A 122,549-nucleotide genomic window follows, 5' to 3' on the forward strand; every position below is an offset into this window, starting at 1 on the left:
CGGAACTAGCGTTGCCAAAAAAAAAAAAAAAATGTGTTGTTTTCTTTATTTACAGTTTTTCTTAGTTAGAGGAGGAAGGGGGAATGTTTTCAAAATGTTAATAAATATGATTTCTCATTCGTTGTCTTATAAACTTTTCACCATTAATTCTAATCTTCCAAAGGAATAATTTTGTTCATTATTTATTTTGGATGTACATCAATCTATCTTTGATTGTACGATTGTCTTATCCCTTAAAACCCCTTCTTAGTAAATTAAATTGACGGTTTGTCCGAAAAATTGTAAAAATCAACTTGAAGGTTGTAATATTGTGAACCCTGATTGGCCAACCACACAACCAAAACTCGGACTAGGTATCTATCAGTGGTCATACAAAACAACATTATTATGTTATACAGTAAATTTCATATAGATTTTTCAGTTATAAACCGAAATTATCACATAATTTAGGTAATTAGAAAAACAGATTACGAATAGATGTACGAATTTTGAATGACAAAAGAGCTAGATCTTTATATTTTGTCAATGGACAAATTAGCTATGTACAATAATTGATTAAAATGTAAGAACACTTTATCAGATAATGTAAACACAAAACATTGCTTACTTGGCTTGTGTGCATTATAAGAAAAGGACAGAGATATGGCAACTAAAAAGAAATATGTTCAAAGATTGAATATTACAGGAAAAATGTGTTTTCTTAAAATGCCAAATACTGTAAATAATGAAAAAGTATTAGGATGATTTTTGTCAAATTTTATTGTATGTGATTGCTTGCATAAGAAATTTTATTTTCTTATTTTTAACAATTTTTTAACAATTTTTTAAAGAAGTCTTTTCCCTCGCTGATAAATGTAGGTATGTATGTACATATTGTAATCAATAAATATGCCTCTTTTATTATCAGGGATTTGATAAAAGTTCGGGAAAAAGAAAAACTTAATAAATGTCCTGCAATCAAAGGGTCGTTTTTTTTAACTGCTACACTTTACTTAAGACAATAAATGGCTCAAAAAATTCCCTGAGAAACTGTGGAACGAATGATGTAGCCGTTTGCAAGATCTTAATGGAATCTTACATACAAATAGACATTATATTACTTTATTATAATTCATGTCACATAATTCTGTTATACCACCTGGGACCATTAAAGAAATTATATCCAATAACAGTGGGATATGGTTATCTGTTATAGTTATATGCATTCAGTTAATACTTATAATAAAGTAACAGGATGTCTGACAATCATTTCTAAAGGTAGCGCAGCAATAATGAAATAATAAAATTTGGACCAATCAAAAAATTAACCATTTACAGAGAGAAATGTTTTGATTATACATTATAGTTGTATGCATATAATATAGTTAATATTCTGAATGTTGTTATCATAACAAGGACAATTACGTCCATAAGAAGAGCAGATAAAGTAACTGTATTACTTGTAAACAATAAACAAAATTACCCTATAACAGATTGATATTGGTATCTGTTATAGTTTTATACATTCAGTTAATACTTTATAAAAAACTAGCGGCTACGCCCCTAGAGGCCTCTAGTGGCATTTAAATGTTTTTTTTTTTATTTTAAATATCTAATTTGAGAAATATTTGTCTATGGTCAATCAGCCGTTAAATTCATGTTTCTACGCAGTTCCACTACGCTATGTAGAGACATTCATACGCTAGCGACACTATGCGGCAGGAATATTTAAATTTTTTTCGATTTTATTGTGATTTCTCTTGGGAGAATGGTGGTACCCTCCCCCAAAATAGTTGTAAACCTTCCCAGGACCTATGAAAATCTACCCTGTTAAGGAGAACCCAATCAGTTCAGCGGTTAGCGAGATCCTTCGGTACAGACACACAGATACACAGACACACAAACAAACATCATGTTACTTTAGTATAAGGATATAAATATTTCCATTGGTAGTGTAGCCATAACAGTAGTGCCTTGAAACAATACATCCTAGCAGCTGTATCCCTAGAATTCTAAGGGATATGTGTAAAAAGGCAGGAAAATAATCTAAATTCACTCTGAGACCTTTCTTAAGAATTACTATAGAGGAGAACCTATTCATTTACTTAAATCTATTTTTTATTTTTACTCTTAAAAATAACAAAGAATATCAAAACTCCTTTATGCAGTTTACTCTTAGTCTAAGTGAACTGCATCTTTATCCAAAGAGAGAGGGGACATGCACTTGAAATTACACTGGTACCCAAAGTTTTATAACCTCGTTACCTTTTATGTTGGCTTGAAAACCTTGGGAACGTTTATTGAATTTTGAATTTTGAACTAATGATTTACAAAAGGTGTAATTTTATCAAAATCATTGTGGATAAGCATCAAGTTTTTTATTTCTTTATCATTATCTTATCCTATCTCTGCACTTTCCCTGTTTATGAGGAAAAATAAAAATCCCAATTAAATTTGAATACAAATGTGAAACGGTATCAAATGCTATATTGAAGTCAAGGTAACATAAATTAACATTTAAATCAAGCACATACTCACATATGCAACTAACAGGCATATTATTGAAAAGAAAGGAAAATTTTTTTTATCTCATTAACTTGAATTGCTATACTATGCCGAAAATTCTATAAATTAGAGTTATATACTAACAATTTAGGTTAGATATAGGGAGAAATGTTTGCCCTATACCCCCTTATTTTTAAAAGCGAAGCTTTTCTATAATTAGGGTCGGTCCGTCCGTCTGTCACGGATAGCTTTTTTCGCTAATTTAGGCATGTTAGAATTGTCCTATTGATTTCAAACTTTGCATGGTGATTCCTGTAGTAGTTAGGTACAAGTTAGAAAGCGTAGCAACTCTATAATCATTACCAGAATGTCCGGACGTCCATTTTAAACATGTTGATATTTTACTTTTTTAACAACAAATTTTATGTGATGTAATAATCCGATTGATCTGATTTTTGGTATACTGTTTCCTGTGACAGCAAAGTACAATATTATAAGCGAAGCAACTCTATAATCAAGTCCTAAAAATTTAAGTATGTCCATAAACATTATTCTGTATCAAGCAGTTTTTCAACAATTTTACTTACAATTTTGCTTCGACATTTATACATTTATATTCTGATTATTCACTTCTGACACTATACAAGTGTTAATGTCCGTTTGTCCTACCGTTTCAGTGCTCCGCTTTTATGGATGTTGTCATCCTTGTTAATTTATGATCACAATATGGAATAATTTTATTCAGAATTTTTGTTCAGACTTTCATTTAGTATTGAATATTAAATGCATTGATACTTTATATTTGTTAATCTGGCGGTTTCATCTATTAATCTTTACGTTTATGGATGTTGTCATTCTTGTTTAAGTAAGCGCTAGACAAATTGATGTGTACATTGTAGATGTTAGAAAGTAAACACAAGCTTACTTGGTTTCAAAACTTTAATCTTAAAGTAAATTTGTTATTCAAAAGAGCTCAAGTATACCATACTAAAAGGCCAACGACAAATGAAACATTTTTTGATAAATCAAATGCTATCATATAAAGTAGTAAGGTCTTTTGTCGGAAGCTTAAGATTTCAATATCTTCTGAACCGATTGAATTTCCTCATGCCCTCTTATTAATTATATATCAGTGTAAACATTTATTTTTAGCTTCTATGATCAATACAGGGAATAAAATTAATTTCAATGTCTGTTTGTTAAAAAATTCTATGTAATGTTGTTTTTATTTATACTATGTTTATATTTTGGTGTTTTGAGTTTACTTGAATATTTACTTTTATAATAAATGTTTGCAAAGGCTGAGGTGAAATATCCTCAATTTATTATATTTTCTTCACATAGGCTTGTTTAGAGTTTGTTTTTCCAGTATGGCTTAGAAACCAATTAATATCCGCTGGATAAGAACCGGTTCTCAGCCAAACTGAAAATAATCATATATTTCAGCGTAGTTCAGAAAATTTTCTGCGGTTACAAAATTAAAAATCATAAAATTAATATGATAGGTTTGTTAGCTCGGACCCTATGATTTTCAATACTCGCGGAAAGATGTCTATAATACGATGTGATACATAACTAATCTATACTAATCATGGTCAACTATATCAATAAAAAAAGCAGCAATAACAATCTAACTTGATCTAATGTGAAAACAAAATACTATATTATTTAACTAGCGGCTTCGCCCCTAGCCTCTAGGGGCTTTGCCCCAAGAGGTTTGATCAACCTAATTTTTTGTATTTTAGATTTAAAAAGAAAAAGTAAAAAAAAATTTTTTTTTTTTGGGGGGGGAAGGGTATTTTTCATTTTTGGGGGGGGTTGGGGGTGTCCCACCCCCCAAGAAAATAGCTTAAAACCATCACAGGACCAGTAGGTATATTCCCTGAAGAGTAGAGCCCAATCGGTTCAGTGGTTACTGAGATCTTAAGCTTCAGACGGACAGACAGACGGACAGACGGACAGACAGACGGACAGACATCGTTCTACTTTGTATTATAGATTGAGAAATTTTTTGTTCGTACTTTCTTTCGTTTATTTTTAGATTTGTTTGACAACATTTTCTTTTTTTTATAAAGAAGGCATTATTTGGCACCATGTTTATTATCAAAATTTGGGCGGATTGTTGTTTATGTAAATAACAAATTTAAGAAATCATTTTTTAATGTAAAATCTGTGTATTTTTCAGGTATGTCAAGAATACAAAGTTCTACGAATCTATCCATGATTTTAATCTATGGCAATCATTTTTTCATTTTACTTTTTCCCCAGATTAAAAAAATATAATCCTAGCAGAAATGAGACAAAAAAATTAGTTTCCAAATAGAAATAACAGTTTAATTCTGCTAAAAATGTTGTTTTAAAACTACGTAGGACCCATCCAATTTCTAACGGTAGTCAGAGAAAGGAAGATACATTGCTATATTTAAGAACCAAGGATATACTTCTTAAAGTCGTCAAATTAGAAATTACTATTGCTTACCAGCTCTATCATTTTATGTTCTTAGGTGAGCATTTTTACCACAATCAACTTTTTTTAAATTGTGTTAGAAGCCCTGTAGCGAAAGAACACCCGAGGGAGTCCGGAGTCGGTATGGTTGTTGTATCAAATATAAATTGTCAAGTTAGAATTAAGGGGGGGTGGGGATTTCGGTTGTAAAGAAATAAGTTTTAGTGTGATTACCAAATATTAAAGATTTATAGATATCTGAAAAAAATATTAAATAGTTTCTATAATAAGTAATACAGATTCAAATTTCTTTGTCAATAAGATTATAATGTAAAGTTTTAAATCAATCAGACAATTCCTCCATTTTGCCGGAATGAGCTAAATTCCTTTTAATAAATCATGGATACAGAAATAGAACAATGAAAGATAAATGAATATTTAACCCAACTCCTATAGTGTGAAATCTTTCAGAAGACTAAATGACAATGAGTAGAAGTACAACAGAAGAAGAATTGCTTTAGTACACAAATAGATTAACACAGTTATACTTTACTAAAATGTTCATTTATTACGGGGCTTTCTCTAAAACTGTACAACGTGCAAAGAAATCGAACCCCTTCCCTCATCACTAAAAAAATGGGGGGATCCTAAACACCAGAGAAACACAACATAAACCTTTACCCTTAGTTTCAATTAGTTGAAAATAGGAGCCTTATTAGGCCTCGCGGGGCATAGATTCAAGTTACATAACAAGTATAATGTGGTAAAGTGCAGATGATGTTGATCTAAGTGTAGCAAAGCAGTAAGAACTATAATCAATTTCCATACACACACGTAGTTTCTGTACAGAATTGCTTAAAAAAGACATTAAAAAAATAGCAGAACTGCAACTTCTCACAAGAAGTCTATTTCATCTTTATTCTATCATATAAAGAAATAAGGTTTTTTTGTCTGAAGCCAAAGATCGCATATACTGCTGGTCCAAAACTTTTTACTTTTCAGGTAATTTTTATAAATACCATCTGGTGTTTTTAAGCTATTTTCCTGACCCCCTTCCCCCACCCCTCTAGAGGCTAGGGCAAAGCAACTATCAATATTACAATATTAAAAGTGATCATCTCTATATTTGTTACTGTATCTTTTTGTTTTAGCATTCTTGTTTGAAACATATTTTTTAAAAAAATTGCAGAAAAATATACATTTGTGTCTGTACATGAATTACAGCATTATCTGAACACCATTTCTCTTTCTTTTACTTCTTTCTCACCTCCCATTTTCTTGCTTGAGCCTTTCCTCCCCCCCCCCCCCCTTTAGTTTGACTATTATAGGACTTTATATTACACGTAAGATTACTAGATATCTTAAAAAACATATTTTATCCGTTAAGTGGATCTAAAATCTCAAAATTATTTTTTTTCTGAAAAGGCAGTAACATCCAATAATTTGCAGACAACCAGCCATGTTATTACAAAAACTTTTTCTAGAAGTCATGTTGTCCTGTTTAGGGCTTAGACTTGAACAGATAACCTTCCTGAAACATGCTTTGAGCAACTGTTGTGGAACACATTATCAACTAAAACACTCAACTGCATTAAAACTTCTTTAGTGATAGATTTGTATGAAAATGGCTATTCTATTAGTACTCGGTTGTGCCAATATTGATGTTTTCATGGTAATGGATGCTAAGAGTAAACGTTTATTGGATATGCAGCTACTCTAGACAGAGCTTTGTGTCTTTTTCATCATAGTGTTCATTTAACATTATGCGTTGTGCAACCAAAGATGCTTTTCCATAGTAAATGATATCCACAGATCAAAAATTTATTTAGTTATGTTCAGATGTAGAAAAAATTAATGCTTATAGCTTACAACATCATTTAAATGATACTTAGACAAAACTTTATACAGATGATTTTTTTGTCTATCTGTTGGTTATTAAAATCTTTGAAACATAATTTTTTTGTAATACCAATTAACACCTTGTTTTCAATATGTCAACCTATACAATATATATAGATAGAATAATTAAACTGTTTTTCTGTAAATCTGTGTAAATTTATTTTTTATATTATTAATGAGGCGATCAATTAATTCCTTACAGTGTTACTAATGAGACTTTATATGTCAAAAGTTATTATGTTTCTGTATAAATCTTAAAAATACAAACATTAGGTAACATTTAATATATTCTAAAGAATTAATAATTAATCTAAAAGCTAGGTTTATCTCTTAATGACTTATTTTTAACTTTAACACCAAAAATAAAATTTTTTCTCTAAAATAGATTATTAAAGAACTTTTTCTTCATCTTAAGTAGTCTGTATGGTTTCATAGATAAAAAAAAATACTGTGGGGCTTTCCTTAATCTTACCAAACTAAGATACTGTTGCCAAGAAAAAAAGACATAAGATAATTTAGTGTAATTTAAGATCTCACTTTATAATTATGTTCTAAAGGTTCCTGAAAAGCAAATAATAACTGTTTTATTTTATGTAAATAAATACATAATTGTTGTTGCTAACTAAGTAAGTTTATGTTTAAACTTTGTTTGTGTTTCAAGTGGGTTTTCTTAACAAACAATAGAATTAGTTAGAGAGATAATATTTTAAGATAATATTGTTATATACCTAGTTGAGTGTATCCTCATTAATTTGTAACTGTAGCCCAATATGTAGCACATCAAATGGTCATTGTGGAGCTGATGGATTTGAATCTTGGCCCAAACAGCATCATAACTCAAAAGAAAAAAGTTATACTTGCTGCTTTTATATCGTATTAGCGACTATGTCTCTAGGGGCACTCAAGGTGGGATTGGAAAAATTCGACATCTCCCATTTTCAATTTGAGTTTTAAAAGAATAGTTTTAAAATATTTGTTACGGCAGAGGGGGGAGGTCATTTTTTATTGTGAGGGTGGAGATACCCTCCATAAAACTTTCCCTGTACATACAAGAAGTTTCACTATAAAGTAGTACCATTTCGATTCAATGGTTTATGAGTTCCTTCATTACTAACAAATAAAAGCTTACTACTTTATATAATAGGATGTTTGTCATGAATAGTGTAAGCGAAGGAATGTCTTGGCCTCTAACAGGTCTAACTCATTTGTGTGCAGTGTGCACAGTTAGGACTTCCATACAAAAGTAATGCAATCAAAATGTTTGTTGTCTTTCATTGATGAGATAGGATGTTAGTGCCTTAGGACCCACTATAAGTGTTCAAAGATTGTTTCAGATTTGATGATCAATCACTACAGAAGCCATATTCATGAAGCTACCTTTATTTAATTTAACCTATCCTGGCCATTTCTGCAATTTCCAAAATAAGTTGGGTAGGTGGGAATGTCATACTTATACTTATGTTAGACTATTTATAAGGATAATATCAATATTTAACTGATTGAATTAAAATCAATCTTATTTTTCTTATTCCTTATTTTCAAAAAACATATTTTAAATATAGCCTGTCTTGGGTAAAAATAAAATACCGTTCAAAATTTAATTGTTGGTTGTTCTATTCTAGCTCTAATGTAATTGTGGTTATGCGAAGGTGGTAAACTTACGCGGATTTTTACAAACAAACTTTGGAAAACAAAATTTGTTTTCAAAACACATTTTCTCTTCCGCCTAATCCAAAACTTTGATTTGTGTGTGTGTGTGTGTGTGTATATGTATGTTTGAACTAGTATGTAAAAAATGCAAAAACAATATCAAAATAAACTTTTTAGATTTCTTAGTTATGAAAGAACTTTTATGATTATGGGATTAATATGGATAGATATGTTGATAAATAGACAAGCATACCTCTTAATAAATTTAACAACCAAAGTAATGAACAATTTAGAGACAATTTAATAAGTAAAAGATTCAAAATATTTAAATAGATTTACAAATTTTGGTAATAATTTGTAAAAACCTATACATTCTAAAGATGTTAGCTAAAAACAGAAATAATACAAAAATACATTCATGGTTCCAAAGCAATTTGGAATTAAGATTCGTTGTTTTGGAATATTGATTTTATAAAATTATATTCATAAAATTGAATTAGATTTTTGTTATATTTATAACTAGCGGCTTCGCCCCTAGCCTTTAGGGGCTTTGCCCCAAGAAGTTTGATCAACCTAATTTTTCGTATTTTAGATTTAAAAAGAAAAAGTTAAAAAAAATTTTTGGGGGGGTATTTTTTATTTTTTTTTTGGGGGGGGGGGGGGGGTGGGGGTGTCCCACCCCCCAAGAAAACAGCTTAAAACCATCACAGGACCAGTAGGTATATTCCCTGAAGAGTAGAGCCCAATCGGTTCAGTGGTTACTGAGATCTTAAGCTTCAGACGGACAGACAGACGGACAGACGGACAGACAGACGGACAGACATCGTTCTACTTTGTATTATAGATAATGAATCTTTGTTTTTTCAATCTCATTTTTTTGTAGGTAAGGTGGAGAGCTGTGACTTCATGACTCTTTAAGTTTAGTAATTATACGTCGGCAAGAGTTGATTTTATTAGGATATCTGGTCTGTGTCGGTCGTGGTGTCCGGTCAAAGTCGGTTGGGTAGTACCAAAATTAGAAAAAATTCTAAATAAATCTTAATTTCTACATTATGACTTTGTGTATAAGGTAGAAACCTAAAATTTTTTGGTGAATACTTAGATATCAATGACCTTCTGAAAAAAGTGGTGTTATGACCGTTTGACCGCTCCCTGACCTACTTTATGACCGATTTTTGTCCGGCCTTTATTACAGACATATACTTTGAATATCGTGGCTTCTATTACAGCTAGAGACCTATAATTTTTTTTGGTAAATCCTTGAGCAATAATGAACAGATAAAAAAATTAATTTGCGCAGCCAACCGCCGTTTTACCGCAGTAACCGCCGAAAATGACGGTTTCCGTTATTTGCCGTTTTTCGGCGATGATCAGAAAAAGTATTTTTTTTGTTATAAAAAATAAAAGTTCGTCCTAAATTTTGGTCATCTTAGCTGCAAAATTGGCCGCTCTACAGCTGTTTTAAAATTTAGCGGCTGGCCGCTAATAAGCGGCTAAGGAGCAGTCTGGCTGCTATGACTAGAAAAAGTAATTTTCTCTAAAAATACAAATGAACTACCAGAAAAAAATTTTACGTCTTTATCTGTAACAGGAGCCGAGATAGAGGGGGGGGCTCTTGGAGCCCCCCCCCCCCCCCCGATCTATTAAGGTGGGAATTAGGGCCCGATCTGTAAGGGTTAAATACCAGATTGTTAGCAAATAAAAATATTAAAACCGATAGTTTTTAGAAGGTCTGCTGTGTATTTAAACTTTGTAAGATCATGCAAAAATTTGAAATACTTTGCTGTTTAAGAAGAATTAAAGCCGCTAATCTTTGTTAAAGTAAATAAACTAGAACTAACAAATTAAACTCTCATTTCATAACAAGAACAAGAATTAAAGAATTATTTTTGAAGATAATTGTTTATGTAAATAAAATTGAAATTTTATTTGGACTTTACTACCAAATGCCCAATAATCTAATTAATAACAAGAATATTTTGGGCCAAGGCCTGCAAAATAGAAAAAAATAGCTAATAATCTTACTACTGTTTATTTAAGGAAAGATAATTTTATACATCTTGACTTTAGCAAAGTGTTTGTCATGTCAAATTAAGTATGCGAGAGAGGATCACAAACTTGTAGACTAAAATATGGAGTTAGCAAAGATATCAAAGATGTACTGTTGGTTTCAAAGTTCGCATGATGATTCCGGTAACAGTGTACGATCTAGGAAGCGTAGCAACTTTATAATCAATTAGCATGCTGCTTTTTAGCTTTTTGGCCATTTGTTTTGTTTGAAATAATTATTGTATTTATCAAATTTTTGGTGTGAAGATTCCTTGGATAACAACGTGCAATATTATAAGTAAAGCACATTTATATCAAGCAGTGTTTTTAGTTGTGGTTTTTTTTCTTTTCTGGGGGGGGAGTGGTTATTTAGCTTATACTAAACTCCGTTTTCTCTACGTTTTTGCTGTGTTTAACCCTTACAGCTCGGGCCCCAATTCCCACCTTTTTTCTGGTGGTTCATGTGTATTTATGGAGAAAATTACTTTTTCTAGTCATAGCAGCCAGGCCGCTCCTTAGCCGCTTTTTAGCGGCCAGCCGCTAAATTTTAAAACAGCTGTAGAGCGGCCAATTTTGCAGCTAGGATGACCAAATTTTAGGACGAACTTTTATTTTTCATAACAAAGAAATTACTTTTTCTGATCATCGCCAAAAAAACGGCAAATAACGGAAACCGTCATTTTCGGCGGTTACGGCGGAAAAACGGCGGTTGGCGGCGCCGATTAATATTTTTATCTGTTTGATGTTGCTCAAGGATTTACCAAAAAAAAATTTAGGACTCTAGCTGTAATAGAAGCCACGATATTCATGATATATGTCTGTAGTAAAAGCCGGACAAAAATCGGTCATAAAGTCGGTCAGGGAGCGGTCAAACGGTCATAACACTTTTTTTTTCAGAAGGTCATTGATATCTAAGTATTCACCAAAAAAATTTTAGGTTTCTCCTTATAGACAAAAGTCATAATGTAGAAATTAAGATTTTTTTAGAATTTTTTCTAATTTTGGTGCTACCCAACCGACTTTGACCGGACACCACGACCGACACAGACCAGATATCCTAATAAAATCAACTCTTGCCGACGTATAATTACTAAACTTAAAAAGTCATGAAGTCACAGCACTCCATCTTACCTACAAAAAAAATGAGATTGAAAAAACTAGAGGGGGGGCTCTTGGAGCCCCCCCCCCCCCCGATCTGTAAGGGTTAACAAATGGCTATTCTAATATTATTAAACACAGCAAAAAAAAAAAGATATTATTATCAAATGGGATGGGATTAAATGAGTTAAACTTTTTATTTTATCCCCTCAACAAAAGCTTGGACATCATTGAATCTGATACTGTCTGTCCTTATATATTTTATGCTGATAATATAAAGTCTTTATTGTGAAGGATTGTGGAAACACTAGTAAGTATGTGAGGGGTGAAATAAAGTTTGATTAAACAATGCACGCTCTACACTGGGTGTTTACACATTGTGCATAATGGAGCTAAAATAGAGATAATTAAGGAAATCTACCAAAAATAGTTTAGATGGCTATCATTAATAGAAGCTAGAAATAGTAAAAGAAAAGAAAATATGAAAAACATTAGATTATCTATCAAAATAATTAAACCCCCATTTTACAAACACCCCATACAAATTAGGAAGAAAAAATAAAATAAAAACTATCATAATTTTTTTGTCTTTAGCTTAAGATTTGGATAACTACTGAACAGATGGAGTTCTTCTATCTAGGGGAGCTTGACATAGGTCCTGGGATGGTTCTAGGCCATTACTTTTGGATAGTTCCACCCTGTTATTGAAATTTTATATCTCTTTGAATTCAGAGAACACTCTTCCTAACATAATTTCAGAAACTCTCTCTACAACAACTTTCAATCACTTGAAAACTTCTTAACTAAATATTTCCTACACATTATTCTAAAAAAATACAAAGAAAAAACAAGGATTATTATCCATATGTAGCGAAGTCATAAAAAGAAATTTCGGAATATGATTTTTAAAGAAGTTGCGGAAATTACTTTTCCTCGCAAAAGTGAAATAGGTTATAGGAATCTTCGCCAAAAAAATCAGCTTTATATCTTTAACAGAGACCAACAAAATAACCTGTTGAATAATATTACTCTCTTATCTTTATTGCCAGACAGACGGACAAAAAAATGTATGTCATGTATATAAATAAAAGCCCAGCAAATCATATTTACTATTAGTCGTACAGACAGTCGGATGGACATACAAACTAACAGCGTATAAAGTGGTTAAAGATTAGCCTATTAACAAGGACAACTATATCTAAAGATCTTAAATTTTTATTCAAAATCTTTAAAAGAAGAAAAATACATGAAGAATGGGTTAAAAAGGACATACGGACAAACCTTTCTTTTACAGTATCTTCGCTGTTTCTAAAATGATCTGGTATAATATTACATCAGTTATTACCATGGCTTTAATTTATGTGGCTTCCATACAATTTACAGGGTTGACAAATTGTAAAATTAATGTCTAAAAAATCTTTGAAATAATTGGAAAAAAATCTTCCAAATATTCTTTGATCGAGGCTACTTTACAGGTTACTTTTGCCTAACTCTTAGATTGATGTACATTCTCAATGATGATCAATAAAATTACCACTACGGTGTATTAAATTATCGGTTGAAAGGTTTGCACACTCTTAGTTTGCAACAAACCAAAAGTACCAAATTTTTTAAGTCAACAAAAAAGATAACACGGTCATACAATTTTAGGTACCAGTGTAATTTACAGTCAAATGTACTCCCCCCCTACCTTCCTAAGAATAAATTTAAAATTATTACAAAAGAAATCTTTATTATTTCAAAGTTGGCTACCCTGTGAAAATTATGTCAAAAATGCATAAAAATAATCTGCGTATTAATATCATTTGCATTAGCTAATAATCATAATTCTACAAATTATACAAATTCTAAAGGATTAGTTTTTAAATTTTTAATTCTATTTAGTTATTAACCTAGTATTTTAAATTCTTTAAAAAAGAAAAAAGGTTAAGAGTTAAAAAGTATACTGTATTATAATAAGTGCTTGTATGTCTATAATTCATAGAATTAATAGACAAAAATACACAAACTTTTCCCTTTTCTCTCTCACTTTCCCTTTTTCTATTTCTCTCTTTCTATTTCTCTCTTTTCTTTTCTATCTTTCATTCTCTTCTTTCTCTCTTTTATTCTCTCCTCTCATCTTTTTCTGACGAAGCCCAATCTGTCCTACTTTTCATTTCTGTGACGTCATAAAAATGAAGGATTATCCATGTCTTTTATATGTTTTTTTTCCCACATCTCATTTCATCTCCCTCAATTTTATGACGTCACAGGAATCAAAAGTAGGACAGATTGGGCTTCGTCCTTTTTCTTTTCATTTTTAAATACTTTATTTTTCTCAGCTAGCTACTATTACGATACCCCCATCCCCAAAATGACTTTACCCCATCCTCTCCCCTGACCATGGAGGAACGTATTTACCATTATCTGAGGACTATATTAGCAACCACAATATCCAAAAGTTACCCTGCCACAATATCCACGTATGGAAGCTGAGTTAAGTGCCCTAGGAAAATGGGGATAGATGTTACCGCTTTTAGCCTATTCTGACGTCATAGTAGAGGGAAAAAGAAAGGGAAAAGGGAAAAGAAACCTCCTAGAAAAGATATGGGGTATTGGGTATTTCCTGACGTTAATAGAATAGGTAAGCCAAAAGCAGTGACATCTATCCCCATTTTACTAGTGCACTATAGACAGTCACAGCTACCATGCACTTATGTATTGTATTCTGTATTCTATTATTGGACGCCATCTTCTTTATTCTATAACTCGCTCTATCCTTCTAAAATGTATGTATGTAGAACTGCCTTGTTAAAAGCAGAGATAGAAAGACATCAAATTTAAATTTAAGTTAAAGAGTTGTACATTTCTATGTGTACGTACATATTTCAGGGATCTTAAGGGATAAGGCAATGGGCGAGTTAATTTATGTACATAACCTAAGATGATACACTAAACTAAACTATAAAAGAAAAAGTGGTTATTAAACTTTGGGTACCAGTGTAATTAACAGTTCTAATCATCCCCCCCTCCATGACATATTTGAATTTTCTATTTCAAATAATTTAGAAAATTATCCTGCAATGGACGAAAATGGGATAATTGTTCAAAAAATTATTTAAACTAAGTTTGGAAAAAATATTGACCCTAAAATATCTAAGTATTGAAAAGGAGGTCTCCCCTCAAGTGCATAGTCAAGCATAGAAACCTTTTTTTAAAAGTATTTTTTAGGTCATAATATATATATGAGAAAGAGCGAGAGAAAGAGGAAGATAGAGAAATAGAGAGAGAGAGAGAGAGAGAGAGTGATAGGAATTAGTTAGGAGAGAGAGAATAAATAGTTGTAATACATGGATAAAAATAAAGACGAGAGGTATATAAAAATAGAGAGGAGAAAGAAAAGAGAAAGAAAAGAAAAGTTAGAGCAAAAGAGAGAGATAGAGAATAAAAGGATAGGAGGGTAAAGAAAGGAAGTAAAAGTAAGATAAATAGAGTATAGAGAAAGAGAGAGAGAGAGAGAGAGAGAGAGAGAGAGAGAGAGAGAGAGAGAGAGAGAGAGAGGGAGAGAGAGAGAGAGAGAGAGAGAGAGAGAGAGAGAGAGAGAGAGAGAGAGAGAGAGAGAGAGAGAGAGAGAGAGAGAGAGAGAGAGAGAGAGAGAGAGAGAGAGAGAGAGAGAGAGAGAGAGAGAGAGAGAGAGAGAGAGAGAGAGAGAGATGGAAAGAGGGAGAGAGAGAGAGAAAGGGAGAGAGAGAGAGATAAAAAGATAGATCAATAGAGAGAAAGACAGGCCTATTTTAGATAAGCTGCACATTTAAATTATATTTTAAATATTCTGGACTATAAAAGTTAACACAGACGGAAATAAACATTCTTAAAAATTATTATTTTACTTTTCAATTAATGGAGAAAAATATAACTTTTTTCTACTGAAGATGCTTCATCATTTCAAATATACGTTTTTTTGTTTGTCCGTCAGAAACGTTTCAAAGTAATAAACTGAGGTATAAATCAGTTATCAAAAGGGATAAAACAATGGACGATAAATTGATGTACATCTGCAATAATGTTAAATAAAATTTGAAATAGTTTAGAGTAGTTATTCAACTTTGGGTACTAGTTTACTTTTAGCAACTTTAGTTTGGGAACCGTATGTTTTAAAGAGTAGGACGAATGGTTAAGGAGGACCAAAAATATAAAAACCTCAGATCATAAAAAAAACTCAAGGCATTTGACATTTAAATAAATGAATTAATAATAAAAATTATTTTCTTTTTTCGTTATGACTAGCCTTTCTTTCATTTGTGAGAAAACTTTTTCCCTGCCTGGAAAATCTATTTGAACAATTTAGATAGGAGTTGTTGGAATTTAGTCAGAAACAGAGCGATAGGACAAATATTTTTTTTTTCCTAAAAATGCATAGTAGAGCATATAATCCCTCCTTACTTTCTTGAAATTTATTGAAGTTATAGAAGGGTTGGAATAGGGTTTAGTTTACATTAGTCAAGTTAGGTTAGGTTACATTGGTTAGGGACCCTGCAGTGGTATGGCATAGAAGAAAATAATCTGTTCCTTATTTTCAATATTATGGTTAAAGCACTGTATATATTTTGGACTATCGTTATCTCCTCACTCCCTGAATTTTAATACAATAATAAATAAAATTTAGATTTCTAAAAATCTACATGTAAGGAATTTGAATCATTTTGTAGGGTTAAAAAAAATAAACTACAAATCATACAATCAGTATTGTTGAAAGAGGTTCTTGTGGGGAGGGAGGGGATAATGGACTTTAGATTATATTGTTCAACTCCTCAAAGTTCTCTCATTGTATGCTTTAAAATGTTGGGAACTATTTTTTTATTTGGTTGTAGACACTAGCAGTGACTAAACTAACCACCCCTGTCTTGTGAAACATTCAGTATATGTAATATTGAAACGATAGTACATCAACTAATAACAAAGCTTTTTGAACGAGTAATAGTTCGTTACATTCGTATTTCTGCTGATATTTAGGTTTCTAAAGGTATAAGACAATTGCAAATAAATTGATGTATAGCCCCCATGATAATACAAAAGATTAGTAGATTAAAATTAGTGGTGAAACGTTTGAACACTCAAGTAAATGATCTGACCAATCAAAATTTTCTAAAGCCCCCAAAGTCAGCGAATAAGAAAACATTATTATAAAACTTTGGGGACTATTGTAATAAAAAGCTATTGTCCCATCTCACTCTGTATTTTTGTTAGCTTGTATTAGTGATGTATTGTTTTCTAAATTGTCGTAGGGGAGAATAAATTAGCCATAAATATTAAAGACAATACGGCATTATCTCTACTATGGGAGGGAGCAACGGTAAAGTAAATAAATTATTTTTTTGTAATTACAGGGTCTTAAGGAATATGGCAATGATAAATTAGATTACACCTTCTGTATGTAAATTATTGGTTGAAAAGGTTGGACGTTACTAGTTTTTAGACCCAAACAATTAATCTTTAATAAAAAGTAACCAATGGTTTTGAGCCAATCAATACCAACTTTAGGTTAAAAAACTTTGGGTACCAGTGATAAGTTTTATTAGTTAATACATTGGCAGTGGGTTGGGCCTGTTTAAAGAGGTATTCATGCTTAATTTAGTTCTAATTCTATTATTATTAACATCTAGATACTTTGAGAATTTAATACAGAAGGGACAAATTTTATTATGATTGGGGTATGGGATGAATATCAATTAAGCATCCATTGACGTATCCCTCACTTGTTATTTTGCCAAATCTTTAGAATATTTAACAATCTATTTATTTGTGTGGGAAAGGCAATACTAGGTACCACAGAGGAAAATTAATTAGAACCATTAAATGTCACCACAATACCCCGCATTATATCTCAGCAACGGGTGTCAGATACCTTAGTTTTCTACCCTCATATTACGGAAAACCTAAAGCTATTTGATGATATTCTAGTCCATTTAGTGTGTCCGTTTGTTAGATTTTTCCATACATATTACGCATTACCAAAATGATTGTATTGAAATACCACCTTAATAGCCTGCTCTTCAGTAAAGGGGGTCAGATTGATCAGTTTTCTACCTTATTTTACAGATCATCCAAATTAATAATTTCACAGAAAGGTGTCAGACAAATTAATTTTCATTATAATATTACAGTTTTTGTAAAGGTGTTCTTGGGCTGCTAAGATTGAGACTTTTTAATTGAAAACTGACACCCTTATTCAGCATCCCTCTTTAACTATAATCCAAGCAGCCCTATATAGATAAATAATGAATTGGTTTAACGTTATATTTAACTCTACTATAACATCACTTTTATAGCACTGTTGGGGCTGAAATATACTGTAATTAGATATTTTTGGACATTTTTAGAAATATTTTTTCTTGGTGTTATGTTGGTGCTAATATAGATTAACAGCCCTTCTGTTTCTTAGAGGACTCTTTCAGGAATTAGGGTATAAGACAACAACAGTATTTTACTTCTTACCCAGAACTATATTAAATATTAAATTTGTATATCCTTTTCCAGTTTGGCTTCAAATTCGATTGATTTCCACTGAACTAAAACCAGTTCTGAGTGATACTGGAAAAAAGTATGTATCATATCATATTATAGAAATTTTTCATATAAAAAAATCAAGCAGTAATCTCTTCTAGGCAGAAAATCTTGAATTAATTTTATTTATTTCATTTTTTTATCCGTGGCACTATCCCCATTATGACTTTAACTATATCTTTAGTATAAAAACTATTTAAAAACTAATTAATATTTTTTTCATAGGCCTTCCTTTAGGCCCCTGATATATTTATAGCTTTAGCTAATATCAATAAACAGATCTCTTAGCATGGGTAATTTGGCAAGTTAGGGTAAGGGTAATTATACCTATAAATAAATACAAGAATAGATAGATAATACAAGTTAGGGTAAGGATAATTATAATTATAAATAAATACAAGAATAGATAGATAATACAAGTTAGGGTAAGGGTAATTATACCTATAAATAAATACAAGAATAGATAGATAATACAAGTTAGGGTAAGGGTAATTATACCTATAAATAAATACAAGAATAGATAGATAATACAAGTTAGGGTAAGAGTAATTATACCTATAAATAAATACAAGAATAGATAGATAATACAAGTTAGGGTAAGGATAATTATACCTATAAATAAATACAAGAATAGATAGATAATACAAGTTAGGGTAAGGGTAATTATACCTATAAATAAATACAACAATAGATAGATAATACAAGTTAGGGTAAGGGTAATTATACCTATAAATAAATACAACAATAGATAGATAATACAAGTGGATAATTTCGCTAAAGAGGTATAGTTGTAAAAATATTTTGGTTAAAGTAAAATGAAATATTTTATCTATGATACAAAGTAGAATTATGCCTGTCCGTTATACCATTTAACCGATAGGATTCTACTCTTCAGGGAATATACCTACTAGTCCTGTGGTGGTTTTAGGCTATTTTCTTGGGGGGTGGGACACCCACAACCCCCCCAACATCTTTTTTAGGCAGTTATTTTAAAATAAATGGCAGCACCAGAAATACTATTTTTTTTAAATTACCTCCTGGGGCAAAGCCCCTAGAGGCTAGGGGCGAAGCCGCTAGTTTAATAAATAGTTTAATAATAGATAAATAAACCAATATTTCAAAATTGATTGATAGATAGACAAAAAGATAAATAAAAAGATAGATAAATACATATATAGATTAGTACTTAAATGGATAATTTGAGAGATAGATGTTTGGCATAAAAGAGAAATAATAATAATTGTAAAATTCTCCAGGGAAATCATAAGATAAGACAATGAACGATAAATACATGCACACCCCTAATTACGTTATGTAAACAGTTTATTCTTTTCAGATTTCTAAAAGATGTGAAAATGGAGATGGTTTATAAGTACTCGTCGAGCTTTCAAAATTAAGGTAAGGCCTTTTTTAAAAGAATCCTATAATACAAAGTAGAAAGTTAAAAGATAAAATTATGAAAATTGCTAGCACGGACGAATTGTACTTTTCTGTAAAGCTTTATAATATGCTGGAATAGTTTAAAGCTATTCCTGACTTCACCAACCCTTCTTTAGAATCTTGAACCGAAACAGATAGTCTATAAAAATGGATTACGGTTTTTTTTGTTTGAAATGAACGTCTTTACCTTTTTCGATTTACTCATATAACAACTTTACTACATGAAAAAAGTAAAATCTTTTTTAAAAAAATAACTAAACATTCCCTTTTTTTGACATTCTTACAACTATATGAGTCCTTTATGATCTAAATTGATAAGACAATGAAGTTGAACGAATAATTGATAGATACCCTCAAATTACGATGGATAAAATTACCCCTTCTGTTGATTAAGATTCTTGGTTGAAAGTTTGGTTAAAATTAAGTCAATACAAGTTAAGTCCCAAAAGTTTTTAAGCTAACGAATGTTTTTATAATTATTGAAATATCCCCTTACAGAAAAGCCTTGCTTTACAATAAATCAACAATATTTATTCAAATCTACATTATTTTATTTTTTATTGTTAGGAAATACAAAAGGAAACTAGCAATAAATCGCAGGGAGGGAGGAGGCATTGGATGGTAAAAACACTTTTATAACCACACATCTATTTATTTTTATTGGTTAAACTTGTGTGCAAACTTTTCAATCAATGAATTTAATTCTTAGATCTAATAATGTTGTTTATCATTATTGGGGATGTACATTAATTTATCTTCAATTGTCTAATCTCTTAAGATCCCTGAGTGAATCCTGTAGAACCTGGAAACAATTTGTTGACAAACAATTTCAATGTTTATTCCGAATTAATAACATTCAATGGAAATATTTATTAGTTGCTGGTTATTGACTAGCTTGTACATTGGCATTATAGGCATTGTAGCTGGAATACTATTCATACATAAAAGAAACAGGTCGGTTGTTTGTCTATAGCTCGAATGTCGACCATCCACTTCCAATTTAGTTTCCAGATGTAAAAAGATGAGTGATTTTTTTGAGGGGAAGATTTTTGAGGGCGAGGGTAAAGAAAACCTTCTCCAAAATAATTTTAAACCTACCTCGGGCAGTTAAGGAAAACTACATCGTTCTTGTCTCAGATATCTTATTTTACAGGCACAGAGACAGACAGACATCATTTTACGTTAATATAAAGTATAATAACAACAAAAGAGTAAAGAAGGAAAGTAATAAAATGTAAAGAATTATGAACTCAATGCGAACTATAATTTATAATATATATGTGGTATTCGGCAACCGTGAGCCATGCCTATGGTACCCCTGATCTAGGGTTCGGTGGAGGGTCAATGGCCCTCCCCCGAGTCCTGGGGAAGGGGTCTAGCGACCCCCTCCCTATGCTTAAAATTAATGATTGAATCTGTCATGTTTATTATGGTTAACTGTATTCTTAATTCTCCCCCACCCTTTTCAGGGATGGGGGATCATTATTGCCCAAACTGACCATTGTATATGTATTATGATGCTTTTATATTATGATTATTTATTCCTATCCATGTAATTATTGTTTGTTGTATATAGCTTTAGTATCCTTTAAACCTTCAATAAAGTGACAACTGAAATAGATGTTGATCATTATCTAGTGAATGCTAGAGAAGCGTAGCTTCTCTATAGTAAGGTGTCCACGTCTGTCACACTGCCGTAATCTAATTGAACTCCGGTGTCTGCCATTTATCCTCGGCGGATACCACAACTTTTGGTGTCAGCTGTGTGAGATTACGGCGAACCACAAGTGTAGAGCAGACGCGCATCTGAGGCTAAGGTACTCCCAGCAGTGAAACTGGCAAAACTGACGCAAGCAACCTGAATTACCCACCCTGGACAGCAAAGTTTAACTCTGCATCCGGCAGTTGTGGAAGCGAGACAGCGAAATTTGACGAATAACCGCGAGCAGCGCCGATATCTAACGGAGAATTGAGCGCTCAAAGGGCTGAAACAGGCCTGCGGACCGGCTGAAACAAGCCAAATAAGTGTAAACGGCTGAAAATAGGCCAACTTTACTGCAAGAAATAGCAGGATCCGAACCAGTGGCGCTAGCAGGACGGGACATTCCCTGCCGCCATCAGCCGGATTTGGATCAGCGGCGCTAGCAGGACGGGACATTCCCTGCCGCCGATAGGCTGAAACATGCCACATAGCTGCAAGCTGCGAGCCAACATACGAGTGTAGTGCACCAGAACAGAGAAAAACTACGTCAACTCCAAGTATCCTGAGAGGCTACAACGCAGCCACCCATCTAGAAAAACAGATATTATGTCACATTGCAGGGATTACCACCCTGGTGTGATGGCTAAACAATAGATTTATGAGCAAAGCTTGGCAAACAAATTGTTGTGTTGTGATAAATCTAAGAATAGAACAGGCTTGGATTTATTGTGTATTGTGATAACAGCTAAAAATAGAACAGGGTTGGTAAACAAATCTGTTATGCAATTGTGATAAGGACAAAAATAGAAGCTAGATGTAATATAATAAAGACCCTGATATACAATCAAATCACCTCAAGCCCACAGCACAACAACAATACACCCCTTATTCCAAGGGAAAGGGAGGAGCCCCTCTCCATTGAAGGCAAATACAATCAGGGTGATATAATAGATAAGCCTAGGATTAAGAAGAAAAGGCACTATTACACCAGCACACAGTTACCTCCCTCCCTCACAGGGGGAACGGACGGAGTTACCACCGTCCCCTCACGCGCTTCCCCCTTCCTACCCACACTAGACTAAGTCCGTCTGTAGTGTGGGGCTAGCGACCGGGCACACAGAGCGCCATTCACGGGTAGCGCAACAGAGTGCGGAAAATATCATAAATTCAACGGACGAAGCGGACCAATGAGAGAGCGAGTTGAGGGGTGAGAGCGCGTTTTCCCCGTGTGCGCGGATTTGACGGTGCGTACGCGCGTTGCAAGGACAGGAGATTTCACGCACACACACACACACACACACACACACCGGAGCGGAGCTACTCCATAGCATTTAACAGGGGTATTTTTAGCAAATAAAGAATTACAAGCTTCTCTCCTTCTAGCTCTAGTGTGATAAAGGAAAACCCAATCAGTTCCTGACAGCAGTTCAGACCCTCAACATCTATCTACCCCTACCAGCCTACCCTACAACCTAAGCACCTAACTAGTGATAAGTACAGCTAAGTTATATCTTTGCAACTAAACTACCAACCTAGTGATACAAACAGTGTTGGCTGTTAGGCTAGAAAGCCTCAAGTGACAAACCATTCATCTTAGTACTGTATAACTTTGTGCCCCGCCGTTGAACCGTTGACCCAATGGACCAGCCGCAAGCCCCAGGAGGTGACCAAGCCCCAGGATGGCTCCAGGATGACCCTCAGCCGGCCCCAGCCGAGTACCGCAAGCTGATGCTGAGCAATCTGCCGGAGTATAGAGGGCCGCCCAAGCAATCCTGGTCGTCACATATCCGCAGACTCGAGATGTCATGGGCGGCTTACCGCGTGCCACCTCATGATTCCCTCAACCGCCGCAACGCCCTCCTACTGTCACTGGTAGGGCAAGCGGCGGAAATGGCGTCCCATCTGTTTGGCGAGGCAGGCCAAGCCTTGACCTACGAGCAGGTCAAGGCCGAGTGTGAAATGTTATTTCGTCCTGCTTTTGAATCCCAAACGCTTAAACAAGCGTTTAGGGATTACAAGCAACACTCGACAGAACCGATACAGGCGTACATATCCACTAAATGTGCCCTGTATCGGGACGCCTATAGCCATGAGGATCTTGAGTTGTTGGTGGACGAATTAAATCGTGGAATTCGTAACGCCAATGTAAAACGCATCATGATGGGACATGAAATTACGAGTGTACCTGAGTACACTCGTAAGGCCATGTTTACCGTCACCATGATCACAAAGCAACTGAAGGAAGGTGTGTGCCTAGTGGACTCTACCGACGGGCTGACTGGATCCGCCAGCATCCAGTTGCCCCAGTATGATGATTCGGAGCCAATGGAGATTGGCGCCTTGGCTCCGGGTCTCCACCAGATGGGGAAGGTCGCTCCAGATGACAAGGTTCCAGGACGCTGCTTCCGCTGCCAGGGGAGAGGCCACCGAGCTCGAGACTGCCCAACGCCTGTGGAAGTTAGCCTAGAGGAAGCCCAGCAGAGTGGCCCACATGGAAGGGAGCGCGCCCCCAGCACCACCGCAGCAAGCAGCCGCTCCCAAAGCTGTGGACCGAGCCGATGGGATGCCGCAGTTTGGGACTGTCCCGGCTAGGATCAACGTACTGGGCGGCGCAGCTGAACCCAACCGGGTTGGCCTAGGCTTCAGCCTCAACCATCTGGGGCCAGAGCTGATACAACCCAACAACATCGCCGAGCCAGAGATTCTGAGGCCCCAGCCTTTTAGCCTCAACATGATGGAACCTGCCCGACTGAGCCTACCCAGCAAGAGTGGAGGGGCACTGCCCAGCGTCCCTGAGACGGTGTACGGGGAGGCCCTGGCAGCCGCCGAACGAGAGAGGCAGGAGGTGCTAGCCAGCGCCTCTGCATCGATGTATGGGACGCCACCCGGCGTCGCCACCTGGGATGATGGGGGGGTGCTATCCAGCGCCTCCCACCTGGTGCCTGGGGCGACAACCGTCGCCGCCACCAAGATACCTGGATCCTGGAACGAGCCAGCCCCCAACCTGATGCCTGGGGCGACACCCGTCGCCGCCACCGAGATACCTGGATCCTGGAACGAGCCAGCCTCCAACCTGATGTCTGGGGCGACAACCGTCGCCGCCACCGAGAGACCTGAGTCCTGGAACGAGCCAGCAGTCCCAGAGGAAGGGGTGACACCCGTCACCCCCAGCCAGCCAGCGCCACCAGCTTGCAGGGAGAGCCCAGCTACATGCCATCCAGAGCCCCCTGCCAGCCAAGGGAACCTAGCTGCTCAACATCAGGATAAGTTGAATTTGTTAAATGTGTTGTATCCAAGCTATTGTAAAACCCCAGCCTTGCCTGTGCCCCCTGCACCAGAGGCTGGGGAGATTGAAATTTGGGAAAATAAGGACTTGCCTGTGCCCCATGCACCTGAGTTCCTAGGGCAGGGGAGGGAAGTGAGTAAGGGCGAGCCTGTGCCACATGCACTCCAGCCCCATGCCACTGGGCATGCTTTGGACAAGGGAAGGGAGCACTTGGGGCTAGGGGAGCCGACACCCAGGCAAGTGCCAGTCGCTTGCCAGTCTGTCATTGGGGAGGGTATCGGGGTGCCCCGGCCGCATAAAGATAACGCTCAATGGAAACTTGTATCTAGCCAGGAGCAGCCCAGCCGTGTCCAGCCCCAAGAAGCAGCCGTGACCAGAGCTGAAGATCCCCAGCCGCGTGTATGAGGTAGATGGTTGCCTGGAAGCCTCTCCCATTGGTGGATGGTCCTGTGGGGCCTCCTGCTGGCAGCCGTGTGGCCTACAACCAGCTACGTCCTGGTGGGATGGGACTGTGCCAACCCCACCCATGTCACATCCTACAATAAAGAAAAGATGTGTAACACGGAGCCCCTACACCAGGAGGTGCCCCTGGGCCATGAAGTGCACGTCCTGCAGCAAGTCAAGGTGAGGGAAACCACCGGGTACAGTTGTCAGCTCACCGTGTCCCAGTGGACATTCAGGTGTGGGGTATGGGGTCACCTCAAGGTGACCTCGGTCCCCACCCTCATGAGGCCAACCAAGATAGACCCAGAAGCGTGCCGAGACCTGGCCAGGAACCGAGTCTACACGCTGCCAGGCAAGACCCAGCCACTGACATTCCAGCTGAACCATCCCCTGTTCTTCACCATCGACATGGTGGGCGCCCTCGTCAACAGCCCTGAGGGGGTGGGTTGTGAAGGGGAGGACGTCCACCTCGAGGGCCAGCTATACCGCAACGAATTAGTGCTCCAGGAACGACGGCTGCTGGTCAAGGAAGAGACCTATGTGGTGGAGGATGGACGGGTGGAGTCCCAGTCTGACCACCTGACCCTAGAGTGTCCCCATTCTGAGCTGTCCTGCATCACTGGGGAAGCAACCTACGTGTGGGACCACCTGGGGAGAGATTGCCCCTTGAGGCTGATCCGCAGCCTCCAGCCCAGCCTGGTGATGGATGCATATCTGGTTGACCATCAGGCCCAGTTTTTCATCAACATGACCAACCCCACCTCGATTGTGAACTGCGACTTCGAGGCCCATGCCACCAACCATCCAGCGTTGTTCGTGGCAGCTGACCCAGCCGCGGCTGCGCTGCCCAGAGTGTCGGCCAGGGATGTTGACGTTCCCCTTCAAGCCCAAATACATGCAGGTTATATTGGGTTTACCCTGGAAACGCGCATGAAAAGCACCACAGCAGAAGAAGTATCGGCCAACTGCTGGAAGCTCCAGCAACTAGACCCGGCCCACCCGGTGCGTGTCCAGGGGAGCACGTTCTCGGTACTGAGGGGAGACATCCTGCTGCAGCTGACCTGCCAACGCCATAAATACGTTGTCCGCGAACACAAGGAGTGTTGGGACAAAGTGCCAGTAGAGCCCACAGGTTTTGTAGATGCTGTGACACGGGTATATAGTGAACACGCCACCAAGATTCCCTGCTCCTCCACCTACCCCCTGACTGTGCACGCGGAGGAAGGCTGGATAGAGTTAACCCCCGCTCCTAAGAAAAGGCCACCCCCGCTGGATACGCCTAAGCAATTGTTGACAGAGCCCTTAGATGACTTCAGTTCAGGGGGCTTGTATTCGCAGGCTGAGTTGAACGACTGGCAACAACTGCTGGCGTTCCCAGCATACAAGAGTGCCATGCTGACCGGCCTATCCTATGGCTCCTGCGTTCAGCAAGGCAGCTGTTCGGCCACAGGAGACCATGGGATAGTGTCCTACAACATTGACCGACTGGCGGAGGAAGGAGAGGCAGCCCTGGATGTCTGGGCTGGATTTAGACAAGCCATCCACGAGTGGGGAGATGGCGCAGCCATACTGTGCTTGCTGTTGTTGATCCTCAAACTGCTGGGGGACCTAACCATCATTTCCCTGGCAGCAGCACAGGGAGGAGTCCGGGCAGCCCTGAATGCGATATCACAAGTGTTCCTGTACCATCCAGCTTTGTATAGGAAAGCGCTGGCTAGGGCCAGGCTCAACCATGCCAAGTCCCGGGACTTTTCAGTGGACTGGGATGCCATTCCCATCGGCAGGGAAGCAGCCGAGGAAATGGTGTCTATGAAATCAACTGACAGCGGGCATGACCGCCCAGGTAGGCCAGGACCGCCCTCTGGCAGACCCCGCGGCCCCTCAGGAGGACAGGCCGCTGCTCAGACGATCAACCTGGCAGCCAGCGCCCCAGCCGCTGCCAACAACAACCAGCAGGCCCCACTGCTGACCGTTCCAGCAACAACTGTGCCACCAGCAAACCTGATACCTGCCGGCGCTGACCAACGTGTCCAACCCAAGCCAGCCTCTGCCTTCTATCCCACATTGGGAGCCCATCAACCCTAAGAAGACACTCACCACTAGGATTCCATTGAATCATTATCGTTTGTATATATATCTTAGCCCTAAGGAGCGGACCGAAGGCCTCAACCACTGTCCGAAGTCTGGTAGGGAAATCATCTCCCAGCCTTCCGAGGGGAGAGTTGTGGTATTCGGCAACCGTGAGCCATGCCTATGGTACCCCTGATCTAGGGTTCGGTGGAGGGTCAATGGCCCTCCCCCGAGTCCTGGGGAAGGGGTCTAGCGACCCCCTCCCTATGCTTAAAATTAATGATTGAATCTGTCATGTTTATTATGGTTAACTGTATTCTTAATTCTCCCCCACCCTTTTCAGGGATGGGGGATCATTATTGCCCAAACTGACCATTGTATATGTATTATGATGCTTTTATATTATGATTATTTATTCCTATCCATGTAATTATTGTTTGTTGTATATAGCTTTAGTATCCTTTAAACCTTCAATAAAGTGACAACTGAAATAGATGTTGATCATTATCTAGTGAATGCTAGAGAAGCGTAGCTTCTCTATAGTAAGGTGTCCACGTCTGTCACACTGCCGTAATCTAATTGAACTCCGGTGTCTGCCATTTATCCTCGGCGGATACCACATATACAATAGTTAAAGGGATATAGGGATAGGTTTATGGTATATTTTATTTACAAGAAGCACAGGAATAACTAGCACTTAAACTTTACAAGATATATTTCAAAGAAATCTCAATTGCATTACACACCTACAGACCAACTTTGTACACCATGTACGCTACTAGTTAAGGCTCAAGATCCAGCTTACCTCCGAACCTACGTAGTTCTGCTTTTCAGGGAATATACCAAATGTCCATAACATGTTTAGCACTTAAAAATTGACCCTTTAAACAAATTGACCCCCCCTCCCCCCCCTTCAAAAGGAATGATTAGCCAACAAAAAACAAATAATAGGAATTCAAAAGTTACAAAATGTATTGTAAAATATAATGCCTATACATATATGTAGTTATACTTAGTAATGGAAACAATATTTCATGCCAAAGTGCTTATGAGGGAAAGAAAGAGAGAATGGACGGGGGTGATAGATTGAGAGGGAAAGAAAGAGGATGAGAGAGAAAAAGAGAAAGAAAATGTAAGAAAAGAGTTTTTATGAAACACCAAAGCAGAAAATTATAAAGATAGTAGGAGGGAAAGGGAGGTTATATAGTCTCCCCCCCCAAGCCCTAATAAAGTCTTTTAGGAGCCCCTCCAAAATATAATCTATTTAAGCTGTGTTTAATTTTTCGGATAATCCCACCTATTTTTCCAAATAAATTGAAAACAAACAAATAAAAAAAAAATTTTAAAATTGGAATGGATTAGACAATGGACGATTAATGGATGTACATTCCCAATGATAATAAACCAAATTACCACATATAGACACCACTAGTTTGAACCAATCAATCATGATCCAATAAAAGTGAAACAGCGTAAAGTGCCTCCAAAAACGACGACATACAATACGCAGTACTAATGATAGGCCAGTATATAGATTGTAATTAACCATTGGTAAAATTTTACTGGCCTCTCATTGGTCAATTGCATTGTATGACGTCATTTTTTGGCGGCACTTGACACTATTTCAATAAAAGTACCTAAATTTTTTTAGCTAACTAATAAAAAAAAATTAAGTATAATTATAATTTACAGTCCAACGTCCCCTCCATCCCCAGAAAATGATATTTAAATTGAAAGATAAAGTAAAAATTGTAAAAAAAACAACGAGAAAAGATACACAGATTTTTATTTTAAGCAAAATAACAAAAAATATTTTAGTTGTTTATCTGAAGAAATTATGACAAAAACTTTGGAAATTAATTATTTAAAATATATCAAATATCAAGTTTTTAGATGCGTGGCATCTCTATAAATATTCCCTAATTCTTCATTTCATGATCTATCTTTAACCCTTAACGGTCAGGGGGGGGGGGCGGTCAACGCCCCCCCCCCTCTCGATAATGGTGTGGCAAGGGGCCCGACTGTTTAGGGTTAAGATAAGATTTAGTAAATATTTTAAAGCTTCAAGACGTTGTGAATTATTGTCTGTAATACGATGCTATATATGATTTTTCACTAAGGCTGACAACCATTTCCAATCCGGCAGATATAAATCTGTTTTGAAGCCATGCTTGAAAATAATTGGTTTCTGGCCTACCTAGTAACATTTACATGCCTGTTTGCAAAATAACGATACAGAAGTTTTTCCCATTTATTTATCAGAAATCTATAATTGATAGCCTTCTCATAATTACCAAGTTTCATGGAAAAACAAGGATGACAACATCCATGAAAGCGAAGCTCTGAAATCGACCATTGAAACATTTGTAATATGTCAAAACTTAATAAACAGAATGTTAATGTAAAAGCATAATAAAATTCTATATTAAGTTGTTGTAAAATTACAGGATTCCGAACAAGGACTTACTTACATTTTAGAACTTGATTTTAGAGATGCCTCGCTCAATATATTGTATCTTGGTGCCGTAGGAATCATTTTTTACAAGAAACAGATTAATAGGATAATTATATCAAAAAATTGCATACAGGAATCAACATCCAAAGTTTAACATCTATACACAATTCTAACTTAATTAGATTAATGAAAGGAGCTAACTCACTGTGGGCTAGAATTGAATCAAGACAAAAGTAAGTGCCGAGCCCTGGGACCTATGTATGGTGAAAATTGACATAAAACCATGATGATTCCAGGTAAAACCAAAATATTTCAGCGGGGGCTTTTTGAGAAAATTAGATTTAAAAATTTCAAGTTCAATTTTTACCCCCTAGGAGTTGCCGCAAAATAATGACAAGAAAAGCAACTATTATCTATTTTAAATAATGAACAACAAAGTCCTTCTTAAAAGTTAAAACCTCTATATATATGATTTATTTTAGGCTGAATTTTCGTGACCTTTGCAAAGCAAGTGATAAAAATGGCCATTTATTAACTCCCTTCAGGAGTGGTTTTATGAAGAACTTTATAAAAGCAAAGTTGTTCAAAATTTAAAATAAATAATATTTGCTTTTCTTGTCATGATTATGCGGCAACTCCTAGGTGGTGAAAATTGAACTTGAAATTTTCAAATCTAATTTTCTCAAAAGGCCCCCGCTGAAATATTTTGGTTTTACCTGGAATCATCATGGTTTTATGTCTATTTTCACCATACATAGGTCCCAGGGCTCGGCACTTACTTTTGTCTTGATTCAATTCTAGCCCACAGTGAACTGTAACGGACGGACATAGAGACCTTAATTAAATACAAGCTTAGCTATAAAAAAAACTTTTTAAATTCAACAAGTACACAGCATCCAAAGTAAACAACGTTGTTAATGTACAAAAAAAGCGAAGAGAACAATACGACGTTGATGCAAAAAAAATTTTGGGCAGCATAATAAAAACATGGAAGTTACGCTTGATTGAGTTTATTTCATGCTGAAAATAACCTTAAATGTTAAATTCATATTTAATGTAGGTTTGACTTTTGTAAAGTATTTGATTGAACTAATTTATGATTTTTTTTACACAAACTAAAAAATTAAGTTTTATTTTTACCCGCGAATGCCTATTACCGTACACATTATATTGTAGACGGATATCCTCTTACTTAATGTAATACTATTGGCAAATGGGTATCTGTACTAAATATATGTTAAGCTAGCGAGAATACATTCGAGTATATACACTATAGAGGAAACATAGAGCATTCTTAATTTATTTCATTTTATCGCATCGTATTATAGACAGCTTTCTGCGGATAGTAAAATAAAATCATAATCATTGCCATGGCCTTATGTCCCTCGACGCCAACAAAACTTGGATTAGCTTTATGATTTTTCATTCTATTTTCCGCGGAAAGCTGTCTATAATACAATGAGATAAATAACTGTTATAACATAAATTGATTGAATTAAATATAAACAGATGAACATCATATACGAGCAAAGAACGTTTCATTGATTAGTTAAGACTTTACGAGGTCTAATTTCTCACTACTCTAATATGTATTGGAAACCATTTTAAACAGAATTGTTATACATAACAATAGCATACTGAACCAGCCTATATTCTATAGTTCTAATTTGCTACTTAAAATCTCTGGAACCGACACTAATGTGTATTGGAAAATAGCTTAGACACAAAATCCGCAATCCAATCCACTCCCCCTATAGTTTTATTTTCCATTGTGCAACCCCCTCCTGTCAACAAACTCCTTCCCCTGTTTCTTATATATTTCACTATTTAGAGGGTTTTTAAACCATAGTTTCTTGTGTTTTTTTTTATTAGCGAAGCTACTCTATTATTATTTGGTCTGTCCGTCTATTATGTAGGAAAAATGCATTTAACTCGGTGATTCAAAGTTTTATTTTGATAATATTCTAATGATAAATTCACATTTACTCTATAACTCACTTGGTCAGTCGGACTGTTTTTAATTTTTTCGGAGGACATTAATTTTCTGCAGAGAAAATGTGTTTTCCTAGCTCCTTACCTTTTATGCTCTACTACTTACAGATTGTATTATCCTTGTTTTTTAGTATAGTAGCTTGTCTATTAATAATCTTTTCTCTCATTTTATCTTTAGCGTATTTTGGATAAAAGAGAAAAAGAAGACATAAGTATTACTTTTATTTAAAAATTGTCCTAGAGCTAAGATAAAATTTTTAAAAGTAAACAATAGACAAGATTAAATATATATCATTATATAAAAGTAACAGGTTCTATGTCTGTCTGTCTGTCTATACCAAAGAATCTCGCTAACCACTGAACCGATATGGTTCTCAATTAAAGTGTACCATAAACCTCCCAAGAGAAATCGCCCCTTAAAAAATAATAACCCCTAAACATTTTTTATTTTACGTTTTCTTTTTGATACCGAATTATTTTGGGGTAATGGGGTGGGCGACTTCCTTCCTACCCCCAAATCCCTCAAGGGCCAATAGAAGCTATTATAAATCTATCAATCTATCCAAAATATAATCTGTAAAAGTAAACACTCTACAAGAAAAAAAGCTTATTTACTTTCCATTATCGAGACAAACCCTTCAACCAACTTTCTTAACATTAATGTTTTTTTTTAACAAAATAACTAAGTTCACAAGTAGCACCTTAAAACAAACATTTGATTTTTGTAATTTTTATCCAATTTGTAATAAGGTGCTTTCCCCAGAAGTGCCAAGCGTGCACAGTAATTCTACCACTCTTACTTTTTAAATTAAATTGAAAATAAGAGGGGGGGGGAGTAGTTTATACTCTTATGCCTAACTCCTGCGGGGTTTTTCTGTACCCTATGTAACCTAACCAAACTTAGCCTAAGCTCATTATTAAACTGTTAATCTATATATGTATATTAAACGAACAAAAATATGGATATTAACATAAAATATCTTCGCAGTTGTATAGTATATTACAAATTTGGCAAATCATTAACCCCTGTCTTTATATTGACTTTTATTTGATAGATTTTTGGCTTCTTATAAATATAAAAATTATAAATATTTTCGGTGAATCTATATATCTAGCTATCTATCCACATTTTTTTCTATTTATTTATTCACCTACTACTTTACACATCCATTGATTTTTTTCTAAAATAATTATCAATATATCCATCCGTAAATTTATTCAACTATCCATCTATCTGGTAAAGTATTACTCTCTCTATCTATCTATTATCTTGAATTAATCTATCCCTCTAATCCATACTTATATTCATGAATCCATCTATCTCTAAATCCACTTATCTATTTGTTTATATATTTAGGATGGATAGTCCAGAGCTCAGGTTCTCACCTGCCAGAGTGGTGCCTACAGACCTGGAGCCAGAGAGCCCCTCCAGGAATGAGGATCACCTGTCCAGAAATGGTAAGCTTTTGCCTGATATGGGTATATATTATTTTACCTCCAATCATTATTTTTTAATTGCATAAAATCTTTTATGTTGTACTTCAATCTTAAATTTTGAACCCGTTTTATCCAATTATGTAAAGGAATATGAAATGACCGATAAATGTATGAACATATCCAATGATGATAAACAAAATACACCTTCTGTAGATTATAATTATTGATTTGAAGGATAAGAAAACGATATTACAAACTTTGGGGACTAGTGTAATAAACAACTTAAGGTCCTCCTCTCTTCCTGGCAGGAAATATATTCCGAATTTTAGAGTTATCCCCCCGCACATCAGAGTTGGCCCCCCGCGCTCCCGAGCACTCTCCCGACTCTCCCACAAGTATTCTGGACGAGTCAGGGGGTGGTGATGGTTCACACCCAAGAAGATATCCAAATTTAGGTGAGAATATCATAAATTGACCAAAAACTATTTTTTACAGTAAAAAAAAGTACCTATTTTATGTTAAGAATATTTAAGATAACTTTAAATGTTAGGTTGATTTTGAATATCTATTACATTCTAATTGGCATTTCAGTAGAAGCAGCTTGAAGTGCCTAATAAAAAATGACATCTTACAATTTAAATGACCAATGATAGGCCAGTATATACTTTACCATTGGACAATGGAAATATATACTGGTCTATCATTGATCATTTGAATAGTATGACGTCATTTTTATAAGGCACTTCAAGTTGGTTCTTTTCAGTAAATTTTATGAATATTTGTCCAAATACATTCTTTTATCTTAATAGTTATGCATATATTCATATCATAAAGACATCTGGTGCTTTTGTATAAACGGATGTTAGAATATGTTTGATAAAAAATTTGAATTTTTTTTAGATGAGGCATGTCGGAGATATAGCCTTGTATCTGAGGACGAGGAGCACAGTGTGGTGGGCGGTCAAATTGGTGGGGGACAACTCCGCTATAGCCCACCCCCGCCTTATAATAATGAGTTCACAAATTATCCCAGGCACTTTTGTACATAAAATAAATATAGATAGATAGATGAGGGGGGAAAATCAAATTTACAGACTGATATAAAATAATGTTGGATCTGGAATAATACAGGCTATTAGACAGTGAAATAAGTTATGCTATTCATCTAGATTGTAAGCCAAGTCATCCCTACCTACTAGAAACTAGGTTTTAAAAAAATCAGCAAAATCAAATTAATTGCTTTTGAAATTGAAACATTTCTTTTATATGTATATTAAAAAGTATTTAAGCAGAATATTATAGATACTGCATTTTTATCTTTTTATATTAGCAAAGTATTTAATAAAATTGAGTTATTTCATACTTCCATAAGACTTACTTTCTAATTACATTATAAGTGTTGCTAATAGTCCCCAAAAGGGTGAGAGGTAAGTTGTGCTTAACCCTCCCCCCCTCCCCCCCCAAAAAAAAGAGAAAAAAAAATTGGGTGGTTCAATATAGAAATATGCAAATTACCCAAAGTAAGATATTCCCATTTGGCCAAATTAGGCATATTAAAATAATTGTTTCAATCTTCTCAGTAATTTATATTTTACTACAAAACCTGTGCATTCAAATAGTTTAGATAACAGATCTATAGTATAGATGTATATACAGACAACTACCTCCCTTTCTTTTCAAAGACCTCTTTCTTCTACTTCTAAATTATTTTCTGCTACTTGGCTGTGTAATATAAGCAACACATTGGTTAATATTCAATGAACCAATAGAAAGGTTGCACAAGGCAGTTGCGATGGGGAGATACAGTTATTTAACCCTTTCTCCCTATAGTTTTTTACTCTAATGTTTATATTATTTTCAAACAATGTGAAAATTTTATCTTTTATTTGATATCTTTGACAAAATGTCATAAATTTTCATACTTTTTGGGCAATTCTTATTGATTCTTATTTTCTGACATTCCTTTGTGATGTATTATTTACCACATTAGTCCAAAATAAAATTCATCTAAAGACCTAACAACTATCATTTTTACATAAAAAAATCAAAGACTATTATAACCATTTAAAACTATGCTGTTTGGCTTTAACTACTACATTCCCAAATTCTACAAAATCTTTACAACTATTTTTACTTCTTTTATATGCCATAAAACTGTCTGTAACATTACAAAATATGCACAGAATATTATCATGATAATTCTAAAAGATTATTACAACAATTTGTTTTATTAGTGGCAAAGCTACTCCATATTTACTAGAAGTCATGTCTATCAGTTTTCAACATAGTCCTTCACCTTTAAATATATATGTTGTTTATAGACACTGGGGCTTAATGTTGAAAGTCTTTAAATATAATTATCCTTTCTCCAGGAGAAATAGTAAAAATGTGTACTGGTTTAAGATTTTTTTTTCATTTATTTATTTTGCATTATTCCTAGCCCTCCTTTATCAATCATTTTCTCAGTTTTATTATTTATTTAATTTCCAAAACAAAAGTTTACCAAAATCTTTGTAAAAACTGTTTAATATTTTTTTATTTCTTTTACTTTGTAAGATTGTTACACTTCAGGTCAATAAAAAATGTAATTTCTACTTGGAAGTTGTATGAGAGCCTTCATATATTATTTCCAGTTGAGTATTTAAATGTACTTCTGTAAACTTGGTTTGAGTGTGAGCTTATGATTTTGTGCTCAAAGCTACAAGAATTGGCACTGACAGATACATGAGTTTGTGATCAGAGCTATGTGAGTGTGCTCAGAGGTATACAAGTGTGTGCTCAAAGGTAAATGAGTTTATGCTTTTGGCTCCTGTGAGTTTGTGATTAGAGCTTTGTGTGAGTTTGCTCAGAGGTATGTGAGTGTGTGCTTGGAGCTACGTGAGTGTGTGATCAGAGCTATGTGAGTGAGTGCTCAAAGCTACACAGGTGGGCGCTTGTAGCTACATGAGTAAGTTCTCAAAAGAATATTTGTGTGTGCTCAGATGTATATGTTTGAAAGATCAGAGTAACTTGAGTTATTTTCTCTAAACGTTTTTTATTTCAATTCCAATTGCCCATATTTAATGTATCATATTTAAAGATGTCTTCCTATTCTAGAGTATACATAACTTTAATTAGCTCTCTTATCTAATTGATTTAAAAAGGCTAAAAAGTCAATAATAGATATAAATATCAATATCAATATTATTATTTCATTTTTTTAATTGACTGCTTTTTGTTTATACAAGATTGCACAAGTTAACATTAGTACGTTTAAATTTCCCACTGATTTATGGAAAGATATTACAAGGTTGATTATGGAATATAAAGGAAATGAAAAAGTAGAAATGTGAACATTAATTTGACAAGGGTTTGGTAACCGTAATTATTTTAGTTGATTTTTTTTTTGAATTAGCTTTCAGGTGCAGAATTATTTGATAAAATAGATAATAACTTGTTTTGTGTCTCTGATGATGATAATATATATCCATATTTGATAAAAAAATACCCAAAGTTTTAAATCAAGTTAATGAGAGAGCCTGTTTACAAATCTTTGGACCACATCAATTTTATAGTCCAATGTCCTCTCTCTTAAAGAAGCCCAAAATTTAGTGCGGCTAGCCAGCCATTAACTCAACAATAAAGATAAGAGAAAGAAAATTAAAAGGTATGATAAGAGATTTTTCTTCAGGCTAAATTGCTTTTAGACTTTATTATTAACTGTACAAGTAGAAGTCTATTTAGATCAGTCAAACAAAATCTAATTTTCTTGGCTGCTATTGAAGAAAGCCAGCTAAATTTTCCCAAGAATCATATGACAAGTATATAATCTACACATAGTTTTTTTTAATGCAATTTTTCTGTTTGGTTGTCAGTCATGCTGAGGAGGCATAAACCTTATTTTCTTTAGTTTTTTGCATATTCTCTTTCATTTTTTGTATTGACAACTGAACATTTGCGTTGTCCGTTTGCAAATTTTCTTGATTTTTAATATTTGTTACTTATGGATGTTTTCATCCTTATGCATTTCCATTTCTAACAATAAAAAATCATATCTTACAAAAATATTCCACATAATTATTTTTATATTAAAATTAAACTCATGTTTCAATGAAATATCCTCGTGTATTGTATAATAAATATATAGATATTTGTGTATATTTGATACAATAATATATATCAAGCTTGCCTCACTGAGCAACCAATGGACTGGCATGAAATATCTGAGTAAATAAATTTAATTCAGTAAACACTGGGGCAATGTTGATAAAAAATGTAGTTTTCTAAATAACTGCCCTCTCTCTCTTTCCTTCAATCTTTATATTTCTCTTTCCATCATCCTCTCCTTTTATCTCTTTTTTCCTTTGCTTTATCACTCTCTCTATCTCTCTTTTCTTAATATTTAAATTATCTTTGCTGTTATTGGATGTAATCGTCTTTGTAAAATCAAAATTTTGTATACAACTCAACTAACTCAAGTATAAAATCCTACACAACTAAATCCAATAATTCTAAATATTTCATATACTTTTGCTCAAATAGGTACAAAATGTCAAATACTTTTTTTTATAAATTATATGATAGTTTTTAAAAGCGAAGCTTTTCTATAATTAGGGTCGGTCCGTACTTCCGTCCGCCACAGATGGACAGCTTTTTTCGTTTATTTAGTTAGAATTGTCCTATCGATTTCAAACTTTGCATGGTGATCCCTTTTGTAGTTAGGTACGATTTAGAAAGCGAAGCAACTCTATAATCATTACAAGAATGTCCGTACGTCAATTTTAAATATATTGATTTTTTTACTTTTTAACAACTAATTTTTATGTGATCTAATCATCCAAATAATCTGATTTTTGGTATGTTGATTTCTTAGACAACAAAGTATAATGTTATAAGCGAAGCAACTCTATAATCAAGTCCTAAAAATGTGAGTATGTCCATAAACATTATCCTGTATCAAGCAGTTTTTCAACAAGTCTACTTACAATTCTGCTCCGACTCTTATACATTTATATTCTGATTATTCAGTTCTGACACTATATAAGTGATAATGTCCGTTTGTCCTACCGTTTCAGTGCTTCGCTTTTATGGATGTTGTCATCCTTGCTTCTTTTTAATAACCATTTTCTCTTTTTCAACTTCTTAGGGATTGAAAAGATGAATGACAATTGATTTAGAATATATACTCAATGGGTTGGATAAATAGAAAAATCAACAACTTAAAATTGATTAAAAACAGTCACAATCCCCGATATTTGGTTATATCTAAGAAAAGGTAAAAGGGTGGAAGGAACTGATATTGTTAGCAAAATAAATTCAGTTCACTTGGAAGTCAGTTCATAAATTTAAAAAGGATACTTCAAATATTATAAGATTTAAAATCATATCATTTTATTTTATTTTGTTTAGAAAGAATTAGCAGTATTTAGAGCATTTAACTTACGAAAATAAAATGTTTTGTGAAAAAAAACGTTTTTTTTTATTTAAAAAAAAAAACCTATTTAACACTTTATGATAATTGAAATGTTTTTAGCAGAATTTCAGATTACATACCATTACCAATTTTGTTCTTCTATACAATGTAGACTCTCATAGGTCCTTTAAAGCTATATTTGGGGAAGGTACCAACACCCTCCAAAGAGAAATCGCCCCTAGAAAAACATGATTCATCCCCCAAAAGTTTTTTTTACCTTTTTTTGAAAACTAAAATTGAAAATTTTTCCCAACATAAAGTGCCCCTAGAGTCTGGTAGTAAGTAATAATATATCAAAACTAATAATGCTGGAAACAAAATGTACAAAATGTGCCTGACCCCCTCAGAAAGATGTACACAACCTCTGTAACGTCAGACAAGGATAGAATTGAGCTCAGGATCCGCTGCCCTAGTATCTCATCTTTAAGGTAAGCTAATTATATTTCATGGTGCCTAATCTTTTTAAGAATTATCATTTAAAAGATTTTTATATAATGAAAAAAGTTAGTTTTGAAATGGCTAAAACATCAAGAGTTTAACATGGACCAAAGAAGGATCTGCTGGTTATTACAAAATTGCATGGCTTTATAAAATATACCCTATTGTTACAAAAATCCCCATATTTGACGGAGAAAGCTGTTTATAGACAACATAATTACTCTCAGAAAAAGTTAATGCAATTAAAGTAATTGTTATTTATCTAATGAAAAAAGAAGAAAAAATATTTTAGATTGAACATTTAATGTTTGATTTTAGTAAAGCTTTTAACAATACACAAAAAAAAAGTATTACATTATCATAAACATAAACAGTTAGATTAGTTGTAATTAATTGGTCTAAAACAACTCACTACAATACACAATTAGGCAAAGGTAGCTCCATAGAGAAAAAAATAAAAGAGAGGAATCGAAGCAACTAGAAGACGAAAATAGGCAGTGGGCCTAGAGGCCCACTCAGCGCTGTTGCCGCGCTAAAATTTATTGCTATTCCACTACTTTTCAAATGGGAGGATTAAAAATTATAAAAAAAAATATTTTTTTACTTTTTACTATTTCCATATTTAGGGCAAGAATATTAGATTCGATATTTTTGTTTTAATGTTTTGATTAAAAATTACATAGAATTTTATTTTTATTTTAAAAAAAATGTTCATGAAAGATAAATCCTTCTATTTCTAAAAAGGGGGAAATTTTTTTCATAATGAACATTCAGCTGATTCTGACCGCCCACGGCTGTTTGCTAAATATCGCTTTTCTTTTTATTCACATTATTATTTATGATTGACTTACAAAAAGCCCTGGGCGGCTTTTGATTTTCGTCTGCTTCTAAATTTAGGGATGGGGAAGTAGTATTTTACCATGAAAAAGGGGTGAGTATTTATACTCTTATCCTTTTTCCTTATGGGTAGCTCAATCAAATGGTTGGTTGTCTGAAGGATAATAGACTATATAACCATTACCAAGATTCAGTTCAAAGATAACCCAAAATATGAAATGATATAATTAGCCCATTGATACTGCACGTATGTGCCATAAGGTTTTTTTGTATAAGGTAGGTGCTCTACATTTAAGGATGATTAAAATCACACCAATAACAGTAAAAAAGGTAGTGCAAATGATTTATTTCTCTTCAGAGGGCTTTAAAGAGTTGTGTTTATATAAAATTGCTAAAAATAATTATAGCAAAGTTACAGCTAATGTATTGAGGTATTGTTTAGTTTGGTGATCGGTTAGTTTTTCGTTCATTTTATGGTCATTAGAGGCCGGAAATAGCTGCAGTTACTATACGAATATAATTATCATCATTTCAGCAGTTAACCATAAAGTTATAATTTTTGCTAAGTCTACAGTAAATGGGAACACTTTAAAGATTTGCAATTGATTTATAGTTTGGCAACCTAAAGATCACACTTTACTTTAAATAAGGTTAAGACCAAAAGAATTTAAACAGTGCAAACAAATCTTTGAATAGTTATATATCGCATCGATCGTTTTATAGACAGCTTTCCCTGTGTAGTAAAATGAAAAACTGTAATATTAAAATCAGTTTTGTATGCCCCAAGGGGCCGAAGGCCCGGTATAACACAAATGGTATTGATTTTATGATTTTAATTTTATTATTTGTAAAAAATTTGTAATACGATGTATACATGATTTTTTAGCATTGATGAGAACCGGTTCTAATCCAGAATATTACTCGGTTTCAAAGCTTTACTGGAAATAATTTTAAAACTTATTAGGTCTTACATTTTTTGTGTGTGTTATAATCTTTTAGTAACGCAGCTACTCTATTCCAGGGGTATTTTCTTGAGTTTGTTTTTGCAATACGTCCTAATATTATTAAGAATACAATCCTAATTCAAAAGACCTCAATTCATTCACTCACAGTAAACTAAAATTGTATTTTATTAAACTTTTGTTCAAATCTAAGCCATTGTGAAATTTTAACGGGTTGCCAATTGGAAGGTGGATGCGATAATCTACTTGAGATTGCCACATAAATCTTTTTGAATATACCATAAATAAACATTTTAAGTTTTTAAGACAACCTATTTGTTTCGCCACTAGCCTCTTGGTAAGGTCGTATGAGGTCCGAATAAAAGTCTAAAACCACCTTGAGACATTTAAAAGGCAACCCTAAAAACTTAAACCAATTCTATCCAGCAATTTCTGAGATCTTTGATTTAGACAATTTAAACATGTCTAATTTATATTTTAGGACTTATTGCTTCGCCCATTGCCTTTATGGGAGGGTGGGTATACCCCCACTTCTCCCCTATTTTGAAAAAAAAAATAATGGGAGAGAAATGGTTGGTCAAACGTATTGTCTAAGTAGTAGAAATATTTAGAGAGAGAGAGGACAATGGGCTGTTTATTACACAAGTCTCTGAAGTGTTATAATAACATTTATTATTCGTTGGCTTAACAACTTTAGGGAATTTTGATTAGTTGGTTGATTAAAATGAGTTATCGAACGTTTCAACCACTAGTATTAATTTACAGAAGGAGCAATTTGTATATCATCATTGGGGCTGTACATCAATTTATCGGCCATTGTCTTATCCCTTAATATACATGAGTAATATTAGCAATTTATTGTCTGAATATATATATTATATGTATAGTACCCATTTATATATACATTGCCTTTATTTCAAGAATTACAAGGATAGTGCTATATTTTTTATTTTGCTTTTACATTAAATTCTTCAAAAAACTTAGTGAGGCAAAATTATCCCCTCTAAATTTTTAGCGAGCCACACTGATTTTAGTGGGGCAAACTGATTTTAGTGAGGCAAAAGTTTTTTAAGAATTCACCTCTGAATAATACTGAAAAAAATTGGTTCAGAATATAAATAAAGGTACTAAGAAAGAGAGGTAATCAGGCTCCACCAATAAAAATATCCTGGGAGAACTCGGCAGACCTGCTATTGGGTAAAAACTGTACACATTTTGCTATAAAAGGCCTTATTTTTTATTTCTTCCCAATAAAAAAGTCGGCTATAAACGGTCGAATTTTTTAATTAAAACCCATAGATTAATTAGTTTCCATAGCTTTCAAATTTCGTTCGGACGGGTGCTACTAACAATACTCCTTAACTTTGTATAGATTCATATACATTTAAAAAATTGAAAAAAAAGTAAAAATACTATTAAACTTAGATAATAAAATACGAGTATATTCCCTTTCCTTTTTTATAAGTGCAATTTTTATTTTGAAATTAATTGTCACGAATATGATGCATTTTTTTTTATTTCGTCGGTTCATATATTTTAAGGTGTTGAAGCAATAATACCCTCTAATAAAATCAAAACCCTGTATCCGAATATTAGGCATTAACTGTTCTTAATGTTGACGAGCTCTTAAAGTACATACCACGCACAATCTATTTAATTTTTTAGAAGTATCTTCTGTAAACTAAAGGAATACAGTTTATACTCAGGTAGTTAACATATGATATACCAGTTTTAAGAAACAATTATTTGGTATCTTTTTTGATAATATTGTAGTCTTAATTTTCTCATATAAAGTAAAAATAATAATAATAAAGTAACGTGCAATATTTTTTGTAATGTTTAAAAAATATTTAAATTACAAAAAAATCTCATAAAATAGTTTTAGTTAATACTGAATAAACGATGATAAATACTTTTTTAAAACTATCTAAAAGTTCTTTATTAATCTTGACAAATTGTTTTACTATACAATATTCTTCTTGTCTCATAATTCTATTAGAATATATATTATTTTAGTTGCGATGTTACGTTATAATTCCTTTTGTCTGTCAGTACGTCAGTCTATAACGCTATAGAAGATTCCATGCACCAATGAACATCCAGTCTATTATTTACTTGGTCTGTCCGTCTGTCATTCATGATACATAAATCCTTAAAATATATCATATTTAAAAAGTTTCGTAATTTCTACTTTTATATATTTTGTAACCATTAAAAATTTTGTATTAAGATTTTGGGTTATCATAGATAAGGCTTGTATGCTTTTCTCAAAGCGTTTTATTATTCTAAAGACTGCAAACATTTTTCATGAGTTAAAAAGAAGAATGACGTCTTACAATACAAAAGACCAATGAGAGGCCAGAATACAATTTTCTATTGGTCACTTACAATAAAGTGACCTATCAATGTTTATTTATATTATATGACGCCATTTGTTATTAAGCACTATCAACTGCTTCGTTATTAATCCTTTTTTCCCTGAATAAATATATTGAAAATATAAATAATATAATTTCCCTTTCTCATATTTTGTTACTTTAGTCAATTTATAATCCTACATAAAGTATTTTAGCTAGACTTTCCCAGTAAACTTAGGTCCAGTAATTATATCAACATAACATTGTAAATATTTCATGGGAACATATCCCAATAGAGAGCAATTGAAGTTTTTTTAGGGCGGGAGGAACATTCCCACCCAAAAAAATCCTGCGTAGGGGACCAATTGCCACCCTAAATATTATTAAAAATATAATTGGTAGTTTTTAAAAACATATTGTACACATGTGCAGTCAGAACTTCTTTAAAAAGGTTGTGCAATAAAAGAGTTAGTTGTATGTATAATATATATTAAAAATATGTTGCTACAATCGATTAAAATCGTAATGTATTCTTTAAAAAAATTAAAATCAATTAACAATATATGTATATGCGTGTGTGTGTGTGTGTGTGTGTGTGTGTGTAAGGGACATTGGACGGTAAGTTTGATTGGTACCCAAAGTTTTCAAACTATGTTCTCTATTTGTTACCTCAAAACCCTTGGCTGTTTTTATTGAATTGTAATTGGTTAGTTCAAAATTTTCAACCTATATATTATAATACATAGAATTGGTAATTTTGTTTCTCGTATTCATTCGAATCCGGTGGATAGGAACCGGTTCTCATCCATACGAAAAAACTATGTCTAGCTTCGTATAATATCCAGCTTTCTACGAATATAAAAATAAAAAAATAAGATTAAAGACAGTTTTTTTAGACCGTGCCTTCGGCGCCTCGGGGCTAAAAAACTGGTTTTAATCTTATAATTGTACATTCTATATCCGCGGAAAGCTGTTTATAATACGATGCGAGAAATAACTATTATCATCATTGGGGATGTATATCAATTTATCTACCATTGTCTTATCCCTTAATATCCCTGAAGATTTTATGTGTTAGTTGCAAGAATAAAGGTACTAAGAAAGAGAGGGAATGTCTGATTGAGCCAATAGGAGAATCGCATCGGAATTTACATTGGATCTCATTGGTTGAAATAATGTACACATTTTCCTACGAAGGCATGTTTTTTTTCATTTCATACATACATAAAAGTCAGCTGTTAACAGTATATTTTCTTAGTAGAAAGCTTTGCGGAATCAGAATTAATTGCCCAAAAATTTCGTTTACAATTTGAAAGCTTGAAACAAAGTTGGATTCTTAAAAAAAAAGTTAGGCTGGCAACTCGCTGGTGAGGCAAAATTATTTTTGTGAAAAATCCTCCAAAATCGAATAAAAAAATTTACAAAAATGAAATAAAATCTTAAGAGGGTTATTAACATATGATTTTGTTTAATTTTTGTAGATTTTTAATGTGCTTTTGGATGATTTTTCACAAAAATAATTTTGCCTCACTATCGAATAGCGAGTCTATCATTTTTTAAGAATCCACATCAGCTTGAGTCGAAAGTAAACAATACTTTTGTCTGCTAGGAATGTTCTCTATTAGATTTGACGAAAAAAGGGTTCAGAATATTCTTCTACTCTTCTATTTCTATTGTTGCAAGCGTCTGAGTCAGGTACAGTGCCAAAAAATAATACCAGTATGGCTTTAAAACCGATTAATATCCACTGGATTAGATCCGGTTCCGAGCCATACTGAAAAATTATATAAAGGATCGAATTATGAAAAATTTCTACAAAAACTAAAATAAAATTTTGATAGTTTAGTTGCCACCGAAAGAGTGTTTTATGCGCAGGAAAAATCTACCCTTATTTTCGATTCATTTAAAAAAGAGGGATTAAGTGCAGTCTAGCAGTTTGAGGAAAGCAGCAAACTGAAAGAGGCAATCAACCCTTCCAAGGGTTTGAGATATGGTTTAATTTACAGTTCTGTATGATAACTTTTCAGACTTGGCAAGGTTCTATTATTTTGTTTAGTATTTATATACAGGGACATATATTTACACAGATTTTTATTCTTGTATGGAATTAAATTTTAGAAGTTTGGAGTATTTTTTTATAATAAAGTAATTTAGCTTTTATATTTAATTAGCTTATTTCTTCTATTTAGTAGCAGGATTATTAAGGGAAAAGACAATGAACAATAATTCATATACTTACCTGTACATACCCAATGATGGTTATCAAGATTTCAAAATATTCAGATTAAAAATATTGGTTGAGAGGTTTCAACACTACTAGTTTGAGTCATACAATAAGAAATTAATAAAAGTACTCAAATATACAGTCCGATGCACCCTTTCTCCCAGATTCAGTTTTAATAGTTAATAATTATATAATGCTTATCGTTTTCAAGAATGTAAATCCATCTCTTTACTGCTTTTTGGCACTGTGATTACAAAAACATACAAACACACACCAACGGTCCAACATACATCTAAAAAATGTTAGGGAAACTAAGAATTTATATATTTAGCAATGTTGGTTCTAAACCAATGATAATAAACATAAACCTACCTATACAGAAAGATAGAAAATTACGAAACTTACACGGCCGACGGACTGACAGACAAAGCAAGTTATGCACTGGAGGCTCTTTTGGGAAACAAAACCAACATCATTTATCTTAAATAGCAGCCGAGAAAATCACATTTCGCCCACAACGTTACGGACTGACGGACGGACAGACACAGTAGTAAAGAAAAGCTTCGACACAAAAAAAGTACAGGCTCCCTACAACACACAAACTCACATGCAGCCGTTTACACTCACACTCACACACACATAAACACACACACACCACACACACATACACACACACACACACATAAACACACACACCACAAACACACACAAACACACACACACACACACACACACACACACACACACACACACACACACACACATACAAACTAACTCAAATGCATTTGGTAAGATAACAAAGTTTCATGGAACTTATCTACAAAATAAATGCGGATTCTACGTTGGCTGCATCTACGCTGCGAATCTACCACCAACAACATCGGTGCCAAGAGCCAACACCTACAACAGGGAACTACGCCCTGTTTCCAAAGTATCACCGTCATCCACTACCAGCACCAGAGGCCCAGGTTTTTCAGTAAAATCGACAATGAAGTTCTACACTCAGCTCCATCTTTTTAATTAGTTTGACAAAGGATCAACCCCTTCCAGCCTGTTTGATCCGGCTATTACTTATCAAGGCTGGCATTGAGCAAAATCCAGGTCCTACCTGGATCTGTCCAGTGTGCAGCAAACAAATTTCTGAACACAGACCATCCGTAGAATGCACCAAATGTAATCTCTGGCTCCATGTGAAATGCTCCAAACTTAAAAACGCAAATGCACGAAAAAAGCTACCTAACTGGATTGGACCCTGCTGCCCCCCACCCCCTGTTACCCTTCCTTCCCCCCCTCCCCCTCCATCAAACCCTCCACCTTCCCCCCCTCCCCCCCGCCTCCACTCTATACCAACACCTCAACTTCCATACAACAAACTAAACATCCTACAGCATAACATCAATGGTTTATCCAGCAAAGTAGATCAACTACTATACTTCATAAGGAAACATAAAGTACACATTGCAGCAATACAAGAAACAAAATTTACCATTAACACAAAACCCGCTGATATTAAAGACTACACACTTGTTAGGAAAGATCGCCAAACCAACAAAGGAGGAGGACTCGCCTTCCTTATCCACAGATCCATCCAATTCCAGACTGAAATAACATCTCCAGCACTCGTCAACGATCAACATATTGAAATCCTGACAATAACCATCCCAGGTAGAATGGATGCATTACAAATCAGTAATGTATACATTCCCCCAATCAGCAGCTGCCAACAAGATTATGTTCCAGACATTACCAGCATCTTTGAACAGGCCACCCCAAACTCTTTAATCTTAGGTGACTTTAATGGACACCATTCTTTATGGTATAGTGAATCTACTGAAAACATTAGAGGTAGACAAATTGCAGATCTCATTGGCGACATCCCTTTTGGTATCTTGAATGAAGACACTCCTACTCGAGTCACAGCCAATAGCTCATCATCACCAGATATATCAATGGCATCATCCAACTTACTACCTACCTGTGACTGGAAAGTGTTACCTGCTTTAAATTCTGACCATCTACCAATTATTATCTCTCTAAACACAACAACACAGAGAGTAAAAGCAGAAAACAAAACATTTATCAACGTATCCAAGGCCAACTGGGAGGGCTTTACTGACTTCACAGAAGAAATCTTTGCAAGGATTCCACATAACAACGACGTACACAAGTCTGAAAAATCATTTAGAAACATCCTAAATAAAGCTGCAAACAAATTCATACCAGCTGGCAGGTTACCCAATGTCATCCATGAGGTTCCCACCGAGGCAGCCAGGCTTATAGATGAACGAGATGGCCTCAGAGCCAACAATCCTGCAGACCCTAGAATACCTGACCTAAACAAAGAGATAAATAATAAAATCAATGAACATCGGAAAACTAAGTGGAAGGAACATCTCAATACCTGTGATCCCGGCTCAAAAAAGCTCTGGAATACAATCAAGTCTCTGTCAGGCAAGCCAAACCAGCCAGATAATCAGGCCATTTATTTTGGCGACAAACCTTTCTGTGACAGAAAAAAGCTCGCAAACAATTTCAACAGCCAATACACACCAGGACCAACATCTAAACCAACAAAGCAATTCAGACGAACACTGCGCAACCTTCAAAAATCTACCAAGGACCAGAAAATAATCATCACCACCCAGCAAACATCCGAAGCCATCAAGAAATGTAAAGCCTCGAAGGCTTTAGGTCCAGACAACATTTCACCACTGATGCTTAAACATCTCGGCCCACATGGTATAAGGTATTTGACTAATATCTTTAACAACTGTGTTTCCAAAGCCATAATACCATCACTCTGGAAGACCGCGCGCATCATACCCTTACTCAAGCCAGGCAAGCCATCAGACCAAGGCAAGAGCTACAGACCAATATCTCTTCTGTCCCCAGCCGCCAAAATTCTGGAAAGCATTCTTCTCCCCCAGATTACTGAATCTATACCTTTCGCCCCCCATCAACATGGATTCAGAAAAGGACATTCTACCACAACTGCACTTCAAGAGATTAAAACATACATCGAAAAAGGTCTCAATAAACCAAGGCCAGTTGAGAGAACTATTTCTGTTGCTATTGACCTTACCCAAGCATTTGATACTGTCAACCACGAGATTCTGCTGAACGACATCTATGAACTTAACCTGAACCACCACCTTAAAAGATTCTTGGCTGCCTACCTCTGAGGCAGACAGACTTTTGTTGAATTTCGTGGCCGCAGATCCAGGTACAGGAAAATGAGACAGGGTGTACCACAAGGAGGGGTCCTTTCACCTGTTTTATTCAACCTATACATGAGTAAGATGCCTAATCCATCAGGTAACATTAAATTAGTCACGTACGCTGATGATTCAAATGTCCTCAATTCTGGCGTACACCTGGAACCTGTCTGCTCAGAGATTAATGCTTATTTAAACACATTAGATAATTGGTTCAAAGAAAGGAATTTGTTTATCTCCCCAGCTAAGTCAACAGCCACAGTCTTCACCACATGGTCTAATGAATGCAGTGAACAGCTAAACATTTCCATCAACGGCACCCCTGTTCCCACTGTCAAACACCCAAAATTTCTAGGTGTAACCTTCGACAATTTGTTGACATTCAAACACCATGCTACCGATATTAAATCCAGAGTTAAATCTCGCAATAACATCTTAAAATCACTTTCTGGCACCACCTGGGGTATGGAAAAAGAAACTATTCTTACTACATACAAGGCAATAGGACAATCAGTAATTAATTACTGTAGCCCTATCTGGACCCCCAACCTGGCAGACGTTAACTGGAAACATCTCCAAGTAGCACAGAGTGAAGCATTAAGAGTCGCACTTGGCTGTGTTAATAAAACGCCCATCGATCACTTTAACACAGAATGCAATATCATGAAAGTCAAGGACCACTCTGAAATGCTGTCTAGACAATTCCTCCTTGCCACTCAAAAAGATGACCACCCTAATCATGTTGACCTTTACGGCCCTCCACCTCGCCGTATCACTAAGCAAACCCTCCAAACTAGATTTGGAAATGAGACTAGAGACATGATTCCAGAAAGTGGTGTAAACAGTCAAAATTATAAACCACTACTTAAACAAATCCATACTGAGTGTGTAAGAAAATCCATCAACAACCTTACAGACAATAAAGTTCTAGACGCCCCTCCCCCCCCTGTTAACGAGGCTGAAAGAGACTTTCCCAGACAAACAAGAAGTATGCTATGTCAACTAAGATCCGGATATTCTTCTATGCTCAACTCGTACCTGTCAGCTGTTACAGAGAATACTATACAGATAGAAGACAAATGTCCCAAATGTAACCAACCATCACATACAACCAACCATCTCTTCAATTGTCCTGCTGACCCAACCAACTTAACTGCTGAATCACTATGGAACGACCCTCTGGCTGCTGCGACATTCCTTGGCCTAGATACAGGCCAACCCTTCGATGATCATGGATAGACGGGCGATACTTTTGGCTACAACAACAACACAAAATAAATGCAAATATTTTTAACATTTAAAAGAGAGTTAATAGACATTAATTTTGGTTAAAATTGAACATATACAAATTTTATTTATGTTAATATTTCACTATTTCTCACTTATTGACCATCTGTCTGACTGACTACTTCCTCCCTCAGAATTAAGTTGGTAAATAACTTTTTTTTGGTTATTAGATTTGTCTGACAAACAAAAAGTTATATCCTTTAACTTTTAAATGTAAATATCAATAAGTCTAATGGTAGTAAATAGATTATTTCTGATGTATTAATAACTCCAGGAATACTTGAGTTGGGCAGGCGGGAAGTCTACCACCTCCCTTTCAATTTTAGTTTTATAAGAAAAAGTAAAAAGGGGTCGATTTCTCTTTAAAGGGTGTTGGTAACCTCCCACAAAATAGTTAAAAAATTTCCCAGTATCAATGAAAGCTTCAATGTAAAAAAGAACCATATCAGCTCAGCGATAAGCGAGATCCTTTGGCACAGTCCGACAACCACACACACACATACAGACATCATGTTCCTTTTTTTATCAGAATTATCTTTTTTTAGATGGTGTTTGAAGTTATACTGCCTGGTGTTTGGTGGGATAGGCGCCATAATGTCCCTGCTGTGGGTTGTATTCAATTTCTATGTCCTCGGAGAAACTGAGATTGTAGACTTGAGATTACAAAGGTAAACAGTGTTAAAAGTTTTTCTTAAATCTAAGAAAGCATTAATCTTGTAAGTGAAGGTAGCAGAACTGTTACCAGAGAGTTCCTAATACATATTGTAGATATTAATATAAAAGGTTAACTCACAAATAAAATATGAATTTTACATGTATATTAGGACATGATTGCTCTTTTCAGAAGTCAATGTAAGGAATTTTTTTATATGTTAATGATATGGTGATTATTAAATGTTATTAGTCAGGAGATTCATTATAAGTCCAGCTGATTTATAGTTGAACTATATTTATATTTTTGGCTAGGTACAATATTATTTTAAAAATCTGTGCACAAATAAAAATAGATTTGTATTCTTGTACTTGATTGTATAATTAGTTACAATCCTCTTTTTAAATATCTCATCTTTAATTGTAACTCTAAATTAATTCAAACATATCATATGCATATAGCTTAGCTTAAGAATTAAAAATGCCGCATTCCAAGATGCAATCAATCAATCAAGTAACATCTGGCAAGATGCATACATCAGTTAAGTATCAAAAAAGACAAAGCCTAAATCCTTCAGAATCTTTGTGTATTATGGTTGTCAATATAAAGTGCATTCCATTGATGTTTGTTTACAAATATTTGAACTTTTTTAAGGGGTAAAGCATCAGGGAAATTAATTGTATCTAGTCAGAAGATTATAAGTCAGTTTAATGTTTGGAAACACTCTAACTGATAAAGTCTTTGAACGAGATTTCATAAACCCTTTTATAATATTTATAAAAAAGAAAAAAAAGAATTATTCTATTTGAGTATTTTTTTCCTTCTTTTAAAACTTTTTTTTACCCTTTTTGATGATCAATATATCCCATAATTTCATCAGAGAAGAAAACATGTTTAGCTTATACACTGAGATAAATGTTTCTTTTTGACCTTAAACTTCAATTATATTTTCTTTTTTAAAAATGTAATTGTTGCCCTTAGTACAAAAAAAACTATGTAAATATATGTCATTTACAACAGAGTGTTAATTTATCATTTTGTATTTTCTAATTCATTTCAGAAACATGTCCCTGCTCTAAGCCATTAGTTGAATGGGGCTTAGATTAAATTTATACAATAATAATATTGTGATAACAACTTATGCATATTAGCAGGGAAGTGCATACATGTATACTTATAAATAAGAAAATTGAAAATTGGCCTATTTGTTTTTCGGTGTATATTTTTGACTTTTAAGTCAGATATATTGGTAGTTGTAACTTAAGAATATTGCCAATTTACAGTCAAGCTGTTTTTACACTTTTTAAGATCTGAAACAAAAGGTGTTCTTCTTAAATCTATATTCCTTATGAAGGTATTACAATACATCAAATTTATAAAACATTATTATTTTATAATATATAAAATACAGAAGATAAATTAGCAGTAATGAAGGATAACCTTTAGCAACACATTTTGAAAACAGGAAGAAGGTTTTTTATGTGACTCAAACTTAAATTTATTTCCAAATAACCTGTATCAAACTTAATGTTATTTTTAAATTTATCTTTTGTTGTCACCCAATTTTAGGGAAGAGATTGACAACTACATCTTTATCTAAATCATCTAAACACTTTCCTATCTATAGTAGAATTTCAGCTATTATCTGAAAACATAAGACTTTAACTTCATGTCATAAAACTTAATTTTAAATGTTTTAAAATCAAATTTTATGTTGCACTTACTTGGTTTCTGAAATGCAACCAGATATTACTTTGCCAAATTTATAATAATTATCATTTTATAACTTTAAAACCAGAAATTTCAAAACTTATTTTTTTTCCAACTTTTGAAAAGTCAATACCTGGTGGATTTGCAAAACTTTAAAAAACTAAGGAACATAATAACATTGTTGCTCTTTTAACAATTTTAAATTTTGTCATAATACATGACCTAGACTAAATTGAAGTTTTGTATGTAGCAGAGTTAAATTCATATCACAATGTTTTCCTTCTTAGATAGAAAAACAAACCTAAATAAATACAAATTAGGGTTGGTTCAAACAAATGTCAATATAAAACAACCAATCTGACATTTTAAAAAGTTGTAAAATATCTATTTCATCTAAAAACTTCAATACAAAATTATCATACTAAAGTCTTGACTTGATGATGTAATGGTCCAAAAAAGTTAAGTCAATAATAAAAATTATTGTAAAATATGCTATGTAAGTTGTTGAAAAAAGCTGAACATATGCTAAAAAATGGCATTAAAATGCAAATTTGATTTTGCTGGATTTAGATAGTGATTGGGTCAGCTATTCAAAAAATTAGATTTCCTTTTTTTAACTTTCCACATTTAATGTTTTTAACATGAAATTATTATATTATTCATCAAAAGACTGTAATAATAACAATATTGAAAGAATTCTCAAAAATATCTTTCAATCTTATTTTTAAAAAGTAAAATAATTTGAATAAAGCAAATATCTAAACAATGTTCCTTTTCCTGTTTTAGGACGCAAATTTTAAAATGCAAACATCATAAGTAGATCTAACCCTATAAATATTATATGAAAGTTGGGTAAATAAACACAATTGAAGAAATATGATGCGACAATTCTAATTTTACATTGACCTGAAATGTTTTGAAGGTAAACAAAGTAAAGACCCTTTTTAAGCAAACCTGTTTTTCTTAATCTTAATAGTGAAATTTAATTGAGATTACCACTTTTAAACAACTTTAACATTATTTATCTGAAACTTTATTGGAACAACTGGAACCCTTTAAAGTGGTTTTTACTGTATTTAAAACGTCACTAGACTTGTAACACATATATTGTTATATATTTGATATTGATACAACTGTATATAAAGTCAAAATATTTTATCTGCCCTTCTGTGTAACTGAGCAAAGTAGTCTCAAAACATTGAAAACATTGCCACTGTGAGCTACAATTGAATCAAGACAAAAGTAAGTGCCGAGCCCTGGGACCTATGTAGGGTGAAAATAGACATAAATCCTTGATGATTCCAGGTAGAGACAAAATATTTCAGCGGGGTCTTTTGGTTTTTTTTTAATTTTAAGTTCTGAAATTTTTTTTTTAAAAATATGAAAATCTTTAATAAAAAACAAGCAAAAAATAATTTTCAATATTTTTTTTACTGAAAGATACAAACAACCTATATAAATACCATAAGCTTTAAAAAAATCACAATTTTTAAATTTAGTCTTTCAATATAAAGATTTTTAGAAAAAACCTAACAACAAATTCTAACATATTTCTGATCAACATAGCAATAAAACGTCTTTTGCAAAATCTTTATCATCAAAAATAAATAGCACTTACTAAAGATTTTTTTTCATTTAAACTTATACTTTTCACATTAATTAACTTTAAAGATTGATTTTTTTAAAAAGAAAGGTTGCGTGATTTTTTTCTTCAGAATTTATTGCCTAATTTTAAGATTCAGACAAAAAACCTTACTACTTTAAATTAAGGGATAATCTACTAGCAGCGGCTACGCCTCTAGAGGCATATGAGGCCCTTGGGTTGGGGGGGAAGTCGATACCCGTCTTACAATTACAGTTTTTTTTAATGAAAAAGTTAAAAACATTTATTTTGGAGAGTTAATTCTCTTGGGATAGTGGTTGTACCCTTCCCAAAATAGTTATAAACCTTACCAGGACATATGAGAAGCTACCATGTAAAGGAGAACCATATCGTTTCAGTAGTTAGTGAGATCCCTTGGTGCACAAAGACTCACATAGAACCTGTTACTTTATTATAAAGATACATATATACACAGAAGCTCTACAATCAGAGTATGTCTGTTTGTACATCAGTCTGTATAAAACAATACATAATATATTTATTTTGTACTAGCGGCTACGCCCCTAGAGGCCTTTAGGGGCACTTAAGAGGGGAAGAAGGGGTTGAATTCAACAACTATGTTTTTATTTTAGGCTTAAAAAGAAAATGGTTCTTTTTATGTGTTGTGGGGTCCTTTTTTAAGGGGCGATTTCTCTTAGGGAGGTAGAGGTACCATCCCAAAAGAAGTTATAAACCTTCCAAGGACCAATGAGAAGCTACATAGTAAAGTAAAAAAGAACCATATCAGTTCTTAAGCGTCAGAAAGATGGACAAACAGACATCAATATATTTTGTATCATAAATAGTGCTTTAAAGCAGGGAGAGAAATATCATCTAAAAAAAAAAAAAATTTGCTATTGTTTAAAAGTTATATCCCTGTATAAAAAAGATATGATATCCATGTGTTTTTTTCTGTCTGTGCCTAAAGTTCTTGCTAACCGCTGGACCAATTTGGTTCTTCTTTATTGACCTTTCTTTTAGACTGATAATAGGATCAACATATAAAGGAGTAGTTTAGTGTCTATTAATCCTTCTATAAAAGTAACAGTTTCTGTGTCTGTCTGTTTTTGTGTATATGTGTGTGGGTGTCTGTCGGTACCGAAGATTCTTTATAACCGCTTAACTGATGTAGTTCTCCTTTTGGTTCCAGCTTTTCATGGTCCTGAGTAGTTTTGAGTTTGGAAAATAAAGAGTTCCTACCCAACATTTAAAAAAAAACTTTTTCTTTTACATACTACAACTGAAAGTAGGGGAGGGGTCAACTTCCCCCCACTTATCAAGGGCCCCTAGATGCCTCTAGGGGCAAAACCGCTAGTGATAAAATAATTTTTATCTTGAATTATGATTAAAGTGTTCTTTTTCCATTTTATAAAACATAATTGTAATTATCAACCTCAAAGAATATCCAGATTTAGGTAATTGTATTTAACAAGGAAAAAAAAAGAAGACAACATCCATAATTAGTGAAGCTCTTAAGTTTAAAAGAATACAAATAAAGAAAATAGCAAGTGTAACATACAGATGCAAAGATATATTAATCAGAGCAAGATGGGACAATGGGCTGTTTATTAGACTAGTCCCCATAGTTTCATATAACAATTTGTTATTCGTTGGCTTAACTACTTAAGGGACTTGTTGCGATTTTTGTTTGGTTGGATTATTAAATTTAGTGCCCAACATTTCAACCATTAACTGAAACATAAAGAAGGGATATCCATGTATCATATTTGGGAATGTAAATTAATTTAGTGGTCATTGTCTTATCCCTTTAGATCCCTGAATAGTATGTAACAATGATCAATGGTTCTTTTTTTCTATGTAGCTTCTCATTGGTCCTTGGAAGGTTTATAACTTTTTTGGGAGGATACCTCCACCATCCTAGGAGAAATCACCTCCTAGAAAAGGAACCCATACACACACACAAAAATAACTTTTTTTTAAGCCTAAAATAAAAATCTAATTGTAGAATTCAACCACTTCTTCCCCTCTCAAGTACCCCTAAAGGCCTCTAGGGGCGTAGCCGCTAGTACCAAATAAATATATTATGTATTGTTTTTATACAGACTGATGTACAAACAGACATACTCTGATTGTAGAGCTTCTGTGTATATATGTATCTTTATAATAAAGTAACAGGTTCTATGTGAGTCTTTGTGCACCAAGGGATCTCACTAACCACTGAAACGATATGGTTCTCCTTTACATGTTAGCTTCTCATATGTCCTGGTAAGGTTTATAACTATTTAGGGGAAGGGTACCATCACCATCCCAAAAAATTAACTCTCTAAAATAAATATTTTTAACTTTTTCATTAAAAAAAACTGTAATTGTAAGGGGGGTTCGACTTCCCCCCCCAACCCAAGGGCCCATATATGCCTCTAGAGGCATAGCCGCTGCTAGTCGAGTATCACATGATATAAATCAGTAAGGTTTTTTGTCTGAATCTTAAAATTGGGCAATAAATTATGAATAAAAAATCACGCAACCTTTCTTTTTAAAAAAAATCAATCTTTAAAGTTAATTAATGCAAAAAGTATAAGTTTAAATGAAAAAAAATCTTTAGTTAGTGCTATTTATTTTTAATGATAAAGATTTTGCAAAAGACGTTTTATTGCTATGTTGATCAGAAGTATGTTAGAATTTGTTGTTAGGTTTTTTCTAAAAATCGTTATAATAAAGGTCTAAATTTGAAAATTATGATTTTTTTTAAAGCTTATGGTATGTATATAAGTTGTTTGTATCTTTTTGTGAAAAAAAATATTGAAAATTATTTTTTGTTTGTTTTTTATTAAAGATTTTCATATTTTTTCAATTTTTTTTTCAGAACTTAAAATTGAAAAAAAACCAAAAGACCCCGCTGAAATATTTTGTCTCCACCTGGAATCATCAAGGATTTATGTACATTTTCACCCTACTTAGGTCCCAGGGCTCGGCACTTACTTTTGTCTTGATTCAATTGTAGCTCACAGTGTTGCAATTTATTTTTCCTCTATTTTACTTGTACATGTCATCAAAGAGAGAAAGAAGTAATCTAACAAAAAGATTGTTTATCATATAAGGTGGAATTTTCAAAATTATTAAGTTTTAATAAAGTGATTGCTGGTATAACTAAAAATTTAATATATTTTTCATTTTTTGCTTTAGAGAATCCTATATCATTAATTTTAAACCAATGAAATACTTACATGTATCTGGGAATACTGTTAAACAAAACAAATACTAAATCCACTGGTAGATAATTTAGCACACTCATCTTTATTTTTTCTTTCTCTATCATTATATTATTTTATCAAAATAATACAGATTATTTTCTTCATTGTGAAACATTTCCCCATATCATAGATTTTACTGCAGCACTACTCATATTTACATTCATTATTTTTCATTTCAAGATTGGAATAACAGTTTTGAAATGTTTAAATTTTTTGTAGTAATATCTAAAGAAATAAAGAATACAAGAAAGAGACAATGTATGATTAATTCAACTAAATTGTTTATTAGAATTCAGAAACTGAGATAAAGAATTTTGAATTTGGCACTATAGTTTTGATTAACATTTAAGAACACCGGCTTTATCTTTGCTTGTGTTTGATGTTTTATGATAATAAAAAGTTATTAACTCATGCCAAAGGTACTTTTACTTGGATATTGCCAGATGTACTAGTGATGTATGCCCTCATGTAATCACTAAAGTTCATAATAATTCTTAGAACATCACTTACTATAGATTAAAATAAATTTGTTCTCTTTATGTAAATTTTTTTACAAAAGAAAAAGCCAATTTTTATAAATAAATAATTTCATGTAATTATTAAAATATAACCAATTTTATGCATACCAGAGATATTGCTAGTTCAAAACTAATATAATATTTGAAGACGTTGGACTCAAATTTCACACATGGTCAATTATTTCTAGATTTCCGTATATTTTGAGACGGGGGCAATTGTTCTATAGAAAGGGGTTAAGGATAATAAACTTTAACTGTATTATTACTGGACATTAACCTATCGTTCTGATATATTAAATCCCTACATTATATTCCAAGCCTAGCGTTCCATTTTATTGTGACCCAAAAAAAAAAAGAATAAATAATAATTTGATGGAATACCTTTACTTCTTGATAAATCACGAAACCTTATACAATCTTTTTTATTTTCATAATTTTTTTTTAGTTACTAGCGGCTTCGTGCACCCCAAGCATCTAGGGGCTATATATATTCAAAGGCATATGGAAGGGCAAAAATAGCCTAAAACCACCTCAGGACCTTTAAGAAGCGTCACTGTAAAGGAGAACCATATCAGTTCAGTAGTTAGCGAGATCCTTCGCTACAGATAGAAAAAAGCTTACTACTTTATATAAAACTAGTGGCTACGCCCCCTAGAAGCCTCTAGGGGCACTGGCACTGGTAGGAGGAGGAAAAGTCGACCTCATCCCATTTTAGATTTGAGTTTCAAAAGAGTTAAACAAATACTTTTTTGGGGTTCAAAAATAGTTTAAAACCTTCCCAGGACCTTTAAGAAGCTTCACTGTAAAGGAGAACATTATCGGTTCAGCGGTTAGCGAGATCCACACACCCCACCCACCCCACAACCCTCACTTTCCAAAAGAGAGCAATAGAGATTTGTTGTTTCAGCATATCTTCTCTATAATTCATATGTCTGCCTCAGATCTGGTCTGCCTTAATAATTCAAAATAATTTAAAGAAGTGGACCTTTGTCTGTAGGCCTTAGTACTTTAATAAAAAATTTTCTCGTCTAGCATCGTATTATATTTAGTTTTCTACGAAAATATCCGCATAAGGCCGTTAATAATACGATGAAAGAAAAAACTATTATAAGAATTTATCTTAGGAGTGGACATGTTTGTCCTTTTTCTGTAAGATCTCATGTTACATGAATGATAAGTTGACCCTTCCCCTACCCATGAGTACAAACAACAAATGGAACAAGGTTGACTAGATCCAAAATCGTTGATATAGAAATACATTCAACAAAAATATTTGTATATAGTTACACTGTATTGTAGTTTGAGTTATTTAATCTAGAAGGTAATTTTGTGTATCATACAACATCCATAAAAGTGAGCACTAGAAACGGTAGGACAAACGGATATTAATTAACACTTAAATAGTGTCAGAAGAGTCGAAGCAAAATTGTAAGTAAATTTGTTGAAAAACATGCCTAAATTACCAAAAAAAGCTATCCGTTTTTGTCGGACGGACGGACTGACCCTAATGTATTTAAAATGTATTATCAATTATGGCCCAGGATATAATCCCCCTCCCCCCCCCAAAAAAAATACCCAATGGAAGGGCATCGTGTTATATTACATGTAAAACTTGAAAGAGATTTAACTAGATTTCTTAAACACAGAAAAAAACAAACTCACTATATATTTTTCCACGGATATTAAAATAAAAATCCAATGACTGTTTTCTACAAATATAGAAATGTACATACAATCATAAGATTTAAAAATAATAAAAATAACCTTACGATGCTATATATAATTTAACATGCGATTTTTGGACAGCTTTCCACAGATTTTTAAAGCAATTTAATAACAAACCGGAAAGAAAATCTAAGTATGTTACATAATAATCATTAAGAATCCGAACAATTTTTTTGATGGACTATTGATGCATCCTTGCATAAAAGATGTTCCGGTTTGTTATTAGCTTAAATTTCTTTTTAAAAAGTATTGAAAACAAAACAAAAAACAAAATTATAAGTGAATATTATAGAGTTGCTATGCTTTCTAAATTGTACAATAGAACAATACTAACATGCCTAAATTCTAAAAAATCTATCTGTTCCAGATGTACAGACGGACGGACGTGCAACCAATTCCAATTATAGAAAAGAAAATTATGATAAGAGATATCAGTAAAGGACGGAGCGGCCTTGATTATAGAAAAGCTTCGCTTTTAAAAATTGGTCCTTAGAAATACATTCTTACAAAGGTATATCTAACATTGTCTCACATAAAAGTTAATTTTAAAAGCAAAGCTTTTCTATAATTAGGGTCCGTCCGTCCATACGTCCGTCCGTTATTCCGTACGTCCGTCCGTAACGGATACCTTTTTTCGTTAATTTAGGCATGTTAGAATTGTCCTATCGATTTCAAACTTTGCATGGTGATTCCTGCAGTAATTAGGTAAGATTTAGAAAGCGTAGCAACTCTATAATCAATTTTGCATCGACTCTTATACATTTAAAATCTGATTATTCAATTTTGACACTATACAAGTGTTAATGTCCGTTTGTCCTACCAGTTCAGCGCTTCGCTTTTATGGATGTTGTCATCCTTGTTGTTTCTATAAATGCTCATATTTAAACTTCCTATTGTATAGGATTATGGGGGGTGGGGTGTGTTCCCCCCATATTCAATTGAATATGATTTACTTTACAAGGCATAGGAAAAAAAACAAGCCGTTCTTATTTTCTCTGCTCCCTTCCTGAACTACAAATGAATTCTTAAGAGCAACTTTTTTTATGGTGGGGGGGGGAGGGAGATTAGAATATATAATTAGTTTTCTTCGGCACCTCGGGGCTTAAAAACTGGTTTTAATCTTATAATTGTACATTCTATATCCGCGGAAAGCCGTTTATAATACAATGAAAGAAATAACAATTATTGTCCATGTTTTACCTTTTACCTTTATTTTGGCAGAAAATAGTAGTAAATCATATTTAATTGGATATGGGGGGGGGGGGGCAACTCTGTTTAACTTTAGCCAAATAAAGGAAATCGGAGGGTTTATCAACAAGGATGACAACATCCATAAAAGCGAATCAGTAGTACAAACAAACAGTAACACTTGTAGATTGTCAGAACTGAATAATCAGAATATAAATGTATAAGTATAAACAGAATTATAAGTTAATATTATAAAGTTGTTCCACTTTCTTAATCTATCGGTTCTAGATGTACAGACGGACGGACGTGAAACCAACCCCAATTATAGAAAAGCTTTGTTTTTTACAGCAGTAGATATAATTAACACCCCTTCCCATAAATCTTTACAATAGGAACTTGATGTTTAAATATGAGCAGTTTTAAAAGTTAAAAGAAACAAAATTTAACTTTCACTTTTAATTAAGAACCTTTATGAAATATACATGGATATATTGAGAAAGAAAATTTGTAGTTAATTTAGCTTGCTAACATAGAACTCGTTTATTGTTCATTAGTTCATCTAGTAGAAGGGGAGTTGGTAGATTGGGGGGTGGGGGGTATGGTTATTTTAGCCAGCTATGAGTTTCACTTTATCAGAATACATGAAAATATGATGCAGCATCCAAGTAATAATATTTCCGTTGTAGTAGCGCCTCTAAAATGGAATGGACACACACAAATAATCTATGATTCATACCCAGGAATCTGAGGGGATTAGAAAATGGACTTTGCATTGATGTACATCACCAAAAATTATAAATAAAAATCTATACAATATAAAACATTGGTTGAAAAGATTGGGCACTACAAGTTCGGACCCTACCAATCACAATTCAATTTTTTTAACCTACGAGTAAAAAAACTTTTTAATAAAACTTTGAGTACTTGTGTCATTAATTATCAAATGTCCTTAACAGTGCAGTGGTCCTTTTTTGGGATAGTATCGACTTTAAAATGGATTTATAATTACTTGGACATTACATCAGATTTTCATGTTACAGATTCGGATAATTCTTAAAGACTTTATTTTGTTTAGAAATACAGGACAGAATGACAAAGTGAGTTATAAAGTAGTTGCTTTTAAGTCAAAATTCTTCACAAGAAATAAAGGAATCCTATCACCTAGGGACTGATGAAAGGACGATGGTCAAAGAGAGTTATAGAATAGCTTTGCTATTACAATCTAAACTAAACTTTTCAGAAAATTTTACATATTACAAAAAAAATAGTTTGTATCATTTATATTTAATACTACAACTCCCTGTCTAAGTTATGATCAAAATGTTGAGGGTTGGTCAGGGATCTTAAGGGATAAGACAATGAACAATAAATAATATCCCAAGGACGTCCAAGGGGGGGGGTAAAAGGTTGATTACCCCCCCCCTCAAAAAAATAACCTCCCATTAAAAAAAATTTAGACAGACAGACAGACATACATCATTCTACTTTGTATTGTAGATTGTGGGGGAGGAAAACTTTTACTTTTATTTATTATCCCTTCATTCTTCTGGGTTAGACTTAGGAGTTGACTTTCTAAACTTTCGAAGCTACTCTATATTTTGAAATGTCCTTCTGTCTTTCTATTTTTGGTGTTTATGGTCGGAATATCAAAATAAGCATAATTTAAATGTACAAGTGTACATCTAAATCACATTAAATGACCCGTGTATGCATGTCATTCCCCCCCCCCCCCCCAAATAGACGTCATATTGTAATTTGATAATTATAACATGACCTCCCCTCCCCCATCCTTTCATGCAACAATGGAACAAGGTTGACTAGATCCAAAATCATTGATATAAATACATACAACAAGAATATTTGTGTATTGTAGTTTAAGTTATTTAATCTAGAGAGTGACATATTCATAGAAGGTAATTTTGTGTATCATTGTTGAGGATGTACATCAATTTATTGGCCATTGTCTTATCTCTTAAGAACCCTGATTTTTCTTAATGTTGATTGCAAGATATTTTGACTTTTAGACTGACCTAACCTAGTTATAGAGTAGCTGTGCCACTAAAAAAGGGAAAAACAATTAGTGAGCAAAACTTAAAAGGATTTTGTTTTTTGTAACTAAAATTTGTTAGGGGAAGGAGGGGAAACTTACTAACTTACTAGTAGCTTCGTCCCATGTTCCTAGGGATACCTTATATTTTATAGAGAAACTAGCTTAAAACCTGACCATTGATATTATTTATCTTCTCAATATTTCAACTACATATTACTTAACTTTTTAATAGCAAAGCTATTCCACAATTCTATAATGTATAACTCCTAACATTCGTCTATAAAAAGGTTACTATTAAAGATTTATGTCGGATTTTTTTACGAAGATTTTCATCAAATATACTTTTCAAAGTTCAAAGAGATAGGGGACAATGGGATGTTTATTACACTAATCCCAAAAGTTTTATAATATTTTCTTATTTGATGGCTTAACAACTTTGGGGACTTTAATGGTTTGTTCATTAAGTTGAGCATCAAAATATTTCAACCACTATCAATCTTTGGGGATGTAAATAAATTTATCGCTCATTGTCTTATCCCTCATGGTTTGCCTTAAACTATACGGGGACCTATATGAAGCTTACCTAAGATGGATAACTTAATTTTAAGGAAGCTGTTTAATAATTAACTGGCTAAACCTAATTATAGAGGAGCTTCGCTTCTATGAACTATATAAATGTATCATTTTAGATTTTATTGGCCTTGTTTTACCTTTTTTATTATTTTTTCAGAGAATGGTAGTAAACTGTAAAGTAAATCATATTCAATCGAATATGGGGGGGGGGGGGTAAAATCCCTGTGAACACCGCACCCCCTATAATCCTTTACAATAGGAAGTTTAAATATGAGCATTTAATAAAATAGGTTCTTTCATTATTTTAACTTTTTAAGTGTTAAAACCTAAAAGTCTAATTAGATATATTTTGCAAATTGTATACCTAAATACAAAGTACTAAGCTTTTTTTGTTTGTAGCGAAGGATCTCGCTAGCCACTGAATCGATATGGTTCTCCTTAGCCTTAGCATGGATTTAGGCTATTTTGATTTTACAAATAAGTCTAATTATGGTTTTAAGCTATTATTATTTTTTACCCTTCCATTTCCCTTCGAATGAAATGCCCCTAGATGCTAGGGGCGCAGCCGCTAGTTTACTAAAAAGCTCAACGGTTAGCAAGATCCCGAACAGACAAAAAACTCTTACTACTTTATATAAATAAACGGCAATTATTATTTGCTAAATCAAATTCCGGAAAACTAAAACAGAAAAATAGGTTGCGTGAATATTTTAAACAATATTTATGAGAACGTTCCCAATAAAATTTTCAAAATTTTATTATTTTTCTACGGCCAGCGAACGTTGAGTTATATTCCCTTTTTCAATTATATTAAACGTCCGAATTTAACTGAACGGCTAGATATCGGTCAGAAATAACATATTAGGCTTAAATTTCAACTTCCTGTGCGAAGGGTTATATTAACCCTTTCATTTTTGAATTTTACGGATTTTCTCAAGACGATTCTGGGGTGCGTAGGGGAATATTAATCTTGAATATATATTTATTCAACTAGCGATGTCTCTGATGCATACATATGAAAAAGTTTAAAACATATTTGCTCTTTGTGATTTTTGTGTTTATCTAAGTTTGGTTGTTCAACTCTTTTCCAGTATTTCTAGTAAGAGGGAAAGTTAGATTAACATTCCCTCAGGAGTTACAGGATTGCAGGGAAAGTAGATTTTTTGAAAAATAATATGATTGCTTTCAATTAACCTCTGAATTTTAATTGCTAACTTTAAATTTAATAAAAAAATCATACAAACTTTATAAAAACAAATATGCTTATTAACCCTGAGAAAGTTTTTGAGAAGTATATTATATTCTTCTGTGCAAATTTGACAAGTAAAATTGTCTGAGCACAATTTATTCTCAGTATATTTCTTCAGAACTTTGACTTTTTTCTATTCTTTTGATTTACTTTAAATATCATGAGCTCAATATAAATTTTGTAATTTTCAACAATTTATCTTGAAATCTAAACACAAAGTAAGAATAAAAAAAAAAACAATTTAAAAAAAATCAATGTTAATCAATATTTCTTCAATTAAAACAATAAGAATTATTATATTATAATAATAATAATAATAATAATAACACTCTTAAAGTAAAATAAACACGGGGTTTGCTAGATAAATAATATGTTATAGCTTTAAACATGGAATTTAAAAAATAAATTTTGAGTGTGTATACTGTTAAATTTAGGTTATCTATAATGTATTATGACTAGAAAGTTGTCAGCAGGAAAAGCTTCACATTTGTAAATTGTGTACTCATGTTAAACAAATCACCCAAGAAAGTATAAAAAGTTCACAAAAATTATAAATTGAACTTCTAGTAAAAAGCATAAATTACTGTTTTGTTTTGTGTATTTTCCATAAAGTAACTGATTAAATAAGAGTACAAAAAGTACTAATATAGTCATCTTTCCTCAAAGAATTGACTGACTAGCAAGGGAGGCAGAATTACATAATACAAATCCTCTCAAATATTCAATATTCATCAAATTCCTTTGCACACATCTGAACACCTAAAATGGATATAACAATTATGGAGTATCTACTATTTACTGAAAAAAGAAAAGAAATGATACCTATAAGATAATAAAAATTATACCTATCATTTTCTTTTTACTAGGTATTAAGCTTGAAAGCTAAATCTACTTTTTTTTATCATTCTTTGTTTAGTATTCATAATTAATTAACTTCTTTCAATAACTAAATGATCCAAAATGACTGGAACATTCTATTATCAAATATAGAAAAGTAAAAGTAATATATAATATTAAATAAAGTCTTTTTCTCAAGTTATAGTTACCCTGAAATAAATATTTTAAACAAGAATTTTACACACATGTATGAACCATGCTGAAAATGATCAAAATGATGTATCTGTATAATTCTTAAATTCACTATCTACACACAGACACACACACACAAGCATGTACACACAGAAAGTGAGAATGTGAGTGAAAGGCTTGGTGGAAGTATATTCATACCCTGGGTTACTGCAAGGTATTCCCAAGTATTCAATATTTATTGCCTTGCCACCATTTTTATATTCAGTGGGAAAATCTATTCAATAAACCTATCAATTTAGAATAACACAAATGTATTTCTCAAATATTCACAAGTTTTGAAAATATATATCTATAGAAACTAACTTAGAAAATATAATGAAGGTAGAGCTTCTTATGCTGGGTGAGAATTATCTTTCATGATTAGCTAATTATTTTTTTTAATTAACTAATGTTGAAGACATTTTTTAAAAATTTTCCAAAACTGACTACAAAAAAATTTTACTTTTTTATCATAGTTTAATAATAAATTAATTTTAAAATCAAATAAAAAAAGAAACTTTTCTAATGAATAATATTTTCACAGGTATCTAGATATAGTGTTGGGAGTGGTTTGGCTGTTCTCAAATGTCTGTCTTATCTATGGAGGATACTCAGAAGCCAAAAACTGGATTGTTATTTATACAACAGGCAAGTTTAGTATTTTGTTAAAAGCAAACTTTGGAAATTATAAGACAAATAAGGAAAAAGAAATAGGAAGGAAAATTCTTGTACAACTAGCAAATGTTAGGTAATGTTAGAAATGCATACATACTAACAGACATATTTCAAAATTGTGACTTTTAAAGAGGCTTTAATCATAAAAAGACAAGGTTTTTCAACCTTATAAATAAATATCTATTTTGCTTAATTTTTCATTTTTTTATGAAATAATGATTTTCAAATTTTAGGTTCATTGTGTGTACTTGTCCTTTATTGGAGTTGGTCAGTGTACACTAGTTATGTACAATTAGAACAGCCTGCCTATAGTGAAGAGGTTAGTATAGTGTACAAAGTGTACACTAGTTATGTACAATTAGAACAGCCTGCCTATAGTGAAGAGGTTAGTATAGTGTACAAAGTGTACTCTAGTTATGTACAATTAGAACAGCCTGCCTATAGTGAAGAGGTTATTATTTACTAAGTATATTTGCGATTACTTTTATTTAATGAAATCTTCCAATTTTAAACATTTACAAAACAGCCTGCTTTATTGCATCAAGATCCATGACAGATCTATATAGGAAATAAACGTCTATAAATGAGCTCGAGTCTTACAATGGTAAAGTGTTTAAAACTCATAGTGCTCCAATAATCCTCATTAAACTCTCATTGACCAAAGCGATAAGACCTTTATTCTATTTGTTTATGGAATGAATTAAGTTTTTCACTTCATGTAGATATTTGAATTACATTGAAGTATTTAATCCTTTTTTCACAAATAAAAAATATACGTTCATGATAGAGTAAATCTAAGAAAACTCTATTTTAAAAGAATTTGATTGTGGCGACACTTTCTTTGTGTTAAAATATTAAAACTAAAATTTTAATCATATTAACCCTTTGGTGATGGTAATGTGAAAAAAAATATAATTGAAAAAATCTTTTTAAAATCATTTAAATTAATAAATATTTACTTCTTTCTTTTAGATAGTAATGGCGGGGGAGGTAAATTTATTTATTGAAAAATAGATAAATAGATATGTACTTATAGAAAACTAGCCAATAGCGATACAGTTATATTGAGCCAACTCTAGTAGTTACATAGAGTACATAGTGTAATTTTTTTAAGAACCTAACCGTTATATACAGACGGACAGAGGTACAGAAACTAATCATTTACAGAACAGAATTGGCATATCATAGATTAAAGTTGAACCTAAATTTAGTTTAGTAGCGAGCTTCTCTATAGTTAACTTTGTCGTCTGTCCGTTAGTCACTAATTCAGTATTGCTATGGGGGAAATGTGATTTTCTCAGCTCCTATTCAAGATAGACGGCTGATTTTTGTGAAGATTCCTTTAACCAAACAGCATCCAGTAGTCTGTCATTCATGCTTCAAAATATGTATGTTAAAAAAAGGAAAAAAACGTAAGAGAAGTTCCGTGATATTTTCTCCAATACATTTGTTCTTGATTTCAACGAATGCTCTTTAAATCTTTCTGTCCGTATAAAAATCTATGATTTTGTGTGCTTCGCTACTTATGAATGTTATCATCCATGTTGAATTTGCCTCAGTTTTACTAATTGTTTATTTTTATTTAGGTTGAGAATATCTTGATATTTCTAACATTGTTATACTTGATTCTTCTGGTGCCGATCTTGTTGTTCTACAGATCTCTGGTTCTTCCTGATGGAGGCAAGGATTGGCCGTATACCAGGGATATTTAGGGATAAAACATTGATATACATCCCAATGATGATAAACAAAACATGCCCCTTATAAACAAGAATTATTAGAATTACTGGTTTATTGGGCAGTATTATATAAGAACCAATCAATAAAAAGATAAGATAACTGGTTGTTGTTTTATTACTGTAAGTAAAGGTTAATTTTATAGTCCAATGTCCCCACCCTCCCTGCTGTATTAGAATTCCAATATTTTTTAAAACTTTTATATGCCAAATCCTATTAATATATCTTATGTTCTCCATATTAATTTTTATCTCTAAAAGGCTAAGTTTAGTCTTTGAAATAATTTGGTCTCTAACTTAGAAATAAGTTTAGCCAATAAGCGTAATAAATGTAAAATAATGATTTTTTTTTATTTGGATATTTGGGGGGAGGGGAGAAAAAGGGTCATCTTTACTATGAAACACTACCTCCAAATAACGAAAAAATTAGCCGAATTAACCAAATAAATTTTCGAATTAATTCAATAATTCTAATAATGCGCAGAAAATCTACGAAATGCAAATTTTAAAAAAGGCGGGAAACAAATTAATTAATTGGTATACGGCCCAACTAACCTTATGAAGGTGAACAGAGACGAGGGGACAGAGAGAGGGGGGTGGGAGGAGGACATTACTCTGATCATCACAGGATGGGGGAGGGGGATATCACCCCTAGGAAAGTTCTCACAAATTATAGAAAAACAAGGATGACAACATCCATAAAAGCGAAGCACTGAAACGGTAGGACTAACGGACATTAACACTTATATAGTGTCTGAACTGAATAATCAGAATATAAAAGTATAAGAGTCGAAGCAAAATTGTAGGTAAATTTGTTGAAAAACTGCTTGATACAGGATAATGTTTATGGACGGACCGACCCTAATTATAGAAAAGCTTCGCTTTTAATATATTGAAAAAATAATTTGGTGTAAAATAATTATCGACAGGGCAATAAATTGATTAGTTTTCTAAATACAAAATTTACAAGTTAGAATTCAGGATCTAAAGTGATAAGACATTTGCCAAAACATTAATGTATGTGCAACTCTAATGATGATACACTCAATCAAACCTTTAGATAACAATTATTGGTTGGAACTTAACTTATAAACCAACTAATCAAAGTTCAATAAAAGTCCACAAAGATGTTAAGCCAACGAATAAGAAAAATATCATTTAATTTATGGGGTAAACAAAAAGCTTAAAATAGCTTAAGTTTGCTATACTATATATTTTGATATAATTTGTATGAACATGTAAATCCCAGAGGGCACAGGAGAAAATTAGAGCTCCTCCCCAGAGAGTACTAACTGTCCACACCTCCATAGGACAGGTCCAGCAGTCCAGATTCCAGGTATGGTACTACAAAGTAAAGAAAATATTATGATAATTAGCAAGTTGCAAACTAGGCTTTGCACCAAAAGACATCGTCTTTCGCGCGGCTTTCAAAGGCAAAGTCATCCAATAAGCCTTACTGTCAGTAAAGCAGTTAATCAGCTACCCAATAATCCTCACACTTAGCCACAGCAGCTCTCAGTAAAGCGGCTTTTTAGAAACTGGGGTCACAGCGCCACTTAGACAAAGCTGCAGTAAGAGTTCTAGGCGCGCCGGAGCCTGCCCTTAATACAAACTAAAAAAAGTTGAAAATATAGTAACCCCTTCTTTCAAGTTCTAAGTAGGTGATGCTCATGTTTCAATTTTATTGTTATTGTCAGACTTCTTAAAGCTATACTTTTATTATTTTTACTAACAGGGACATAAACAAGATCATTTTTATGTCCAACATTTTGGTTTGTGATATGAATTTCACAAACAGGTTTAAAAAGAAGTTTACAGTTTCTTTGTCTGTAATAAATATTTAAAAGACTGTAGAAGAAATAAAATCAGCAAAAAAAGAGAAAAATTAGAATACCGTGTGTGGGCCCTTTACAGTCGGGCCCCTTGCCGCACCTTAATCGGTCGGGGGGGGGGGGGGGGGCGTTCAACGCCCCCCCTAATTATCTCAGTTCCTATTAAAGCTAGAGGGCTAAATTTTTTTGTGCCAGTCCCCTGTTGATAATGTATTTCCGACCTTTTATAAGTCTAAGTCAATTTTCGCTTCCTTCACCCTTTTATTTAACAACCTTTGTTTTTAGGTCTTTTTTTTTTTAAATTTCAAACGGCTGTAATTTTCTTATTTTTGAAGCTAGAAGAAATTTTTTTTCCCAGAAAATGTTTATCTTTATGTAAATTTTACATTAGAAATATCAAAATATAAATTTCAGCGGCCGCAGCTGTACTTGGCAGCTGCCAGCCGCCGCAGTCGGCGGTCGGCGGGAAAACGGCGGCGGATTTTCATGAAATTTTAATACGTTATGTAGACATGTAAGAAAAGCTTAAGTTAAAAATTTGAAGTCTCTAAGTCAAAAATTGCGGCCACAGGAGCCTTTTAAAGATTTCTTGAGACCTGAAGGATCAGGACCTGCAGGATCATACCTGGAACCTGAAATTGACTTGAACACCTGTATTTCATATAAGGATGTACTACTAGATGATTTTTCAGTATTTTGATATGATAAAATGCTTTGTTTTAGTCAAAAAAATATTTTTTGCTCTTTACCTGGATGACCCTGCCAGGTTTGCTGGCATCCTGTGCCCGCCAGGATGGAGATATTCAAAAAATTCCAACTCTCAGTTATGTGTCATACCCATACTTAAAAAGTCAAGCAGTTTGGGCTCTTTATCTTTCACACACAGAAAATGAGATAGAAAAAACCGGATGGGGGGGCGTTCAACGCCCCCCCCCCCGACCGTTAAGGGTTAACAAGGACATGAAAATTTGTTTGTGATCTTGTCTGAAATTTATTTTCTAAATGAAATAAAACAAAATCCCTAACCACGATTGTGGCGTATCTGCTCGTTGACGTGAAGGTAATAGGTTCGAATCTCGGACTAAAAGTGCGTTATAACTAGAGACGTTAAAAGTTGTTCCTACTGCTGTTATATCAGGTCCGCGACATAGATAGTCAGATTATTGAAAATTCATTGGCCCAGAACAGGCGCAACTAATTACTATGCAGTCAGGACTTTTGGACAAAAGTTGTGCAATCAAAGGGTTGGTTGTATGCAGATCATTAATCAAAGTTTGGTTCAGAATTGCACCAAAATGAGATATCGTGTTATATCATGTCCTAATTGTTTAAGAAACCAGGTAGACCAAAAACAACCTGGAGGAGGGAACTCTTAAGTGAACTGAAAGCTAAGGATATTCCATCTTTCAGCAATGCCTCAAAACGTGCCGAAACAAAGGAAGATTGGAGAACCATTGTGCATGGCCTACGTTCTACCGAGAACTAAAAGGCAATGATGATGATGAATTGTCTAACTATCCTTAAATCCCTGACAAATTTGGTCCTAATTGGATTATCTGCCAATAAAAAGGTTTTAACTCAATCTCTAATTTTATCCATTTCTATAATAGAACAATCTTAGGAAATAAAATTTTCAACAATTTCTTTTTATTTAAAAATGGTGAATTTTTAACCTATTCTGTTCACTTTATGTGTTAGATAAGATTGCATTAGTATTATATCATTGAAGTAATAATATTACATATATTATGCTTATTTTATGTTTTAGTGTTATGACTTCACATTAAATTATCGTCCATTATCTTATAGATCCCCTTCATTATACGCCTTTTTATTTTAGGCATCATAAGGCATTTTCAAAAAAGATTAATACCACTAATAATATTGAGTTAATACTATATTAATTACTAGCGGCTACGCTAAATAAAGAGTGGGTTTGAAATAAAACCATTTACTATAATAGAGAAATTGCTGGAAAATAACCTATAAGAAAATCTAAAGGCGAGATAATTGAACAAAATCTTTTAGATTTTGTGAGCAAATCTATTCTATGTTTTTATTATTTTACCGATTTCAGACATTCAATTTATTGAATAACATCCTATTCACTTGATTTTTAGAATATAAATTCCATCGGAATTTTATCTGGTCTTAAGAAGTATCCATCTTAAGTATCCAGTTAAAAGTAAAAAGTATCCAGTTAATTGGGGTTAAAAATGAAATGATAAAATAAATAAGTGGATATGTTTAGCTGTTGCAATAAAACAGAATTTGTTCAAGGAGAAAATTGTAAAATGCGGTAAAATCCTGAAGAAAAAAAATTATGAGAATTGATTGATAATTCCAAAACATTTTAAAATAGTTATCCTTGTTTCATTTTTATCATAATTGAAGGATAACTCAATATTTTAACAAGGAACTTGGGAAATAAAAGTAAAATAGGAAAGATTTTTTCCATTTTTTTAACTCAATACATAGTCTATACTTTATTTTTATTAAATTGTTGATTATTGTATTCTATCTCCAGTTCTATATTTAAAGACTTCAGATTCTTTTTACATTGGCAGAAATGAATGAACACAAAATTTTAATAGATCTTATTTTACACAAAATCCTTTGAACATTTACTTCCTTTAAATTTTTTAAATCTTCTCTTCAATTTTGACCTTCCAGTGTTTAATTTAGCTAAAGGTATGATATTTCAGTTGTGAAGTTATGATATCAATTCTTCACAGCAATTCTTCTTTTGTTTTTCAGAATTGTTTATATATGTCATAGGAATATTTAAGGTGTGGTAATACCTGTTTGTAAATTAAATTTAAACTAAATTAATAAAAATAGTTTGCAAAATCTTTCAAAATACTTTTATGTGATATATCTGGAGATATTTTTGGAATGTGATTTTTCATTATTAAATTCCTTTCACTTTCAACCTGTCTCAAAGTCAAACAATAAGAGAAAGAATTTTCCAACATTGAAGATTTGAAAATCCTTAAATTTAAGTAACAAAGACATTCTAGTCTAAAAACAATTGTTTGGTAAAAAATGTAAGAACTGAACTCAAAAAGTAAACTATATAAAGAGCTGCAATATTGAAAGGAAAAAACATATGTAGATTAGTGTGGCCCAAATGAAGGTCTATATCGCTTTTCAATGTGCGCAATGTAAATATAGGTTATGTATTGTTTGTAGATTTTAGCCCTATAATTGATTTTAAGAAAAAATCTATCGCTATCTCGTCAAATGCATTTTTAATTTCATTCTTTCTTCCCGAATTAAAATAGCCTTACACCAGATTTAAAGCAAAACATCAAATTTTCTGTCTGTTTGTTTACAAACATTGAAATAAAATATTAAAATCACCAGGAATAAACATATGAAGAAAGAAAGTATAAAAATTTATTTATGTACAATTACAATAATTTGGGAAAGCTAATTCATACTGCAAAATCATTGAAGAAAAATAATTTAAGATAGGTCTTTATTCCTGGTTTAATAAAAAACAATCAAATTATTTTTTGCAATATTAATTTTTGTATTAGTATGCTTTTCAGAAAGTTGAATATAAGAATAAGTATATTACACATTTTTTTACCTTCATTTAACTTCTTATTTAAGTAAATTGTCTCTTTTTTGGCGACAATGTCTGTTGAGCCATGAAATTTATTAAAAACACTTTTTCCTATTTTATGTCTTTAAAATGTATTTTTTTTAGAGTTTTTCGTCATTTCTCTTCTCATAAGACTAATAGCTACTGTTTTAGTTCAATTTCTTACACAAATTATCAATTTCAATAAAACAATGTTTTTAGACGTTTTTCAGAATTATTCGGCAGGAATGGCGGTTCTGCCTACTTTTTATAATTGCTTCATATTTGAACTCTTGTTAAATTATTTTAGGTTGGCAGTTCTTTAATTATTTCTTGTTAAAATCATGAAAATATGAAGTTTTTGATAAAAAGCTTAAGATTGAAATTTCTAGGTCAATTTTCATTGTAGAGAGGTCTAGTTTTCACTAAAAGGTCTACATTTGAGCTGGTAACAACTTCAAGGTATGCGCAAATTGATATGGTAAAGATTTAAAAATTCATATTTTTTGGGCCAGTCTAATGTAGATTATGTACAGAAAATAATGCCAAGCCTTCTATTTTATTTTATTTTTCCTATTATGATTTTATCTAAAATAACCTTTAATGTAGTTTAATAAAAAACTAAAATATCTTTTAACATTTCTCAATCTTTTTGTCGGTTCTATCCTAAAACATCTATGAATTCCCATAGATTAAAGATAACCCCCTTACATCTCAATAAATATTTATGTTCATAAATATTAAAAACAAAATTTGTAAAAATGGCAAGACCAAATATTGGAAAAGGGCTTTTAAAATCATTCTTATCTGGCTATTTTTTATATAAAAAAATATCTGAAATGTACCAAGATGTGAAGGGGTTTAAAAGATATAGCCTAACAATATTTTGTGGATTTTCTGCAGATTTGATATGTAAGGGAACAAAGGAGAACTAAAAACCTTTATTTGATATAATAGGAATTTCTTATAGTAATGCAAGGTAGATACACAATCAAATACTTTTCTTAGATCTTAAAAGAAATGTATCTATTAAAACTATTGTATTATGAACATAAAATTTTAAACAAATTATAATTATAAGAGATACACAATAAAATGCTAGTTTAAAATTAAATTTAAAAAAATAGTTCAATAACTAAAAACATTAAGGAATCATAGTAGGATCTTGTTTTATTTCTATTTATTGTTCCTAAACATGAAATACCAGACAGATAAAAATGAATAAAGGAAGTGTTGTGTTAGAAATAATAGCAAATCTATTTGCATTTAGTAATTATAAATACTGAATATTTGAGTGCTAGAATGAAGATAAAATAAAACTAATATAATCTTTTTATATTTCAGAAATTTATTTACCATCACTCTAAGAAGAAAACAACAAGCTGGCCTGCAGTTTTAGCCACTTTCCTGAAATTTCCATATTTGAGAGATTGGTTGTTTCCTGGATTGTTTCACACTCGTAAATTACAGTAGATTTTTCCTTGGGCAACTTTAACTGCACTCTGTCTTTGAAAACTCTTTTTTTTTGTATGTGTGTGCTTAAGATAAAGGAATAAATAAGTTTTTTTTTCTAATTTAGAAGCATACAAATAATTGTTAATCTACCATTGAACTTCATTTACAAAACTTTCCCTTTCAGATAATCAGGGATCTTGAGAAATTCTATGCCCATGTTATTTGTTTAAGATTATATAACTCTGAAGGTTAGCAAAGGAAAATTCCACTAGAAGAGTGAAAGAATTTGCTAATTTTGACAAAACTATTTTGACTTATTTATCTCTTTATCTTTACTTGGTTAAATGTGTGTGTTTGAGTGTGGGTGTGTGTGTATGTGTAAAAGTGAAATGGAAAGAAAACAATTGGAAAGTAGAACAAATATTTGTGATTTTTAGCTCACCAACAGTTGGAAGCCAAAGAATGAAATTGATTTTGATAATTAGATTTGTTCAAAATTAATTTGAATTTAAAAAAATACATGATTATAAGTATTTAATAATGATATTATCTGTGTTTAAGATACTTAATAAATATCAATCTCAATCTAGAATTTAAAAAGAAATATAACTTCAAGATTCTCAGAAGATTTGGAAACTTTAGGTTAATGTTCTTTTGTTCCTAAATTGAAAATGTCTTTTTCTTTTAATTTATAGTAAATCATTTTGTTTAATAGTTAAATATTTGAAAAAACATAGCAATACTTAAAAAATAAACTAACAGTTCAAATTGTAGTGATCTTATATTATAATGTAATTTTATTAGTATTTCATATTAATTTTATTTTTAAATTGAAGAAAGTGTAAAGAAAAAAAAAAGTTTAAAAATATAAACATTTTAAGATTAACCTTACATTATGTAACCATGGAAAAAGCATTATTTTGGTTTTATACTAAATAATGAACTCTAAAATATATTTAACACAATTAATTAATTGAAATAAAAAACTAAAATTTAAGTTTTACATGAATTGATTGTTTAAAGTGTAATCAAAGTTGTTTTTTAATGTATAATAAAAATATACAAAACCATTGCATTAATGAAAATTAAAGTAATTATAAAAATATTTAAACTAGGGATGATTATGGCACTTGACTAAAAAACTTTTCTCCTCTATTTTTTTTTCTGCTTGTCTATAATTATTAAATAAGATTTTTATTATGATTAATGAGAGCAAGAATACTACAATTATAAATTAAATGGCAGAAAAATATACTACAAACTTGTTCATTTCAGGTGAAATATCCTTTACTTTCCCAAATTTCTAAAATGTTACATATATTTATTTAAACTCATTTTTGATAATCTTACAGTAATAAAATTAAATTTAGCTCAATTAACGTTACAAGATTTTTGAGAGAAAAATATGTGAAAAAATTTTAAAACTTTTTTGTCAGAGTATTAAATTAAATTGAAAGAAAAATATTCAAAGTAAGTCCTCTAAATAGAAGTTAACTTTTTTATATACAATACACTATTCCTTAATATAAAAGATCTATAGATATAATTTTTGGGGACAGGACACTTATTCTTATTTAAATATTTGTACAGAGCAGGAAAAGATTTAATAAGATTCGTTATAATAAATTTGCAGTACCCAAAGTCAGCTATGAAATACTTAGAATTCCAAAATTGAGATTATTTGCTTGATTTCTAAAACTATTTATTTTTTGTTTGCTCTGTATAAAAATTTAATTTTAGAAAACTTCTTGTCCCCAGATAACTTGTTGATTTTTTGAGTGCCAAATTAGTAGCACAGCTACTATATAATTAGTTACTAGTGTAATTATTCCAATAAAAACATAGATTCGTATTTTACTATATAAATAAAATTATTCAGATTATAAAATTTGTTTTGTTGATTTTTAATATCAAATCTACTCTACATTTCTTTTTGTCAGTTGGTTCAACTTGGATAACATCTCTAGATAACAAGTTTAACAGTAGACATGTAGCATAGAAGAACTGGAAATTGCTTTTTGAAATTTTTTTGGATCTATCAATCCTGGTGGCCACAGGAGCCAGGCAAAATACAGGAAAATACAGGTATATCTTTTAAGACACCTATAAAATACTAACTTTTTTTGCTACAAACACAAAGTAACATTGATATTAGACGTACTAAAGTTTGTTTTACTTTAAAAAGGCAGTTGACAGGTACTTTATACATATACTAGTGGCTTCGCCCCTAGCCTCTAGGGGCTTTGCCCCAAGAGGTATAATTACATCTTCTATTACTTACCCAGCAAAACGGATCGCAAATTTTCGCACCTACCCAGCAGGAAAACATTTTCTCGTTTAAATAACGAATTCGCAAAATTCGTAAAAAAAATAGTCTAATGTGTTCTCAAGAAAACTACTACTGGTGCTGCTCATAGTCTAATGTGTTCTCAAGAAAATTATTTTTTTGGGGGGGAGGGGTAAATTTTCATATTTGGGGGTGTTGTGGGTGTTCCACCCCCCAAGAAAATAGCTTAAAACCACCACAGGACCGATAGGTATATACCCTGAAGAGTAAAATCCAATCGGTTCAGTGGTTACCGAGATCTTAAGCTTCAGACGGACGGACAGACGGACGGACGGACGGACAGACATCAAGCTACTTTGTATTATAGATATAAAAACATGTTTTTCCCTAGGAAAATGGCGATTTTAAATTTTTTGCCAGCAGATTTTCGTCGTTAGCGTCGACAAAACGCTGTTTTGAGTCCTTTCTATTTTATGTATGTATTTTTCAAATGATAGAAGTTACATTAATATGTACATATATACATTATAAATATTTTCATTGAAGTTTGAATAAATGTATAGAAAAATCAACAAGGACAATTATTCCTGTGGTTTGAAACATTTGAATAGCTCAGACAGACAGCCGGACAATACAATGTATGGAGTGAATATGTACAGGTCATAAGAAGCTTACCTGACAAAGTATTATGATGTAGCTTCACTATTAAAAAAGAAGCTACTATTACCTTGATTTAAAACTTCCATTTAAATGGTTGAAAGTCAAAGACACAAAGTTTGTTGATAAAAAGTTTCAATTATAAATTTTAGTGTATTTTAGCATTATGAGCTGCTTTTGTCAGCCTACTGTAGAACTACTCTATATGTTTGTTGCATAGCTCAATTACAGTGTGTTCATAGACTTTTGGTAAGGTTGAGTAATTTCGTGTTTAAAATCTTTTAATTATTTATTAATTTTCTATTAGTTTCCATCATGTCGTATGTAACCATCAAACGATTGTTTGAGAAAACTACATATTTTTTAGGTATGTTAAGGGCTAGGTTCGGTTAAATAAAGCTTAGAAACTTTCTGTAGGGATAGTGCCCAGTAGGGGTAAGTGATTGCAGGGTTAGATTCCTTCTTAGGGGCTTGAATATATATTTTAGTGGTCTAAAATTAGATTCAAGTATAAGAAAACAAATATTAAAATTTTAAATGTAAGGTATCCACGCTACTTTAAATATGTAAAGAATATGCTAATCTTATATAAATGTAAATCTTTCTGTCAATACATTCAAAAGAATAATGTCATTTTGGATATATGTTTCAAAATAACAAAAAAATCAATATTAAACATCGTAGCTGGATGTATAAGTGTGTGTCCCAAAAGATTTAACATGATGAATTTAGATTTGTAATTTGTAAGAAAATGGATTTTTTGTGAATATTCCCTAAGTATTCAGTTTGTCTGTACTCTGTACGTCTGGATATACATATAACACTATTCCTTTAAGCAATAAGTTTTTATGTAAATATATTTATTCAGCTGTTATATAAAGTAGGCTTCTGCAGTTTCCACCCGAATAATATCTACCTGGTGTAACTGAAAATCTATGGAAGAAGGGATTCGAACGGCTAACATATATAATCAAATATGTTTACAATCTTTTACTAAAGAAGCTCTACCTAATGCCTATACTTATATTATATTTTCCAGTATGGCTTTGAAACCGATTAATATCAACTTGATTAGAACTGGTTCTCAGCCACACTGAAAAATCATGTATGGTATCGTATCATATCCAGTTTTCTACAAATATAAAAATGTACAATCATGATATTAAAACCAGTTTTGTTAGATGGTGCCTTCGGTAACTCGGGGTTACCAAAACTGGTTTTAATCTTATAGTTTTACTTTTTGACATTCACGGAAAGCTGTTAATGATACGATGCGATCAATAATTATCAGATAGGCTTAGCTGTTTATGTATATTTTCAAATTTGTTTTTTTCTAATATGTGTTCCGATCCTTATTTGAATTATTCATGAATAAATGAAATTTTCCAAATACAATAACAAAATAACAAAGCAGTAGAATAACATAGAGTGATGGGAAACCAGGGCGATTTTTTGACCAGCAAAATTGTGGAGCCAAACAACCCCTGCGGGATAACTCAGCACCTAATAAAACCTAACCTAAAGTAATCAACTATTTCTTACTCGACCTAAAATTTATATCAATTTTAAATCAAAAGGGGGGCAAATGTTTCATTCAAAAATTGCGACAGAAAGCCCTAGCTTAAACAGGGATAAAGGATGGGAAACGTAGGAAAATATAATTTAATGCCTATTTCACCACTAGGCCAGTTATATTTAAGTAATTTAATTACGAAATGATAAAAGTTGCAATATCTATTTCGAAACTCGGCCTGGTTTCTTATCTCTTATCCCTGAGCTTAAATCTTAATTGAACAGCTCGTCTATTGTATTATACTTAAGATCCATAAAACAATAAATGTATGTTGAGTTTTTTAACATTCCCTTGGGATTGTTTATTGTATGGGCCAACAGAAAGTGTGTCTTGCTTATTTTTATCGTCCTATATTAATCTCCTAATGATAAATTAAAACTAAACTTAACCAAAATTAATTTGGATTTTACCCCATTTGCCACTGTATGAATTATTCTAACAAAATTTAACTTATAATCTATTGGAAACAAAATAAATAAAAGTAAATGTCAAGAAAGAAAAGATTTATATTTTATATTGTAAAATGCTTGATTATGCAGGGAGAGAGGGGACACCCGGCTGTTTATTACACTAGCCCCCAAAGTTTTATGATAAATTTTCTTATTTTTTGGATTAACAACTTTGGGGACTTTTATTTAACTTTTATTGGTTAGTTCTTTAATTTGACTCCAAACTTTTCAACCATCAATTGTATTCTACAAAATTGGGGATGTACAAAAATTTGGCGGCCATTGTCTTATCCTTTTGAATCCCTTTTGATCATGGGAAATATTCTAGAAAAAAACATGACAATTACATTCAAATAAACAATAACAAGGTTTGTGGGGAAAATTAATAATAGGTTTGATTTTATTGAGTGTCAACACACCCTTTTAATATGAAGTTGGGAAGGACTAACTCTTCTTTTCACCCCCAAATGGTTTTACACCCCCTTGAAGAATCGCTGTGCAAGCCAATGCTCTTATATAAATCTTAAGTTTCTTAAAGTTCTTATTTTGTTACCACCCCTAACTGTTTCTCTTATCTGCAATATCTGATTTATTTCAAAGTGTCAATCACAACAGGCTTACATTTAAATATCACAATCAAAATAACAAAAAAGACAAAATTCAAAGGTTGTGGGTACTAGAAAATAAAGTTTTTTTTTAAATATTTGTTTTTAAAAATTTTAAAAACAAAACATTCTCACATAAACGACCCCTTAAATAGTGGATGTAAATATTCTTTTTTTCTCCCTGAGGTGGTCATTTATTTCCCCCAGGTAGTCATTTTTTCCCCTGAGGTATCATTTTTTCCCTGGTATCATTTTTATCCCCGAGGTAGTCATGTTTTTTTCCCCCGAGCATGGCAACTGGTGAACAAAATCTCAGTTCTGCACCACAAGCCTCGTTCGACTGAAGTTCCCATGTCTATACAGTCATGAAAATCTGAGAAATTATTTTAGAAGATTTTAGAATTTATTTTGAAGATTTAAATTTTTTTTTTGGAAGATTTTAGAATTTTTATTAATTACTAAAAGAAAGCATAATTACCTCGGGAAAAAATGACTACTTCTGAGAATGAAATGAAAATTAAAAACCAAAATTAAACCACATTTTAGCATAAAAATGAGTTTTTGTTTCAATGAGAATGATACTCATTTCTAAACAAAAAACTGGATGGGAATACCCCATTCCTAAAATTAGAATATATTCATCTGTAAGTCCGTAATTTATAGTTCTTGGAATTGTCCTATCGGTTTAAAACTTGGAAAAGCGTAGCAACTCTATAATCGCTACCAAAATTTCCGTAAGTTTTTTTTTATAGTAAGTTGATTTTAAAACATTTGGACCTTAGCTATTTAAATGTAATTATTATCCTATTAATCTGGTAATGGAATAAAAATTCCATGGACAATGACTTACAATGTTATAAGCAAAGGATCTTTTTAATCTTAAAATTAAGAAAATCATGTTTTTTATACAGTCTCCTGCATTTAAGCAATGTGGCTACAAATTGTCGTTTAGTTTTGTTTAGACTTTTCAATTTATTTTCTGTTAATTAAGTTCTGCCGCTTTTTTCGTTTGTCCTACCATCTGCTTTAAGAGCTTCACTTTTGTGGATGTTGTTAGCCTTGTGTTTTCTTATGTATTTAAAAAATACTTTTTCTTTTTGTAAACAGCAAGGATAATACAAAAATACGCATTGAATGAGAGTAAATACAAAGTAACCAATTCTTTTTAGAAAGTAATACAAAATTTTTTACATTAAGCCTTATCTTTTTGGGTCATTAAATAAAACAAAATTCTTTTTAACGAGCTGAATTTTTGAAACTGTATAAAAAACTTTCATACCCTGACCACAAAATAAATATTATAAAATTACCTTTTTTTTGTATTATAACCTGGATAACATCTAGAAGACAGGAAACATTATTCTTATTTTTTGCATCTCTGAATTCATTCTTGGTTTATAATTAAGCGGTTTAACTTTTACAGACAGCCAAACCTTTGAACGAAAACATAACCTTTGTAAAGAGTTGCTCCTGTTTTAGGCCAAAACATTTTCTCATCTTTAACTACATTGTCGTGCATCTGGTATAGCAGCAATAGGAAATAAATTGTAAGTGTTCAGTAATACACAAAATTGGAATAAAATATCATATTAGATAGTGTGTCTATTTTGGATTATATTCGTCCTTTGTTCCTTGTTTGATATGAAGATTACCATAAAACTAGGGCAATGCGTTACATTCAGGGAGGGAGGGGACATTGGACTGTAAATTATACAGGTACCCAAAGTTTATAAATCACGCTTTCTTACACGTTAGATTTAAAACTTTGGATACTTCAATTGGTTGGTTTTGAGCCAGAGCGACCAAACTTTTTAATCAATAATTTTAATATATACATCAGGGGTTATATAATTTATCATCATTAGGAGTAGATATAAATTTATCGTTGATTGTCCTATCCCTTAAGATACCTGATTATATTATATTCTTTTTAACAACAAAGAGACTTTCACTTAGAGTTTTTTTTTGTATCTGGTGTGCATTTTCTCCTGCAAATTATGATAGATGTACATATTATATTTTGATTTTAGTTTGGAAGAGGCACAATCCATGTAGATACGTAAATTGTCATGTAAGACGTAATAAAAATACGTCTAAAAAGGAAGGATGAGAGGTGTGGTGGGAAAGAGATGGATTAAGGCGTATTTTATGACATGACACATGACAATTTCCGTATCTCCACAATCCTTTAATAAAAGTAACAGGATGTTGTAGGTCTGTTTAGGGTTTTGCCGATATAGTTCTTTACAGAGAAGATTCTTATAGGCAAGAAGTGGTTTCATTTGTCAAATTTTATCAAAAGAATGGTATGATCAATGAAATCTGCTTGTCTGTTCTTCATGATATCATTCGCTATTCATAGGGGTTGTCATACTTGTTTTATAACTAATCCTATCAATGAGCATACCGATTCAGTGCATAGAAACAACAATACCTAAACTAAAACAGTTAATTAGTATCACTGACAGGTATACTTTTAAGTAATTAAATTCTGGGAGAGAGGTGAAATTGGAATGTAAAATACACTGGTACCCAAAGTTATAAACACGTTGTCTTTTTTGTTGGCTCAAAACTTTGGGTATTTTTTATACAACAGACCACAGACAACAAACATACTTACTATCTCATTTCATTGTAGGTTTTCCCTGGTCTTGTTTTAGGGCAAAGCATTCAACCCCCTCTCTCAATAAGCATTCTTACAACAGTAGTTAAACAATACTTCCAATATCTTTAGTATCATAAAGTTAAGGGATAAATTTAAAATGATTAAAATCGCCGATTACTTGACCGTGTTCCTAATTAGAATCTAAACAAAAACAACAATTACTTCCATTTAAACTGGGTTCTATGCAATCAAAAATGTCACACTAGAGTTACTGAAATTTTGATATTGTTATCGCTCAGGAATCTAAAGGGATAAGAAAATGGCCGATAAATTGAAGAACATCCCCAATGATGATACTCAAAATTATCCCCTCTGTAGATTACAATCAGTGGTTGAAACATTTGGAAACTCAACTCAATAAAAGTCCCCAAAGTTTTTAAGCGAAAGAATAATAATATAAAACTTTTGGTGGCTAGTATAATCAACACTAACAGCCCAAAGTCCCCCTCCTTTGTATAATCCCCCTCCTCCCTGGTCTTTTATTACTCAATGAGTAACTTTCTGACGTTTTTTCTTAAAGCAGACGCTACTGGCAAGAATGGATATAGAATATGTGGATATTGTGAGAAGGGAACTTTTGTCGCCAATTTAGGTTGTTAACATAGTCCACATTTATCGTTCAATATGGTAAAGGGGGTATCTTCCTATTATTCCTATCCGGCTGATTTCTAATGCCGAATATCCGGTTCCGGCTAGAAATCTGGCAAACGTTCGATATCCGGCAAATTACCCGATATCCGGCGGGATAACCGGATATTCGGCGTCAAAAATCAGCCGGATATCATGTAACCGGATAGTTTTAATATCCGGTATCCGGCCGGATATTAAAAATGACCGGATATCCGGCCAGACCGGATATCCGGCCCAACCCTACCTATTATCCAGCTGGAAGAAACATTTTATCACAATATCCATATATTGTATATCGAATGCCATTCTGACAATAATTTACTTAAATCTGCTATTGTGATACAATATAACAAAAAGACTTTAGGATCTTTATGATTCAAAACAAAATAGTTTAAAATTTCCCTATTGATACCAAATCGCTTGCTAGATTTTTTGCATAAAGTTGTTAAAATAAGCTTTATGAATTTTTCTTTTTTTATATATAATGTGTAGCTTATGATCTCGCGTATCGATGGACTTTAAAGCTTCTTATAGGTTCAAGAAATGTTTTCATTTACTTTGGGATAAGGTATTTCTACCCTTCGAAGAAAAATAGTCACCCCCCCCCCCCCGTATGTATATAAATTCCCTTTGAGTAAAATATCTTTGAACAATTTTATTGCTTTCAAACTTTCTCTTTTTCCTCTCTAATCAAATTCATTTGAATTTCAATAAAGTTATCAGAAATAGGGATTTTTTTTAGTTTTCAAAACGAAACGTTTACATGTTTGCCTAGTCAAAGAGTGAATAATGGTAGATAGGTGAGAGAAAAAAATCATAGATATTAAATAATTAGATTTATTGGCTATGCGGGGTCTAAGGCCCGAGGCAGCAAACATATTATTACTTTAAAGATTTTTATTTTATTATTTGTGGAAAATTGTTTATAATACGATAATATACATGATTTTTTGTTCAAAAATACTTATCTACTCCATTTATGTTATTTTATTATAGCGCAATTCATAAACATAATATTTTTTGATTGTTTTATGTTTTACATAATTTATTTTATCGTAACAATACATATGTATCTTTAAACTTGTGGCCTTGCCTCTAGCCTTACAGGAATGGCAAAAAACCTAAAAACTATGAGTACTTTTTTAATTGTGATTTGTTTCGGAACGCATTCCTTGCCGTTCACGAATTCTTAATCTCCAAGCCCTCCGAATGACCAACATGTGAATGTTTACAAATGTGTATTTATTACCATGAAAACGGTGAATCTAAAACAAAAAATAAAAAAATTAATTACATAGTATTAATGGTTTATTATTTTTGTAGATTGAGGTTGCGTGATTTCAATTTAATTAAAAATATAAAATTTCTAAAAAACTTTAAATTGGCACGAAACATATTAAATAGCATCAGAAATTGATAATTTTAGATTCAAATGATCAATAAAATTAAGGAAAATATTCGTATGTCAAAAGTTAGCAGTTAAATGGTCTATTTGTTGAAAAATTAATGTTTTAAATTTCTTCGTGAAAATATACCATACTACACTTATTATTAAGAATTAAGATAAATTCTTACCACATTATGATGTCAAACTAAGCAGGAAGGCTTATTTGAGATCTTCCACGGATTAGAGCGCATGTATATCCATCCAATACATTATTTTTATTCACGTAGCTCTTCACATGGGAATCATCAAGGAAAAAATGTGCGCCTCTTTGTTTGTTTACAAGCGAAGCGCGGAGATAGTTAGGAATGCCGCGTAACACACTCATTCTCTGGTGTAAGGAAAAGGGAATTAATGGGTTCGAACTTGCCAGGGAATACAAGAAAAATCATTCCAACACACACCCGTCTAGTCACTGGGAATCGAACACAATAACTCATCTTAACATCATGCGTGCAGACAGTGTCCACAAAATCACAATCTCATAACGCATAAATTACAAGAGTTTAAAATGGCATGGCCATCAGGCCTAAAATTAAATATGGTAACTTACGAACACCACAATAACTCAAACCGACTCCACTACCACATAAGGATAGGAATAAGGAATGGGAAAAGCATTCAACATTCATGAAATGCACATTTACCACTCACACATCTCATTATATCATGGCCTCATAATCTCAATTAAAGTTAGAATTACAGACCATGTAATTGCGAATACATGAATTAATAATCAATAGTACCTAAACTTTGATTAGGTACCTACATAATAATAGGCAAATGATTTTTTATATTAAAATCGCATCAATAATTAAATAATCAACTCAAACTTTTAATCAAAAGAAAGAAAGATTAAATAATGACATTTTTTCTACTAAATCTTTTTGCTAAAAAAGAAAAGTAAAATTTTCATAAAAAACTTCTCAAAATTAAGCATTTTCTCCAGCGGAAAAATACTCGGGCTTACATCTAGACATTCTTAGATAAGATAGGTAAATCCTTAAATCTAACATGTTTAATAAATTAGATACTTAAATCTAAATAAAATATGACTGTAAAAAATCATCAAACATCGGAAAATTAAAATTTCATAATTTTAAATCTTCGTGAATCAAAATTGCGTAAAATAAAATTGCAATTGAAATATGCAAATTAATTTACCAAAGTAAAACAAAAGCTCAATTATAAGAAAAGAACTTCTCTAAATGCTGAGTTTGCAATTTCTCTCTGTTTTAAGAAGAAAGCAACTTGTACATATTCATACAGTCAAAATTAAGGCAATTTGGGGCCTCAGTTAGAATGAACCCCTCAAGATACAAACTAACCAATCTTTAAAATATTAATAATGCCATGTTCCAGCTATCCTGACGGACGTTATGTCTTTCCATCACAATTTTTTGATACTGCATAATTTCCGACAGGATTTCTGGCGCAGGGCTCCATCAACTGAAAATAAACATAATTAGTGATGTTTAAATCAAATCAAAAATTAAAAGAATCATGAATAATTCAAGAAACTTTAGAATCATCAATCAAAGCAATCAAAATAAAATTATCTTATGCTTTAGTTTTGCCGTTCTGTAGTATGTCTGGCCGAGGTAACAGAGCTAAGATACACTATAGAGCGGTCTTATTAAGCTTAAATCTTCGAACTCAAAGAATCTACTTAATTCAAGACGAAAAAAATCTGCATTTTTCTTTAGGTACATCGGTTAAAAGGTAAATAGAAATAATTTTAATATATATGTAATATTAAATTATCTATGTGATTATAATAAATCTTAAAGAAATATTTGTATGATGTAAAAAAAATCTCATTGTGTTACTTTTTATCATATCGAATTTCAATTAAACAAGAATAAAAATGTTCGTATTTGCGTAGGTACCTAGGAAAATTTCCGCGAAAAAAATCCCTGGTCCCGGAAAGAATTAAATCATTGAAAAAACTTGCGTAAACGTATAAATAACTTAAGTTTGCATTTCAAATGAAAAATCTTGCGTCGATTTGAAAGTTTAAACGAAATTGCGTCAAAATTTGCGTTTTTTGTCTTTCGAAAAAAATATCTGATAAATCTACCGTAAAAATAAAATTCAAAGTTAAACAAGAACGATACTTATACTAAACTTTGGGTAGATTGATCTTGAGCAGACGTCTTGCGGAAGTCTCGTTACTCGTGGCGGCTGCGTCATCTGATAATTTGAACTTGCAAACCACGGTCCTCCCACCTGGGCGCACTTCTTCCACACGCCCCAATCTGAACTTCTTCATCAAATTTGTGCTATCGTCGATCAGCACCACGTCTCCCGGCTCGAGCAGCACCTTGTTGCTGCGCCACTTGACGGACTTGAGTAGCTCAGGCATGAGCTGCTCCTTGTACACCTGATGGAACTGACGGGTCAACTCCTCCAAGTTCTCCAGCCTCCTGGTGATGGGCTCTTTACAACCTGTCTCAAAGGTGCAGATTGCATCGTTGGTCCTGCCGCCTAACAGATCAGCAGGTGAAATTATTCTCCAGCAATTGACGTCATCTCCTTGGGTGGCATAGGTCAATGGCTTAGAATTCAAGACTCTTGCAGTCTCAGCACACAACACCAATAAATCATTGAAGGTTACAGTAGCACCAGCCAACTTTTTGTTCAACACACGCTTGACCAGCCCAACCTGCCTCTCCACAGTACCTACGAACGAGTGTGCTGCGGTGGGCACCAGATGCCATTCAAAATGCATTCGGGTATCCTTCAAAAGTTCATCCATAATTCGTTTGGCACCAGCCATATTGGTGCCTCTGTCTGTGGTAACCCTTCTAGGCATATTGTAAAACGCCTGAAGTTTTCTCAAGCCGACCAGCACGGCTTCAGTTGAATAATCAGTCAACACATCAACAAACACAGCCTGTGTAAATCTACAGGCCACAATCAACAACCAAACTTTGTACTTGGTCTTGAAACTCCTGGTGCCAACGCCAGGCTTTGTGACTTCGATCGGCCCCGCAAGGTCCATATGCACCTCCTTGAAGGGCACAGAGGGCTCGACACGATCTGGCAGAATATTAGCAATTGCGGGACTCGAACGCTTGGCATATTCAATGGAACATGCAGCACAACTCTTGACCACTTTCATAGCCTCCATGCGGCCATGTGTGATCCATGCATACCTGCGGCTTTGCGCCAACGTCTTACGATGGCCTCCATGCCCCAATTCATCGTGGGACTGTTGAAGGATGAGCCGCGCCAACCTGTTGTGGCGGCTGAGCAAGACAACACCTGGGCTGTCCTTCATAATCTTCCTGGGGCCTCCAGCAGCGGCCTCAAGAGCCTCATCTCCTCTCCCGGACATTTTCAATATTGTAAATGTCCTAAGAGGATAACATCCATCATGACCCACAATGGGCCAACAAACCTGGACCTTGTGATGATACGGTTGAAGGGAGTCGAATTTCCCCTCGGCGTCCATGGTCATCTCCTTCTCTTGGTTGAAGGAAGTCAAAAACAGGTCACAAACAGAATCCATGTATGTATTTGTGAAAGTATAGTTCTCATAATGCTTAGAACTATCATTGTTGCTAACACCATCCTCAATTGTTGCAACGCCACGTTTCTTGACAAGCAGCGTTTTAAAGCAGTTGGCAGCCTTAAGAACTGCGGCCACAGTCCTCCTTGCTTGCCTGTAGGTCCTTCTTGCCAGAGACCTCCAAAAATCATTGTCCACTACCTGTGTGAACATTACCTTGAGCTTCGCCATCTTGGGATTTAGCTCGCTCTCGGGAATGGATGCATTTACCTCACCCGCCGTCTTAACGGGCCACTGGTCCTGTTCCAGGCGCAACCAGCTTGGACCTTCCTGGTATGTAGATCCAGGTTGTACATCCTCAATCGTGCACAAACCACGCGTCACCAGGTCGGCGATGTTGTGCTGGGTTGGAACCCATCTCCAATCTTCAGGGCTCGTCAACTGTTGTATCTCGGAAACACGATGACTGTTAAAAACATTTAACATAACACTGTCACTGGATAGCTGAGCTAGGGCGCAGCTGCTATCACTAAAAAACACTTTGCCAGAAATGTTGAAAGGTAGGGCTCTGGCAACAGTATCCACAAGCCTTGCCAAAATTAGACAACTAAGCATTTCTAACCTTGGAATAGACTCAATCTTCACTGGTGCGACACGTGACTTGGCGCAACACAAAACTACATCATATCCTCCAGGAACTGGCCATCTCAGGTAGGTGATGGCTGCATAGGCCTGGTTAGATGCATCGCAGAAACCAACAAGCATTGGAAGCCCCAACGGCTTATCAGGAACCATCGAACGTCTGAACGACACATTTCCAAGTGCCGAACGGTCCTGGAGGCTGGACACGAGCTCCGACCTCAACTCTCCAGGTATAACATCATCCCAGTTGCATCCATGTATGCAAACTGAGCGCAGACAAAGCTTGGATTTAAGCAGCAATGGCGCTGCTAGACCCATTGGGTCATAAAGTTGTTGCACAATTCTCCAAACTTCACGTTTAGTTATCAACTCAGGTAGACTTCTCCAGAGGTCCTCCAGATCCAGATCCTCCAGTAACTTTCTACCCTTAATCTTCTCGCCGTGGTTGGCTCTGACAGGTAGGAACAACTTATCCTGTTTAGGGTCCCATACAAGGCCCAGAACTTTTACACTGTCAACATCATCTCCAGAATAAACAACAGATTTAAACTTGAAATTGCCAGGTGCAATCATATCTTCCAGCTCTTGGACCAGCTGGACAGCTTCAGGTTTGCTGTTATGACCGCTCAAACAGTCATCCACGTAAGTACAAGTCTCCAATTTGACCGATGGAGGATCTTGATACAAAATAAATTCAGAACTGAGTGGTTGCTGAACATCTCTCCACGCATCCTGCTGGGCTACAACGTCACAACCTCTAATCTTCTCAGATCCATAAACATCTTGAACATCCTGCTGGGAACGTCCACCAAAAATACGACCAGTGAGTCTGAGGGCGGTCACGGCCATATCTCCAGCCAAGGCCTCACCAAAGTTGATGGTTTTGGTAAGGTAGACCTCTGGCTCTCCATCAACTGTATCAGCGAAAAAAACACGTTTCAGCTGAGAATCTTCATAGGTAGCTAATAATGAATTGTAGAACTTCTGAATATCAGCCACGAATGCACACTTATAACCTCTGAACTGGATAAGATTGTGCATCAGAGTATATAATGGAACTGGGCCGTCCATCATAATACTATTGAGGCTTAGCCCCTTGCAGCAGAGGCTAGAATTGGCGCATATCCTCAACGGCGTGGAAATAGACTCTTTATATGCGCAGACTAGGCTCGAATAATACACGGGCTTAGTATAAGCTAGGTCTTCTGGCGAAGCTTTCTGATACACTCCACGAGACACAGCTTCTTGAAACACTTGGCAGAAGGTGCTGTATTCACCTTTTTTAATCATTCTCTGCCGGTCACGTAAGCAGATCTTATAGGCCTGCTCTGAATTGTCAAATAACACACTTGGCGGCTGCTTGTAGGGATATGAGGCCGTCCAAATATGGTTTTCAAGATCTAATGTCAGACCTTCTTCAATCAGCTGCCGCTTACGCACGTCCAAGGCGGACTGCCCGGCGGCTATGGCGGCGCAATGACGGCAGTTCTTACAACCGCTGCACATTGATGGCGGCTGTATTCCCAAACTCTCAGTACTCAGGAACTCCATCTTGCTGACCTCCAACTTCACAGCTTTACAGGCGACAGGATTAGCAACAGTCCTGCCATCTGCAGACACAACTAAATAGCCTGTACCAAATAAACTTCTGTACAGTCTAGAGTCACCAACCATTTTATCTGCACACGGGAACATAGCTGGTGTTAAATGGCCGATTAAAACATCAATCTTGCCGTCGACCATAGAAAAATTATCAGGCTTCATGTTGAAAATGTCGGCGGCGGCTGTAGGATCAATAGAACGCAACCCTTCTTCAGTACCAATGCTGGGCACTACCGCCGCCTCCAGAATATGTGAATTCCGGTTGCGGTCAACCAAACAAATCTTGACTGTAGGACATGCTTGGCTCTTTCCATCTGCCAGAGAAATAGTAGCTGTGCGACCAGTTGATGGCAACTCTAACTTCTTGGCAATACTTCTAGAAATCAACGTCAAATTTGCTCCACTGTCCCACATGGCATTGACGGTGACTTGACGTTTGTCAGCCGCCAACGCCGGGACCTGCTGCAACATCAGCATAAAATTGTTCTTGCTAAACAATTGTGATTCATACACTGCCGCAACTTGTCCACTAGCAACAGATTCATGTAATAATGAATTATGAGGCTGGTTGCAACTGTCAATGGTACAGCTGCCAAGCTTATCGGCTCTGGGACAATCGGCCACCCGATGCCCTTTTTGTAAGCAGAGCAAACAGGCGCCTATCTTCTTGATGAAGACTTTGCGTTCAGGAACAGACATATCCCTAAACTTGGAGCACTTAAACAACAGGTGATCAGAGTTACAACCTTCCGACGGGCAAGGCTGTTTCTTCTTGGTCTTAGCTGGAGACCCAGGTTTACCAACGGCTGTAGCTGCGGCCGCAGGATTACCTTTCTTCTTGGAGGGGGTGTCTACATCGATTGAACACCTCATCAAAATGGCGCCACGCTGTTCCTCTATAATCTTCAACAGCTTAGGAATATTTGGGGTATCCATCGAGCCCAACGCCAGGTTGAGCTTGTCCTGGAAATCACGTGGCAACTTCTTGGATAACATTTCCAAAAGAATAATGGTCAACCACTGGCTTGTGGTGACTTCCTCATCATCATCATCTTTAGTCAACTGCTCGAGCTGGCTAACTGCACCACCAAACTCTGCTAAGACTGTCACAATCTGGTTGGAGTCCGACGGTTTAGGCTTCTTCTCCCATTGGTTGAAAAGGCAGAGCATCTGACGTGTTTTGGACTTAAAACGTGCGTCGAGGTAAGCCCATTGAGATTCATATGATTGAATCTGAATTAACTGAAGTCTCAACTCTTTATTTTTGCAGACCTTTTCACTGCTCAACAATAACTGTAAATATGACGGGTCCTGTCCTACGGTAAGCTTTTTAAAATTGTCCTTGAAACTTACGTAGGCTGACTCTGAGCCGTCAAAGCTTGGAAGAAGGCGTTCGTCGACACGATTCATATATCCTGGCGTGAATATAGAACCGGTGCCGAACTGTGGTGTGCCAAACGGCGACACAAATGGCGATGCTGTCGAAGCACCTGCCGTCGTTGTAGGCGGCTTCACAGGTTCAAGCTTAACCTCGGCCAGCCGTTTCATCAAAGCAGACAAAGTGTTTATAATTGGTTCTGGTAAGGGAAAGTATGACCCTTTAATAACCTTCACAATCTTTAAGCAACGATCATATAGTTCAGCCTTATGGTCAGGCAAATTATCACCAACTAAATCAACAACACTTTGAATGTCACTAAGCTCCTCCATAGCATCTAGAGCATCTTTCAGAGCGTTATAATCTTTTTGCACAGTAATTATATTAGAATAAATGTCACTAAACTCCTCAAGCTCTTGGATTCTCACACCAAGCTTGCTAAAACCGACCATAATGCTATCGAATGTCTCGAACTTGTCATGGACAAGGATTGACTCCTTAGTGAAATGTCTAACATCAAGCTCTGAAGATTCACTGACCAACTTCATCACTTTATTTAGTTCACTGGTTAGGGCCTCGACGGCTGGGCGCAGCCGTAGTCCAAGTTGAGCGCCTTTATTCTTTTTAGGACCCATGATTGTCACAATAATTAACTGTACTGATTACGATTATAATAGTGTGTGGTAAGGTATCACAACCAACACATTCACAAAACTTCACAGATATTTTCTTAGCCGCATCTGTTCTGTCTCGTTTTCATTGTTTCGGAACGCATTCCTTGCGGTTCACGAATTCTTAATCTCCAAGCCCTCCGAATGACCAACATGTGAATGTTTACAAATGTGTATTTATTACCATGAAAACGGTGAATCTAAAACAAAAATATAAAAATTAATTACATAGTATTAATGGTTTATTATTTTTGTAGATCGAGGTTGCGTGATTTCAATTTAATTAAAAATATAAAATTTCTAAAAAACTTTAAATTGGCACGAAACATATTAAATAGCATCAGAAATTGATAATTTTAGATTCAAATGATCAATAAAATTAAGGAAAATATTCGTATGTCAAAAGTTAGCAGTTAAATGGTCTATTTGTTGAAAAATTAATGTTTTAAATTTCTTCGTGAAAATATACCATACTACACTTATTATTAAGAATTAAGATAAATTCTTACCACATTATGATGTCAAACTAAGCAGGAAGGCTTATTTGAGATCTTCCACGGATTAGAGCGCATGTATATCCATCCAATACATTATTTTTATTCACGTAGCTCTTCACATGGGAATCATCAAGGAAAAAATGTGCGCCTCTTTGTTTGTTTACAAGCGAAGCGCGGAGATAGTTAGGAATGCCGCGTAACACACTCATTCTCTGGTGTAAGGAAAAGGGAATTAATGGGTTCGAACTTGCCAGGGAATACAAGAAAAATCATTCCAACACATGATTAAATGGTTCTGATATATGTAGTTGTTTCCAATTTTTTTATCGTGAATATTTATCTACAGATGGGGTAACTTTGATTATTGTAATTGTTCATCAATTTATCGTCCATTGGCTTATCCATTATTTTCCCTGCTAGCCTCTTGCAAATTTTATTAAGAAATATAATGGGGGCGAACTCCTTTAACCCTTCCAAATAATAGCCTAAAACATGAAAGGACCAGACCAGTGTAAGGTTCCATAAAAAGAAGAGCTTTATAATAAGAAAGACAGACTAACAGGCATCTTTTCCTTCTCAAAAACATATCTTTATTGTAAATTTAGATCCTGGAATGCATTTCTTCTTCTTCTTAGCACAAGTTCCACCATGGATATTAAGGGATAAGACAATGGACGATAAATTTATGTACATCCACAATTAAGCTGAACAAAATTACCCTTATGTAGATAAGCATTTAATATTATTGGAACCAACCAATCGAAATCCAATAAAAGTACCCAACGAATTAGGTAATGTTTTTAAAACTTTGGGTACTAGTGTATAATCTACAGTAACATGTTCCCTTAACTCCATGACAATTTCCTAGTTTTGGCCACCACACACATTTTTAGGCACAGTGGATAATTTATTGGTTATTTATTTAGTGCAAGTTTATATACTATACAAGAGCCAACAGAAGGGGTTGTATCAACCTTTCTGGCAAAATTAGGAGAGTGGTTGCACCCCTCCCTACCCACACCCCTTGATTAGATTTCAAGGGGGTGTGAAATAAGTTGGATTTGTGCGTTAATTGTCCAGAAATAAAAGAATGCTTGTTTGACTTTTGATTATATTTGGGATTGGTCTTCTAGGTGTGAGAATTTATTATAATAAAATAACACCCATCTTATTACTTTACCCACCCCCACCCCTACAACCCCACAATTTTGGATCTAAGAACGGTGTCAAAATTCTTGGGTGTGCTTAGCACAGCCCCCTAAACAACAAAAATTGTTAGTTTGTGCGCCTGTATGTGGATTGGATCACTTGTTTTAAACAAAACAGTTTTTTGATCATATTGGAACCAAAAGAATAGCATAGAAATAAAATGTCCAAATTTTAATATTTTAAACCATTGTGCAGTGCATTTGTTTTGATTGACAGGGAAAGTTTTCACACTGGCAAGTGATGTCAACAGCTTCCAGTTTTTACAGGGATCTTCAGCCGACATTGTAGATAAAACAAAATAAAATGGTGTCTGATCGTCTATCTGTCCATTTGTCTGTCTATCCGTCTAACCACTGAACTGAAAGAGCTCTAGTTTTCCCACTGGCAAGTGATGTCAACAGCTTCCAGTTTTTACAGGGATCTTCAGCTGACATCATCTATAACAAAATAGAATGGTGTCTGTCTGTCTGTTTCAAGCTTTGGATCTCAGTAACCGCTGAACTAATTGGGCTCTAGTTTTCCCACTGGTAAGTGATGCCAACCGATTAGAGTTTTTACAGGTATTGTCAGCCGACATTATCTATAATAAAATAGCTTGATATCTGTCAGTCTGAAGGTTAAGATCTCAGAAACCGCTGAACTAATTGGGCTCTAGTTTTCACAATGGTAAGTGATGTCAACTGCTTATAGCATTACAGCTGAAATAAGCCAAATAGAGGGGTGTCTGGCCGTCTGTCTGTCCATTTGTCTGTCTGTCCGTATGAAGCATAAGATCTCAGTAACCGCTGAAATTGATAGGCTCTAGTTTTCACACTGGCAAGTGATGTCAACAGCTTCCAGGTTTTACTTCAGCGGACAATATCCTTCTTTTAAGAAGTAAGTTTTTTTTCTGAAGCGTAAGATTTTCGAATTAGTTCTCCATTCAGGCTATTTTTCTGTAACTTCCCTAACCCGTAGAATATAGCGATTACAGATGCTAGGGGGGCAGTCCTTACTATAGAAAATAATTTGGTTTAAAATGATTAAGTTCTCAATTTAAGGACTGGTTAGAGGCTATAATAATTCAAAGTTGAGTCTCTGGATGGTTTTATGCTATTTTTCATTTTACCTCTTCGAATACAGAGCCATTATGAGCTAGAGGTTCAACCGCTAGTATTTAATATGTTCATGGTTTTAAATAATATGTTAACAAAAATGAACAAATTTAAAAGAACCGGTTTTCGGTCTTAGTAACTGTTCTTGTTTTGGCTATTGCAGATTATTTTGCCGGATTATTGTCGATCCCTGATATTATTGAGTTAATTAGTGTTTTATGTAACATTCAAATAACTAAAAAGTACACAAAATGTGTTTTTGAAAGATGTTAAAATCTTTTTAAAAAAACTCAAAAATTATTCTTTTCATCCAAATAATAAAGTAACAGGATGTCTATTTGTACCGAAGGATCTCAGTAACCGCTGGACCGATTGGGTTCTCCTTTGCAGGGTAGGTCCCGGGAAGGTTTATAACTATTTTGAGGGAGTGTACCACCACTTTCTCGAGAGAAATCGCCCCTAGAAAAATTTATTTAACAAATAAAATAATAATTTAAAAACTAAAATTGAAAAGGGAGGGGGGTTGACTCCCTTTCCCCAAAAATGTCTTTTTTTACTTTTTCTTTATAACTCTAAATTAAAAAATTGGGTTATCAAATTCAACTCCCCCTCCTAAAGTGCCCCTGGAGGCCTCTAGGGGGCGTAGCCGCTAGTCATATAAAAAACCATTATTTCGCCCAGAGCAGGTTTCTTGCTATTTTTCAATAGGCAAGGGGTAGAAGGTAAAATAGGAAAAATTAGGACAAATCAAAAAATCTTTTTCTTTCTAAAAATAAATAGTAAATATAGGAGGAAAAGACAGAGAAGTACTGAATTAAATATAGCCTAATTATCAAATATTTTGCCTATGTCAAACTTCTATTAAATACTCCAAAAATATGTAAAAAAAACTTTTCATTTAAAAAAAAGATTCTTGCCAAATTTAATAACATTAATGAAAAGTTTTGAGATATCAGATTCGAGTCATACTAGATATATCATAAATGGCACATTCTGCTGCTATGTAAGAGAAGGTAATGAGATTAGGAGGAATGCCTTGGTTTGCTCCTCTGTTGGATGTTACTTAACCTTATGTCCTGTATTTAGCGTTAGAGCATGGCATCCCATTACAACCGGATGTTGTTCCGGCTTCTCTACTGGACAATCATTTAAAATCGGAGGAGAATCCCGCCCCAAAATTGGTAACTAACATAATTACTCAAAAACTTCTCAGTAATTTATTTAAAAAATAAATCAATATATATCGAAAGCTGGATATTATGAAAACAACAGAAAAATTTCCTTATTCTTTTGATCTAGCTAATTGATATTTACAGCAATGGAAAGTGATGGTTCCAATAATATCACTATTATGTTATCACAGTATGAATATAATCTAAATTATCTATCTGTGCTGTTATCATAAAATAACAATTAACTTTAGGCATGTTAACACTAAAGTTTTTGTCTCTGGAGTAATGTCCTACAATCCTTTGTCTCTTAAACCCAGGGATCTGAAGGGATAAGACAATGGACGTCATTTTGATATACGTCCCCAATTATGATAAATGGAATTACCCCTTCTGTAGATTTAAATGTTTGAAATGTTGATGTACTGCTGGTTTGGAACCAACCAATCTAAAACCCATCTATTAACATAACAAGATTAAAAACTTTGGTACCAGGGAGAAATATGTACAGTCCAATGTCCCCTCCCTCCGTGTTTAAACCATAAAATTATCTATGTAATTTATTCTTTGTCCAATCCGACCTACAGTCGTTTATATGAAGTATATCTAATTAACGCCTAAAATCTTATTTAACTCTTGTCAAAAAATATGAATTATTATTGCTAAAATGTGATAATTATGATGGTTTAAGCCAAATTTTTACACTCCCCCCAACCTCACGTATAGAATATTTGATGTAAAAATAATTATTTTAGTAGCTGCTAGAAACAACAACAAAAAACAAGGCATTATCTATAATTAGGGAAGTATAAAACAGATAGACAAGCGGACAATGCAAGTTATAGAGCAGGTTTAATACTTATATTTTTTTGTAGCGTGACTGACAAACAGACAAACCAAGTACATTCATTACATACTATATAATGCTCATTAGTACAGGGAAACACTACCAAAATTATAATTTCTTACATAATAGACGAGAAAATCACATCTCCCTCATAGCGTTACGGACGGACGGACAGACAGATAAAGTAAATTATAGAGTTGTTTTTCTACTAAAAGGAAGTTACAGTAAGCTCTAGAATACAAACCTGTTATTTAAGCTAACTTTTTATTAAGATAAGAAATCAAATATATTACAAACTTTCTTTTTCTGTATTTTAGTCTAGATACGAATAGGTAAAATTTTTGTGAAAAAATAACAGGATATCAAACTGTTTGTCTGTCTGTGTGTCTAAAAGATCTCTCTAACCACGGAACAGCTTCTCATAGGTCCTGGGAAGGTGTTAACTTTTTGGGGAGGATACCTAGGGAAATCAAATCAGGAAAACAATCCCCAGGAAAAATTCTTTCAAATTTCTTTAAAAATAGAGGGTTGACTTCCCCCCTCCTCTTTCCTTAAGTGCCTCTAGAGACCTCTAGGTATGTATCCGCAAGATACAACACATAAATATATATTTTTGCAGTGTGTAATTATTGGGCTTTTTTAAATATTTTTTTCATTTATATCTAAACCTATTTCATATTTAATGAAGGACAACATTGTAAAGTTAAATTTTATACATTTTATGATTGTAACAAATAAAATTTTATAAATTCTTTATATTATGTTTGTGTATGTGTGTGTTGCTTGTATTTGTAGGTGTAAGTTTGCTTCATATAAGAAGTATTACAAGTTTACAGGACGTGGGTTTTATACAGCAAAATTTATTTAGCTATCATTGCAATGAATCATTTGATGTTTCATATTATTATCATGTTATAAGGGGCAACATAGCTCTGTGGAAATGCACTAAGTTACAGTGGTGAGAATTTGAGTCCAATCCAATTCCTGTTGCTATCACAACATGTTGTCCCAAATTCTCCTACCAATTCACGCATCCTCCCCCTAGTTGCGGTAGAAGAGAAAATACCAACACATCTCTGGCTCTCCAGGATGGGGGATCTGTGCGCGAGTGGTGACGGCATTGATAATCAGCCATTGCGATTGACGTATGATCCACGGACACTAGACCCACTATAAATAAAAAAAAATATACATATATTGTCAAGTATGTGTATGACATACTGTATGAAGACTGTGTGTGTGTTTTTTAGACAAATTAAGTACTTTTAATACAAATGTTATAGTTTTGGATTTAAGGCTTATTTCAAATTTTTGATGTTTACATTAAATTTTGTTTGGGATCATACCCCATCAATTTTGCATTAAAAAAACAGAGAACATATTTTGTTGTTTTTTTTGCTGTGAAAGCCCCACACCTCCCATCGCCATAAAGTTATATTGGAAATATGCCCTGATATTTTGCTATTGGCAACATCTGTGTTCTTCTTTTCCAGTATAGCTTCGAAACCGATGAATATCCGCTGGATTAGAACCGGTTTTCAGCTATACAAAAAAATCATGTATAGCATCGTATAACATACAATTTTACACAAATATCAAAATATGTAAATTTTGTTATGTTAGTCTTTTGTCCCCTCAGGTCTAACAAAACTGGTTTTAATCATTTGTTTCATTTTAATATCGACGGAAAGCTGTCTATAATACGATGCGATGAATAACTATTCTAGGTTAATATCACAATAGATTTATCAAGTAAAAACTAAATTAGGCATGTTAGAATTGTTCTATCGATTTCAAATATTGCAAAATAACAGTACAATTTATACAGCGTAAAATTCTATAATCAATTCAAGAAGTCCGTATCAAGGTGTTTAATATATTTTTCTTACCTTGTTTAAAAAAAATCTTATTTTATGATATCAAATATGATTATCAAATTAACTTGATTTTTGGAAATAAATAACTAATAGTTTTGGAGGGTGGTGGTCCCCTTCCCCGAAAAATAGTTATAAACCTTCCCAGGACATATGAGAAGATACCCTGTAAAGGAGAACCATATCGCAGTTCAATGGTTAGCCAGTTCCTTCGGCACAGACATTTAGACACACAATTATCTAATAACTCCAAAAATAAAACATCATAAACAAATTAATAAGAAAAAATAAGTTGAAAAAAGTTTTATTTTATAATTTTCTTTTGATAATTTCTACTAATGATGTTAACATTAATTGATGTTAACAATAAATAATCAATTTCTTTTTAGAAATAGCTAGATAAATAAAGATACAAATAATAATATTAATATAGCTTAATGAATAATGTATTTCTTTAAAACCTCAATAAACAGAGAATGAATATTGAAATTTCGATGGATTGACCATAATATTTTATAAGAAGAAAAGATAGATAGATAGATTGAAATTTATAAAAACAAGGATGGAAAAATTCATAAAAGAGAAGCTCTAAAACGGTAGGATAAACGTAAATTATCTCTTGTAGAGTGTGTGAAGTGAATAAGCAGAACATAAAAGTATAAGAATTAACCAAATTTTACGTAAAGATACATTAAATTAGGCTTGTGTGGTGTATATCTCGTCCTATTGGTTAGAGTATTTTCCCCCACGATTAATATCCTTTTAGAAAAATTTTATTATACACATTCTAAAAGGGTTAGATAGGGAAATCCAACTCCCTGTATTAGCAAAGCACCTTTATTATTCATGATACAAGTAAAATTGAAATATTTCAGCTTATAAGGATAATAACAAGGATGACAACATCCATAAAAGCGAAGCACTGAAACGGTAGGACAAACGGACATTAACACTTGTATAGTGTCTAAACTGAATAATCAGAATATAAAAGTATAAGAGTCGGCGCAAAATTGTATGTAAATTTGTTGAAAAACTGCTTGATACAGGATAATGTTTATGGACATACTTACATTTTTAGGACTTGATTATAGAGTTGCTTCGCTTATAATATTGTTCTTTGTTGTCACAGGAATCAATATACCAAAAATCAGATCAAACGGATAATTAGTTCACATAAAAATTTGCTTTTAAAAAAGTAGAAAAATCAACATGTTTAAAATGGACGTACGGACATTCTGGTAATGATTGTAGAGTTGCTACGCTTTCTAAATCGTACCTAACTACCACAGGAATCATCATGCAAAGTTTGAAATCGATAGGACAATTCTAACATGCCTAAATTAACGAATAAAAGCTATCTATCTCGGACGGACGGACGTACGGACGGACGGACGGACGGACCGACCCTAATTATAGAAAAGCTTCGCTTTTAAAAAGATAAATATAAAAGATGGATATATAATTATGTAAAAGTAATTAGAGTAAATGCTGATTAATCAACTTGTTCAGATTATTAGAAAATTTCCCTTTAGCTAGGTGTGGACCACCTATAGTAGCCCAACCTCACAAAATTATTCTTAAAAGCGAAGCTGTTTTAGATCTTGGGTTGGTCTGTAAAACAGATCCATAGTATAGATGTATATATGTGTAGTAGGATATATAAGTTGGAAGGAATTTTAATGTTAGAGGGAGATTTGAAATCTGCATCAAATTTTAAGGGTTTTTTTTAAATTCGTTTTTTGTACGTATAATTCTTTATCTAAAAGCGGAAATACAATTTAAGTTCATAAATTTTGACCAATAGGATAGGTGGATTGGAAACTACCTGCGCTCTAATTGGTTTAATGATGTGCGACACTTAAGCTTCTCCAATCAGAGCGCAGATAATTTTCAATCCACCAATCACAGATGTCAAAATTAATTAACTTAGTAAATAGTTTTCTGGTACTTGGCTGTGTTAATATTCCCGACATTATTGGTGTATTTTAAAAGACCAAATTGAGAATCGGCACAAGGTCCTTGTGATGGGGACATACATTTATTTAACCCCTTCCCCCCTAGTTTTGTTTTACTCTAATGGTCTGTAAGTACATAAGAAATGGTTATAATCTTTAATATAGGCATTGTTAAAATAATCACCAAACACAGACTTAACATGATGATTCCTATAACAAATGTGTACACTTATCACCGAATGTCCCTAATTTTTTTTTGATTTTGCCAATTTCTCCTTGATTGAGAAGGACTCAAACCAAAAACCCTCAACCTGACACGATTACGCTTAAGATGCACGCCTATTGCAGATTTTTGAAAACAGAAATCGTAAGGGGGGGGGGGGATCTAAACGCAACATATTAGATATTCCAGATAATTGTTTAGTTTCCCTAATGAACTATTTAAACCTTAGTTACTAAACCTCCCACCCTAATTATGGTAATATTTGATTATTAGAAAAAAAAACTAAATTGTGTTTATATGACAAACAAGGATGACAACATCCATAAAAGCGAAGCAAAGAAACGGTAGGACAAACGGACATTAACACTTGTATAGTGTCTGAACTGAATAATCAGAATATAAAAGTATAAGAGTCGAAGCAAAAGTGTAAGTAAATTTTTTGCAAAACTGCTTGATACAGGATAATGTTTATGGACATACTTACATTTTTAGGACTTGATTATAGAGTTGCTTCGCTTAAAAAATTATTCTTTGTTGTCCCAGGAATCAATATACCAAAAATCAGATCAAACGGATAATTAGATCAAATAAAAATTTGTTGTTAAAAAAGTAGAAAAATCAACATGTTTAAAATGGACGTACGGACATTCTGGTAATGATTATAGAGTTGCTACGCTTTCTAAATCGTACCTAACTACTACAGGAATCACCATGCAAAGTTTGAAATCGATAGGACAATTCTAACATGCCTAAATTAACGAATAAAAGCTATCTATCTCGGACGGACGGACGGACGTACGGACGGACGTACGGACGGACGGACGCACGGACCGACCCTAATTATAGAAAAGCTTCGCTTTTAAAAATGTATAATCTTAAATCATTAAATAATTAACTTCAAAACTTGCGCTAAAAATGGAATAAGGGGAATTAAAATAGACAGAGCAATGTTTACTTTACAAGCAAAGCAAGGTAATGCTGAAAAAGACAGGAGAAAAACAAAAATTTCATTTTTCAAAAATAGACAAGTAAAAGGTATATTTTGGTAGATGTGTCCTAGGAAAATGAGGACATATGTCACCACTTTTGGCCTACCTATTCTATCTACGTCATAGTAGAGAAAAGTGAATGGGAAAGAAGGGGGAAAGAGGGGGTATATCCTGACGTCAATATAATAGGTAGGCCAAATGCAATGGCATCTGTCCCCATTTTGCTAGGGCACTAAACACAGCTACATATTTGAGGTATTCTAAAAGATAAATGGATGCTTAGTGAGAGAAATAGAGTATTTGCTGCTCCTATAGATTTGTTTTCAACCTACAGTAACAAGCGTGTTTTTAAAAAACAGCCATATTTTGCAATTGGTTATCTTTTAAGTTCTTTATTTTGTTTCTAACCAAGGAGGGATGGAACATTGTACTGTTTATTACACTAGTCCCTAAAACTTTTTAAGAACATTTCTTATTCATTTGCTTAACAACTTTGGTGACTTTTATTGAATTTTGATAGGTTGGTTCATTAAGTTGATTGTCCAAAATTATTTAACCACTCATTTATAACACTGATAATATGCGATTTATATCTGTCTAATATAATGATAACCCCAATCCACATACTTCACCCAGTCCACTTATCTTCTAATGGAAGAACAAAATAACCAATAAATGAGGACCATTTTGGCAACCTTAAATGATGCTTATGCTATTTATAATATTTGCTAAATCATAAGAACACCAATTCCTAATTATTATTTTTCCCGCTTTACAAGCAATTAGGAAACTCAATCTATAACCAAGAACGATTAATCCATATAATACTTTTTCCAGTATGGCTTCGAAACCAATCAATATCCGCTGGATTACAACCGTTTCTCAGCCAGTACTGAAAAATCATGAAAAGCATTGTACTAAAAATAATTTTTAACAAATAATAAAATAGTCATAAAGTATTATCAGTTTTGTTTGGCCACACTGGCCTAACAAAACTGGTTTTAATCTTATAATTATTCATTTTAATATCCGCGGAAAGCTGGCTATAATACAAAATGATAAATAACCATTCTATGAGCTAAACATTATGCTTTGTTTTGTATAATTCATTAGATATTAAAACCCTTGAGAGAAATTAGAGGGGGAGAGAGACCCTCCACTTTAAACTATAGTTATAAATCTTCCCGGGACATATAAAAAGCTTCACTGTAAAGGAGAACCATATCGGCCTAGCGGTTAGAAAAAACAGACAGGCAGACTCACAGACTTCTAGTTATTTTTAAATAAGTATAATTAGAGTTGCTACGCTCCTACAATTATATACAGTGCAGTGTAAGCAAAACGTAAATAACATTCATTGGAAACATGTTACAAACATATTCTTAGGAACATGTTACAAACATATTCTTAGGAACATGTTACAAACATATTCTTAGGAACATGTTACAAACATATTCTTAAGAACATTTCAAATTAATTGCATAGAAATAAAAAAAAATAATAAACTTGTATATCATTAAATTTGAAATTAGTTTTAGATGTTTGGTAAATTTTAAGTAAGTAAATTTTCCTTTAAGTAGCTTGTAAATTTTTATATAAAAGTAATATTCTATCTGTAGGTACTAAATGTTATTGCTAACCGCTGAACCGATAGAGGTATCCTTTACAGTGAAGATTCGCATAGGCCCTGGAACTGTTTTTGTTGAGGATACAAGTTCTTCTTATGATAAATCGCCAGGGGAAAAAATTCCCTTTTTTCCAAAATTTAATTTTAATTTTTAAAAATAAAATGAAGAGTTGATGTCCCCTACCCATTCTAGAGTATGCTTCTAGAGACGTTTTAGGGGCGTATCCGCTACGATAAAGAAAAATTTTTTTTTTCCTTATGTCAAAAAAAATTACATTTTATATAATTCCATCAACAGAAATGGTATTAAGAAATAAATTAAACTTTTTACAGTATAGGTCAACAGAGCATTATTCAATTTATAGTAGTAATGCTTCTATGAAATTAGCCAATGTATAGCTGTTTCGGCAATTGGCCGAAAAGATCTTAAGCTGCCGGCTGAAGAGCAACCATAGCTACCCGACGGAGTGATAAGATAGAGTTTAAAAATTTTATTTTATTGATAAAAAATAGGATGAAAAAGGTCGTCGTTGAAACCTTAGATAAGGAAATTAATTTATCACAAGGAGTGAACAACAAGAAGGACACAAAAGCAGAATTACTGCCGGTACAATAGCCTTTTCATTTTTTAAAAGTACCAGTATGTCTGTCTTTCTGTGTGTATTAAAGAATCTCGCTTACAATTGGACTGATATGGTTCTTCTTTACAATAAGGCTTCCCAAAGGTCCTGGGAAGGTTTGGGGGAGGGTACCTTCACCCTCCCAAGAGAAATCTCCACTTAAATAATAACCCCCATACAACAACAACAAAAAGATCGGAAAATAATTGAATAATATGTTCATTAGCTATTTCTTTGGTCATACCCCAAACGTAGGAGTCCCAAACTTCGGAGTGGACAAACGCATGAGTCCCAGACGCAGGAGTCCCAAACGTCGGAGTGGACAAACGTAGGAGTGGTACAAACGTCGGAGTGGACAAACATTGGAGTGGACATTGCTTAAGTAAAACCTAGGAGTGTCCGCTATTTTAATAATATGACATTTTGAAATTTTTTTATACCCGTGTCTACAAAATAATGACTATGGCCGCAGCGCTCGGCCCCCTAGCCTGCCTAGCGGCATCGCTCGGCCCCCTGGCCTATAACCTAACCTAACTTAGCCTAACTAAGAAAAATAACGGTACCGAGGGGAGGGGGGTGGGGTGGTTTGTAAAAAAAATGCAAAATTGAAGAAAAAAATTCAAAATTGAAAAAAAAATTGGGACTCCTATGTTTGTCCACTCCGACGTTTGTCCCACTCCTGCGTTTGCCCCACTTCGACGTTTGGGACTCCTGCGTTTGTCCACTCCAATGTTTTTGCACTTCTACGTTTAGAACTCCTACGTTTGACGTGGAACCATTTCTTTGTTTGGGAGAAACAAAAATAGAAAATTACAAATGCCATACTGCTAAAATTAAAATAATGTAGAAAAGTTATTTTTTCATATAAAAAGTTGACATTGACGAAAATTACGTTTTTATATGACAAATTAGTTACATATGTGTCATAGAAAATTAAAGGAAGGTAACTTGCAAAAAGAACAAATAAGTCCACAAGTAGCTAGAAATATATATTAAAAGCATTGTATTAGAGACAGCTTTCCGCTGATGTTGAAATAAAAATAATAAGATTAAAACTAGTTTTGTTAGCCCAGATGGTCCTAAAGCTGGTATTAATTTCATAATTTTCATTATTAATGTTATCATCCTTGTTTTTAGTATAGAAGCAAATCTAGAAGTAACAATGTATTTCTCACTTTATTCTATAAAAGCTTCGCTACAAATGAACATAATTATTCTTGTTTTCATTACAAGTTGTTTTGCTATGGAATATATGATAGATGAGAAAATTGTTTTGCATCCCATAACGTAAAAGATTCATATTTTTGTAATGCAACTACATTATATCAATGTTCTGTCCTTCTGCCCGTTTTAAGTAAGGATACTGGTTTTTAGATGTTACAAGATGTATGTGTTATATAACACTTTTCCCGGGGGATGGGGTTGCAAAAAACAAGTCCCTCCACCTAAAGCTTATTTGCCTTTCATTTAGTTGTATAATAGACTATAAAAGTTGGAAAGATTTTTAATCAATATAATAGATTTGAAATCTGCATAAAATTTTAAGGATTTTTTATAAAATTCGTTTTTTATATAATTCTTTATTTAAAGGCGCAAATACGATTTAAGTTAATAAATTTTGACCAATAGGATAGCTGGATTGGAAACTATCTACGCTCTAATTGGTTGAATGATGTACGTCACTTAAGCTTCTCCAATCAGAGCGCAGATAGTTTTCAATCCACCAATCACAGATCTCAATATTATTAAACTTAATTTGTATTTGCGCCTTTAAATAAAGAATTATATAAAAAACTAATTTTATAAAAAATCCTTAAAATTTTATGCAGATTTCAAATCTATTATATTGATTAAAAATCTTTCCAACTTTTATAGTCTATTGTATAAAAGGTTTAGTTGAAAAATTTGTATCCTTCCATCTTCGCGGCCACAGGAGCAATCCAAAAGATGCCTAAAAATAATAAATGACTTTGTTAGTGCCTTTTTTTGCTCTAAACAGTAAATCTTGACTATAATTTAAACACAAATGATAACATCAAAACTTCATAAAAAAGAAAACCTAATGTTTCAAAATATGCATATTTTTTTTATATTTCCAACCCATCTGCATTTAATGTATGAAGTTTATTTTATATTTCAAATTGTTTCATGTACAGATATGTACAATCATCATATGCTTTTTGGGACTTCTGCTAAATGATTTAATCAAACTTTGTTAAAGCTATGTGTAAATAAAATGTGTTGTCCTTGTTTTTACAGAGAAGGCACCCTATCTAAAAAGTCCATTATTCTATTGTTTTATTTTCTCTCTATCTCTCTTTCTTTCTTTCTTTCTTTCTTTCTTTCTATCCTTCATCCTCTCTCTCTCTCTCTCTCTTTCTTTCTCTCCAAGCTATCTCGTAAAATGCCTTTAAAGGTAGACTCTATGATCTTTTTAATGATTATTTGCAAATCTTCACAAGAAATGTCATACATCTATGCTTAACATGAACCGAGAAAATCTTTCATTACATGATTAACTTACATACAGAATAGCTACAAATAATGAAAAAGAGAAGAAAAAAAATAAAAATCAAAAAAATTTTGTATTGTGAATCATATCATAGGCTTATAAAACAGCAAAAGGACCATTACCAATAATATTTAAAATTCACAGCTAATTATAAAGAGCAAGAAAAGACTGTCCACTAAATTAAGTTTTTTTTATAGAAATCTCTATAGATTTTGTATAATGACTAATTTTAAAAACCACGAAAAGACTGTCCTCTAAAAGATTTTGTGTATTACAGCTTATCCTATAGTTTATTGCCTAGATAGAACTTTTTTATGGTCCTTCTTTCATTTAGGCATAGAACAAAATTGTATAGCATGAGAGAGAGAAAAAAATGCTGTTTTATTTATTTACACTAGCGATTGTGCTCCTAGAATCTAGGAGTTCTTTATCGAAGGGGCAGAAAAAAACTAGAAAAATAGCCTAAAACCATCATTGGCCTTATGTGAATCTTACCTAAAACAGAACTTTATATATAACACAAAGATTACAAGGTTTTATTTTGCTAATGTTTGTGCATGCTGTTAGCGTTTTCAATATAGAAAACCCTTAGTAAGGCGCAAAGAAGAATTTAATTTTAGAATATGTATTCTTCGTATTATAGACAGATTTCCACTATTTAAACCAAAAAATATACTAAAATCAGTTTTGTTATCCCCGTCAAACCCGGCAGCTAACAAAACTGAGCTGGATCTTTAAATCATTTCAATGGTGATCTAAACCACCCCGCGCGAAATATCAGCCAATCACAGCGGCGCATTTTAATTTTACGATTTTATTTTGAATATTCATGAAAAATATTCTGTAATACGATGCTATAAAAGGTTTTTCAGTATGACTGAGAACTGGTTCTAATCCAGCGGATAATAATTGGTTCGAAGCCATGCTGAAATATTCGTAACAAGCCTAAATGATATTACAGAAGAATCCATTATGTGTATGTTTTGGAGGTGGGTTTAGAAAACTACAAAAAATAATCTAATGATTATAGCAAAAATAAATCATTTATAATACCAATCTTGTTTTAATTGATATATTCTATGAATATAAAATCTCAGAAACTACTGAGACAAAGCTAGATAGGGAGATATTGAACATTAAGACCTAAATTTGTGCTTCTTACTTATCCACTGCTTATAATATTGAATTAAAAAAAACATTAAAGAATTCTTTACTAGTACTACATATCACAATACATTTCGTCTCAATGATCATCATCATGAATATTTAGCTATCCTATAATATAAAGTATAAAAGTTTTTCCTTCCAAACACTAAAATCTTAGATGCTAGGGGCGTAGCTGCTAATTTCGTTATTAAATGTAGTATTTTGTTATCTATTTAGTCTGTAACTTATGTTTAAAAAAAAGATTTGAGGAAAGCTTTATAGTTCAAAGGAAGGTTTAAGACTATTTTATATTTATTTCTTGGGTAGGTTTTATGCTATTTTTTGCCCTTCAATACCTCTTCGAAAACAAATCCTTATATGCTAGGTATGTAGCTGTAAATTTATGCTACTGTTTTGGAATCATATAAGTTTTGAGAAAAAATATTGAACATGAAATTATTTATTTCAAATAACAAAATTACGCTACATCAAAAATGTTAGTTAAATTAGATATTTTTTCGATACCCCCCCCCCCCCAAAAAAAAAAAAAAAAAGATTAGACGTCTTTGGTTGGACCATAAGGTTTTGCACCGTAGGGTAATTATATGATTGTCCTGCGTTAGTATATAAAGCTTTTGATGGTGAGCTCTCCCCAAAATATTTTGGAAACAAATATATGTTTGGTTAGGGGAATCCTACAAAGGCTAGGGGCGAAGCCAATATTAACATATAAAGAGTGATAAAAAGTGTTTCTCATAAAAAGTTCAATCTGGAATTAATTTATGTTTTGGGCTAACCAATGTTTTACAGTAAGAATCTTTTACAAGATAAATAAAAATAATTTTATAGACATAGCATTGTAAAAAATAGTATATGTAGTATAAAAGAAATTACCAGTACTACTAGTTAAGGGGGGGGGGGTTAATGCAACCATCTCGTAATCAATGATTAAATGGCACTTAGAATTCGAATTTTGACCTGAAATTTTGTATGAATAATCCTTGGTGGGTCTATTTTCCCTAAATCGAACAAAAAGTTGGAAAAGTAACAGCTAACGGCTGGCGGCTCAGTCATTTTGCCATTTTTTCGCTATTTTAAGAGCAAATTAGTCACGAAACCTATATCCACATAATGATTTCTGTAGCTCAAAAACCTTATCAAACGGTTCTAGCCGGTAGCTGTTGGTACTAGAAATTTAAAAAATGGTTATTGCTATCATTTAACATGAATTTAACCAAAATTATGGTTTAAAAAGTTGATTCCTACGTAATTAATGATGAATTTGGCCTGAAAATAGGCAAAAAACGGCAAAACGGCTGAGCCGCCAGCCGGTTACTTTTCCAACTTTTTGTTTGATTTAGGGAAAATAGACCTACCAAGGATTACTCATGAAAAATTTTAGATCGAAATTCGAATTCTAAGTGCCATTTAATCACTGATTACGAGATGGTTGCATTGAAACCCCCCCCCCCCCCCCCTTATATGGTTACTATATCTAAAATTATTATTTAAAGGATAGGGAAGAGCAGGAGAATAGCCTAAAACAATCTGAAAACATTAATATGTTTAATAAGTTGTCTAAATCCACCACTGCACTTATTTGTAGCTTTTCCAATTGGAGAACTCAATAGGTTCAAAGGTAATCGAAATCTTAAGCAACTGACAAAAACCTTACTACTTTATGCATAGAAATTAAAAAAATCAACAAAATAAAATAAAGTTTAACAATTCAATCAATTTGATAGGTACTTGCATTGTAAATCCAAGACCTTTTTAAGGCCTAAAGTCTATGATAGATAAATTTTCAGGAAAAAGCAAAAGACATAATACGTTTTGTCTGCAGTGACTACAATTCTAGAGTGGTTAATGGTAATTAGTTAGCCAAGGCATTCCCGTGCGACTGACATGGCAGCAGTACATATTTTTTGCATCTTTAGTATGACGTATTGTGGTTAATACTCGAACCCGAAACTTTTTCGACGGCAAGCAATCACACAACCGCAGACTGTCAAAAAATAAAATATTAGATCATGTCTGTCTACTACCCCATTCTAACCATAAATGACCTTGGGTAAAACACAGGGAGGGAGGGAACATTGGGTATATATTACATTAGACCCAGATTAAAATTTCTTATTCTTTAGCTTAACAGCTTTGGTGATTTTTTTATACTATGATTGTTGCTTGGTTATACTAATCAACCACTAATTATAATCTACAAAAGGTGTAATTTTGTGAATCATAACAGGGCAAGTACATCAATTCAACAAGCATTATCTTATACATTTATATCCCTGGTAAAAACATTACCATTACCAAATTATGTGTCTACAGATTAGATAACAGAAAATACAATAGATGAGTTGTGGGGTGTTATATAATTACTGCAAAAAATATCAAATATTCCCTACAGCAAAAAAAATGAAAATTCGGTTCTTTCTCACAAATAGATATAAACTGAAAATACGAGATATAGTTTTTTCCCTATACCACACCACTGCGGGGTGCTCTAACCCTGCGGTTTCTATGAGGCTACCCAGAAACTAATTCAACCTAACATAACCTGTCCCAAATTAATACACAATCAACGAAAAAACTTTCCGCCTTATTTACTATATATTTTGAAATATAGAGGGGGGGGAAGGTGATGTTTTAATTTGTCTGAAAGCGTTGAAAAGTTGGAACAATCCAGCTTATACCGATAACGAAATAAATTCAAAAAAAATGTCAGCTGTCGTTGGGGGGAAACACATCGGTAAATTGACAACCTCTCCATTTGCCCCCAAATTATTATTTTAGATTTAGTTTGCTCTTTGTTTATACCTATACCTGGAAACAATCTATCTATTTACTAAGTATATTTGCGATAACTTTTATTTAATAGATTCTTCCAATTTTTAACATTTACAAAACAGCCTGCTTTATTGCTTCAAGATCCATGTCAGATCTCTATAGGAAATAAATGTCTATATGTGAGCTCAAGTTTTCCAAGGAATAAATGTTTAAAACTCATAGTGCTCCAATAATCCAAATTAAATTCTCATTGACCAAAGCGATAAGGCCTTTATTCTATTTGTTTATGAAATGAATAAAGTTTTTCAATCCATGTTGATATTTGAATTACATTGAAGTATTTAATCTTGATTTAATAAACAAAAAATATATACGTTCATAATATAGAAAATCTAAGAAAACTCTGTTTTAAAAGAATTCGATTGTGGCGACACTTCCGTAGTGTTCAAATATTAAAACTAAAATTTTAATCATATTAGCCCTTTGGTGATGGTAATGTAAATAAAAATATAATTGAAGAAATCTTTAAAAAATCATTTAAAATATTAAATATTTACTTCTTTCTTTTATATAGTAATGGCGAGGGAGGAAAATTGAAATAGATAAATAGATATGTACTTATAGAAAACTAGCCAATAGTGAGATAGTTATATCGAGCCAACTCTAGTCTTCTTATATGAAAGATTTGTAATGAAGTATATAATCTTATATTTTATATTGCTTTTTTCATTTATTATATCCATGAATTTAAAAGTGGATTTACAATATACGTGGATATTATGATAGGAGAAAACTTGTCGTCAATTTAGGTTGCTAACAAGTACTTCATTTACTAGTCAGGTCGTCCATTCATTTTTCTGTTACACAATATTAACACAAGTTTGTCTGTAAATGTATATTTTCTATTTTCTCCTAAGCAGAATATTCCATGGGATCTTTAGGGATAAGACAATGGACGATAAATAAATTACCATCCCAAATAATTATAAGCAAAATTAACCTCCAATGTAAATTTTAATTGTCGATTAAAAACTATTAGTTGAGTACTCACAAATCAAAATGCAAAAAAATTGCTGAGACAACTAATACGATAATATGGTTATGGTTACAAGTGTAATTTACAGTCCATTGTCCCCTCCCTCCCTGAAATATCACTCATTGTCATTTGTAAATGTATTCATAAACACATAACAATATTAAATGACCTAGAAACATAAAAACAAGAATATTTTCGTCCATAACATGAATGAAAACATCCATAAAAGTGAAGTTCTAAAATCGTGTGATGGAAAAAAACAAATATTAACACTTGTTTTTAGTAGCGAAACTACTCTATAATTTAAAATGTCAGTCTGTCCGTATGTCTGAAACATTTTGGGGAAAATGTGATTTTCTCGGCTCCTTTAAAAGATAGAAGGTTGAAACATACCCATCAATATGAATCATATTTAAGTATAGAACATCAATAACGGTCGGACTGCCTTAAACAATTAAGCTTTTTATGCGCTTTTATTTTTCACAACTGATGTTTTAGCCTCTTGTAAACTTCTTGTCAACATTTCAATCAATATCAAGGATATTTAAGTATAAAACATCCATAACAAACTGCTTTTAAGCAGCTTTATAACCGCTTTTACTTTTTACAACATATTTTCTCGACTCCTATAAAAGATGCACGGCTGAAACTTCTTGTCAATATTCCCTTTAAAATCCATTATTAGGTATAAACAAGGATGACAACATCCATAAGTAGCAAAGCAAAAATCTATTATAATATAGACAAACGGACAAATAGAGCAGATCACCTGTTATAAGGACAAAGAAAAGAGAGAGAGAGAGAATATGCAAAAAAATTTAAATCACTATTATTTGTTTGATTTTTGAGTTACATATTAATTTTACTACTCGAAGATATGTGTATTAAGTTTCCCACCAAATGACCAGAAGTATAATTGATATAAACCTTCTATGGTCACTCAGTGAAAAACTCAAAGTATAGTATTGATTTTTTTCATTCAAAGTTGAGGTTTGAGTTTGTAACATTCATTTTATTTTTTGAAGATATTTTTATCAAGTTTCCCACCAAATGACCAGAAGTATAATTGATATAAACCTTCTATGGTCACTCAGTGAAAAACTCAAAGTATAGTATTGATTTTTTTCATTCAAAGTTGAGGTTTGAGTTTGTAACATTCATTTTATTTTTTGAAGATATTTTTATCAAGTTTCCCACCAAATGACCAGAAGTATAATTGATATAAACCTTCTATGGTCACTCAGTGAAAAACTCAAAGTATAGTATTGATTTTTTTCATTCAAAGTTGAGGTTTGAGTTTGTAACATTCATTTTATTTTTTGAAGATATTTTTATCAAGTTTCCCACCAAATGACCAGAAGTATAGATTATTATAAACCTTCTATGGTCACTCAGTGAAAAACTCGCGGTTTGGGTTTGATTTGTTTGATTTAAAGTTGAGGTTTAGGTATGAGTTTGTAACATTCATTTTTTTTGAAGATATTTTTATCAAGTTTCCCACCAAATGACCAGAAGTATAAATTAATATAAACCTTCTATGGTCACTTAGTGAAAAATTCAAGGTTTAGGGTTCATTTGTTTGATTCAAAGTTAAGGTTTAATTTTATTTTTTGAAGATATTTGAATTAAGTTCTCCACCAAATGACCAGAAGTATAAAATATTATAAACCTTCTATGGTCACTTAGTGAAAAACTCAAGGTTTGGGTTTGATTTGTTTGATTCAAAGTATAGGTTTGAGTTTGAAACATTCATTCTATTTTTTGTAGATATCTTTATAAAGTTCCCCACTAAGTGACCAGAAGTATAATTAATACAAACCCTCTATGGTCACTCAGTGAAAAACTCAAGGTTTGGGTTTGATTTGTTGGATTCAAAAAAGGTTTTTCCTTTTCAATAAATCTTCTTAAATAATGAATAATGAAAGACAGTAAGGGAAGATGCTAATTCAAATAAATAAATAACATTCATTATTTATATTCTTAACTATATTAAGTTAAAAATATATTACAATACTAAAGATAAATTAATAAATTTAAATAAATTTTTCGAAGATATTGTTATCAAGTTCCCCACCAAATGACCAGAAGTATAAATCATTATAAACCTTCCATGGTCAATCAGTGAAAAACCTGCTCGGAGATTAGGTTTTGTTTTAGCAGGTTACCTGTAGCCAGACACAACGGAGTGCCATAGGGACAAGGGAAAGGGAAAGGGAGAGAGACAGACATAAACCTAGAGAGTCTTCATGAGGGTCTTCTTGGAGATTGGTCGGGTGACCAATTGATGGCTCATCGTGGTGTAGGGACACAACAACCAACAACACAACAGCTCCAGCCACAGCTGGCAGCTACCCAGGATCCTAGAATACACACGTCATCAGTGGTTAAAGAGTTAAGAACACTGGTCATGACACTGCGTACTTTCCTCACCACCTCATGTAATGTACGGGGTAATTTGCACTAGGAACGGACAGAACCTCCCCCTCATGAACAAAAAAGAAAAGCAAGATAACTGACCAACCAATACTAAACATCCACCACTAACCAACCAATATTAACCAACCACCACTGACCAACCAATATTAACCAACCACAACTTACCAACCAATATTAATTAACCACCACTTACCAACCAATATTAACCAACCACCACTGATCAACCAATATTAACCAACCACCACTGACCAACCAATATTAACCAACCACCACTAACCAACCAATATTAACTAACCAATACAACTACCAATCAATTAACCAGGATCCAAAGATACTAACAAAGCAAAACAACAAAAGAAAAAAGTTGAAAATATCATGTCTCATGTCATAATATCATTGTGTATTAATTAATATTTTGTCTGCACCTGTATATAGCCGACAAAAAATAATTTATAAAATATACAACCTATAAAATTTCAAACCAAAATAAAGTTCAAGTTGGCTATAAAACTATCATATTTCATGTTGTATTAAATCATTATATTATTAATATTTTGTCTGAACCTGTTTAATAGCAGACAAAAATAAAAACTGTTAAATTTAAATCTAAATTTAAATTTTCATATATGATTACGTCCTGAAGATATGTTGCGTTCAAGTTTCTGTGGTACCTATGTTGCGTAGGAGTCTCTATACCTAAAAAAAAATTGGATTTTTATGATTTATACAGACATACAGACAAACAAACACACATCCTGCTACTTTATTATAAGAATAATATTTAAAAAAATAGTCAACAATATAATGAAAATGAAATTGGCAAAGCATACGGATTTCTTTATTGACTTGCTAGATTACACAATTGATAGGACTAACCATGGGTCATATACCGATAAGTTTTCATACATTTTAAATAAAATGTTACAGACAGACGTAATAATTATAGAGAAGCTATAACATGAAGTTTACCTGTAAATACACACTAGATATAGCTGCAAGGTAGCCAGGTGTAGAATAGAACCTAAAAATAATTACTTTTCATTGGATTCAAATTTATCCAAATATAAGTAAAGTAATTTTTGATAGATCAATTTTCCCTAATCGAACAAAAAGCTGGAAAAATAACGGCTGGCGGCTCAGCCGTTTAGCCGTTTTTTTTTGCCTATTTTCATGGCAAATTCATCATTAATAACGTAGGAATCAACTTTTTAAATCATATTTTTGGTTTAATTCATGTTAAATGATAGCAATAACCATTTTTAAATTTCTAGTACCAACAGCTACTAGCTAGAACCGTTTGAAAGGTTTTTAAGCTACAAAAAGTGTCATGTGGAAATAGGTTTCGTGACTAATTTGCTCCAACTTTTTGTTCTATTTAGGGAAAGTAGACCTACCAAGGATTATTCATGCAAAATTTCATTTCGAAATTTGAATTCTAAGAACCAATTAATTATTAATTACGAGATGGTTGCATTAACCCCCCCCCCCCCCTCCCTTATATAATTAGTCTTTAAACCATCCAGAAGTAAAAAATAACAAACTTTACTTAACTTACCTTTATGCTTAACAATCATGGTTAAAGTTTAAGGTAATCGACGGACCATTAAAGACCTTTCAATTAAAGTCGGACCTGATAGTTGTCTGTGTTATACATCTATACATATATTTTTTATTGTTAACGAAGACCGACTAAATTCCAAAAAAAAAATTTTAGAGCTTGGTATCAAAGAAAAGGGTTGAAATATTTAGTCTTACCTTATTCTGCTCCGTAGACAGTAGAGTTACTCTGGAAGAATCTTGAAAGAAGGACAGACCTGAAATAAATAGAATATAGGATGACAACATCTATACAAGCGAAGGACAAACTTGTGGAGTGTCAGAACTGAATAAACTGATTATTAAGTATAAACAAAATTGTAAGTGATTTGTTGCAAATACAGAATACTGTTTAAGGACGTACTGACGTTTTTAGGACTTGATTTTAGAGATGATTCCTAACTGTTATAGGAATCAGAATGCTAAGTTAGAGATGGATAGGACAATTCTAATCTGTTTAGATTAACGAAGAGAGCATACCGTTACAGACGGACAATAATTATAGAAAATATTCGCTTTTAATAACATGTTAAATAATAAATTAATAAGTTATACAAGACCGGAAAGGATCACAACATGCAAAGTTTATTACACTAGTTCCCAAAGTTTTTGGTGAATTTGATTGATTAGCTCATTAAGTTGAATGTTCTAACGTTACGACCACTAATTTTAATCTACAGAAGGTGAAATTTTGTGTATCATCATTGCGGATGTACATAAATTTAACGGCCATTGTCTTATCCCTTTAGATCACTATGCAGTGCTAAGATGCACTGAAAGTGAAAAATAAGTTTTCTTACATTAGTTATTAACGAATTTACATTATGTCTTAGCGAGAAAAAGAGGTTCAAAACAGGGGTACAGTTTCTTTATATAGCAACAGGAATAAAGAACGTGTCCTAACTTTTTCTAAAAATAGCTAGTCTGTGTTTTTAGTAAGTAGTAGATGTAAAAAGATCCATAGAATTTAGATTTGACACCTTACTTTTTTAATTCTGTTGAGTAATTATTGATAAAATCTATTTTGTACATCCTATTATATCAAAACTCGAATGGGAATAAAAAAATTACAAAAGTTAGAACACATTCTTCAGATTTAAGCAAGTAGAAAATAATGTTTTACCTTATTGGTCTTACAATTTTCATTCAAGTCCACAGTCTTGGGAAGCCTAAATAAAATAGAATTGTAGAGTATTTTATAATAATAAAAGATGATGAAATCGAAAAACATAGATAATCATAAACGCGTATATATTAATATCAGATAAAAATTCCAAAATCCTAGATCGGCTGTATAATTCTATATTCTATTTCATATATTCTATATGTAAATCAATCTCTCTTTCTTATGAATAAGAATAGGCTTTTTAGAACTTAAAAATGCTAAAACAAATAAAGAAACATTAACGCACCTATAAACAAAATCCCCATACAGATGGAAAATATAGATATAGGCCAAAGAAAAGTAGGTCATATGCCGCAGCAACAAACCTGCAAAAAAATATTTCTTTCAATTTTTAGGACAAGTTCTCAATTTAGATAACAACATACATAAAAGCAAAGCATTGAAACGGTAGGACATGTGTATGAGTCGAAGCTAAATTGTAAGTAAATTTGTTGAATAACTGCTTAATACAGAATAATACCTAATCCAGGACATTTTTAGAGTTACTTCGCTTATGATACTGTACTTCGTTGTCAGTTCCGGACCGGCTTTAATTATTGGAAAAACTTCGCTTTTAAACAGATGCTAGGATATAAGAAATTATTGCAATGCTGATAGAGACTAGATCGAAATTTAAAGAAATAATTCACATAAATTAAATAAAATCAATTTAAGAAAGATGCTAGGAAATTAGAAAATATGAAATAATATCATAGCAATACTGACAGATTGAATCATATTTATTATGATAACTAATGGTCAAAGTCAGCTTATATCAACAACAAAATTAAATCGAAAAAAATCATGAAACCTATACATGTTTTTTCAGCTGTCGATGGGGGGCAACACATCGTAAAATTGTCGACCTCTCAATATTTTACTTGTTGTTATACCTTATTCCTGGGTCAAAGCAACGATGTTTTTTAGTTAATTATGCTCCATAATAATAATATTGACATGAAGTTCCAGCCTTCTATTATAAATAGCAGCAGAAAAATAACTTTCCCTCATGTTGTTACAGATTACTGACTGGCGGATGAACAAAAGCATTACTGTTGTAAATGTGAAGTAATCTTACCCAAGGCAGAGGATATCAACATAAAGCATCCAAAAAAGCCATTATTAACAATATCAACATAAAGCATCCAAAAGGCCATTATTAATCTGAAAACAGAAGAAAAAGAACACACGCAAGTTGTATAACAAAGCTATGAAATAAAAAGCAATACCAATCAATAAAATTACCCAAAATGTAAAAAAATGCAAAAACATTTAATAACAGGAAACGTAGAATAATGAAGGCAAATAGTAAAACTGTATTAAAAGAGCAAGTATAGAAAACAAAAATCCTAAAAATTATCAATTGATATATAATCAAAGAGTATATTAAATAATTCATAAAATGCATAAAATAATGAAGACATATTAAAATCAACAAAACTAACAAATAAAGTTTAGAAAATAAAATATAAGATAAGATTAAGAAGGCTATAAAGTTCAAAATGAAGTCTTGACATACTAAAAAAATAAATTAAAACTATGCTAAATTAAAACAAGATATATATCATGCAAAGTAAACCATAAAATATTAACCATAAAGAAAAACAAGTAAGAAGGCAAAATTTAAAAAACATAGAAAATAAAGCACACATTTTAACCGTAATGAATAAAAATTATAAGGCAAATTTTAAAAAAAACATAGAAAGAAAAGCACAAATTTTAACCATTATGAAAAAAAATTAGAAGGCAATTTAAAAAAAAAACATAAAAGTTAGGCACAAAATATTAAATATAATGAAAAAAATAGAAGGCAAATTTTAAAAAAACATAAATAACACGGCAACAAAATTTCCTAATACTACCCAGAGATTCATGAACATTAAAAAATATAAGATTTAAAAATGAAATTATTTTAAACATACATTATAAAAAGTGCCCAGGCAAAGTTTAATATAAATGATAATATAATACTAACATCAAAACAAAAGTTAAAATTATTTAATAATTATACATTAACTGTTTGTGCACTACTGAATTATATAATCAAAAACCTCCCTATTTATATACAAATTTCAAACTGGAGAATGGTTGTTTGGTTTGACAAATCCAGAAATAATTAGGCGGTCAATTTAATTAGGAAAAAATAGATTCATTAATGTAGATGCTCAATTAGACACAATAATTCGTCCAACTTAGAAAGTAATTGTGGCTTCAAACCGATTAATATCCACTGGATTAGATCCCGGTTATGAGCCATACTGAAAAATCATATATTGTATCATATTATATCCAGTTTTCTACGAATATAAAAATGTACAATCATAATATTAAAAACTTTTTAAATCTTTAATTGTACATTTCTATATCCGCGAAAAGCTGTTTATAATATAATACAATAAATAACTAATCTAGCAGACGAAGATTTTTGTAGGTTACACCTTCCCAAAGCAAAGCTTTATTTAAGAAACTTAACTATTTGTAGACTTGTTCTATCAATGAAACGAAAAAGAAATTTCCATTTAGTACAAATTTATGTATATTTTAAAACAATAATGTTGTCGGATTGTTCCTTTACTGTGTTCCTATTAGCCCAAAAATGATTGAGGATCTAAACTTGCATTATTTATCGCAGGACACAACGTTCATTAAAACCCGTGAAACTGTCGCATTAGTAAAAGTTACGAATCCTATAATTTAAAGCAGGAGGGCTCTTTTGTCTGAATCCTAAGCTTTCAATAAACAATGAACTGATTGAGTTTTCCTATTTTGGGGAAGATTCACCTAGGTCTAAGGAAGGTTTTAAGCGGTTTCAATTTTAGATTCAAGCCTTGTTACCGTTTTAGCCTAGTTTTATCACCCTTCTTTGCCACTTCAGTGCTAGGGCCCACCCACTAGGACATAAAGAATTAGCAAAAATGTTTGCTTATATTAAAGAACACCAAAATTTGCGTGCGGTGCAGGTAGCTATAATCTTAGCAGCTACTCTATAAGTGTGCGTGTCTGTCTTACATTTGTTCTTTGCTAATGTGAGAATAAGATTTTTAAGGGCACAACAAAATCCCCCCCCCCCTGGACGTCCTTGCTTCTATCAATTCAGGCTGCAAAAGCATCTTTTAAGTACCTACTAAGCTGTGTTTTTTAGGGTTCTGAAAAAGGAGACAATAGCAAGTAAACAGATTTACATCCCCAACAATAATGAACAAAATTACCTGTATTAAATTTTACAATTAGAGGTTGAAACGTTTGGACTCTAAACTTAATGAACCAACCAATAAAAATGCAATAAAAGTACCCAACGTTGTGAAGCCAACAAATAAGAAAACGTTATTATAAACTTTGGGGAATAGTGAAAAGTAATAAACAGTCCAATTTTTCCTCCCTTTCTACGTATTTTTATATTTTTAATATTTAGCTTGAAAAATTTCTATAATATTTTTATTCTAGTATGTTGGGTAATAATAACTTTTAAAGAAAAGGTTTTATCAAGATATTTTACAAAGTAAGAAAGTTAGTTTTGGTGTAATATATTGTAACAAACAAACAATGGTAGGGTATTGAAGCTTAGAATGTTAAAGATATGTTGCCTTCTTATGTTACCTTTTACTTTCAGTTGTTTAAAATAATCAATTTCCTGAAACAGAGTTTTCAATTTATTCTAAAACCCTTTTTTAAAATTACTATGGCCTTTTCAATTAATTTGTTTCAACATCAAAAAAAAAAGTATTCAAAATTTTTGATAATATAAAACATTTGTGATCAAGTTCTGCACAATGATGATTGAATTTTTCTATCATAATATGAAATAGATAATATTAAAACTTAATAAGAAATTTTAAATTTTTTCTGCTGTGAACTCATAAAGCTAATAATTAAACTTTTATTTTGCTAACTTTGTTAGTAATAAATTATGTATAAGTTGAAAGTAATACAAAATATAGTAAAATTCAAAACTTAAATAGTATATAAAATACCTAATTTTTCCAATGGACAACAAATTAAAACCTTATTTTTAAGTTATTCCTAAGTAAGTAAGGTTTTGTATTGTTTTCAGGTTTAAGGTTCCATAGTTTCAAATTATCTGCTTGGACAAGAACCTACCCAATTATATAAAGTAGTAATTTTTTTCTGTATCTTGAGATTTTGATAGTTACTAAACTGATTTAGTTCTACATTTTAGGAAAGCTCCAGTTATGTTCTGGGTTGGTTCCTTGTTTTTTTATTTTTTTTATTTAGGTCTTGTTATGGTTTTATGTTAATTTCTGCTCTTTATCCTCCTTATCTAGAGGTCCCAGATGCTTGGGGCAAAGTGAATGAGGTTTTGTTAGTTATCCTCAAACAAAATAAGTAATCAAACCAACTCTGTATAATGGATATAGAATATACATGAATATTATTACAAGTAAAAAATTGTTGTTAATTTAGGTTGCTAACATTGAACTCATTTATTGGTCAGTTTGTTTAACATCAGGAAGGGAGAGGAGTGGGTAAAGGGGGTGGCATATCATTATCTTAGCCTACCGTGATTTTAAATTCATTAGAGAACATGGAAATCTGGTGTTACATCCAAGTAGTAATAGATCCATTTTTTGTATGTATTCTCAACAGCAAATATTCTTAGAAATTGCAAAAAAAAAAAATGCAAAATTTCTGAACCAATTTCTCCATGATGAGAAGTTAAATTCCAGGGATTATCGCTAGAATTATTGGCAACATTAATCAATTTTTCCTCTTTATTTGAAAGCTTTCTGGTAATTTGTCATCCTTTGCACAATTTTTAGGCAGAAAGTTAATCCAGGAAATCTGAAAATTATTTGCAAATCATTATAAATATTTTATGAAACAAATATGTAATATTTTAAAATGTAAAACCTGTTTTTTTTATTTGGTTTTTGAAAAAAATTAACAACTAAATAATTTAATGACTGACAAATAAATAAAATTTAATCTATTTAAATAAAATTGTCTGTCCATCAATTAATAAAAGGTCTTTTTAGGTAGGATAT

General features: G+C 33.0%; 2 protein-coding genes and 1 long non-coding RNA gene across 3 annotated transcripts; 2 read left to right on the top strand and 1 right to left on the bottom strand.

Annotated features, from left to right (window-relative positions):
* The first annotated feature begins 19,503 nt into the window (after positions 1-19,503).
* LOC145306488 (uncharacterized) lies at positions 19,504-68,553 on the top strand. Its single transcript, XM_080148618.1, has 10 exons — positions 19,504-19,567; positions 32,916-33,016; positions 33,325-33,450; positions 33,896-34,028; positions 38,795-38,875; positions 50,313-50,435; positions 65,899-66,002; positions 66,263-66,348; positions 67,616-67,709; positions 68,330-68,553. The coding sequence occupies exons 2-10, from the start codon at positions 32,917-32,919 to the stop codon at positions 68,479-68,481; spliced, it is 999 nt and encodes a 332-aa protein (XP_080004744.1). The 5' UTR covers positions 19,504-19,567; position 32,916; the 3' UTR covers positions 68,482-68,553.
* Positions 68,554-68,970: 417 nt separating this feature from the next.
* Positions 68,971-76,529, top strand: LOC145306489 (uncharacterized). Its single transcript, XR_013875013.1, has 2 exons — positions 68,971-69,101; positions 74,531-76,529. It is a non-coding gene; the product is annotated as an uncharacterized LOC145306489 (long non-coding RNA).
* Positions 76,530-90,116: 13,587 nt separating this feature from the next.
* LOC145305422 (uncharacterized) lies at positions 90,117-93,531 on the bottom strand. Its single transcript, XM_080147039.1, has 3 exons — positions 93,268-93,531; positions 91,903-92,958; positions 90,117-90,130 (listed from the first exon to the last, which is right to left on the bottom strand). The coding sequence occupies exons 2-3, from the start codon at positions 92,720-92,722 to the stop codon at positions 90,117-90,119; spliced, it is 834 nt and encodes a 277-aa protein (XP_080003165.1). The 5' UTR covers positions 92,723-92,958; positions 93,268-93,531.
* Positions 93,532-122,549: the final 29,018 nt, after the last annotated feature.

This window comes from Acartia tonsa, chromosome 14 (assembly GCF_053477335.1).
Source record: "Acartia tonsa isolate MP-2025a chromosome 14, ASM5347733v1, whole genome shotgun sequence".
Taxonomy (NCBI): Eukaryota; Metazoa; Arthropoda; class Copepoda; order Calanoida; family Acartiidae; genus Acartia; species Acartia tonsa.

What these genes read in the sequence shown, in the direction of transcription:
- LOC145306488 (XM_080148618.1), top strand. Translation starts at nt 32,917, where the DNA reads ATGGATAGTCCAGAGCTCAGGTTCTCACCTGCCAGAGTGGTGCCTACA. An exon ending in GATTGTTATTTATACAACAG is followed by an intron (nt 66,003 to 66,262) that starts GCAAGTTTAGTA and finishes TTCAAATTTTAG; the next exon opens with GTTCATTGTGTGTACTTGTC. An exon ending in AGCCTGCCTATAGTGAAGAG is followed by an intron (nt 66,349 to 67,615) that starts GTTAGTATAGTG and finishes ATTTTTATTTAG; the next exon opens with GTTGAGAATATCTTGATATT.
- LOC145305422 (XM_080147039.1), bottom strand. Translation starts at nt 92,722, where the DNA reads ATGGGTCCTAAAAAGAATAAAGGCGCTCAACTTGGACTACGGCTGCGC.